The sequence below is a fragment of the Camarhynchus parvulus genome, chromosome 5 (genome assembly GCF_901933205.1).
Source record: "Camarhynchus parvulus chromosome 5, STF_HiC, whole genome shotgun sequence".
In the NCBI taxonomy this organism is placed as follows: domain Eukaryota; kingdom Metazoa; phylum Chordata; class Aves; order Passeriformes; family Thraupidae; genus Camarhynchus; species Camarhynchus parvulus.
Genome location: NC_044575.1, coordinates 46,646,636 through 46,790,814, shown reverse-complemented (window position 1 = coordinate 46,790,814; position 144,179 = coordinate 46,646,636). Strand labels below are relative to the sequence as shown.

At 39.0% G+C, this 144,179-nt stretch overlaps 5 protein-coding genes across 9 annotated transcripts; 4 read left to right on the top strand and 1 right to left on the bottom strand.

Annotated features, from left to right (window-relative positions):
• The first annotated feature begins 13,547 nt into the window (after positions 1–13,547).
• LOC115904559 (alpha-1-antitrypsin-like) lies at positions 13,548–17,846 on the top strand. Its single transcript, XM_030950052.1, has 4 exons — positions 13,548–14,166; positions 15,623–15,893; positions 16,527–16,671; positions 17,655–17,846. The coding sequence occupies exons 1-4, from the start codon at positions 13,548–13,550 to the stop codon at positions 17,844–17,846; spliced, it is 1,227 nt and encodes a 408-aa protein (XP_030805912.1).
• A 5,772-nt stretch (positions 17,847–23,618) lies between these two features.
• Positions 23,619–29,428, top strand: LOC115904404 (alpha-1-antitrypsin-like). The gene is made up of 5 exons (XM_030949759.1): positions 23,619–23,646; positions 25,287–25,928; positions 26,587–26,857; positions 27,391–27,538; positions 29,219–29,428. The coding sequence occupies exons 2-5, from the start codon at positions 25,301–25,303 to the stop codon at positions 29,426–29,428; spliced, it is 1,257 nt and encodes a 418-aa protein (XP_030805619.1). The 5' UTR covers positions 23,619–23,646; positions 25,287–25,300.
• Positions 29,429–53,789: 24,361 nt separating this feature from the next.
• On the top strand, positions 53,790–58,195 carry LOC115904282 (alpha-1-antitrypsin-like). The gene is made up of 4 exons (XM_030949556.1): positions 53,790–54,438; positions 55,374–55,644; positions 57,280–57,427; positions 58,007–58,195. The coding sequence occupies exons 1-4, from the start codon at positions 53,790–53,792 to the stop codon at positions 58,193–58,195; spliced, it is 1,257 nt and encodes a 418-aa protein (XP_030805416.1).
• Positions 58,196–76,297: 18,102 nt separating this feature from the next.
• On the top strand, positions 76,298–82,078 carry SERPINA10 (serpin family A member 10). The gene is made up of 4 exons (XM_030949986.1): positions 76,298–77,054; positions 78,003–78,276; positions 78,979–79,126; positions 81,887–82,078. The coding sequence occupies exons 1-4, from the start codon at positions 76,334–76,336 to the stop codon at positions 82,076–82,078; spliced, it is 1,335 nt and encodes a 444-aa protein (XP_030805846.1). The 5' UTR covers positions 76,298–76,333.
• Positions 82,079–84,491: 2,413 nt separating this feature from the next.
• PPP4R4 (protein phosphatase 4 regulatory subunit 4) lies at positions 84,492–143,277 on the bottom strand. 5 transcript variants are annotated; one of them, XM_030950118.1, is made up of 25 exons: positions 142,712–143,277; positions 142,125–142,198; positions 120,722–120,824; positions 113,828–113,975; positions 113,056–113,129; positions 111,972–112,078; positions 109,356–109,463; positions 107,198–107,319; positions 105,536–105,658; positions 103,248–103,417; positions 102,090–102,209; positions 100,565–100,642; positions 99,671–99,754; positions 98,384–98,566; positions 97,562–97,667; positions 96,653–96,800; positions 96,008–96,152; positions 95,098–95,139; positions 94,932–95,006; positions 92,971–93,046; positions 92,462–92,542; positions 92,032–92,125; positions 91,525–91,595; positions 90,613–90,748; positions 84,492–85,646 (listed from the first exon to the last, which is right to left on the bottom strand). In XM_030950118.1, exons 1-25 carry the CDS (start codon positions 142,823–142,825, stop codon positions 85,622–85,624), a joined length of 2,607 nt encoding a protein of 868 aa, XP_030805978.1. In that variant the 5' UTR covers positions 142,826–143,277; the 3' UTR covers positions 84,492–85,621. The 5 variants fall into 5 exon arrangements, 4 of the variants coding, with proteins under 4 accessions (XP_030805978.1, XP_030805975.1, XP_030805976.1 ...); XM_030950115.1 differs by lacking the exon at positions 94,932–95,006; XM_030950116.1 differs by lacking the exons at positions 94,932–95,006; positions 120,722–120,824; positions 142,125–142,198; positions 142,712–143,277 and adding an exon at positions 116,172–116,260.
• Between the last annotated feature and the right edge of the window lie 902 nt (positions 143,278–144,179).

Sequence of the window (144,179 nt, the reverse complement as noted above, 5' to 3'; positions counted from 1 at the left end):
AATATCTCAAACTGGTAGAAAAATTTATAAATGACAATGTTTTAGACCTTAGTTTCTTAAGACGTCTGTGAAAAATATAACATAAAAACTGTGGTGAATATTTCTAAAACATAATTATTTTTTCGGTTTCGGGGTCTTTATTTTCTTTCACATTAAACTAGTGTCATCAATATGAGTAAATTGTAGTGCAAGAATACCAATAAGGAATGGAAAAAACATTCCATCTCTATCAGCAGACAGGTAACACTTGATATTCAATTTTAAAGTCCTCCTCAAAATCACATAAATCAATGACAAAAGTTTCTTACTCATAACTGTATTCAGTATGTTCCATATTTAGTAACAAGTAGCTGGCTTCATGCCTCTAAACATATAAGGACTTGGTCTAGGTGAAATACTAAAAGATCATTTATTCTACAGAAGATGATTTAAAACTTCTTGCCAAATCTCAGGGCTAACTCAGGATGAATTGTCAAAGTCCAGCTTTGCAATCACAAATAACTCTGTAGGCAAATATCAAGAGACCATGTTTGCTGTTCATCATGGACCTCAGATCAATAGTCTCTGTTTGTTAGTAGGAAAAAATATCTGAGTGCTATTTTGCCAACCACATCTCACTTTGAGAAGTAACCTTGCCTCTTAACTCATTTGAAAGTGGATAGACAAAAATGAAGCTGATTTAAGAACTGGATGACCAGAAAACATCTTGGTAAGGAACCATCTTCAGACAGGTGCAGGAACCATACATGTCTTGCCTTGGTTTTCTTTCCATTTTGGCAAAAAACAAGGCATGCCTCTCACTGCAAATGTGCAGCAAATTTGTGTAGTAAATAACGAGCCCAGAAGGATTGCACAACCCCTCACAAAAATGTCCGCATTAAGGTTGTCACAAGCCCACTGCAGTCATGGTTTGCTCAGGACAGTGTTTCTTGTTTCAGTCTGCTTCTTTTTTGCTTCTTCTTCCATGCGTTTTTGTTTCTTGGTTGGCTCTCTGGCTGTGAGTGTTGTGACCAAGAAACCTCAGAGTAACCAGGGAAGGACTTTCATCCTGGCTAGTCAAGAGCTGTTGCTGCTGTTGTATGCAAGAACTGTGATGGGTCACTTCAGTGCAGGGGCACTGCTGGAGGCTGGAGCTGGTGTGATGAGCCGCATGAGGGACAAAGTGCAAAGGACACCTTCCAATGCAGCCTGCACTGGTGTCTATACACAGATGAGATGTGGGAGTGCATGCAACCTCCGCCTCAGCGCTGCCTGTGCAGACCCTGAGGGAAATCAGGTGTGGGATGGATCAAAGCAGTCTCAGTGAAGGCTGAAAGCAATCTTCTCTTGTAGGTTAATGGCCATAGAAAAAGAATTGCCAACATGGCAGAAACTTTGGAACAGCACACATTGAAATAAGAAGAAAAGGAAAACAAGCAGCGTGGACATAGCAGTAAACTCTATTTGTTGTCATATTTAGGAACCAGAAGGAAAACAAAGGCTAAAAAATGTAAGTGAGGAGCTCAGAAACCCAGGCTAACCCATGGTGGAGATAGATTTAACTGTTATCTACAAATTATGTGAAGTTCAACAGACATTGGAAGGAAACCAGAGGCAATTTTGAGTACTGTTAAAGATCATAAAAGAAGGAACAAGCAAAATCAGGAAACTGTATATTGTTGTGGGAGCAAAGAGAGAAATAGTATGCTTGAGGTATAAAAGAAAATTACATATTTCCAACAGCCAGTGTTTAGTGGCAGTGCACAGGTCTGTCATTGCTCCCAGTGTTGTACAGCACCCACTAGGGAGAATCTAAAGGCACATTACAAAAGCAACAGCCTTAAATGTCACAGGCTGAAAACAAATTACATAATCTGCTGGAATGACCAACTAATACTCTGTTAAATACACAAAATAAGGATGGAACACCTCTGCTCTGAAGAAATGCTGAGAGAATTGGAATTGTTCAGCCTGCAGAAAAGAAGGCTTTGGGGTTACCTAACTGCAGCCTTGCAGTACCTGAAGAGACCCTGCTGGAAAGATGGAGAGGGACTTTTTACAAGGGCCTGGAGTGACATGACAAGGGGGAATGACCTCAAACAGAAAGAAAGTAGATTAGATTAGATATTAAGATGGAATTTTTTACTGTGAGGGTGGGAAGGCACTGGGTTTGTTTACCCTGAGAAGTTGTGGGTGCCCCATCCCTGGTAGTGTCAATGGCCTGGCTGGATGGGGCCCTGAGAAAACCTGGTGTAGTGCAAAGTGTCCTTGCCCATGCCATGGGTTGGGAACTAGATGATCTTCAAGGTCCCTTCTAACCCAAACCCAAACTATTCTATGGTGTCATGTATTTAATTTTGTTTTCTGATAGTCTACTAATTGTCACACAATTAGTAATTAACAGATATTTCTGGGAAATACTATGTGAATTTCTCAGTTTTTAAAGAAAAGTTTTTTAAGGAAATCCATGTGATAGATACATGCCTCAAAGCAGTGCTCTCCCACAACCTTCAAAGAGCACTGGTAACCTCAAATGCCCCCTGATACTCCTGGCATATCCAAATGGGTTGCCAGCAGCAGAATCACCCATGCTTAGGGACACCTGAGCAGCAGCCCAGGGCCCCTCAGGATCCATAAGCTCCTGTGAGCCAATCTGGTGAGGAAGGGACATTGCCAGGGCCAAGTAAAGGGCAGGGCGTGCAGGAATGTCCACAGCTCAGGTAAGTGCTGAGTGCTCTTGGTCTCTGCTGTAAAGGTGGGCTCTTACCTCAGAGCCAAAACCAGCGTGCCTACTGAGACAGCCCTGGGAGTCCTGGAGCTTCCACCCAGACAGGACTGGTAAGGAAGGAGATGTCGGTGCAGGGGGCAGCTTGCAATGGATGCCCAGATGCTTCTCCTGGAGAAAAGGTACCTGCACAAAGTGTGCACGGGCTGATGATGACCTGTTGTGGCATGTAGATGAATTCCAAGAGACAGTTAATAGGCTTGAAGTATTAGAGGGGCTGAAAGAGAGCTAGACAAGCTGGCTTCTGGAATGGGGTGGATTTAATTGTAGCACTCCCTACTAGAAGACCGCAAAACGTGAAAGTCAAAGCAAAACAAACAAATGCATTTCACTCAAACATTTCTAAGCCTTCTTAATGGAAAGACATAACATTAACTCAATAGTTCTATATATTAGATTCCTGACTTGTGCTCTGTCATTTGGCCAGGAGACAAAAAATATCCGTGGTTATTTGACTCCTGCAAAGGCCTGGAAAAGAGTCACATTTCTCTCCTTCAAATACAACATGGTTTGGTCATTTTTCTTATTTCATCCAGGAAAAAGGGCTGGGAAAGAAATAGGTTTACAAATCAAACAGAAGTGGATGGCTTCATAAGTAAAGCATGCTCTGTGTGATTGGCTGTTGGCTTTCCAACCCATTCTTCAGATCTTTCATTACCTCTGAGTAGCTGATTTTGACTTCGCTTATGAAATTTCTGTAGTTTAAATGCACCTACAAGTGTCTGTTTTGTGTTAACTGAAAAACACATCTTGGACTTTTATCACAATAACTTTAAAGGACCTAAACCACTAGCTGCCTGCATTGAAAAAAAAAAAAAAAAAGAAAGTAATCTTCCTCAGAAGATTATTTACGGCCTCCAGGATTGTTTTCACATTCTCATTCAGTTGTCTTATATTGTGTGAAGGCAAGCAATAAAAGAAAGGGTAGCAAGGACACCTTGGCTAAGGGGGTATCTTGCAAGTGGTGTGAACATGAGATAAGACTCAGATGAGAGCTCATGTTACCTCTTACTCAAGGTACAGCTTCCCAAGCGTGGGTTTGATAGTGGTGCTAAAGGACATCACCTCTGCAAAGGAAGGACTGGGAAAATAGCTGCTCTTGGGAAATGGTGAGAAAACAGAAATATTCTTGGAGGTTCTGTGGAGAAACATGTTATGTCTTGAAGAGGCCTGTTCTTTCCCAAATAAACAGCAGACGTCCATGGGGAGTATGTGTGAGCAAGAGGGGAATTACCAAGACAGCCACATTTTGCTGTGAAAAGCAGGAACTTAAGCTGAGGGGCCTCCTGCAGCTGCCATGACACAGGAAAGGAGGAAAGCAAAAGCAGCCTGACAGTACACTTGGCCTAATTAACTCCTCTGCCTGGGCAGAGTACCATACAATGTAGACTTCAAGCTCTTCTAAGGCTTGACTGTAACTTAATTAGCAGATATTAAAGTTTTTGGTATAAATAAGCCAGAAAGTGGTACCAATGGAAAGAGAAAAAAGGAAATTATTGTAGGAGAGAAGAATTAACACTAAAGTTTTCACCTCTATCAGTTAGATGTTTAGTCACAGGGCACAGCCTCAGACCCATGCAAGTGGAACAGCACTGCTGCTTCTCCCTTACTGGGAGATCAGAGTTTGGCTGGATGTCATATGTTGGCCACATTTAAAACCTTTAAGGCTTTAAAACTTGGAAACACTCAGAATAAACATTCTGCCCTTGTGTTAACTTTCCTCTCCAGTGTCACTTGGTGCTCTCCCTGCAGCAAGGCATTTGCAGAGCACTGCAGCTGTTTCTTTCCTGAGACATTTATATCTGTTCTAACTGCCAGCAATTTCCACACCATTATCTGCTCAAAGACTGCTCCCTGCCAGGCTTAGTGAGGTGATGGCTCCCTTTCTCTTTTTTATTTTGTACATGTGGTACAGTAGGGTGAAAGCCAGTCTTTAGTTCAGGCTCCAACTCATTCAATACATGCTATGAATCATGTGATGCTATGAATGCTATGAATCATAAGTGAAACTCAGACCTATTCACATCTGAAATTACTCACTTTTTGGCCAGATTTTTGACAGTATAACGTGGGTGTTCCTTAAAGAAATACTTCAGTTTCTTTACTAGAAAGAAATTAAGAAAAAGAGGAGTCAAAAACCACAGCTGGGGTAAACACACTGTTTTAATTCTTATTTCTCTAAAAGGTGTATTTTTTATATATTTGTATTGCTGTCCGGATGAAGGCACCACAGATATATATCTTAATTTAATTCAACACAGCAAAATTAAAAGAGCAAGCTAGTTAAGAGGCAGTAAGAACAGTCAGATATATCTTCTATTTCTATATTTAAAAGCGAAATCTATGTTTATCTAGTTTTTTTTTACTGACATTGATTCTCAAAATGTTCCTCCCTTGATCCCCCAAGAAGCCCAGCTCCATTTTCTTTGCAAGGCACTCCAGTTGGATGTGACATGTATGCCTTGCATGGAGATGGAAGTTGGGTTGGGGAAGATGATGAAAGGTCAAGAGAAGTTTAAGGGGAAAATAGCCTCTCTAAATACTTCAGTATTCATGGAGCCTGGCAGCACTGAACGGACCACTGAGCTCTAAGTCTTGTAACTCATTTCTGTGGGAAAAATGAGAAATTATTTTGGCACTCTGTGGATTTTTTGGGTGTTCCAATCTCTCTTTAGAAACTACTTCAAAGACATTAATTAAAACCTCTTTTTTCCCTCTGGTCTTTGAGTTCATAGTCCAAACTAGGATAAAATTAACCTCTGTAAAAAATATTGAAGGCTTTCTGTGCAGAGGTGGGAAATTTTCCTTATGTTTTCTCACTCAGACGTTAATTCCCTTCCTCATTATCTTGTAAATGACAGCCAGCCAATAAAAAGTCCACTGTGTAATTGGGTTTCAGTCCCAATGATCACTTCACTGAATAGTACCCCTCAAGAGCTGTAAATTACCTACATCTCCTGGAAAGCAGCAGTGTAGTCAAAACCTGACTCTACTGAAGGCAAGCACCAGATCTTTACAAGCAGATCTAGGCAACAGAAGGTGACAAGAACGTTTAATTTTCTCCTTTGAGTCTTTTTTGTGAGGCCCACATGGGGGCGGGGGGGGGGGGGGAGGATAAAGCATCCATGTGGATTGTGCTTCACAAAGACATCCCCTCCCGAGATAAGTGGAAGAACAGAAGATCCATGGAAGCTTTCTCTCAATTAATGCTAAGCAAAGTTCAGCTGAGAAAATTCAATGGTTTCTCTGTAAATGACAGCTCAGAAGCCCCTGGATCATGACAAAGGTATAGGATGCTGGCGCTGGAAGACACTGAAGATCAGAGAACAGAACTGTTTGAATGTAAAAAATTCCAATAAGGAACACGTTTTTACCATGCAGTGGTTAAGCCTGGAAGATGTGGTCCAGAGAGGTTGCAAAATACCCGTGCTTGGAGACATGTACCTGAGAAACCTGATGTTTTGTGAAAAGGGCTGGACTAGATGGCCTCTGGAGGTCTCTTCCAGCCTGGATTTTGATTCTAGGATTCTGCTACACAGGCACAAAACCTGTGGGGAAAACACACTGGCAATGTTTTCCCGAAAAGGAAAATACTTTATATAGAGAGACAGTTTTAGAAATATGTTTTAATGTCTGATAATAATCCCTAAGTTTTAAAGTTTCTCTGCTATATTGCTTATAAGTTTGCTGCAAGAAACCATTGGACAACGCAGCTGGACAGAAGTTGAACGAGGTTTTATTACTAAGTGCATACATGTGTTTTGTAAGAGAAGCACAGAACACCTCCCTTACTTTTTCACTTCAGCCCCTTTCTGGCATTTCCAGTTCCCTGCTCTCCACAAGGTAGGTCTGTTTCCAGTCCCTGGGCTGGGATTCCTCAGATGAAATAATTCCAGGGAGCCACTGCATCAGCAAGCTCCCTTTACACTTTTACTGTCCAACCTCTGTTCCTATGAAATTTGCCCACTTTCTTTGCAGCATGTTCACAAAGACCTCCTGAATTTTGCTGCGAAGCACACTGAGGTTGCACTAGCCAGGGCTGCTGAATCTTGTCTTCTCACTACTCAGCAGTTGTTATTGATTACAGCTGTAGGTTAAACTGTCTGTAGCAAAAATCACTGATGAAACCTTGGCTCAGAGCTTTGAGTTTGTAAATCCATGTAAGACATGATGAACATCAACATCGTTGGGAAAAAAAAAGTATAGATCATGTTTTTAAAGTATAAAGGAAGATGCTGTAAACTCTGATCCGTTATTAACTCTGTGCAGACCTAGTGCTGCCTTAAGCAGCCTGTGTGCTGTACTCAGAGCTTTTGCACCCTGAAACAATTTTACATGTTGGTGATACTAAGGATTAGGGGCTTGGTTACACAGATTTTGCTTTCTTGTGTGATCCAAATTTTGCTGTGGTTAAACAACAAGAATATGAAAAGTATAGCTTGAAAATATCCTCTATCAAATTCAAACTGAAGAAAATGTCAATTTGCTTAACTGAGACCAGTTTTTGCATTGTACAGATAGAAGCAGAGAATGTAGGAGAAGACAACTTCAAATTCCATTACACAACACTAGAAGCAAAGAAGAATTTTAAGGAGTGATCTTTATTTTGTATGCATACATGCATCACTAGCCAGCTGCAGAAACAGATAGTGTGCCAGCAGCACACTGTCAGATTAAGTTAGGCTAATTAAACCTTATTACTTTGTTAGGCACGGCTCATTGAACAGCCACTATGTAACTGCTTACAGAAATTCAGCAGTGCTAGCAGCCCAAGCCAAGTGAAAACATGAGGGGAGAGTTTTCTTTAGTACCAATGACAAAATTCAACATGCTTGTCCCTCTTGAAAGGATAAACACAATACATCAGATCAGAATGACTTTGCATACGACCTGTGTTTGTATTAGAACTAAGAGCAAAATTATGTTCCTTTCACAAGTTTGCTAACAAGAAAAATGAAGCAGATCACTGAGAGACATTTCAGTCCATCCAGAGCCTGTGTTTGCATGTCTTACGCTGTTTGTAAAGTCTCTTGTAAGCTAATCGTTACTACTACTACTAAAAAAATACATAACTACTAAGGACCAGTAACACATTCATGGACAAACTTTCCTAGCAAAATAGAGTTTCCAAAGTTAGAGTTTTAAAATTACACTCTTTTAGTAACAATATGGCTCTTGGATAAAAACATGACTTGACCAGCAAATATCAAACACCTTAACATTTATTTCAAGCATCTGCCAAATGTATCCATGAAGTACAGACTGATTATTAGGACATTTTTTGTTTGGTCCATAAACATGGATTTAAGAAATCTGTTTCCATATTTAAGAAGTTCACTTTCCACACAACACAGAAAACTGTGTATTTGACACATAAATTCTGCTTCTTCTCAGATTCAATAAATGCAATACATAGAAGGGAAACTTTTGAGAGCTTAATGAATGAAGAGAAAATCTTGAATACATTTAAAAATTATTAAATACAAAGTTCGTTATCCTGAAATAATGATTTCAATGTCAGTCAGAAACTGAACTCCTGCTATATTATGTTTGACTGACATGTGAATCATAGATCTATGCTCCTCCTGGACAATTTGACAATACCATTCATCACCTGTAGCTTGTATTATCATCATTTGAAATGGATATGTTTACCTCTCAAATTATGCAAATTAACTCATTAAAGCAAAAAGTTCCCAACATTAATCTCCATCTACAGTATAAAGGAGCACATGGGTTCTGTCAAATGGGATAACAGAGCTAAGAAAAATATTTGTGGGAAAACAAATGTAGGAAAGGTTGTTCTGTGAACCATGACAAACCAGCGTGGCTTACCTTCCATGCATCTCTCTTCCTCCCCCGCTGATTGGAAGGCCAGGGCTGGGCAGACCTTTCAGTCTTGTTGCAAGAATAGCAATTAATGGGAAAATCTGACTGCAGCCATGTATGCCTTCAAGACATACTTTAGGTAAGCTCTTCAAACTAACACTGACTACTGCTCCAGAGCCACCACCCCTCAGGCACTGCATCCTCTCAGCTGGAGTCTGGTGCCAGGGTAAGCAATGGTGAATTTTGGTAATGCAAGTACGGTCTTTGTGGACAGGACACGAAGACAGCCTTCAGCCAGCCAATAGAGAGGGTTTCACATCTGCACCAGATGTGTATTCTGTCAGGTGGATGTTATAGATCTGGAGTGGGGTGGCTGTGACTGCTCTGCAGATACTTTGTCCAGGTCCTTCCTCAGCCAAGGCTGACATTTTGCTGCTTTGAAAAAGTGCCATTACTTTTCCTTCAGAGTGCCCAGAATTACAGAAGAGTTTTCTAACAGCCTGAGAAAATATTTCTATAGAGTGATGGTCTGCATTGCATTCAGCAGGGCATGGCTGGGGCTGCAGGCAAGGCATGCTGAGTATTTGCTGATGAAAGGAGCTAGGTAGCTTTTAAAAGAAATATTTTGAATAAAATAATAGGAATAGAGTCACATTTTTAAGGAACTAAGGTGTAAGACAAAGCAGCAGTGTAGGCATGCTTTATGCATTGCTGTCTCCAGAAGCAGGCCCTGGGGTGGAACAGCTGCTGGCTTGGAGGACCTCTTCTTCAAGCCACCTCCTCATGACAACAAGGATACCTGATGCAAAGAGAAACAGATTTTGAAAGAGTTTCAAAAATCAATCCATGCTGATTTTCAACAAGAAGGATGAATGTCAACATATACGACAATACAGATGAATGTCTGAACAGCAAAATATTTGTGCTTGTCTCTGACACAGTTTTCAGTACATACGACAATACAGATGAATGTCTGAACAGCAAAACATTTGCGTTTGTGTCTCTGACACAGTTTTCTCACTGTACTGAAGCATGTTTTGGTTCACCTCAGGATCATAGAGGGAATCCAGAATTAGCCCCAATGCTTGCAATAAAATTCTTTACAGCATTGTCTCTTCTCTCTCCTGCTACCTTCTGCTTCAGCTGACCCTGCAGCTGCACAGTGGAGTCCACTGCCCAGGGCTCCTCTTCTGTTGTGACCAAACCAAGGCTCAAAGAAAGCCTCTAAATGTAGGACAGTTTCTGAACTGCTGCCAAGTTCATTTGTGGGGGAAAAAAAACAAGTTGCATGTTAATTACCTCTTCTGATCTGCTTTTCTTAGTACGATGTTGAAGCAGGTGCCCAATCTGCATGATCAAAAATCTAAAGCCCCAGTGCAGGCCATAACCCACTTCAGGAGATGCCTTAGCACCTGTGTCACTAGCTGGCAATAAGCTAGGGACGTGTATCTGGTAGTTCAGCTGCTCCTGGCCATGGACCTCTCCTCTTCAGAGTTTGCAGATGGCTATTATGCATGTTTAGGGACAACAAACATTAAAGCCAGCTGGCCCAGCGAGCACTGACTTCTACCTCCTCTGCATGGCTACATCAGCATTTATCTGTGTCCTCAGACAGTTGGAGGTTTTTTAATCCATGCAATGTTTAACAGAACTGTAAATATTTAACACTGCTCACCTCTATGACTAAAGTGCCCAGAACCACTAACAGCCTTTCTTGGAGCACCATGAGCTCTTCTCTTGTTTTCCCTGAAAGGTTGCACTTGTGCCATCAGGCATTCTGGCTTATACATTCATTCAATTTAAATGCAGAGTGTTTGTGGCTGACAAAAAAAAGAAAACAGGCTATTCCATCAAGCGCCACCTGACCTTCACAAGTGCTCCAAGGAACAGCAGTAAGTGGTACTCTAGTAAGAAAAAATACAAATTCAAAAATCAAAATACTTAACAGCAAACTTTGGCTGTATCTAAGGCAAACATGCAGAATTGAGCTATATTCTGAAATTAAAAAAAAAAAAAAAAAAAAAAAAAAAAAAAAAAAAGGGTTGAGTCTGTAATACCATGCAGGGAACCTATCTGCATGACCAAGGCCATGGATCCTAGCAGGTGAAGAGCAACCTCTGAAAGCAGCACAGCTGGGAACTGCTGTGCTTACACAGTTTTACATACACAGTTCCTTGGTTCTACAGTATCAAGGGGATTGTGCTGTCCCTTGCTGAACAAGTCCTACAAAGTGTAGCAGAGGCATAGAGGGACTAAGCAGGAATTCTCCTGGCTGGCTGATCAAACCATGCATCTGAACAGCTCATCCATTGGTGAATGGTGGTGAACCTGCTTCACAGCACTTATCTTCATCTTCCTTTGGAAGATTCCTGAGAAATAGATCTTTATAAGAAGGGTGAGACTCACAGTTTGATACTGCCTTGATTTATTACTGGTTAATATTTCTGCATTACTCTCTTCCATCATTTGCTATTGTTTGATGTATTTGAGACTAGGTTGCTGCTCATATACAGTACAGCAGTTGCATTTGTTCAGTACTGTCTTTGGGCACTTGCAGTGATGGCACATATTTTGTACAGCTTTTTCAAGTGCTGAAGTCTACACTTTCAGATCTTGATAGGCTAGGAGGTCCTTAACAGAGCTCCAGAAAGAATCATATGATTTGAGGAGACCATTACAAGACTGAATGAGGTGTCCTCTTTTTTTACAAGGCCAAGAGGACTCATTGGTTCCTGAGTAGCAACCAGTGGGGTTTCTACTGTGTAGAAATAAAAGATGAGGTGTTGACACATAAGTGGAGTCCAGTAAGCTAGGTAGCATGACTGAGGACAAGTGGTGCTCCTTGTACCTCCCTCATCCTGGCCTTCAGACCTTAGTGCTGGGCAAAACTGTGTCTCCAGATGAATGGTTCTATTCATTACAGGTAGCACACAGGGCAGAGTGCTGTGCTCTTGACACCAAAATATCATTTCCAATAAATATTTGCTTAGGAGTTGCCTACCCTTTGGGATGTAACACTGTACTCTACTGACCAGCCTGGGCCCAGTGGTCTTTGCTCTGTTTGGAGTGAAGAGATGTGGACATGTGCACACAAGGTCCAGGAACACTGGCTTCATCAGCATTCAGCTTAGTGCTTCCAGGTAATATGTATCTGAAGCCATGTAATGTTTAACAGAGGAAAACAGCAGTACAAGTAAAGCAGCAAGAAACAGCAGAGCCCACTGAGAACACGAGCCCTCTGAAGGTAAAGTAAGTACCCAGCTATCTTTATCTTAATGACTATGACCCAGCTGTATGGTATTTAGCTAAGTGAGTCATAAAGCACATCTGCTTTCAAGGGTGAAATCTAGTTTCTAAGTACTCAGATCACAGCTGAACTTAATTTCAAGAAATACTGAATAGCAAATTCTGGGGATTCATTATAGCAGCTCCACAGAGTATAACTGCTCTGAATATTTATCCCAAATAGCTCAAAACATCTAGAAAAAAAAAGCTTCAATAACAGAAGTATTCTGACTTCTCAACTGTCAATTTTATTTATCATTACTAATTTCCCCTAAAGCTTACACTCAGATAACCAGAACTGAAGTGAATGAGTAAATGTCTTTCTTACACTAAGATGACCCAGACAGAATTCACAAACTGATTTTGCTACGCTGATGTCCTCTGTAAATTCCATTTTACCCAGATCACACAGAGCAAAGCTGCAGAAAGACAAGCTGGCTTCTTTTCACCCAAACCTTGGTGGTCAGAGTGCTGTCCCAGGGTGGAGAGAATCCCAGTAAACATCTCATCTGTTCTGCTGAACCCATGTCTTTGAGTGCCTTTACCATCGACTGGGGAGTAAGCAGGTAGCTTGTGATCTTCTGCCTGAAGCTGATCTGTTTCAAGCAAGACATTAGGTGAAGGCTATTTGGAGCTTTTCTAGTCACTGGTACCATATTTTTAGTGGGAATAGCTCTTCCTTGTTTTCTGACAAGTTAACCATCTTAGACACCACAAGTCAACACAGCCTGTTCTTGGTTGAACTGGTAAAATAGAAAGCACTAAACAAAGACAAAAAGTGATCACAGTCACTACAGATGTCCAAGATGCCCTGATCCAGTCTTGCTGCTGAGCACTACTCTGGCCTTAGGCATATTTACCTTACAAAAGTATCCTTACAAAAGGATACTTTCCTGCTGATATGAAGCTTGAAAAGACAGGAGAGGCCAAGTCCACACTTATGGTCTTACATTCCTATAACCAGACGTGGATACACACAAGAAGGAACCCATCTGGAAGACAGGCGACACGAGTGGTTTTTTAAAATAGACAAACATATTCTAATTTAATCAGGTATTGAAGCAGAAAAATTTTACCAGCTCTTATGATTAGCCACATTGTATGGTAAAATGAGTCAGGAATGAGAGAAAATAGCACTTCTGAATTCTGCAATCTCATATTGTTTTCCTTTGATATAGCAGTGTAGCACTGTTTTTTTTTAACATAAAACTCATTCAAACCCTAATAGCATAATAGTTCTTGGAGGTCTTAGGAAATAAGCACAAAATAATTAATCAGAAGATTTCTATTATGTTGCTTTGTCATAAAAAAAAAAAAAACAACAACAAAAACACCTTTTCACTTCTTTTCTCCCTTGGACTCTTATTTTTCTTTAATACTCACATGTTTCTTTCCCACTAACAAGGAACTTTTGTAGCTAAAGTAGAACTGAAATAGGCAGCAATGAATAGGAATTATTCAAAAGCACAAGGATTTAAAAAATGCTTCCATAGCAAAGGAGGAGGTCAGGACATAACAGTGATTTCCACTTGAAGGCAGTAGCAGACAGAAATAAAAGATGAGGTGTTGATACAGCCAACCTCCAGCAGCCAAGACCTTTTGTTCTTTGTCCACGCAGTATCTGTGAAGAATGATGAAGGCTATGCTCCCACTGTGCTTGCTGGGGGCCATGCTTCACCTCAGTGCCCACAGTCTGACCCAGACTGATCACCACACCGACCAGCCTGAGGCAACTGACCCCCAGGAGCTGTATTCTCTTGAGGCAGATCCGCTTGAGTCCTGCCAAAGGATAATCCCAAGCAATACAGACTTTGCCTTTCAGTTTTACAGGCAAGCAACCACTCAAGAGCCTGACAAGAACGTTTTCTTTTCCCCAGTCAGCATCTCTGCTGCCCTTGCCCTCATGGCCCTGGGCTCCCGAGGCAGCAGCCAGGCTCAGCTGCTGGAGGGACTGGCCTTTAACCTCACCACCATCCAGAAGCAGGAGATACACCATGGCTTTGGTCAGCTCCTCCGCCTGCTGAGCCGCCCTGGCAGCCAGGTGCAGCTGAGCATGGGCAGCACCCTGTTCATGGACAAACACCTGAAGCCAATGAAAAGCTTTCTGAGGGACATAAAAAAACTGTACAGAGGAAAAGCTGTCTCCAGTAGCTTCCAGAATTCCACTCAAGCTAAAAAAGAGATCAATGATTATGTAAAGAATAAAACCCATGGGAATATAAATCAAATACTTGAGGACCTTGATCCAAACACTCTGATGGTAATTGTTAACTACGTTTATTTCAAAGGTAAGTTACATAGATGCTATTTACTGCATCTGTTTTGTGCTGTTTCACCTGATGTAAAACAAGTACACCAAGTTATTTCTGGATAATTTTTAAATGAATGTGTTTAGATGAGACTATTATTTAAAAAAAAAATTGAAAGTTTTCCACTCTGAAACTTCTACATCTAAATTTTTCTAGCATATATTTAGACTTCTAAGCATAAAAGTTCATTTACTTGCAATATTCAGGTTCAGGGAATTGCCAGAGCACAACAGATTCGTGCACTGTTAAATTATCCTGTCAGACTTCATCTACTTATGATTAAAAAAAAAAATGTTTTCACATTGTATGTGTGAAATAGAAAACTAAAATCTGAAGATGATGCTTAACAAAAATTGCCAAAAACTTTAATTTACTTACAGTCCATGACCATTACATGGGTAGGTACCTCTGGAGTTGGAGTCCAAATGTTCTACACCTTGTTATCATATTACACACATCCCAAGAGGTATTTGAATGAATTGCTTTGGAAATTATTAACTTCTTCTAGGGTGTTCATTTGTAGCAGTATGCAGGACATACATGGATCTTCCCACCCAGAAAGGAATATTTTGAAATTATGAACTTTTAGCAAAATAACAAATATTTTATTTCATATACTTTATAAATTTGGGTGACCTAATCTCAGGTTTCCTAGTCTGAGCACCATACCACAGTAAATTTCTTTTTTGGAGGGCAAGGGAGAAGGCTTAAACTTATAAAGTAACCAGAATATTGTGGAGTTTACATTCCATTATTTATTTTTTAGATTAGGCTATTTCTATTCAACATTAAAAAAAAAAAAGCCAAAAAAACATACTTACAGAATGGCAAGCTATAATCCCAGTCTATTTGTTTAGTGAATGACCTTTTTTATTACACTATAAAATATCATAGCAAATTCAGTTGAATAAACATACAGAGAAAAGCTTTTTGAAGACTAGAGACCTTGAGGGCCTATTCCATTTACCGTACTGCAGTCATGTTCAGGTCCAAAAGTTTGTGCTTCTCTAGCATGTGAGCTTTTCCTTAGTGCTACAAGATGAAAAACGTATAAAAAATCATGTGAAGAGCATAACATGCTACCTTTTAAAAGTTAGACATCTGCTGTGAAACTTGCTTTACAAGCAATATTTGAAAACAGCAAATCCCTGGATTCTGGTCAGTTTTCATTTGCTTTAAATAAAACATAAGGGAATATGATGAAGTTACTTCATTTAATTTATCTGACTTAGAAAGATTGTGTGCAAGTCCATACAAAATTTAACCTGTGGTATTTAATTGTTACAGAGAATAAGATATTTAATGAACTTTGAATACTTTTTATGTCCAAGTGTAAATATTCAGATATGGTTTTATTGTACAATTATCTGGACAATAGTAATATATCCTGACTGAAATAAGTATTCAACTCCATTCTTTCTCTTTTGTTTTTAAGCTTACTGGGAAAATCCCTTCAATATTAAGGGGACTCACAAGGACTTTTTCCATGTGAATGCAAAGACCTCAGTTGAAGTGGAGATGATGACTCGAGATGGATTTTATAAAGCATACTCTGACAGGAAGCTGTCCTGCAAGGTGGTGCAGATTCCTTACAAGGGAGATGTTACAGCATTCTTTATCCTGCCCAATAAAGGAAAATTGAAACAGTTGGAACATGCCCTGACAAAAAGCACTCTTTCTAAATGGAAAAGATCTCTTCAAAGATGGTAAATATAGAATTTTGATTTGATGATTTGAGGTAGTCAGAACCTGAAGTCTGAATGCTATGGTCAGGTTTTACAGTTTCTGTCTTGTATTTTTGACGGGAGGTTTAAACAACAGAAGAAGTATGAAGGATCAGACCAAATTATTTGATATTTTCAGCAAAAATTAGCATTGCTTTGTGATGAGAGATCTCTGAGGTGGGAAATTTAATTCTTTTTCCCCCATACATTTTTTTAGTTGATGCTAAGTACCACCATTTCCCTTGTCTCAGGCAAAATATTTTGAGTGGCAATACTGTGAGATAGCTGTCAGATCCCCCAGAGGGAATGGGGTGTGAATTCCATAAGCAGAACCTTCAAGGTTAGAAAAAGAAACTTCGTCCCAAAAATGCTGGCAGCACTACCTTTTACTGTTTCATAAAGTGACTGTGTTGCAGAATCATAAAAGAAATATGAACTGATGTCTTTCTCCTTCCATACTGTTCTATCCTCCAGACCAGCACCTTCTTGCCATGTTTCTTAGATGAAAACACTATCATTCTAGCACAGAAGAACCACAATCAAGTTAGGAATCTTCAGTCCAAGGCATTATCTGATTGCAATAACTACCATAATTTACTTTTGGATTGACAGGAGGATGGAACTGCATATTCCAAAACTTTCCATTTCAGGCACCTATGACTTAAAGAGAATCTTAATGAATCTGGGTGTAACTGATGTGTTTTCTAATCGGGCTGATCTGTCTGGAATCACAGGAAACCCTGACGTGAAGGTTTCAAAAGTAAGTTTATCAGCAGAAACAACCATCTATGGTTTCCTTAACACCCAATTGCCTTACCCTAAGTTCACCTGTGAAATTTTACTTATTGCTAGGGCTGGCTGATACTCTGAAATAGAACATTTAGCTGATAAAGTCCCTTTAAACTCTCTCAGACTTCTTCAAGATCTAGAGATAAGGATATTTTCTTTTGTCTGACAAGCAAAGGTGGAGAGTAGATGGAGGGATGGGTTTAGCATTTAACCAGGAAACTAAACACAGCATATTTTCTGCATGTAGAAGAAGTGCCTATGGGTAACTAGGGGTAGTGCATGTCTTGCATCAGCACACTGACAGAAAAAGTGGCCTTTTTCTGACATGCATTCTACAATTTTAAAGGATTTAGAAATTGCTGTTACTATTGAAGGCTCTGTTGAGTGCTAAAAACATAAAATGGACCAGACTTGAGGAAAGCATCGCATTTACTGAAAATAATATGAAGATAAAAACTAGCATTTTTACAGCCATTCTGAAAACATGACATACAATTTTCTAGCATTTTGGGGCTAGTAAAAGAAAAAGATTAAAAATGCCCAAAAATAATTTAACAAAAAAATTGGTAGCAGTGTTGAATTCCTGGTTAAACTGTGTGCAAGTGCTGTTAGGAATACTTACAGAACAGTTCTGGAACCCTATTTCCTTTCCCTTTGAAACTGACATTCCCTATGAGTTTGCTTGGTTATTTTACTTTCAATTAATTCCACAAGGTGTGCAGTTGCTAAGGTCTGCATTGATGCACTTGTGATGAGGAACACTGAATGTGTAAATAGTTGCTTATTGAGAGAACATTGCTAAAAACCACACAATGGGCTGTAGTGCCCTTCTTCCTGGTTCCTGGCTTACCAGCAATTTTTGTGAAAGGCAGTAGTTGAATTAACTTTGTGTTAATTTGAACAATTTCACATCACATCTTCCACATACATTAATTCCGCTGTATTTTATTGTAGGCTACTCACAAGGCCCTGCTGAAGATCCATGAGAATGGCACAGAGGCTGCAGCAGCCAGCAGCATAGATTTTCTTCCTCATTCTGCTCCTCCCATTGTTAAATTCAATCATCCATTCTTGTTGTTGATTGTTGATCACTATACTCAGAGCATCCTCTTCGTGGGAAAAATTGTAAACCCAACTGAAAAATGACTGGTCAGCGGCTGGTCTTATTGTTTTGAATTGCATTTTATGGAATTATTGCCCATTGTGATTAAAATTATATCCCAACTGTTATTAACAATTTTCTTTTTCCAAAGAAATCAGGAAAGAGTGCAGTCATTCTTAGAAACTTTTTTTTGCTTCGTCCATCCATAGAAAATAACCAGTGGGATATACCTATTAGTGAATTGTGAAGAATTTGATAAATCAGCCTTTTAGTGATCAGTGCCATCTTTGAAAAGCAAGGTAATATCCAGCTGAGAGTCTCAGCTGAAACACTATAAGTAAATAAAATTTGAGTGGATAATGAATTCTCTGCAAACTACAGGCTGGGTTCTGACATTGGTAGGGTTTCCAGTGGAAAGAAGGCATAGCTGCAAATTACACACTGGGAGAGTCAGTCACTTTAGACCAGGCCTAGGCACTTCCTTTGAAGGTCAAGTCTTATTCCATACTCTTCTTTAGGACATTCACAGCTGATGGCATCCACCCACATTGTGTTGGCTTCCTTGAGCTGGCCATTAATGTAACAAACTCTACACAAACATCCTACATGGAAGCAGTGCTGGGAAATGTTTTAGTTGGCTAGATATCCAAGAGTTTCTACTGGCATTGCATTATAGATTTAATCTTGTGTTTCTTGTAAATAGAAGTCCCTTTTGGATGTTCAAAATGGACAGTATGTGAACACCTGGAAGGGGAAAAACAAACAGTGAGATTAATCCTATCTCCAGAGTTTACATCTATGGTGGTAAATAAAGAGCTCTAAGATCTGTTCTCTAACCATGAGGTCAGAGGTTCATCACAGGTTGTATCCACATTGCTTAATTCTGACCCTGCAAGTCGTCCCATCTACTTATTGGAAATGGCCCTTGGCCTGTGCTAGCTCCAAACACATGCTTAGCACTTGTTTGGAAGAATCACATGGTGGCATGTGTCTGAAACTGTTCTAAAAGTATAAGAATGTGTCTGCAGGCTGAAGGCCAGGTCTGTTCCCCAGAGCTGCTCTGTGTACTGCGACAAATGGAGCCAGAGTGAACAACAGAGGAGAAGGAAAGTGTCCCTTCATCACTCAGCCCTCCAAGCCCCCCTCTGCTGGCAATTTGCATTTTTTTAATAACACTAAGTCCCAGGTGATGCTGATAGGCCTTCACAACTACTTCTCAGAAATGAGGGAACTGGAGACCCTGATGTGGAATAAGATTTGGCAGTTCAATAAATGCCCTTCAAAACTACATCAAGTCACAGACTGTGAGGCTCCCACATACTTAGCACAGATGTGTTTGGGTGGTCTCTCTTGATTAGTCCTGTGCATTGGCTGTAATTGTCTATGCTTATTTTCACAGTAAATGTGAGTGCTTATTTTCAAAATGCTGCTCCTCATTAAGGATTTGTGCTGTTCCTCAGATGATACTGCAACGCTTTGATGATGCAGTTACCAGAAATACTTCAAAGCTGAGCACACAGAAACTACCATGAAGCATAAAATATGAAAGCTTAATTCTCTTATGTTGTAGCATAAATGAACTCAAATGCAATTTAAAATGTGATACAACTTACTATGGAAGCATAGGCATTGTCCATCATCTATATCCCCTTTCCTCCTTAAAAATATTGAAACCAAGATTTTTGTCATGATCCAGAAAGTCTGTCACTAGTTCAAGGACCCAGCTGCTTGCAAAGTGTGGCCTGATGCTGCAAACTGGAACAAGCTGGCAGAAAAAGGCCATTGGAGAGTCCCCCTTGGCAGGTGGACCCCTTGTTGAGAAAGGCTCAGCACCCAAGGCCAACATCATGCAGCTATCCTTCCAACAACTGTGCAGGGGCAGGCAGAGAGAGCAGGCAGAGATGGAGGTGACAAAGAGCATGGCTCCCCACTCCTCAGAGCTGGCAGTGATGTTAAAGCAGAGCACGACTGCAGCAATACTACTGCCAAATTAGTGCTGAGCCCGAGAGATATAATCAAATCCTAGGTGATCAATTCATTCTCAAAGACAGTGCCAGACCAAAGGGAAACTCATATTTTTTGATTGCTAAAAATGTTTAGAAGTTATTTTACTGACAAATCAGAATGACGAATGTGGCTATAACCCGATAAAGTAATAACTACAGAAGTTCTCAAAGGGGCAGATGGATGAATTTAGGAGTTGTTTTTGGCATGGTACCCAGATATGAAATCTATTTACAATTTTACTTTATCCATGACTGCATGAATTGCTCCTTTGCTGCATGTGAGCCTGTTGTCCTTAACTGTGAACAGCTCAGTGGCCACAAGCAGAGTAAGAAAACTAAGCTCCACAGGAAGAGAAGGCCCACAGTGGAGATCCTTTTGGGTGCTGCCAATGGATACTCCTCAGAAACACACACTCTTCCTTACAGTTTTACAGGCAACTGACTGCCCAAGAACCTGGAAAGAGTGTTTCTTCTCCCTGGTCAGCTTCTCTGCTGCTTTTGCTCTGCTCTCCCTGGTCCCTGGAGCCACCAGTCAGGCTCAGGGGCTGGAAGGGATGGCCTTTGACCTGACTGGCACTCAGGAGGGCACAACAATTTTCATTTTCTGTCATTTATTTTAATTCTGGGAGTTATACATGCCATTCCCTAAGTTCTTGTACCACTGCCATTAATTCAGGGTTTTGGTCTGTAGTCCTAACTACTTGAGTTTGATGTATCTTTTGAAAAGAGAAATTCAAGCTAAGATACATTTTGAGAGCAAAATTTTGGTCTTGAATTCTACTTATTTTTACCCCTGTTTTATTTGAGTGGTTTTTATAAAACTTCTAACAACTAGTTTTGAAATCTTTGGTGGTGTCAGGTATGTCTACAACTCTACTATCTGGGAACTTAATGGAAAACATATCAGGAAAATCTGAGATGAGCTGTCAGTGACAGATTACCCATATTGAGCATTACAGTGCTGGCTGATTGACTTCAATGGAAATCACATCAGGCCCTAAATGCTTGTATGCTCTTGGAAACATTTTTTCATTCAATGCCAGGAGATTAAGTACAGACAAAGTAGAAAATATAAAATATTATTTTCTGAACACTGATGAAATAATCATCTGAGATAAAATGTCTGTTATGAGTAAAGGAATCACACCTGATAAACAAAGGGATTTTATTTTCTTGTGAGATATAGCACAGAAGGAAAAAATAGAGCATTTGGTTCTGCTTATACAGCTTTCTTCTAGCAGACTATGAGTTTATATGAAAATTTAATTCAAAGATTCCTACTGCATTGGTGAAAAAAGCTGAAAACAAAGTAGGAAAGGTCCAGTTTCCTTTCCCAGTTCTGTCACAGACTTTTGCTTCGCCTTCAGCTTTTTTTTTCTTTCTGTCAGTCATGCTGGTTTTTTAAATGGGAGCCTAAAGCACTTTAATTATTTGAGGAGAAAAGGATTAAACATTTGTAAGACATGGAGAGTACATTTGGGATGCCCTCTACAGAAAAAGATAAAATTACTGAAAGGAGTTATTTTTATTCTACTTATACCAGTTTTGCAATGACACCAATCTCCAGATTTTAATGGAGTTACATATATCAAGAAGTCAATTTAGATGAACTTTTGTAGACATACCTTGAATAATACATCTTTATAGGGAAACAAGAAATGGCTGCATGAGGACTTATCATGCAATGTACATATTTATCTCGCTGAACGTTTGTTTTTACAGTCAGAAATCCTTTGCCTGGGAAAGCCCTCAAATATAACATGCAAAGCCAGAATATAATAATCAGATGACCAAGCAGCAAGTGAAATATGATAATCTGATGACCAGGGAGCAACAGAAATAAGTTAATGATATGGGATGAAACTGCTCCTATAAGGAAGAACCAAGACACATTGCATAACTGAGCAGAGTCAGAGAGAGCAGAGAGAGAGATAATGAAATTATTCCTTAATTCCTTCCATATAGACCATTATCAGGCCAATGGGAGAAGCATGTTTCTCAGTCCTTTATATGACTGCCCTGGTTCCTAGAGAAAGAGTCCCCCTGTCCCAGCCACCACTTAGCTCAAAGCATTCAGGAACTCCACACTCTCTTCAGGGCAATTCCCTTGGATGGCTTTCCTTTCACAAAACTACTCAAAATTTCTAGTTTGGCCTTGCATATTCTCATGTTCTGGGGATACAGCCATTTTCAACAACAGGAATGTGCAGCGAAGTAACAAAATGCTTTCCTCTCCCTGTGTTTTTCCTGGCTGACATGCAGATGATACCTATGTGTGATAATTCACCCTCATTTTCCATTGCCTTCAACAGAAGCAACATATATTATCTGAGAGTCTCTATTTCTGGCACCTAGGATCCAAGGCAGATTTCCAAAGAACTGGGCGTGACTGATGGACTCGTTAACCATGCTGATCTGTCTGGACTTGCTGGGAAGCTGATTCTTTGAAAATGGTCATCTGTGGGTCTGCTGTAACTGCTGGTCTTAACCTTGTCTAGGAAGACACTTGGGCCAGGGTCAGAGGATCTGGTGTTGGGAGTTGTGAGCAGGGACAGAAGCAACTTTTCACTCTTGCCCTGACATGCTGAGTGCTGCTGCATCTCCTGGGAGAAAGGAGAGGAATCACTGCAGCAGCTTTGCTGTTCCCAGAAATCCTTCTCAAGAAACACTGCCATCCTTCATATGGTTAGCCAAGCACTAGGACTGGGCTGAAAGATTAATGCTATCTATGTAGGCAGGCCTAGGCTTGAGAGAAATATCTTGTCTTTGCTACAGTTAAGCAACAGCATACTTGCTGCTCCTGAGACTTGGTCATTTTACATAATACTGCAATAAACTTTCTGGGTACTTGCACATATCATGAAAAAAACCCTCTATGTGGGAATATATTCCGACCAACCTGCCTCTGTCTTGTAAGAGAGAGCAGTTACGTAGCAATAACAATAATGGTTGATTCCTATGTGTAGATAAATTGTAAGTTTACCTGGGGCAAAATCATGTACATTTAATGGAAATAATTAGTCATTGCTAATTAGGATAAGTGCCATGCACCTCATCCTTAAATAACCTTCTAAATAGCTAAATTGTGCCTGTTTCAGCTTCCTCTGAGAGGGATCCCAGTGTAAGATATGTATGATATGTATGTAATTCATGCTTATCCTATGCACAAGGGGTTAAGGTCTTCTCTCTTCTCCCCATTAACATTTTGCTGTGGAAAACTTTGCCCATTTCATTCTTTCATTTGTTTTCTTATTTCAGTTATTTTTCAAGCTATGCTATGCTTTGCTTTTCACTTTAGTAGTTTCTAAAATATTCATCAATTGTCCCTCAAAAAGCTAACCAATGTTGTGAGGCCATCAAATAATGCCATTTAGGGCAGGGCAGGGCAGAGCTGTACCTGAACAAACTTGCTGCTGCCTTGGGTACTTAATTAGATGGCATTGTTGCATCAGGATATCCTGTACAGAAAGTTCAGTGGGACAGAGCATCCATGCTCTTGGCATTTTCTTAGCTTTCCAGTTCTTCTCATGTTCCGTTTTCAGGAACTGATTTACCACGGTTACTGGTAAAGCTTTTTTACGTACAGTTTAGCTTGAGCCAAGAGTAGCAAAGTCTGGTCTTTCTCTCCCTTTAGAGCACTAAGTGCTGGCATCATTCTGGCTGTGTGATGGGAAAAAGACTTTAAATATTTGATATCCAAAAAAAAAGTTGTTTACTTAATCTTTGCTTTGCAAATAACTCTTATTTGCCCTGTTTAATCTTTACCAGTGGACATTAACTTAATACTAGAAAGCAAATGAATGAGGGAAGAAGCACTGTGAAAGAAAAGTCCAGCACAGTAAGTACCATACCATACTTTCTTAGAAGTCTTTGAATTTATGTTCTGTGTTATCCCTGCTATTTATTGCTGAGATTAATTTGTTTTGTACAGTAACTGGGAATTACTTTAGCTTCTGGAAGCATTTTCTGAATGTTTGAAACAAAATTCATTCCGTGATCCAGCTCCTAGCTATAGTGACAGGATGACAGGGATTTGAAGTCCAAAATGAATATCCAACAATCAGTACCAAGACAAAGAACAAAACCTTGTCTCTGCTTCTAGAGGAATAAATTTAGTTGAAATCTCAATGTCCCAACTATTCCAGACAGATGCTAATGTGAGTAGCTTCATTTCTGTCTAATGTGCCTAAAGACCAGGCTACTTGCAGTCAGGTGGCCTGGAAGAGAAATCAGTCTCTCTTAAAGGCAGATTTGGGGAATTATGAAATGAATTGTTACCAGAACAAAATGAATTATCAAGAGTTAGAATGCCTTTTTTTTTTCCCGAGTCAGTGTTTATACACAGCATTTTAGACATGCTGAGCATAGCTCCCACACTCGGCACTTCAACAGCTTATATCTCCACTTTTCCATAGTGGACATCCAGAAAAGGGGGAACCTAGAAATAACAACTCCCCATAATAACTCTGGTGCATCACCTGAACCTGGCATTAGACACACAGCCTGGGGAAGATTCTGGGCAGAATCTCATTCTCCAGGATAAGTATACAGCTGCTATGAACAGTATTCAGACCATCTGTTTCCCTGAGGGCCACTGCTTGCTTCATGGGTTTGAGTTTCTGTTATTTGAGATAATTTAGATGAGCCACTATAAGGAGAGCATTCTTCTCCAATATGTCACAGGATTCTTCCCCCAGAAGGACAGAAGAGAGATTGTGGGATTTATGTAGAATTTGCTTATGTCAGTTGAAGGAAAGGGAAAGGTTGTCAAATTACATATACAATGTAATACAAGGCAGATTCCACTGTAGCTTTTCTTAAGCTCTTGAGTCTTGAGCTTTGCAACTTTATGGATAGCTTATGTGCAAAATAGAGTGTCAAAAAACTTTCTCAATTTAGCCTCAATTTGCTGAAACACTTAAGGTAAAATCTTGAAATAATACAGGTCTTGAGTCAGAGCTGTTATATAAGAGGCAGAAATATATAAACAGTTTAAGAGCTGAGCATTTAGGTGGATTTTATACACTGCTATAACTATCTCTGCAATGCTTGAAAACCAGAGTCATAACAAGACCATGGGTACTACAGAAACATATCAGCAAAAGTTGGTCCCTCTGCCAAAGTACTCACCAGACAGATGGGCGCAAATACATGAACTCATCCATGTATCCTAAGGCACTTAGGAATCCACTGAGGTCCTGCTGGTCAGAAACAAGAACTATTTCATACATAATAACTCAGGAAAGCTGATTCTTCCCTGGTAATACCACATTATTTTCTTATTTCCTTTGCTCCTTGGTCACAAACTAAGAGAACTGACTAGAAATAAACTGTAGGCCAAGTACAAGAGTATTTCCAAAAAGAATAGTAGTTCTAATGACTGACATCTGAAAATCAGTATCTAGAATACAAAATCTTTTTCATCCAGTAAAGAAAAGCTTCTTTAGATCTAAAAGTTGCTCTGTTCTTTCTTAACAGAACTGTTCAGGACAATGAAGTCTGCACTGTATTTGTGTTTGCTGCTTCTTGGACTTCAAGTCCAGGGTCAACAGCAGGTACAACAAGTACTAGGTCCAGAAGACCAGTCCCAGGCTGATTATGAAAACTTGCCTCATGTCAAGCTTGCCCCTAGCAATGCTGACTTTGCATTTAAGCTTTACAAGCAGATTAGAGATGAGTTGGGCAACGGGAACATTTTCTTCTCTCCTTTGAGTATCTCCACTGCCTTTGCAATGCTCACCCTGGGGGCCAGATCAAACACGCTCAGAGAGCTGCAGAAAGGCCTCAGCTTCAACCTGACACAGATGGAGGAGCAGGAGATTCATGAGGGATTTCAGCGCATCCTCCAGCTGCTGAATGACCCTCACCGAGAAGACCAGCTGAACATGGGCAATGCCCTGTTCATAGATAACCAAGTGGAATTGCTTCAAAACTTTTTGGATCCTGTCACAAATTTTTATTACACTGAACCTGTTTCTAGTAACTTCCAGAATCTTCCACAGGCTATAAAGGAAATCAATATGTATGTGGAAACAAAAACACATGGCAAAATTGTTGATTTAGTCAAGAGTCTTGATTCAGAAACTCTGATGGTTCTCATTAACTATGTTTTCTTTAGAGGTGAGTGACAGACATGGGTACCAGCTATACAAATAAGTTCTGGAAGTTCTAAGAAACAAAACTTTTTCACACTGTGAACACATCTTATAATCTAATTTAAAATGCATCTTTCTGTTTTTAAATTACACAGGAAAATAGGTATGACAGGTAAGACAGGTATGAAGAATCATTTTCTATATGAGAAATTTTTAAAAAATGAAAAAATAACAGAACCAGCAGAAGTACTGATCAATGTCATATAAATTTTAACCCAGGTTCAGAGCTGAAGATATTCAGAACTTATGATCATTTGTTGAAAGGCACAGGTATTTGCTGTGCAGGACATGGTCAAACACAGATGACACTTGCATGAAAGGAATAAGCCTGAAGCTTGTATAGTTGCAGTCTTTGAAAGATTTACCGTTATCTGATCAGGCAAAGATGCATCTCTTTTCCACTGCAAGCTTCAACCTATACTTTTCTTGTGGGATTTTTATTAAACCCGTTGAAAAGAGGTGAAGCTTCTTTCCATGGCCAGGCAACAAGCATCCTTAAATTGAGATAGGCTTGTTGCTGTCTCTACAGCTCAACCATACTGTTTTAAGCATCAATTAATGTGACATACCTTTATTAGTCCCTTTGTTTTTTTTCAATTCTATACTCATTCTTTTTTTCAAAGGCTCCTGGGAAAGACCTTTCAACAGTTTAAGCACAAGAGATGATGACTTCTTTTTGGATGACAAGAATTCTGTTAAGGTCAAAATGATGCATCAAAACAAGGTCTTTAATGTCCACAGGGATGAGAAGTTGTCTTGCTGGGTAGTAGAAATCCCATACAAAGGAAATGTTACTGCATTGTTTGTTCTGCCCAATCAAGAGACAATGAAACAGGTGGAAGATGCTCTTCTAAAAGAAACGGTGTCTAATTGGTTGACAGCACTTGAAAAAAGGTAATATTTTAATTGTGGCTTTGTTTGAATATTGAATAGGCTAAAACTACTCATCCAGGAAAGGCAAAGCTTAGGATACCATGACGAGTTGCTAAATACAGCTCTGAGGAACAAGGACTACTCAGCTTCTTTAACTCACACAAGCTATCATGTGATTTCACACCAAAGGGGAACACTCTCAGCTCCCCCAGTCACAGCTCCCAGTAGTGAGGATCCTGCACACGGGTATATTGCCCTCAGGAACCTGCCTTCGGTTGCAGGAATCCAATTAAAAAGAAAATACTACTTTTTCTCCAGTCTAGATGATACTTTCCAATCAGTCACTTTCATAAACCATCACTATCCCTGCACCACGGATCAGCCTGGTGGGACAGGTACCTCAGTTTCTGCTTCTCTAACATGAGATTTATCACTGTCTTAGAAAGCCAAGCCTTAGCTCCATGGGGATTTGGGATGGATATATACCTGAAATAGATACTGCTTCAAGGGATCATGCAATAACAAACTCATATTTTTATTTATTTTTTGAAAAGAGAAATCTACTTGGATCTTCCAACTTTCTCTATCTCCGGCTCCTATGATGTTAAGAGCCTGTTTAAGAAAATGGGTGTGACAGAGGTGTTCAGTGATGACGCTGATCTCTCTGGAGTGGCAAAATATCATCTTCTGAAGGTTTCCAAAGTAAGTATGCAAGCAGGGAAGGTAATCAAGAGATTTTTCTGCTTTGTTTGTATGCAGGTTTAATCCTACAAAAAGGCTGATCCTACCCCTGGAGTGTAGTCATTGTTTAATGATAGTAATAAAGGAAGGAAAAGGTTATGGCTGCTGTTCCTACAGTTTAATATTAAATTGTTTAGTGCACAGTGATCCTACAAACTTAGCTGAAAGTCTCTGAAGAAGAAAACAACTAGAAAGCATAGCAGGAATAATTTCACAAAAAGCTGGTGCTAAAGAAGTAATGCATGGCAAGAATCATAGTTATAACATGAGTCTGTGAATAATCGTTCTTATACTATGTATAAACCTTTCATTATTATATTGTCTGAGCACTTCAGAATTTATATGGACAAGAGACTTGTGGGACAGGGATAACCCCATTTCACTAGCAAGAAATGAGAAAACAGACAAACAGAATGATTTCTCTAATGTCCCAAGGAGTATATGCCTTGTGTCATGAGGGAGGTGAGCCTTCCCTCCATCCTTCACTCGTGAGACTACCTCTGGAGTTCAACACATCCAGTTTGGGACACATGGACACCCTGGAGCAGAGTGAGTCCAGAGGAGGGTGAGCAGGATGGCTGTGTGGCTGGAGCACTGGATGGATGAGAAGAGGCTGGGAGAGTCAGAGCTGCCAGCCACGAGAAGGGAGGGTGAACAGGGGGTTCTTAGCACTGCCTACAGATATTTATTAGAAAGGTAGAGACAAGATGGACACAGACTCTTTCTGTGGATGAACTGTGATACATCAAGGGATAACACACAAAAGATAGAAAATGGGATATTCTGATTGGGTTTTATGTAAAAAAATTCACCATGAGGGTGATCAAAAACTAGTATGGGTAACTTATGAAATTTCTGTCCTTTGAAATATTCAAATCCTGGCTGGATTAAATCCTGAGTAACCTCATCTGGTGTCAGAAGTGACACAGTGCAGGAGGGTTGGTGGCATTCAACAGCCTCTAGAGGTCCTTCCATCATATATTATTTGTGATTCCTCACATTCCTCCCTATGACACGTGGAAATACCTGGATTGTAGATATGGGATTGATGCCTGGAAAGCCAAGTAAATTCGTGAAGGGTAAGCAGAGACTCATGAGAGAAAATTATAGATGCATTGCAGACAATGAAGGAAGAAAACAGAGGGCTGTTCAAAACCAGTGAAATAGCGCATGTGAATTCCTAAACATGAATTTGCTACACCTACCACAGAAAGTCCTGAAAAATCTTATCTGTGAGCTGTGTTGCAGAAAGACACTCTATAAATCTTGTCACTATTGTTTTTGTGGAGAGAACCATTTTGCTTACACAGAAATTGATGGAAAATGAAAAATTTCTTCTTTTGTGTTCAATATTAAGGACAAAAATCTTACTCTGAGAAACAACAGAATAATAAATATCCTCTATGTTGCTCAGTCTCTGCAAGCAGGCATGTATGACTCTGACTGTTGAAGAAAACTTTTCCTGAACTCAGAGCAAACTTTTCTTCCCAGACTGGACACTAGTATTTTTTCACACAAGTTCTACATTAATTCTGTGTTTTCTTTTAAGAATTACCTTCTCCCATTGTTAAAGCAAGCAAATTTTCCCCCAGCTGCTTCTCTCTCTTCTGTGTATAAATTATAATCTCTGTTTCCTTGCAGGCAATTCACAAGGCCACAGTGGATGTCAGAGAGAATGGCACAGAGGCTGCTGCGGTGACTATGATAGAAATAGTACCACTGAGTCTACCATTTCCTCCTCCTCCTCACATCACCTTCAACAGGCCCTTCCTGATTATGATTATTGACAAAATCACTGATGGCCTGCTCTTCTTGGGGAAAATTGTCAACCCAACAGCTAAGGAAGACTAGGCCAGAGTACTTAAACTCTCCAGTGCAGAGAGGAGAGCTTGTGCACATCCCAGGAATTTCTTTGCAAAGTAGGACTAGACCCGATCTGATGCATAATTGACAAATAAAAAAATAAATCTTCTGTCAAGTTCTTGTTTACTTTAAAACAGACATTTGGGTGCAAACATTATTTTTACAAAATTACTCAGCCCAAGTAGGCAGCCATGGGATCTTGAACAGATATACATTTTCTGTGTAGTTATCATGGTGTCAGGGTTTTTTGTATGCAGATACAACTTCCTGTGCCTCCCTTTTCCGGTCCTCGCCTCACAACCTCAATCCCTTTCAGTTCGGGAACACTTCTCTCTCTCCCTCTCATTCCACCATGAATCCCAGGAGAAGTCTCCTTCCTCTATGAAGTCCTTCCATGGGAAAGGAAACAAAGACATAGAGCTTTTATACCTTTCCTCTCCTACGTGGTGGATGCTCCTTGATGAAGAATAATCCTTTTCCTTCTAGCTTGACAGCTGCCTTCTACCAGGTTCAAACCTTGCTCCCTTCTGCACTTCTCACTGCTTGCTCCAGAATAAGGGGCCCAACATTTCTGGCAAGGCAAGAATTTACCTTTTGTGTCAGTGAAAGCTGCACATCATTGCACAAATTATCATCTTTAATGGTCTTGTGCATGCACAGTAACGCATGGGATCCCTAGGAGAACCAGATGTGGCAAAACCCATCCTCTGGTTCCAGAAACTGGTGACTGCATCTGGAGGTCACGTCTCTGTTGCCCACATGCCAGTTGATCATATTGAGCTTTACTTGCTTCAGCAAGCTCAGGCTGCTGAGTGCCTCCAAGAGGATTCTCTCCATTTAGCCGATGTTCAGGCTGCAGAAAGGTGACTTGGGCACCTTCCTGAGTACTGAGTAGGCAGAAGCCAACATTACCAACAGCGCCACATGGAGGGCAAGTCGTGCTGTAGCAGGTTAATTTCATTAACTGGCAATTAAAAATAGAGTAGGATAGTAGTAAAGGCATAGTAGAAAACACCTTCCCCCCAACCCCTTCCTTCTCCCAGGCTCAATTTCACTCCTAACTCTTCTACTCCTCTCTCTGAGTGGTGCAGGAGAGCAGACACAGGGCCAGAGGAGTTGAGGTCAGTTTATAATGCTTCATCTCTGCCACTCCTTCCTATTCCTGATCTTCCTTTGCTCCAGCATGATGATAGTTGACAGTGCTTCAGGAACTGCTCTGGCATGGGTCTTTCCTGCAGGATCCAATCCATCAGGAACAGACTGCTCCACTGTGGTCTTTTCTCCACGGGGTTGCAGGTCCTGCCAGGACCCTGCTCCAGGGCAGGCTCTCCATGAGCTGCAACTTCTTCTCAGCCACATCCACTTGCTCTGGCATTGAATCCTCAAGCAGTGTGGGCTTCTGCTCCACCACAGTCCTCCATGGGCTGCCCTAGGGGCACAGTTGCCTCACCAGGGGCTTCTCCAGGGGCTGCAGGGAAATCTCTGCTCCAGAGTCTGAAGCACCTCCTGCCCCTTCTCCTGCATTGATCTGAATATCTGTGGGGCTGCTTCTCTATTTGTTATTTTAATGTGTTTTCCTTTTTCTCAAATGCATTCCCCAGAGGTGCCACTGTCTTGGCTGCAGGGCTCAGCTGTGTTGTGTGGTGGGTCTGTTGTAATGGGCTGGAACTGGTCATGTCCAGCACAGGATGATTTATTAAAAAAAAAAATATGGATATTGATCTAGTACTGATATCCAGCTGTGATTGACAAAAACTCTCTAACAGTTTAAAGTTAGAAAGTGAATGTTTATTGTGACACCGGGCAGCATGCAGGATAGCTCCCAAATACACAGCACAATTTACAAGTGATTACAGAGCCCTTTTATCTATACAAGTATAGAATACCCAAAATACAAATACATATTCATAACTTTGGTATATCCCATTCCCCGCTTCGTATGGTAATTAGTTCAAAAGCTATTAAGCATGCATAGTTTGTTCCTTGAAATAGGTCCGTGGTCCCTTTTATGGGGAGGGGTCCCAAAATGAGGAAGTAAATGAAGTCTTCCTCGTTCTGACCTTTGTACCTTTTCAATGCAAATATGACAAATGAACCCTTGGTAGAACTCCCATTCCTTGTCTTCAATTGGTTTCAGAACAGAGGAGGCCTGCAATTGTCTTATGTTCCTAAAAGCTATTTATCAGTTTCTATATTCTTCATTATAAACCCAGCTAACAAACATTGTGCTGACAAGCAATCAATTATTAGTTAACTACTAACTCGTAACTACATCAAGGCCTGTCACAGACAACTTTTATGAAAAATCCTTTCCTTAGGATTTTTCCTCCTGAGAAGCTGAGAGGCCTCAAGAACAAAATGTAAACAATGGTTATCTGCTGCTGTAGAATGCAACAGGCAAATCTGTGATTAGACTCATAGAGTTATTTCTAGTTAATGGCCAATCACAGTCAGCTAGCTTAAACTCTCTGTCTGAGACAGAAGCTTTTATCATTCCTTTCTATTCTTAGCTAGCCTTCTGATGAGAACCTTTTCTTCTATTCTTTTAGTATAGTTTTAATGTAATATATATAATAAAATAATAAATCAAGCCTTCTGAAACATGGAGTCAGATCTTTGTCTCTTCCCCAATCCAGGAACCCCTGTGAACACCATCAAAAAGGCCTACCCATTTATTTTAATTAACCCCAATAAAGCTTATCTCTAATTAAAATCTTAGCTCCTCTAAAATCTCTAAATGCCTTAAACTTTATGTCTCACAGTGTGGTCTTCTCTCCACGGGGTTGCAGGTCCTGCCAGGACCCTGCTCCAGGGCAAGCTCTCCACAAGGTGCAACTTCTTCTTGGCCACATCCACTTGCTCTGGAATGGAGCCCTCAGGCAGTGTGGGCTTCTGCTCCACCTCCAGTCATGCATGGGCTGCCCTAGGGGCACAGCTGCCTCACCAGGGGCTTCTCCAGGGGCTTCTCCGGGGGCTACAGGGAAATCTCTGCTCTAGAGTCTGAAGCACCTCCTGCCCCTTCTCCTGCATTGATCCGGATGTCTGTGGGGCTGCTTCTCTCATTTGTTATTTTAGTCCTCCCTCTCACAGCTGCTGTGTTTTCCTTTTTCTCAAATGCATTCCCCAGAGGTGCCACCATCTTGGCTGCAGGGCTCAGCTGTGTTGTGTGGTGGGTCTGTTGGAGCTCTCTGGAATGGGCTGGAACTGATCATGTCCAGCACAGGACAGCCCTGACCTCTCCTTACAGAGGCTGCCCTGCAGCCCTCTCTGCCAGCACCTCTGCACAACCACCAGATACACAGAACCCAGTCCTCAGCTGGGGTTCAGACTGGGTAATGACATTTAATGGATGGGTAGAACACTTTGATGGTGCTATTGAACTGCCACGAGCTCCTTCACAGTGTCCCCTCAGCATCAACAGCTGGAGGGCACTTCTCCAATACAGCCTGAGCTGAGCCTCAGGACAGCTCAGGACACTGCACTGGGTTTCCAGCCTCAGCTCTGCCCTCCTCCTTAGGAGGAGCTGGAATCAAAGAGTCCACTGAAGGGGCCTGGGGCTCCCTGACACTGCTGGAGGGCTTCAGCTTCTGTCTAGGCTGGGTCAGAGCTGCTAAATGCTTCTGCATTGTGGTTGAGTTTGGGAGAGCCCTGGCAGGTCATGTGGTGGAGACAAAACCATAGTGTGCATTTTTGCAGTGAGAGATAATAAAGCCTTTCATGTGAGCAAGCACAGACCTTTCCACAGTCCTGTGGGAAAAAAAAAACAAGGAACCTCTAGCCAACCTATTCACACAGACCTAGACTTGCTTAATGCAAAATATTTTCTCTATAATCATCCCCTTATATCCCCCATCTCCAGATTTTAAAGAAAGAAAACTAGCAATGCTCCATGGAAAATCTGAGTCAGCCATACCTGTCTAACGCATTTTCTCTCTCGGGAAAATAAAATCATTTCAGCATTGCTTGAAGGGGCAAACGTCTGCCGTTGGAGACAAGCCAAGGATTTCAGCTTTGCACAGGGCTGCCAAGCTACAAGTCTCTTCATCCACAGCTACTAATACAACTTGCTCAGTCATTGCTCCCCTGCTTTGGGAGTGCTGAGGTTTTAGGCAGCAGTTAACTGTGCACTACTTAAGACACATTAAAGAAAAGGCACGAAAGAAAATAAACAGGAAACTGTTCATATTGGCTCATTTCTTCCCTTCCCCTCTGCCCAATTCTGCAAAATGAAACCCAGGAACAACCCTAGTTTTATTGTTTACTAGTAAATACTAGATAAAAGAAATAAAAACATTTGTAAAAATTCTTAATTATCCACTTATTAGAACTGTGAGATTTTCTTATGGAAAATAGTGCAAGATCACTTGGTGTCTAATAGGTTAAATGCATTTTTTTGAGGGTGGAAAAATTATTTCAGCTGAGAGGCAGTTCCAAGCTATGCTTTTGTAACTTCCCTGCAACTGCAAATAAGAACAATTAAAAAAAATTTTAAAAGGCAGACCAGTGATTTCTCAAATAAGCACTTAAGTTCAAAGACTTTGCTGGAAACGTAGATGGATTTCGGAAAGGAGCTTAAAGATTTGGAAGAGAACAGGAGTGTTGAGCTGATTTGCTCAGTTATTTTAGCTCCATGGTGGAGCTAGGAGGAATATAGCAAGAACATGATGATTTATCAGGAAAAGTGAAAGCTTTACAGATGTTCAGAAATTCTGCCTTAAAACCAAAGGCAGCACATTTGCCCAGCTGTAGATTTCCTGAATCAGCTCTAGCTGAAACTGAAATGCTACCAAGAGGAAAACATATCACCCTGAGCCAAGATAACTCCAGCAGACTGAAAAACTTCATGTTTTCAGGAGCAACATGGAAAGAAGAGAAGCAGGAGAGTAAAATCTTTCTGAAGAGTACAAGGAACCTTTGGCCACATTTCAACATACCAATGCCATATTTCAGACGCACTGACCCACAGGAGAGGAAATGTGGTGCCAGCACATGGAGTGGGCTGCCCATGTGTTGTGGCCTGGTGTTAACAGGGATAACTAGCTTCACCTCAACCTCCACCAGCATAGCACCTAAAGGTAACTGGTTAAAATCTCAAGGATATGCATTTTGATCCTTGATACTTCCCTTGTTAACTAAAAAAGTAGCATCTACCCCTACCATACAGGAATATTGGGCATACAGGAATATTGGGCATACAGGATACACAATGAGGGGTAAAACTAGAATGCATTGACTTTGCAATGTTTGACCTTCATTTTGCACAGCAGGTCTCTCTGTGCTTTCATTAGTCATCTGTCTCTGATGTTTTTTGGTATCAACGCCCTACTTGAGAAAAAATGCATTTCTGAAGTGTTTAGAGACAGCAGTACTGTAACTGAAGTCATAGGAGTCCTGACCTAAAACCCCCCACAATCATCCCTAAGTGGAGACGGAGATTATCTGAGCAGTGCTTTTGTTTTGTATTTCTGAATAGCCTGACCTGACATTCAGCAAAATTAAGGCTTTTGAGAAGCAATAGGGAATGTTGTAGGCAGCAAGCTGTCATATTTGAAAAGTAACATATTGCGCTTCAAAGTTATAAAGTTATTGTGAACTGTCTTGATTTGTCTGAAATGCACGTATTGATATAAGAACCATAAATAGCCACCAAATCAGAAAAAGTCTGAAGTAAAATCACTACAATTTGTCCTTGGCTAACATAAAATCACATATTAAAAAATTAAAAATGTACAAATGTACTACAACAGCTTGTTATGTTGGATTCTTTTTCTGCTCTAAGTCTCTTCAAGCCCCCCACTTTTTTTTTTCTTTTTTTTTTCTTTTTTTTTTGGTAGGGTGGAAGTGCCTTCCAGTTTACTGAAGTATCACTTTTGCAACTGCCTTGCAAGGAAGGAAATGCATCTGGGGATCTCAGGTCTGTGCATTAAAGGAATTCCACTGTGGAGAGACTGTGGAGAAGGCCAATGCCCTTGACTTCCTTGGTTAGAGAACCAGGTACTACCACCCCATTTGGCATGCATTATTTTAGTAAATCTGGAGCTCCTTGATGACTGAGAATTCAAGCAAAGAATTTCTCATGAGCCTTTGGGAGAGCTGCTAGCTTAGCCAATATCTATTACATGCACAATCACGTGGATATTCTTGCCAGCTGTATTTCTTTGAAGATGTACCAGTACAGGCAGTACTAAAGGGGCACACCAGGTTTTTAGTCTTTTAAGGCTGTTAAGTCTTGCTAGCTCTGTTAATGTTTTCCATGAAAATTGTTAGTCCTCGTTTGTAAATCTGTGATTAGGCAAGTACATCACATTTACATCAAAATTTTGCATGCCCACATGCTGTGTGGATGTCAACGGGGGCTGCAGCCAGCTGTATTGATTGTGTGTACTGCAGGTAGGATTGACTTTAGCATTTAAGTATGGCACTGAAAAAGGAAACAGAAAACCACAACTTCTGTCTAATTTAGGAATACAGCTGTTTTTCCAAATCTCTGCAGGGTCTGTGGCACTCATTCACGTACAGTGCATTTACACCACCCTTTGTTCAACTCTTATTCAAGAATGAAATGCACAAAACCGAGCACTATCTCTTCTGTGAGGGACCCTCTGCAGCCCTGCACATTCACCTTCAGACCTGAAAAATCAATATCTGAAGTGCTGTGGAAGTGTTGTGGAAGTCCAGAAAGTGGTCAAGCTGACCGTAATAGAGCAGTTCATATGGAAGAACCAGGTCCCTGAAGAGCAGATGGCTTTGGTTCAAGATTGAGATCCAGATTTCCTTGCTGAGGCCCACATGTGCATATGGATGTGAAAGTGAGAAAGCAGTATCAGGATTCCTTCTCTCTGACAGCATCAATTTTGAACAATTTAATTTCCCATCTTGCAGACTGTTTGGTGTGAGAATTTTTGGTAGCCTGTAAGGGTTGTAGGTGGGGAGTGGGTTGTGTAAATGTCCTCTCATAACTTTTAAATTAGTTGGATGATATCAACAATTCCAAACTAAAAAAACCCAACCACTTATCTTAAATAAAATTCTGAGCACTGTCACTTTCCCATCTACGTCCCTATCTCTTGCACTCCCTGTGGTATTACAGAAGGAAAATAAATTAGATAAAATCTAAACATGAGCCAACTCTCTGACTCAGCCACTGAACCACATGTTGTAAGGATTCAGGGGAAGAATTCTCCATTGTACCAAGAAAAGGAAGGTCTTTATTAGTTTCTACAGGTTTCCAAAAATGAGACAGCTTGATCTGGAACTGATCTGAAACTCATGCAAGGGCCTCAGCAAAATTACAGAAACAACCAGAAAAACAATTTAGAAAACTTGCTTTCCTAAAACTGCAGACTTATAGAAAATCATTTTCCATGCCTTTCACCAGAAATATTATTAGCTAGTAAAACTTTCAGAGCACCAGTAATTATGAGTACTGCTTGGTGAATCCAACCATCTGGTTACAGGATAAATAAGCCATTGCAGAAATAAGATTTCTGTGGTCAAGAAAACCCTAAAACAAACCTAGCTAAACAGAGGTTCGTTGAATATTTCCTAATGATTCCTCTCTTTCTTCGTTTAGCTTCATTTTCCTCTGTTTCTCAAAGGTCTCATGAACAAAGAATTTCATTATAAAATTACCCAGGATCATGGCAAAATATCAGTTAAAGCTCAAATGAAGACCAAACTAAGTAAATATTATAGTTAGCCTCATAAGCACTGAGTGGCTGCCTGCCTGGGTGGTGAAATCCCATAGACATAGTAAATCTCTTGTTTATCTTACAGAAATGAAATGTAGGAGGAATAGAAGGCCCTTTGGAATTACATGCTATAAAACCCAGAAAAAATTCATTGGAATACAAATTTTTATTGGTTGCTATGTTTACATACACTAGAGGCCAGAAGAGGACAAATGCCTTGGCAATATAAATGTAGTCTGGTCTCTTGTTTTTCATACAATACTACAAAGGCAACACATCACTCACTCTTCTTGAAAAAAGCCCTTTTGCCTCTAAAGGTCTACTCTGAAAGGAAGAAGCTCTTCTTCCCTAGTTTTACTTCAAGTAAATGGCATACAACTACTGAATGCCCTATACAGAATGTAAGCTTTTTCTTCTGGGGTATTTCTCCCCTTGTGCTGTGACATCTAGGTTTACAATTCCCTCAAAGGCAGTAACTTCAGCATGTCGCAGAATTGGTGGGAAGGAGCAGGGTGAATCATCCTTTCAGCATTTTCCCCAGAGTGGTCATGTTTAAGGAGCCATTATACCCCAACTGAAATAAGACAATTTCCCTTTCCTCTTACCAGAACAGAGCCTCATAATTCCTACTCCACTATGGAAAACTATAAATCTCCCTACTTAACTCTTTCAACACTCTAAGGAGTAGTTTAATTGTGAAATAGTAGTGTGTGGGGGATTGAGTTCAAGAGAGATTTTGAAAGAATAATTAGAGAGATTATCTTAAAATAAGTTTGTGAATTAGTGAATAAGGGGTGAAAAATAAAGTAGTTGTCTGGCAGTATAAACTGAAATTATCATAATAGGTGAATAAAAGTGGGAGTTGATTTCTTCATACCAAATAGGAGACAATAGAAAAGTCAGAGTTTGGAAACAAAAAGAAGCAGTCACCAGTGCAGTAATCACAAAGAAAAGCCAGTGAAATCTTCAAAGGGTGAAAAAAACCCTTGGGTCTGAAGGGGTAAAAATGTATTTCTGAAGCCCAGGCAAAAAACATGTGCCCCTCACATTCTGTTGATTTAGTCATTTTCACAACAGCCTGGCTGCTCCTCCCAGAGGCAGTGGCAGCCTGGGCTCCAGGGGGGCTGGCACTGACACAGAGGTCACCAAAGCAGCGAGCATCCTCCCATGGGGGTCAGGACTGGGAACACACAGCTGTGTGTGCCAGACCACGCTGTTCAGACAGCTGAACTCACAATTATTCCTGCACATGGACACCCAGGTTTTCCAGTCACATACTGGGTCACTCTAATTAACCACTCTGTGATCTCCTAACAGAGTATCTGATATGAAGCTCTTTACATTGCACTGTGCTCTTACCATCCTGGCCAGCAGTTACCCTGCCTGCTCCTCTGGGCTGGTCTTCCCCAGCTAGTCTCCAAGAGCTTTTACCATACCCTGCACATAGTTTTCCTCTCTGGGAACTCTGGGCTGTTTCCTTGTAGTCTTCATCATGCTGAGCCCTTTGGGATACAGGAAGCAAAATTCTTAGGGGCGTTTTAGAGTGGGCATAGTCAGACTAAGTAACTCTAGCAATATTCACTGTACTGAACATCTTCATTTATCAACATACCACTTAGAGGCTTCCTATTTAGCCTTAACTGAAGAGCCTCTCATCATGACACCTTTGGCCTAATGGCCTAATTAATCTTAAAACCACAAACTAGTAAGTTGTTCAACACTGAAATAGAAAATAAAATAGGCTTGATTTGTTATTTGTGATCAGGTTCGTGTCTGTCATTAAGTTAATTCAAAATACCACATAAAGTATGGCTTCAACTTTGTAATTATTATTTTAATTAATCCTAATTAATTTATTTATTTATATTTGGAAATGTAACTGACTGAAATATTCTCATACTAGTAATCAGACATGGGGAAGAGAATAAAAGTGACAGAGCTTCAAAGGAGATGTTGATTTTTCAAGCATGAAATGCAATTTAGAAAAGATGTCTCAAGAAGAAATATTGCATCTGTAACATGCAACTAGCACTATAGCTTGTCAGGATTTATGAAGAAAACAACTTTATTTGATATGTCTGAATTTGGAGCCATGCTGCTGTTGGCTTTTCTCTGAAGGACTTTGAATCAGAAAAGCAGGGGAAGGAGAGAATTTGCTACATCCTACCAGCCTTTTGCTGGAGAAGCTCTGTGAAAATCCCTCCACCCCTTCATTTCTGGCATGAACCTTAGGAGACAGCAACAAACAGCAGAGCCATGGGGACCCAGGAGCACTCAGTGTTATTTTTGCTCTCTTGTGCTGGCATGCAGCTGTGCCCACAAGAGCAATGTCACTGCTTGCTCTACAGCTACTGTACAAACTTTATTTGCTGTTTAATGTATAACAGTGTGTTCACTGTGTAAGCCTGTTCAAACAATACAAAGACAGCACAGAAAGCAATAAAGGTCAGATGAATGTGATGGGGTCCTTCTGAAATTGCCACAGATACCATTAGGTTTTAGTAGCTAAGGACATTAAACTCACATTAGCGACCTGTGTCATAGATCAACTCACTCATTTAATTAATTCATGACCAGCTGAAGCTCATTAGGGCAATGACAATCTACTCTGTACAAAGCTCTTCTTTATCCAGCTAAGAAGGCAGATGACATTTTCACTACCATGAAGATGATTTTTAAGTTAAACTTTTAAAGAAAGCAATAAGGCAAATATGGATCACTGAGCACAAATTGTAGAAAGATATAGTATTTTTGGGATGGTCTAATTCCCATCATTAGTAGATAACTAGGGTATCTACTTCTTTGGTACCCAAATGGCTTCCACAGACTTCAGCTGGTCAGAACAGAGGCATTCATGTAGCATGAAAAAGATCCAGGAAGTCTCATATCAGAAAACTTGAAGGGAGAATCAGGAAACTCAAAAGCAAATCTGCAGTTTCCAATGAATGGGCATCCTACCTCTGGCTGGTTTGGGGTCAGGGTGCAGGGGTCTGAGGGGCATGAAAGAATATGTGCCAATGTGGAAAATTATGATCAGGGCCTTTTCTGCGAAGATGATTGAGAAGTGGGGAGGAAAAGGAGGGGTGGGGGGAAGATGGAAATGTTTAAGGGATAAAGATGCTTTGCCACTTCTGGGCCCATTTAACCCTTCCCAGAAAGACCATCTGACACTGCAGGTTTAGCTCAGGTAAGGGAGAAGAGAGTTTCTTCTCCTGGGATATCTTCCTAAGGTTTCTGCTGCAGCTAAAGACTCCTGCCACAGTGCAGCTTTCAACCTCTGCCTATCTGCCTGAAGTCACACACACAGATGCTCCCACTGCTCTTCTTAATACTTCTTCTTTGGGTTCAGACCCACCAGCTAAATCAATCTTCTTTCTGACCACATCTCCCAGCCCCCTTCTTAGGCCCAGCTCAGAAGTGCCCATCCTAAAGCCCCATCCTCTTCAGGATGGAAAAGAAAAGCTGCTTAGCAATAACTGCATTTTTCTGGAAGAATGATGTACACAAATATCCACTTTCCACTCTCAATTTCTTTCATCATATATCATCTGAATTTCAGATCACAAGCTGAGAAGAATTGAGAGCATATGGCATTCCTGGCTGTATATAAACTCATGATGCACACAGGGCACTACCAAGACAAAAGTCTTGACAGATTCCATGATTCTTGCGTGGGAACACTACTGGTAGCTGCTTCCTCTACTGTTGCTATCTGAACACCTGTAGGTAGCTTCCCATTTTGTGCAACTCCTCAAAACCCTTCTCCTGCAGGAATAGCTATCTGCATTTGACCCAGAGTCCTTTACAATCACCTTTGCCTAAAGAAGCTCCTATTCCCAACACCTGTGGAGTAGTGCGCTGACTGGTCAAAACATGGAATATCTAGACAGCTGATCTGCAAATATTAAAGAATAGAGAGAAAATAGAAAAGAACAGAGGGAACCCTCACTGGCGTCACAACAAGCCAGAACAAACACATGGAAATTCCTGATGGAGTTCAAGGTGAAAAGGTTGACTTTGTGATATCCTCAATACCTGTAAATAATGCTAGAATGTTGCACTTTGCAATTATTCCTTACATCTTGTGATTCTGGTGGGGAATAGAGTCCTGGTGAGCAAACAACAGCTACAGGAGAAAGAGGGGTTTGTAGCTGACAGGTCAGAAGGTTGCCAGGTAAGAAGGCTCAAGGGGTCCAACATGCTTTTACTACACTGGCAAGGCAGCACTGCATGAATTACAGTTCCACTGGTCCTTCCCTTTCTCTTTGCTCACAACCAACTGTAGGAGCACTACCAGCTGGTTATTGCCAGGGATCAGAGGGGACTATAAAAAAGTGTTATGTTTCATGTCTAAGGGCAACAAAGGATAAAAATTATTTGCTTTAGATACCTACAGGTTCTACGCTGCAGTCCACCATCTTACAGGCTATCTCTGGTTTCTTGTTGGCTTTCTTCCATTTCAGTTTTACTGGAAATTTCCCTTCTTGATCCTAACCAGAAACACAGCTTTCTTCCTGCACTGTTTTTTTCCAAATGTGAATTTAATTTATTGAGCAAACAACTGCACATTTCACATTAGTAGATCACCTGCCTCTGCTTCTATTGCCTGAGTCCAAAAGACATGGGGCCTCCTCTGTCTGATTGAGGTGATTGATTTCCATCTCATAGCTGGGACCAGCTGCTCTCTCACACCCATCAATATTGTTCTGCTTAAACACACCTGAATATAATGGAAAAAAACCCAAAATGCAAATGGGTTTCACAAGACACTACTAAAAATATTTCATAGCAATTGATTACTACAATATTACATGCATCAATTGTGTCAACTATTCCTCGTACTTCCATGGCATTCATGAGTTTCAGTGCCCAGAAGCAGGACTCAGCTCTGCTGAAGTGAGTGTGTGTGGGATGGGAGCCTTTCCCCTTGGAGGCAGGCTGGTGCCTGTACACAGTCCTCCACACCCTTCCCTAATTCCCACTGGTCTCATCCCCAGATCTGCTCCTGAGAGAATGAAACATCATGCCAAAGCAGTTCTAACAACTAGTTTCAGATTTGCCCTTTGGATGAAAAACATTGTCAGAAAACCACTTTTCATTTTCTGAGTAAATGAGCTGAAAGTTTCTCCAAGAGATCAGCAGGTTTTGTCTGACCCCAGCTGAAAAGCAGCAAATTACTGAGCTGAAGGAGGTATTGTAAGAGTCAGACAACATTTTAAAGAAGCTTCTAAAATACTGTTCCAGTTCAGAAACTATCAAAATTAAATGCTTTAGGTTTTCATCTAAAAAGTATTTGGGAAGAAACTATTCAGCAGAATCAGCAAAAGTCTCAGAAGTTGCTCTGGGCAACCTGACACAACATGTCTGGATGAAGATGAGTTTTGACAGGAGTATTTCACCCTGTCAGAGGCTCTTCCCTCTTCACCAGGCAGCTGACCTTCCTCTAACTAGAAATTCTCTTGGCTTTTGTGAAAAAAGAAACACAGGCAATATCTACATTATTTGCTGTTCCTCAGGAATGATTATCTGTCCCTGATCTGGTTAATGTTTATGATAGAGTCTGGGTTTATAACACTGTTCAACAGCTGAAAGAATATGAAGACAGGACAGACTCTGTGCTTTGGAGATAATTGTCTAGAGCAGGAATAAATATCTCCAAAAAACAGCCATATTTAGAAACAGCTACTGAGCATCAGATCTTTCACAAACTAAAAATTCAGAGCCCCAAACCCTGGCTTTTCCTCTTAGCTTGCCATCTCCAGTCACCTCCATGGCTACCATCTCCCAAAAGCCATGTGAGTTTCTGAGGAGTAATAAAGAAGGTAGAAGTAAAAATAAAACCATACAAGTCTTCTCATTATAAGCAAAGAAAGACTAGCAATGAAATTTGGCACGAAAATGCATTTTTACTGTGTAAGAGATATTTCAAGTCATTTTTCTTCATCAAAAGACACAGGGTAACTCCTGTCTGCTATTATCAGTGCACTATTTGCCCAGATTGTGTCAGATGTATCCGTATATGCCCAGGTTACTTGTGGTGTTGGTCAAGACTAGCTGGGTGTGTTTGCCACATGTCCATGATCACCATCCTGTAAATAGTTGCAAAGTATACTCAATATCAGCTAAAAACTGTGCTAAATCAGTGCTGAATTTGCACAACTGTCTGTTTAAGTATTAGGAAATACAGAAATTCATGTGGCACTGCAAATACATCTGAAGACCCTCTGCACAGATATCTTTATATTTTCCTTCAGGAAAAGCACCTTGTTGAAAAAAATGCTGGATATTGCTTCTTTCAAGTATATGAATATCTGTCCTTGGAAGTAACACTGAGGCCTCAGAGTTTCACCTCTGGAGAAATATCATGTCAAATCACTGTCAGTGGAGCAGGACTCCACCAGTCCCATCCTTCACCAAAAAGCAGAGCACAGCCACCTTCATCCTGGCCTTTCCTAACTGCAGGAGTTTGCAGTTAACGTGTCCCCCTGAGGGACCTGCCATGTGACAGCCCTGCCAAGAGTTCCAGGTTTTATCACCTGCAGTATCCCATTTCTGAGGTGTCTAAGCACCTAATAATCACTACATATGGAAGATGAGACCAAAAAATAAGATTCTGGGGATAAGAGAAAGTGCAAATGCTGGAGCAACCAGTCTAACACACAAGAGATGATAGACTTATGGGGTTTAAAATCAAGCTAAATAACAATGAGCTAGTTTTCCATCTGCTGGGTATTTGTGTGTCTCCAATTTCTGTAAATCTCCAATTTCCTAGCCATTTCAGAGAAATCTACAGGTATCTGAGCAGAGGTGATATGCTTTTGAAGGAGAGATTTGAAAGCAGTAAGCATTTCCACAGGACATGTATAGAAGTTGATAACCCCTGAGCAGCTTCCAGAGTTTAAATCTCTTATGGACCATATCTCACAGCTCAGGGCAAGAGGTATGCAGACATTTTAAACCTGCAGAAACCTAGGACCTTTCTTTGGTGAAAGAAGGAACCATTACTAAAATAAAGATCTTACACTGAGTATTTTCAGACCACATCGCTTTAGAACATAGAAACAACAGGATCACTGAATCTTCCTCTTTGCTATTGTTCTCCATAGGGAGCCATTGCAAACAGACACAGAGAGGAAGGAGATTTGTCCACATGAAAGGTAAAGAACTGTCAACATTTGTTCTTGGACCAACTTACACATATTTTCTATTCATGGCTCAAGAAAGAAGAACATAAATCTACTCAATAATAAATTTATATGTGCAAGACAAATTAATGTGTACTTGAACATTTTCCAAACCCTGTTCTCCTGTACTAAAGGATTTTATCAGAGATAGCTCTACCCACTGCAATCACACAACTTCATCTTGGGAGATGCTTTAGCTTGTCCTAAGAGAAGACACCAAACAATTAGACTTGTTGAGACACTTGCAGTTAAGCTTTCTGCACCCTTAGAAAGTAAATGGAATTAAATCCCAACTTCTTGAGCCCCACACTAAGGACACATCTGAAAACTTACCATCTTAACAGACATATGTGAAAGAAAATGGCCATATCAAATATTTCTTTCATATCAACTTTTTAAAGTAGTCCATTCAAGCTCACCTGTTCCAAGGTTCACCAGCTTTCATCTCTCCACCTTGTAGGCTACAGAAAGTGTATCATTAGCAGGCCTGAATTACAGGCAGGACCAGAGAAATCAAGGCAGCTACATAGATTCCTACTGAGATTCAGTCAGGACTGGGAGCTGTCAAAGTCTCTGAGGAGAAGAGCACAGTCCTGTGCAGTGCTGCACGTTTGAGCACATGGCAGCACCATGGAGGGGTGTGAGCCACCTGCCATAGCTGTGGCTTGCTGGGAGCACGGCAGATGGCCCAGCAGATTTGTTTGTTCTCAGTGTGCATTTTGTGTGCCTTGCTCTGGCAGAGCCTGTGTCTGGGCAGCCAGGAAGGAGCCTGCCTGCTTCCCTTGTGCTGGCTCTGCTGGGGCATGCCTGAGGACCAGGGAGATGACACCTTCCCAAGGGCTGAGTGTTTCAGGGAAAAGCCTCTGGACTCATGTGGTGAGAAGCAGAGAGGAGTTTCCCTGCAGGATGAAATTAAAACCTGCAGTGTAAGTGGAGACAGGGACTCCTCAGACCATGGTTTCAGAGTCATTTTTGTTAGAAAGGTAGAACGATTTATGTTGGAAGGCACCTCCAATGTTGGAAGGTCATCCAATCCCACCACCTGCTCACAGCAGCACCGGCCTGGAATCTAGTTCAGGTTGCTCAGGGCCATGTCCAGCCAGGTTTTGGATATCTTCAAGGACAGCAGTTTCATGGCCTCACACAGAGATGTGCCCTTGTATTTCACCTCCCTGTGAACACTCCTTTCCATAGGTCTCATTGGTGCTTCCCTTGCTACAGCTTGCATCCCATGCCTTGTTCGCTACCACTGAGCACCTCTGGCTCCATCTGCTCTCTAGCATAGCCAATTTTGTGGGAGAGGACAGCAAGTGCACTCTCTCCCTTGGCCTCCCCTTCTCCAGGCTGAAAAAGATATGTTCCTCCAGCCTCTCCCCACTTGTCCTGGGCTCCAGCTCCCAGAGACCATCAGCCATCCTGGAGAGATGGCACGGATGCAGGGGGATGAGACATCTCTGGCAGCAGCATCCTGTACTTTGGTCACGTTAAAGCAACTGTGCACCCCAGCCTAAGAGAATCCAAGCTGGATTTTGGAAGTGACAGAACATAACTCCTCAGGATCCAGAAGGTCTTGACTGCATTGCAGAAAGGAACTGATGCTGGACTGGCAATAAGGGAAGGGACTCACTGCAGGGGCTCAGGGGACAGTATCACATGTGCCTTCCCTCACTGGAGCTGGAATTCTTGTCTGAACTAGACATTCCCCCTTGGAGTGAGCCCAGACCTACTCTGTGGGGGCAAGACCAATGCACAGCATGAAAGCAAAGAAGGAGGAATTTGAAGGTGAAGGTCTGCTGTATTCTCACTTGGAAGCAGTGGAGAAGGCACTTGACACAACTGCACCTGATCTGTATTGGTACCAGTTCCAGTAGGTTACTACTGTCCTGTTTCATGTAACGACTACAAGTGCCTTTCCTCCTGAAACAGAGCTCCACAAATTAAATCTAGCCCAGCAGGGCAGAGTGGGATGCAGCTTTCACCAGCTCCACGCTGACATTTACTCTCAGAACTCTCGTAGGAGGGACTCTGTGCTCTCTGTACTCCAGAGGGCATCAGCAGAACAGCAACAACCCATTGCGTTTTTAAATGGCTTTTAGGGAAATTAGTCAAATATTTTAAAATTATGAAAGTGTTTCTCTACTAGAGAAGCAAGCATACAGTTCTTCTAATTTACATAATTAATTCTTTTTGGACTACAGTCAACCTGATTTCAAGGAAATTCATACTGGATGACTCCTGTTAATGCTGTCAATTCACTAAAAAAAACAGTATTATAAAGATATAATAATAATTATAATTATAATTATAATTATAATTATAATTATAATACTTTTTAAACTCCAGAGAAATTTGGGGTTCAAAGTAATAAGACACCTAATATTGCAGACCAAGAGGACCAATGGATGGCTTACATGATTGGATGAAACTGTTATATCAATGAGGAAAAAGAAAATAGGTATAACATTGGCTATAACATTGGAGATTGATATAGATTAGGTTTTATTTACTTCATTTTCCCTCTTGCACTCCCATACAAATTTCAGGAGGTGAGTGGCACTTCCAGTTGCAAGAATAAATTCTCTTAAATAAAGCCATGTTAAGTTGATTGGTTTTTCCTTCACTTTTTTTTTTTTGGTAACTTTACTCATAGCTGAACTTTTGTGCTCTCATTTTTCTCTCAGTGTGTTACTCATCTTCAGTCTGAATATGTTTTAGGTAGCTTCTGTAAACTGAGAGACTATTGTTCAATTGTTTACAGAAAAACAGGCTGCATGTGCCTAGCTGCTTTTTTCAGTCTGTAAACAATTCAAACACATTTGCTAGCAGTCTGGATCAAAATTTCTACTGAACTATTGTGCTTACCTTTGCACAGGTAAGAGATAGGAAAGGAAGCCAGGAAGGAAAGGATTGGCAGAAGCTCCAAGAGCCCTAAATGCGCAGAACCTTCCATGCTGTACCTACTGGTAGTTTCACATGTGCAGGCATACAGGCTGGAAAAGAGAGGAGAAGAAATGCTTCCATCCATTGCTAACCCCTGAGGAATGGCCCAGAGGAAAATCTTTCCAAAATATTTATCCTGTAATTGTAAAGCTTTTCTTTCTGAAAGATTCCTTCTTTAACATGCACTACAAGAAAAGGCATTTTCTTTACAAGGACATTGAGGTGCTTCAGCTCAACAGAGCTGGTAAAGGGTCTGGAGCACAAGTTTTAGGAGAAGCAGCTGGAGGAGCCAGGGTTGTTTATGCTGGGGAAAAGGAGGCTCAGGGAAGAATCTAATCACACTCCAGAACTACCTGAAAGGAAGTTGCATCAAGGTGGGTGCTGGCCTCTTTTCTCAAGTAACAAGTGACAGAAAAACAGACAATGGCCTCAAGTTGTGCCAAGACACGTTCATATTGAATATTCAAAAAAATTTCTTCACCAAAAGGATTATGAACACTGGAACAGGCTGCCCAGTGAAGTGGTGGCATTACCATTCTTGGAGGTATTTAACAGACGTGTACATCTGGTCCTTAACTACAAGGTTTAGTATGGAGTTCTCCATGCTGGGTTAATGGTTGGACTTGATGGTCTTGGATTTATTTATCAACCTAAATGATTCCATGATGTATAGCACCTTTCCTCCTTGAATCCCCTACCTCCCAAGGGGATGATCCTCCTGGCTGGAGGGTGTTCACTGGGACATTGACCTGTGAGTTTTCCAAGCCCTCAGTCATACCCACATTAGCACAGCCCCTGTGGGTGCTGCAGGAGCACACCCTCACAGGGGGTCATGTAAAACACGGGTGGCCTGACCATAGGGTCCAGCTCTGTGTGAGAGCAGGCTCTGGTGTCCTGCCTGCCCTTCCCTGTCGGCCTTTTGGCAGTGCTTGCACTTTGTGCCAGCCCACACTGTGAGTACAAGGCAACAGTTTGTCCTTCAATCCATTGCTGCATGAAGCATCAGGTGACACCACTGCGGCTGAGGTGTGCTGAGTGCCACGGGGTCCTGGATGCACATCTCTGCCACCATCCTGCCATCCCTACAGCAACCCCCAGCCACTACAAACATCAGTGCTGCAGCTTTAACTTTAAAAGGGATGTCCCCAGAAATCGGCCCCTATTAATGGCAATGTAGGTAATTAAGAAATAGTGTATAATTTAAAACAAATATGCCAAATAAAAACTATTAAAAGTCTGGTACAGAGGAAGCAAAATACCTCATTGAAAAATACTAAATTGAGATCTGGCTGCAGCATGCATCCACAGCTGTCTTTTCCTTAGGCTCATGTCTAGTATTAGGTATATGTTTCATTTCACTCACTTCAGTTACTTCTACTGAATGAACTCATGCAGTTTACAGAAGTTAATGATGCATGTGAAGCATTTCCCAGAGTGAGTAGTTAGATTCCCATTAGGAGGATGTGTAGAAATGCAGGCAACTCTTAGGACTGTTCTAAGAAAAGGCCAGGTCTGGCCATGCATATACAGCAAAAATCAGGTGCCTGCCCAGAAAAATTGTCTTCACTGTTTACTCTGCACCATTCCTAAAGTAATAACACTTGTCTGTCCTGGTTAATGTTTTCTAGAGGACGCTTTGCTTTCATAATGCTATGCAACTGTATAAATAAGAGAGGGAGCTGCAGAGTAGTCCTGGTGGAGACAGCAGGATCCTAGGGAGCTGCTGTAAGTAGCGATTTTTTTTTGCTTCCTGTAGAGACTTTAAAAGTGTCTCCTCTTGTTGAAGGCAATCAGTTTTAAATCTTTTCTAGGGATATTGAAATCTGTCCTATATAATGAGATTTTTTCTGTGGCACTTGGATATAAAGAACATAGGCATCACAACTGAGGGAATGAGTTGCCCACACATTGTCAGGTCATTGGAGGAAGGATTGAGAATCTAAAAGCAGAGCAGAGTGTCTTGTCAGAAAGCAAGATGGTCTCTGGAGCCAAGAAATCCTAAAAGGGGGACTTTCCATGATGTACCTCCTGCTAGAAATAAGCCCTGATTCATTAAAAGTCTGAAGATGGGTGCTTAGAACTTTTTTTAATATATTGGTCCTTATTTTTAAGTAATTCTGGTGATTTTTATACTGAGGTCTACAAGAAATACCAGTGCTTAGGGAATGGTGTATCTAATGTCTACTTCTGTTTTAGATGAGACATCATTGAGGTAATCATCAGGCCCATTGAGAGGGAAGTGGATAAATTGGTGATTTTCACATGTTCAGAAGATCACAGGGAGGTCAACATTTAATGAGCCAGAAACCAGCCTGTGGTTAGGTGTACACTGGAATGTAGAGACTGAGAACCTGGTCTGATCTGTTCTTGCAGAGAGAAGAAAATCCCCTCTATCCTTACCACTGCACTCATTCTTTTTTGTCTGCTTTTTTTATTCTCTTAATGTCAGTGATGCTTCATCCCTGAGTGTGTGCAGTAACTCTGGTTCAACAGCAAACACTCATGGTGGCCTGGTAGAAGAGTGAGAGCTCATGTTCACCTGTTTCCAGGTAAAAGGAGTCTTGGAGGTGAGTGATGCCACTTCCTGGGTGAGTTCTCCAATGCTAAGCTGGCTCATAGAAGACAGAAAAAACATAAAACAGCCGTGTGAATGAACAGTCACATGCATTTCTAAAGGATAATGTAAACTAGGCAACTAGGTTTCCACATTTCTGCTGCAAAAGGAATTACTTTTAATGAAATATTCACAGTGGTTGGATTCTCTGAACAGCCCAATGGCCTTGGCTTGTGTTTGCAATCTCCTCAGGGGCTCAGGCATAGAAGTATCAAAACTCTGAATGTGAAGAGAAGTGAATGTCTAGATGATCATCTGGAACAGGCCCTGAACCTGTTCAGGTGCATATGATTAAACAAGCAGAGCTTTCTGGCCAGACAGGAAGGCACAGGTGAGTTTGTGGTGCTCCTTTGAATAGGTGGTCCTGGACCTATAAAGCTTCATCACCTCAGAAGCCTGGCCAGGCTTCTGAGGTCATGTTCTCACACCCAGGTATGGCTAGTAAAGTGATTTTTTTTGTGCTGTTTTTTTGGTTTTTTTGTTTTTTTGGTTTTTTTTGTGCTTGGGTGATTCTTTTTACAAGTCTCTACATAGCTGATATTTAGTTCAGCAGACACCTCTGGTGGTTGTGGTGCTGCAACTTTATGTGCCTGGTGCCCCCACAGTGCTTTCAGGAAACAAATTTCTCAGATTTCTTTCTTCAGAAACAATCAGGAGGGAAGCAGCACCATCTGGTGAGCAAACAGCTTTTCTATTTATGCCTTCATATGTTTTTGAGTAGTGCAAATTTTCATGTTGCCTGAAATGAGATTATCAGTGAGGACCCCTTATGGGAGTAGTATGGGATGAATACTCATTTCCTGGAATATTACATGGGACTCTAAAGGCAGAAAGTTGTCTCCAGAATCTCTTCAATCACAGAGAAAGAAATCAGCCCTAAAATGGACAAAATACCTATATCCATAAAGAAGCCAGTTCTGTCAGTCAGAAAATTCAGTCCAGTCCATTCTCAGGTTTTCTGGTGGAATTATTCTAAGGTAACTTTAGCTATTCCCAGTGTTCTCCATTTTGTTTCTCAGTTGCATGGTAGGGCATATTGTGCTAGGGAAGAAGTAATATATTCAGCAAATGTTATCACCAAGTCTATTACAGATAAATTGCTGCAAACACTGTCTTCCAAGTGCTGGCATGCTCTTGTATCGTCTGGTTTGATTGAAAGCTCTTCTTCAAAGACACCTATTCTTGAACACCACAAATAAACTGTCCTTGTGTAACACACACAAAGAGGCAGAGGTTAATATGTTTCCTTCCAGGCTATTCAACAAGTCAGACTAGATATGGAACTAGAATTGAAGTGCTTTTCACTCCTACTGCCATGTTGATGGATAAACTGGGTTTTTTTCTGGAAATTATAGAAGTAAAGGTCTTAAAGAGCTTTCTGCAAACTTAACTCATCCAGTCTGAAAATTTCCTAAAAGCTTTCCAGCACAGGTTCTCAGCCCTTTGCTTTTTAATAAATCATTAGCAACTATGCTCCATAGGAAAATCCATCAGTCTTTAAGACCATATGAGAATCTGCATCTTCTTTTTCCTGCTGAAATGGTGTCTGTTGTCAATTTGTCAGTGGTTAATCACTTGCTAACCCAGAAGCCACAATAACATGAAATGAAATAGTAAGTATCAAATATGAAATAAAAATCCACAATCATATTCTGAAGGTTGAGAGGGTGCAAATCTTATTATAAAAGTACCTTTAGGTTTCAAAGCAGGGACTAATGAAGAGGACCACTTGTATCTTGAAAGCTTAAACAACAAAAAAAAAACCTCTACAAATCACAGCTGCTAAGTCTTTTATAATCTTATGCCTTTAAAACTAACCATTATCAAGATTTTTGTGAGGTCTGACTCATGAGTCTTGACTGTTTGTGATTGGCCAGTACTGAGTAACAGATGGATGATTCAGATTGTATTTAATTATCTGTGAATTCAGAACTGTAATAAAATGAAATTAATTCCATGAAAGTACATAAATTAACCACAAAATGTGATCATGTTGTAACTACATAGAGAAAAAAATATCAGGATAAAGAAAATTGCCTTCAGAAAATTGTAATTAATATTTTACAGAATCCTTACAGCAAAACCATTCTATATCCTTTCACCATAATTTTGAGGTCAAGCCAGTTAAAATCCCTTTCTGCTTTGCATTCCAAATAAATAGAACTGGCATTTTGAGGCATATAGAAAAGCCAAACTATCAGGTGTCATAGTTTGTAATAAATATTAAATGTGATGAGATAGAGAACAGGTGGCAACTTATGTTTAAAATGAAATGTTTCTATTTTTTTCTATTCATGTTCTTCTTAATAAATTATGACTGCAGCTGAGTAAATAGTGCATAGTAAATAATTTATCCACAGGCAGCTTCTGAATCAGCCCGCTGGATATGTGGAAATAGATTAGGCTTAGCTCTGATGCTTTTGTTTGGGAGTTGATTTGTCTTCAAAGTCTGACTAATACACTGGCTCACTGATAATAGTTCTTAAAATTCAGAACTGGAGCTCTTGTGTTGAGTTACAAGTATCTAGATACATCAAGAATTATTTCAATGTCAAAATCAGAAGAGACCAAACTATAACTTAAAACTACTGTGTACAGTAATTGAAAATGTAGCTACCAAGAACCCAACCATTACAGTTCTTATACTTATCAGTAATGCTGTTATTGCAAATAGGCCTGCTTTTTAAAATTACTTATAACAAACATGTAAATGTTTGAATATTTGATTGTATCTTGAAAATGTTTTGTTGTTCTCATGAGTCTATCTGTAAGTGGACATTCAAGTATTAATACAAATTGCTCCCTCTGATGATGTAGGGAAAGCAGGACCATAAGCATAGCACTTTTTGATGAGGCTCTCAAGTTGAGTCATGCCAGAGATGAAAGGTGCAATTGGTGTAATATGTCTCTCTGTGCACAATTTTAGCAAATCTGGTTCATTATCTCCTCAAACCCTGTGCAACTCTTGCATCATTTCTTTGGCCTAGATTCCTCCTCAGAAATGAGGCCTATTGGGACACTCATAGCCCATTTCCAAGGTCTCTTTTTAAGAGCTTATAGAGTACAGAGTGTCAGCTCTGCAATGAAACGTGGCTACCACAGCCAAGTGTAACACATTGATGAACCCTTCACCCTTTGACCAGTGGAGCAGCTGATAAAATAAGGCCTTGTTCCTTGTTAATGGCATTGACTGCTTCTGCTGTGCTGAAAATGAACCCACTCCAAAAGAGACAGCACATTATTTCAGGTTCTTATTTAAAACATTACATTATTTCTATTCTGAAAAAAACCCCACCTATTCTTGAGAGGTAGGTGCTTACATCTGGTTTGCTACTGAAGAACAGCCCCCATTATTTGTCCTTTCTTTAAATAGGACACCTTATCAACCTGACCAAAAGTTTATTTAACGATCTCCTGCCTGCCTGTTTGCTCAGATTCTGTTTCCATGTAGCTACTGATTGCTGCTCACTTGCATGAATTTCCTCTTTCTCCCCTAACTCACAAGACACCAGACTTCTTCTATGATGAAATTTTAAGGAATTATTCAGATCATTAATGTCAAAAGCAGAGTTGCACCACAGCCTTTCAGCAATTAGCCAAGAGGTGTTTAGTGATGGGATATGCTCCATTCTCCAGCCTGCTGAGGGTGCTGTGTATTCAACTAATCCATGCTGAATTTTGTCTTTGCAGGTATTTAGGGTGGGGGTGGCAGAAAGAGTTGGCGGAGACTTGCCAGGAGGCCTGGGAAAATTAAAAAAATATTCTGGCAAGAATTGGAGATCATGGAAACTGAGGACAAAAGAAAGAGATAAGACTTTTTGATTCAGTGGTAAAGAGAGAATAACTCTTTCTACTTAATTAATTACTTACCTCAGTAACATCATGTCCTTTTTTTTTCTGTAGGATTTTAATACAAGAACATGAAGACCACATTCTACCTAAGTTTGCTGCTGGCTGGGTTTCACACTGTTGCCCACAGTCAGCTCCCACCCAGTGATCACAATGGACATGACCCAAATGACCCTAAACACCACATACATCATGGAGGTGAAGCGATGGCTTGCCTCAGACTTGTGCCAAACAATGCTGACTTTGCATTCCAGTTTTTTAGGGAGGTTGCACAGGAGGCACCAAATAAGAACATTTTCTTCTCTCCTGTGAGCATCTCCACTGCCTTTGCAATGCTGGCCCTTGGGGCTGGATCAGCCACAAAGTCTCAGATCCTAGAAGGACTTGCCTTCAACCTTACAGAGATTCAGGAGAAAGAGATACATGAAGGCTTCCACAACCTAATCCACATGCTGAACTATCCTGAGGGTGGAGTCCAGCTCAACATGGGGAATGCCATCTTTGTAACAGAGAAGCTGAAACTCCTTAAAAAGTTTTCAGACGATGCCAAGGCTCTGTATCAGCTGGATGCTTTTACAACTGACTTTAACAAACCCACAGAAGCTGAAAAGCAGATCAATGACTATATAGAGAAGAAAACACATGGGAAAATTGCTAATTTGGTCAAGGACATGGACCCACAAACTGTAATGCTTCTGGCTAGCTTTGTTTTCTTTAAAGGTAAGTCTCCTCTAGGGTTCACATTCTCACTATTCATTCTTATCAACAACCCTAATGTCACCTACCTCAACTGAAAACTGGTCTGGGGAAAATTTCCAATGCTCCTTGCTGAAGGCCAGAAGATCCCCTAATGGCACAGTGGAGGTGGTGGAGGGGTAACAGGAGGCAGGTAATGGGCAGGCAGCTGGAGGCCACGCAGTCTTGTTTCTCTTTGTGACAGCTCCAGGAGCTCTGTTCCAAGCCACAGCCTTCCAAGCTGGGTTTAACTGTAACTCCAATTGTCCCATATTCTTCTCATTCTCAGTGAAGGCACTGAGACTTATATATGACCTCATGCCTCTTTTTAAATTATGCATGATTCAGTAGCCTAATTTGCTACATACTCTTTTTTTCCCCCCATCAGAGTCCTTTATACATGCACACTAACATTTATATACGGGAGAAGCTAGTGATAAATAGGGGGGAACATTTTAAGGAACAAAGCAGAAACAATGTGCATTTCTGATGTGGGTTAGATGTGCCCTTAAGCCTGACATAACACCAGTCAGATATGAGATCCTACAATATTTTATCTACAAATATGATTAAAGTCAATAGAAATTAATTGCATGCAATATATGAGTACACAGGTGATGTTTACAGAAAGCCCACATAGATCTCCTGAACAGAAAAGCCGTGGGAGGTACAAAAAAACCCCACTTAATTATTTCATTACCGGCATCTGAAACATAAATTGAAAGTGGAATACAATGTACTCTTTTAAACAGGTAAAAAATCCTTGTATTACTGTGATACACATTCTAAAGTGTCACATTTGAAAATTCAGTATTTAATGCATGGAGAAACAGGTGAGTATTATTACTAGCTACAAAAAGTTTAGACTATGATGAGATAAAACACTGGATATTCAGTTAAATTCTCCTTCTCTGTATCAGGCAGCTGGGAAAAGCCTTTTAAAGCAGAGCATACTGAAGAAAGGGAGTTCTTTGTGGATGCTGAAACAACTGTGAAAGTCCCTATGATGTACCAGATGGGCAGATTTGACTTCTACTTTGATGAGGAGCTGTCATGCACTGTGGTACGGCTGCATTATAATGGCAGTGCTACTGCATTTCTGGTTCTGCCAGCAAAAGGGGAAATGAAGCAGTTAGAGCAAACTCTGGACAAGGAAACCATCCAGAAATGGTCAGACCATCTCTTCCAGAGGTAATCTTCCGCCAGGCAGCTGCAGTGGCACCTAATTTATAGTATTTTTTCTTTTGGGGGAATGCAAACACTGTGATTGTGGCGATTCTGGGAACTGAGTGGGTTATTTTTGGCTCGTGTGCCCTAGTTGTAAAAATCTTGCAGCTGGTTGGTATTTAACTATTCTTTTGTTGGTGGATGCGTGACTTGCTGCTCTCCCAGTCAGAGCAGAGACCATCCTATTCCTCTCTAAGGAACAGCAAGCCTAGACTGGTGTTTCTAAAATACTCCATCGACTGAAAGGAATGGTTGCAATTTTAAGCCGAATCTTCTATACTGAGATTTCAGCTAGTGTGTTTTTCCTCTCTTATGTCACTGATACACTGTGGCTCAGGCACAAGTCTGAACCCTAAATAAACCATAACTTACACAGTTTGTAGCAATGCTTACAGGCATGATATGTCCTACACAATTATCCTGCAGCATTCAGTTGTTGTTAGAACAGGCAAGTGGTTAATTGTGGATGTCCTGATTTTCTGGCATTTTGTTTTGAAACTATAAATATCTAATGAGTTTCTGTTAGCTTCAACCATTGACACCAACATCAGCTAATGCATTTTACAACCTTGTTTGTCTGGGAGAGATCTTAGCAACAGTAGATGAGTAATATCAAGTTAATACATGCTTAATTTACCAAGCTCTGCCCTAATTCACAATTAATAAGGCTGTGCAGTTCACACCCATATATCTCAGTGCATCATCACAGAAATACCAGCACAGTTAGTAAAAACATAATGGGTAGCAAACTGAATATGAGCTAATAATGTGATACCTCAAATATCAAAATTAAAATGTATCATTCTCAGCTGCAGTATCAGGAAAATACTTATCTAAATGAATTAGTGGTGCAAGGTCATTGAGGATCAATATAGGAAAAAGTTCTTCATGGGTGAAACTGTGAGAAGCAAATGCCAATTTCTGTTCTACTGTTTTGTTGCAAGGCAGCAGAAGACTTGTGCTACCTAAAGGGTAATCACTGCTGTGGGTGACTGAGGACCCCTGGACAGGGCATGAAAAGAAACCCAACAGAAATCACACTGAGCAGGAGCTGCCTGCAGACAGCTCACAGTCAAAGGCAAACTTGATCATGGCCAGCCCAGAGGAGGAAGACAATTAGAGGACATGGAATCCAAATGTGCAGGCAGCAGGGAGCAGACCTTTCCTGGGGCCATGCCAAATGCCCCAGTTATGCCAAAAATACTTGTTTGATTTGAAATGCTGGGATTTGCCACACTTCTCCCCAGGCAGACTTTGTCAGGACTTCTCTTCAGCTCTCCATCTTCCTGAGCAGCATGGGCTATCCTTTGTCTCTGCTTGTAAAGAGGGGCTCTTGGTACTGTTCTACTTAGCAGAGTACTTTCAGATTTCCTGAAACAAAACACCAGACATAAATACTATTATGATTGCTATTTTTATTATTAAGAATGACAGTGCTTGTATCACCATGAGAAGCACCAGCAATTGAATTGGTGTTCACATTCAGGGTTCAAACCCCTGGGATTCGATGCTCATGGGAATTAAACAGATTTCTCACCATTGTTTATATTGCTGAAAAATCCTTCTCACTACCCTTTGTGTTTCTCTTCTACCTAACAGCTCTATGAACCTCTACTTCCCCAAATTTTCTATTTCTGGGAGCTATGAAATAAGTAACACCCTTAGGAAGATGGGAATTGTGGATGTGTTCACCAACCAAGCAGATCTCTCTGGCATCACTGGCACCCCAGATCTGAAGGTTTCCAAAGTAAGTGTTTTCCATTCATGCAGGAAAAGCCATCAATGGTAAAATCCAGAAACACCAGGCATATACAGCTCCCAGCTTCCCAACTTGCCTGCAGCTGGGTCACCCAGGCCTCAGCCTGCAAGCTTATAAAAGGGGATTGGCCCTTGGTGACACTGGAGATCAGATTAGATTGCTACATGTCTGTTTTTTACCAAGAATGGTATTGGCCAAATTTTTTTGGGCAGTATCTGAAACATGAGAGGAGCATCAATCCCTGACTCCTCAAGGAAAACCACTAATGCTCCCAGGCACAGCACAACCTGTCCTTCTCACCCTGGAGACTCAGTTTTTGGAGGCACAGACACACAATTACAGGTGGAGCCTCTATCCTTCCTCAAAAAGTATTTTTTTTTTTTTTTAGGAGATGTCCATAGCCCCATCCTAACCCTTATTTAAGCAGCCATGACCACAACAATAGAGCTCTTCTGCCTCTAGTCACTTCAGTGGACCCCTCAAAGCAGGGCTGCTTTAAAAGGACTCTGATTAATTTCTCAAGAGGCTGTTGACTGCCGAGAGTGACTCTATTTTCTTTTTTCCTAGGTTGTCCACAAGGCATCTCTGGATGTTGATGAGAAAGGTACTGAGGCAGCAGCAGCAACTGCCGTTGAAATAATGCCAATGTCTCTTCCTCCAACCATTGAATTCAGCCATCCCTTCCTCATGCTGATTTTTGACAGAGATACAAACAGTACACTCTTCATAGGAAAAATAGTTAACCCAGCTAGTTGAAGTGACATATGAATTTTGTTTGCTACTGCTAATTAAAGATATGAAAATGCATGACATGATTTCCATTTGTACCAGCTCATATATGGTTCTTTGTTAGTAACAGTTTTTATTTTATGTCATCATCAAAAACTTGGTATTGATGATGACACTTGCTGAAGAGGAAGGAAGAAATAGTTTTAAATTCAGCTAGAAAATAATGCCTTTTTTACCTGAGAGACAAGGAAAGACCTAAGCTTTGCCAGCATTTGGAAATAAATGTTTATATTATAATGGAAGACTCCTGCTAAATACAAGGTAGTCAGAGGTAAAATTATGAACTTTCTTGCAAATAACGCAGAAGTGGTTGCAATTTACCATAAGTAAATCTGAGATGGGAACAGTCGGATCAACATTGCAGGGTACAGAAACCTGAAGCTCCTAATAGAGACAGCACTGGGAATGTGAAAAGCTGCCTTCAACAGCTTGCTGTACCAGAAACCTTTATCATTCTTAGTATCAATCTAGCAGCAAATCTTCCAGAGTTTCTGCAGCTTAAAAGAGAGCCGGAGGATCAAATCTGCCTTGAATCTGATTTTCACCACGTGTTATCAATTTGACAGATTTACATGCAGTTACTGACTCCTCACATATGTATCCATCAGTGGTGAGGAGGAGTGTGTAGCTGAATGGGAAGGTGAGGTATTTGGATGGCAATTACTCAAGCATACTGTCAGCAGAGATTTGTGGAAAACCTAAAAGGAGACTCTGGAAAATTAGAGATCTTTCAAATGCTTTTGTCCTTTTACAGCCAAAGATGTAAGCCAGGAGCATGCAATAGGCTAATCATCTGACCCAGGTGGGGGTGCCTAGGTAGAACATAGGGCAGCTTGAAGGCTGGCTGGGAACCGCCTTCAATGGACTTGCCTTGGCAACTGCTATCAGAAGGAGTACAATTGGCTCTGTTTTCCCTAAAGTTATGGGGCGTCATACCATTGCCAATGATGCTGGGAGGAGCCAAAGGCTAGGGAAGCCAACACAACCTCAGCAAGTTCTTGGGTGCTACTAGTGTGGTGCAAAGCATTGTCTCCCCTGTCGCAGTCTCCCTCTCTGCTCTCTGTTCCTAGTAAATACCCTCTGTTAACAGGATGCCTGAAGGTATTTTTTGACTAAATATACTCTCAGTATAGATGAATATATCAACAACTCATAGCATCAAAGGCAAGACTCACAGTGACAGAAATCCATGTACTTTTCTGTCACATTCCTGCATACTCCTCTATCTGTTTGGGTGCCTTTGTAGCCCACTGCCCACACAGCAGTAATTTACAAGGCCCCCCACCTGACTGCAGGCTTCTCATCTCCCTTAAATTCAGTTGCAGAGCACAGGCTCAGTGGGATCAGTTTCAGCTGTTATCACTCCTACTGTTAACTGCTGCCAAACAACGGGCATCCAGTAACGCCACAGTAAAACCTTTAGGGGGTAGAGAGCTCAAAGAGGCAAGATTCTTACTTATGAATTTAATTCCCTAGAGCTGCAGTTAAAAAATAGAAACAATTGATTTTAGTAGGGTGATTCTCAGTTGACATCAAGAAGTGTGGAAGAAACAGAGGCCACAGATGAATTAAGTATTCCTTGCTCCTTTTAAACCACTTAAGGGGTTGAAGACATAAACATAGAAATACAGCATAGTAGGAGGAAAGTTGTCCCCATGTAGTTCTGGGAGAAAATTGAAGAGAATTTCTCACCTAAGCTCAATCAGCCTTTGCAGGCTGTTAATCCTTATTTTTGGAAGGAGATTCCTTCCCTTCCTACCGTTAGTGCCTCGGCGCCCTCACAGACGTGCCCCCTTCGCGAGCAGAATGCTGGACTTGTGTTTCCCTCACATACTCCAGGGAGCAGCGCCCACGGGGCAGCAGGAGAGAGGCACAGGAGCAGCTGCGCTGCTGCAAAGAGCCGGCACTTCTCAGTTTGTCCTTCTCCTCTCACTGCATCTCTTTCTTACCCGATCTCTGCGTGTCTGTAAATGTGTGGGGAGGTTAGGGGGACACAGAGCGGTGCCAGCCGTGGGAGGACAAGGTGGCGGTGCGGAGGGGCGCCTGCCGCTCCCACAGGGCATTTCCTGTCCATCACTCGGTGTCCAGGAGCCGTCTGCTAGACTCGCTTCATCAGGCAATAGCTCCTGCTGTACTGACATCATGCTGTGATTTTCCACTGCGGATTTGCCAGAGACGGTGCTGAGAAGAGGCAGGCACCACACTTAGCACAAAAGAGCAGCAGACAGCTTACTCCCTGCCTACATCCATACTGCGCTGCTGGTTATGTGGCCCCTTCTCATCTCTCCCTCCATCCACCAAGTCCTACTCTCTTAATCCTGCTCTCGTCGCTGCAAGCAACAAAACAGGTTTTCCTCATTACACTCACTCGTCTCATTTCCTGTCCGGACTAGCTCCTTTTCGCAGCCTCCCACTCTCCCTCCTGCAGGCTAACATTTCGTCCCTCCCACTCGCCGGCGCCGTTTGTTCACGCGGGAGGGAATGCTGCCGCCTCAGCTGTGGCGCCGGCTCCGCCAGCAGGCCCTCCTCCCTCCTGCCCAAAAAATGGAGGGCAGGAAGAAGCAGGGTCCCCTGCCTTCCACAAAACATCTCCAGGGTACTTACAGCACAGTGAGGAAGACAGGGCTTCAGGTCACTCGGCTATTGCTGTTTGCTGTGATGGGCAGTGTGGGAATATAAATGAGCCAGAGACACATCTCAGGGACAATTAGTGACCAGGTTCATTAGCCATTGAAACAGCTGACACAGCTATAGCGTGTAAGGATGGAACTGACGGCTGTGCTTGTGGTCATCCCACGTTTGGGTGACCTGCCTGTCTCTTGGCCAGGTGTCAGCCCTGTTTCAGTGGCTGCACCCCGGCGATGCCATCGGCAGCAGCCTCCAGGTGCTGCGAACGGCCCATCCCGAGGCTGCCACAGCCTCCTGGGCTCACACACTGCTTGTTGAAGCAGGCACTCAGGGGTTTGCTTTTCCCTCACCATCACTGAGGCTGTACCTCCAGGAAGGGAGCCAAAAATGCCCTCGCTTCCCACCCCACACCGTTCAGCCTCCCTCCAAAGAGGAGTCAAGGGAAAGACACCCTATTTACGCTTCAGGCAGGTGTGAGCTGATAGCTCTTGCTCAGCAGGAGGAAAGATACACGTCAGTAAAACCTCTAACTACAAATACAGCCGTGTTGTTGTTTCTTGTAACCCAGTGGCCTGCTTTTCTTAAACTAACAGCACAGGCCTTGATTCTTTGCACTTGCCAGGCTGTGCTTGGCCCTGCCCGGCTGCGCTTGGACCTGCCCAGGCCTGCTTGGGATTGTGTTTTAGCTTTTTGTGTAACAGAAACTATCCAGCAATTAGGTGCTACAACCCACTTTGTTTAAATTTTCCCTTAGCTTTGGATGATTGTATACAGATACTTGTGTAACCAGGAGATACTAAGAGCAAGGAGTTCTGCACAGAATGAAGTGCCTGTGGCCCTAGAATGAAAAATGAAGGTATACAGACATGGTAGAATGATAGCAGGGGACTGGAGAGTACAAGCAGAGGATGATGCTGGATACCACAGAGCTGAAAGCATCTCACCAGTGGTCAATCAGTGGTCATCAAAGCTTTACAGACCTGGGAGCTGGGTGAAAACAGTTCGAGGCTGTTTAACTAGGAATAACTAGGAACTATGAGAACAGAAATTGAGTACACAGTGTATGTGAAACACAGCCCAGGTACTGTGTCCAAGTGTACTGTGAACCTGTGAAACATTGAAGAAAAGCAAGGGGAAGAACGGGTGAGCAAATGTGTAACAGTGATCCCAAGCAGACCCCAGAGGACAGAGGTTACATCTGCCCCTTGTACTCCTCCTGGCGAGGATGTGGCCATCCCTTTCCTGAGGTTGATGGTAGGTGAAAAACTGATGTTTTAGAAAGAAAGCATCCCCCCCAAAACACCCCTTTGTAGTCAGTCGGTGAGCTCTGCCAAGTGCTTCAAACTTTGTGGATCAATGTTGGACAAAAGGCAAAAATTGGTGCAACTGGGGGAGGAGGAATCAGAGGCAAGGAGCCAGCCCTGGGTGGCAATCCCGATCCTCTCCCAAAGACCCTCCCCTGACCTGCCCTCCCACCAAGCCTGCTGCTGAGTGTGAGGCCATAGGACACTCAGAGCTGGGCAGCAAGACTGTGAGGAGGGCTGGCAGAGGGGCAAGGGGACACCCCCAGGCAGGAGGCTGTGATCTGCAGCCCAAGGACCTTCTGGGTGACCACTCTGGGGCTAACAGGCACAGAGCTCTGTTGAGATCTGTCCCACAGACAGAATTTCACACTGCTTTCTTTGTTAGTCCAGAAACCGAAGAGAGCATCAATAGGCATCAGTAGGACTCCTTTTGCTGTGCCTCCTTATCTATTATGCTGATACTCTGTTATTCAGTCACTAGATGTTTAGCAACTTGACCAAAGCACCTTTTTTTTTCCCCTGGATAGCTACAAGAAATAAGATGTCATCATTATTTATTCTGTCTTATCTTCAGGAGCTGAGCCAGTCAGCTACAGATTACTGGAAGGCACAAGCATGGCTCTACTCAATGACAAAGGAGAAGAACTCACTGAGAAGAGGTGAAATCAAAGGCTTTCTTCATGGTTACAGAGAAAAACTATTTTAAAACAAAGCTTCACAGCTGTAAATGACTGTCAGTCCTGTGACAGCAACAGAGAAGCTTCTGTGGCAAAACCCCTGTGTGCTCATTCACATGTGTCAGAGTTCCCAGCCTCTGACCAGAACTGAAACATCCAGTGTTGTTGGTGTTGGGGCACTGAAAACAGCCAGCATTTTTAAGGGCACCTTGTTGTAGGCCACAGGTGAATGTGGTTGTGCAGGTTATTAGTTGTAGGAGACAAGCATGAGAGTCTGGTTTTGTTTGTCATCGCTCCCTAGGATATCTGGGTATAATTTGAAGCACTTAGATTACAGCTTGATCTAGTTCTATCCATTATTTTATATCCCTGGTTTTGCTATGTTAATTTACACAGAGAAAATATTTGCCTGGTTAATGGTGCAGCTGAGAGATTATCAGACTACCTGCTGTGTTGAAATAGCTGGCTTCAAAGCACAGGAAATAACTGTTTAATCAATTTAACATGTTTGGCCACAGGTAAAAGTCTAGCATTACTTAATAATTGTATAACATTTAAAACTTTAACAAAAGCTTGGGGGATTTATTTTGTTTTATTTTATCTTATTTCTTGGTCGATTTAACTTTCAATATTCTCAAAATATGTCCTCAATCCCTTATACAGTCATGGGGAAAAGATCTGCTACTGGAGTGGCTCTGCAGTGGAAATGAGCTCAGCCTGTCATGCTGGCCAGTGAGGGTGATGCCATCCCACAGAGCCCAGCAGCATCAGCCAAGAAAACCTGTCTGAATCAGCAGTGTTCCCAAATAGGCAGATTTTGTATGCATGTTTCTTTGTCAAGCTTGCATTCTTTGAAGAAAGCAGAAGAAAAACTTCCTAATGATTCCAGACTTTAGTAAAATACAAATGCAAAGTTCAAGGATGTGTTTAAGCTGGTGGCTGCAGAAAAGCTCAGCCTCTTTGGATAGCACAGGAGGTCATCTCACTCTGCTTCTGCCCATGGCCTCCAGAATTGGCAGTGCTGGGGCTCTGCCCGGCCATGTGTGAGGCCACTTGGGCAGAGAAAATGGGGCAATCCCTCCAGGGGGGCTGATGATAAGCAGGAGTTGAGGTGAAAGGAGCCTAGGGTTTGTAGCTCTCAGTCTCACTGCCAGGCAGAGAGCCACTGATCATGATACAGAATCCCAGTGCCATCCGTGGGGTGTCCCTGAGTGTGCTGTCCTTCCTTGGATAACACACACAAGCACATGAGGGGAAAGGAAAGATTTCCATGAAGCTGGAAGTCTGAAGTCAGGAATGTGTTTCTGCTGCCATATTTGTAGGCATGATCTCCCCTGTAGAAAAAACACCAATTTCCAAATGTGCCCTTTAACATGACACAAGCAAACCCCACAATTTTTAGGGTATGACAGCTGAGATCACCTTATCACTGCAGAGTCAAGAACAGACACTTGAAGACAGCCAGTGCATTTTGTTTCAGCTCAGCTCTCCCTACCATGTATATCATATTGTAACCCTTGCAGGTCACATTTACCAACACAGGCATATCTCCACGCCTCCCAAAGTGCATCAAGAACAGATGAGTCTCAGACGTCATGCAGCTGGGGAAGTGATGGCACATCAAGATGGCACAAAATCTGGACATTTTTGAAATTACTGGGAGATTGTGATGACAGCACTTTATAATACAGATTTCTCCCCAGCTCAAATGCATCACTGTTGAGATGATAAAAGCAACAGTGGGGTTTAGGACTCTGCTCCCTCCTGGCTGTTTCCCTAACCACTGAACAGTGCTGGGGCTGCTTGACATGCCAGCAGGTCTCCCCATGTGGGCTGTGCTCCAGCAAGGCATGCTGTCTTCTCAGATTCCTTCCCAAGATCTGCTCTCAGGGTGAATTTGCCATCATTCCTAAGCAAACCCTGGCTAATGGACAGAGAGACACAGCCCAGGTCCTCCCAGCTCTGCATCTGTTTGCTAAAGTCCTGGCACCCAGGCTCAGTGTCCTATTTCTTTCCTACAGATGCACCCACACACAGTTACACTGGCACACACTGATCTTTACTTATGGTTTGCGGACATCAAAGTGTTAACCACCACTAAATATCAAATTACTCTAAAGGAGATGGTGGCTAAGGCACTCAGTGCACAGAGGAAGTTCCATGAGAAAATGCTTTGCTAGCTTATACCTTTGTTTTCTGCTCTCTCAGGGCAAATTTAAGATAAGGCTCATGTTTGCTTTGCAGTGAGCATGCTGACATTGCATTGTTCTTCCACCCCAACTCCCTATTGCTTGATTTTAAGCTAGGAGATAAAACTCTGGGCGAAGACTCCATTGCACAGCTCATTTTTCTTTTCAGCAGAGCTGAAAAGAGATGAGGCATTTGCATTTCATATGTACTTAGGACAAAATTTCTAGCCTGGCTTCAACTCTTGCTTTTGCAGCCTCATCTGTTAGAGCTTGTTTGCTTGCAGGCTTTCAGTGTCACGCTGTGGACTGGCCTCAGCAGCTGAATGTATCACAACTTCTTGAACTAGACATGCTGTTACCAACATAAACTGCAGCATGTGCATAATAAATTACTGAAATGGTCCTTGCCTGAGCAAGGGCAGTTAAACCCACAGCCTGCTCAGTGGAGTGATGGAGTTATGTCATTATATCACTGTTTCATAGGGAGACTGTTTATGTCACCTCCCTGAGCTGCTGAGCTGCACTGCTACAGGCACAGCTGTAGTGGTGTAATTGCTCCTACAGGGAGTCTCCCCCTGGCTCAGCTCTCAGGGAGAACTCAAAACACCATGGCAGGTCTGGGCATGCCAAGAGTAAGAGCTGCTGTGCAAGTCAGCTGAGTATGGAAGTCACACAGCCACAGAGGGACAACAGACCTAATCCTGTGGTGCTAGCTAGCAGTGGAAACTGTGAGTTTGACAAGGCTTCACATGCTGAATTTTGGTCAAAAAGGCAGAAAGAGTTAAATCAATTTCCCAAAATTATTTTCAGTGATGTGCTGAATCATTCTATCTTCCATTACACTAGATGCACACAAAACCAAGGTTCTGCTATGATCTAAAGGATTGGTTTAAAATAATATAGTTCTAAATTTAAAAAGTTCTGTACAGAAACTTTTGTTCTGACATAAGAAATCTTTTTTTATTTGTCATCTGCTGAAGAGTTTGCGAGTTTAAGCTCACCCAAGAAGTTACTCATGCTAGAACAGAAGTTCACACAAGGATTTAGGATAGTAACACTTTCCCATTACAGTTCCACTGCATTATTTCCTCAGGCAAACAGCCCTATGTCAGTTAAAATTTACTGATGTAACAATGAAACATCCACAGAGAAGGCACTGGTAGTTTTTGTCCCCTTACTGTTGGAACCATCTGTATCTTGTATGTTTCTTTTTCATATGAAGAGCTTCAGTTCTCCAGTTTTGATCTTCTGTTTCGTGCTCCTGATCTGCTGCAGCCCATGGTGTTACTCTTACCTGGGAGGAGCAATTTGATCTGGTACACAGCAGCAGGAGGCTGAGCATCTGAGCACAATGTCACACAAGATCCACATTGCTGGCACACAAGATTAAGAAGGAATTGAGACAGGATGTCTGCAGCAGGTTAAAAGCAAAGATGTTTGCCAGACCAATCTATATGGAGTGGCAGGGTGGATTATCATTGGGTCTGACCTCCCACAAGCACCACAGTACAATGCAATGACTATATTCTGCCTTTAGAATGGGAGCATCTTTGTGTCCAGGCTTAGATCTTGCAACGCCTACCATGGCTACCTTGTGCCTAAGCTGTAAGATAACTACAGTCAAGCAGAAGATACAGGTTTGGGTGGCAAGTATATGAACTATGATTTTTAAAAGTCTGTTCTCTTACAGTCTCTTGATAGAGTCCTCAATTCTTTGCTATTACTGCACTGTGTGTTCACAAGAGCACTTGTTTGCTTTTTGGTCAGAGAGAGCAAAGTCTTGTTAAATATAGATTAAATTGCTCAATAAAATGTAGCTGAAATATCATATTCACCCCACGCTTATCTTCTACTGAACAGAAATGTTGGCTGACAAGAAGTCTGACCACAGGACTGGCTGTCCTTTAGAAGGACAGTGACTGGAACTTGAAGACACCACTGCTCACTGAAGAAGAATGGGTGGTGGCTTGTAATTTAAGCCTCCTGTCAATGCAAATGCTTCCATGCTCATTACAATGCCAAAAAGAAAAATGAATACCTCCATCAAAAGCAAATTATATGATGCAGAAATCTTGCATTCATTCTATAATCACATGCTGACCAAGGTTACTATCATTTACTATAGAGCGACTTCAGTGGGATCCAAAAATTGTTTCATTATATAGGGAGCAAAATAGGTGCTTTCAATCAAAAATGCCTAAGAAGGAACAAGTAAAGATGCTAGATGAGACCTTCTGGGAGGTAAGAAGGATGGCTTGGATGTGTTCAGGCACTTATTTTGATCTGGCCACAGCCCCAGGAAGTGTCTGAAGTAAGACTGCTCCCACACTAGAGATACCGCTCTCTTTAAAGGAATATATAATACAGTGTATTATAGGCTTTTAAATGCTTCAGTTTGGCACAAAATCCTGACTGTAGGAGGCTAGGAATCTTTCCAAAGAAAAGGCTTAAAGAACAGTGCTGATACTGTAGTTATGACTATAGCACAGAAAAGCAAGACTAACCTACAGCTGAATTGCCACCAGGGTCCTGACAGTGAAGGTGCTTTGAGCTGACCCATGGTCCCCATCCTGTGGGAACACAACTTTCTACTCCAAGTGACCCAGAGAGTTCTCTGAAAGACTGCATTGTCCATGCCAACCTCTTGGGAATGTGCTGGTACTAGCCAAGGAACAGACCTTGAACAGCCAGTTATGTTTCATGGATTGATGGAATCTTGGGCTGCGCTTTGAGCGCCTACAAGGTTACTTTTTCTGAGCTCTGTTTGATAAAGTCTCAGCTTTCTGCAGCCTTGATTGTCATCATTTTCTTCTCTCCTCCTTCCAACTGTCCTATCACCCTATAGGAATGGATACTTATACAAAAACTGTTAATCATGAACATATCTCACTCTTTGTTATCCCAGAAGTGAATATTAAGATTTTATCTGCCTCTGACACATTGATGGGATTAATTTACCAGCATAAAAATAAGTATCTGAAAGCAAATGTATTTGCACTTTTTTGGTACATACAAAGGGTTATCTGGCCTGCAGATTCAGTGAAACCTGGTTTCCATAATTTCTCTGGTGTGGATTATCTGATGTCTGACAAGAATGAGCTCACCACTTCCTCCCACAATACAGGCTGTAAAAATGTCTGCCCTGGTTCAGGTCATTCAGCTTCATGAGCTTGGTATATTTCACACCTTTATCATTTTGTCATGGTGGATGCAAAAAGAATACTTTCAAAATACATAAAATGCAATTGAGAGAAGGCAAGAGAGAGAGAATGAGATAAAGAAAATATAACCTAAATCTCAAAAAACCCAAGCAGAAAATTTATTGACTCAAAGTTCAGAGTTGGATGGCATTTTATAACTAGAAAATATCAGGAACTGGGAAGAGAAGTTCTGGGAGGAGTAGCAGCCTAAAAGAAACCTCTCAAAAGAGCTTTAAACTTAGCACCTGGTTTCCATCAGGACTGAAAGCGGTTCATGCATTTGCTCCATTTGCCAAATTTTTTTCCAATACAAATTATCTTCTCACTAGCAATGTATGTGCATCCTTAAGAAGTTCCATTTCAAAGATGAGTAAGGTTGCTAAGTGACATGAGTGCCTAAATCAAGGAAGTAAAAAATTAACACCTCACATCTGGCACTGCCCACATATTAAATGCAATATTCTCATGAAACATAAAGAAAGCCACATTTGAGTACCTATACAGCTCATAGAGGTTGCTGTCCACTTAATTATTTCGCTGTTTTAATAATTTTCCTAATGAGAAAAAAAATGGAAATGTAGATACTGTAGATACTGTCTTCAGAATATAGATACATATATCACAACAGAGATACTGTCTTTAAAAACCTGAGGAAGGGCCTGGTCACAGACCAGCATGTAGAAATGAGCAGAATCAGAGAGGCATGGACATGTCTCATGGAAGAACAGGTAATGGAAAGTGCTGGAGCAGCTTAAACAAAGACACCAGGTCCTGTATGAAAAATAATTCCTGCTTAAATACTCCATGAGAGCACAGCCAGGGAGATACAAACTTCCTTGAGGAAGGAGTGTTGCTTTTGAATATCCAATCCATGCATCTTCCAACAGGAAGAGCACACTAAGTGCAAGGCCTGCACTGGTTACTACATTAATAATTCTGTTCAAATGGAAAAACCCCTAAGAAGCACAAGTACCAAACCCCACAATGCAGAGCTCTGCCAGTCGCTCTGGACAATGCAGGCAGCACTAACTTGCACTCACTTGGTACTTAGTAACCCTCAGCACATTTCACAGGTGCCAGAGGGCACCTTTTGCATGCCTGCTACAGAGGCCACAGTGCAGAGATTTCTTCATTACATCAGGTAATCGCTTCAGGCCAGACAGTCAAACACTGCAAGTCCCAGGGACTTTGATTATCACAGCAGTAAGGAGATGCATGTGCAGTGCATGTAAATATAGAATTTGGATAAGAAATAGGGAGCAAATATATAATTTTTCAAGTTCAGGTCATCAGAGGTTATTGATTGTAAAATTTTCTGCCATTCTGAAGTGCAAAAAAAGGTTTGTTCCCCTTAGACATGCCAATCTCTTACACACTTTGTCATTCCTGCCTTTTGAGTTGGATTTTTTCCAGGAATTTAAAATAGAAATGCACTTGCATTTCGCATCTCCTGGAGAAACTTTGAAATGCCCTCCCTGGAGAACAGAAATATCTACCAGTGCCATTTTCTTGAGTTTGTGTCTCCTGCCTGCTCAAGTCCTGTCTCATGACAAACTGAGTAAGGCACAGAGAAGGGCAGCTGTCCAAACACACAAAATTATCCTTCTTCCCATCTGAGAACTAAAGGTTGTGATGACACCTGCTGGCTCCATGGGGACTCGGCAAACACCAGCCAGCCCCTTCTAGAGCTCTTCAATACTGGCAGGTAAAAATGGAGGATAAATAAATAATGGTGAATTAAAATTTTTCATTGCTGCAAGCCAGAAAATCACAGGAAAGAAGGCTAGGCTAACTTTAAAAGGTCATTTACTCAGTTTCCTGGAAAAAAAACAGGATTTGTGCTACTTCCATCACATATCATGAATGATTGTTTTACCTCTTACTGAAAATTGATAGTACCTCTCTGGACACAGTGTTATAGTGTTTCATCATTTTTGCATTTCCTATAAAAGATTCCACAGTAAGATGTGTTATTAACAGGCAATTATACTTTCATTTGTGTGTTCAAGGACAGTTAGACAGCCCTTGACTGTGAAGCTGAAAGCATAATGGAGATACTTCTGCCCTATTTATGAGCTACTGCAGCTTTGCTGCTTTGTCCAGCTTGTACAGTAGTACACCCATCCCACCCCAGGTGACATGCAGGAATAGGTGCCTTCCAAAGAGGCTTTCACTACAGCAGTCCTGTCACATGAACAGTGGCACAGTTGTACAAAAGGGGTCAAGCTTATGAACAGTGTAGGAGCCACAGTTGCATTCTGATGATTTCAATTATTATTGTGCGTTCTTGGAGTGGGAGAAGCAGCAGTCACCTTGATGAATTAGCTCGTTGACAAACTAAGTATGTTCAGAAGACTGTATAAGGAGCTGTTTTATAACTGTTGGAGCATGTTAGTTTATGTGTTATGAGTAATTTCACAGTGAGACTTCAGAAGAAGTACAGATCCCTGCACACCATCCATTCCCTGCACTATTCCTGGGATTTTGTTGAGTCTAAGAAACGTGGAAGAGGTTAGATCACATTCAGCCTAAATATTTTCCTGAATTGACACTTTTTACTTTCTCATCACTCTCCAGTATGGTCAGTATTTCTGACTGATTTCACCTAGATCCCTCAAGACAGTTGTAAATGCCCTGTGTCTGCCCTTGAGAACAAAATGTGTAGCCATTAGCTGGGGACGGAAATTTGCAGCGTCTTGACAGAAATGTATCTGTTTAGTTACTACCTTGATTGAGCAAGGCAAGAAATTCAGTTCCAAAAATCTCTCACTGGGAAACTGGTACAGATACAAGTAATTAAACCACCCATCTCCTTCCTGGAACCTGCTCTCAGTAGTGCAATCATGCCCACCATATCTCATAGCCCACTTTGAATCTCAGCTGTGGTCAAGTTACAAACTGCAGAAATGGGTCATGGAATGTGGAACAGAGGCATTACTTAGTCAAGAACTATTGCTGCTCCAAGGAGATCATAACTGGGAGGAATCAGACTCAGCACAGGGAACCTAAGCCCCCAAACCCCCAATATTAGGATGACTGGTTTCTTCATGGTCACAGAAGGTTTCCTAAAACTGACTGAGGAAATTAAGTAAGAGGAAAAGCAGCCATTGAAATAGAGGTGTTGCCAGTCCCATAAAAACTGCAAAAGGAAGAATTCTGTCTTATAACAGAGACTCTCTGACTATTTGGAACAAGCAGCTGAATCTGCCTCTGCAGTATCTACCCCCAGGTACTCAGGAGTCACAGGGCTATGTCAAACAGATTGGTGAGAACCTGGACTACATAATCACTGCCAAGTTTTTCAGAGTTGCATATGCATCCAAAAACAGTTGTCTATTAGAGAACAGACCGTCTTTAGCTCAACTGCTGCCGAGCCTCAGCACTGGCACAAGCTCCCAGCAGAGACACAACTGGGCAGCAGTGCACCTCTATTGGTCTTGCTTGTTCTGGTTTTAGAGGTGGTTCTGTCCTGATGAACTGTGGAAAAGGGCAATTCTGCCAGAGTCACACACTGGCAATCCTCTCCCAGTAAATCACTCTGAACATGTATAGTTTGGCAGAGTGTTACCCATATGTTATGTGGAGTTTAACTGCTCAGAAAGCTCTGTTGAATCCAAAGGGCAACTGACAATATAAATAGGAGTTGGTGGGAGGAATACGTTACTCCTGATAGTGCATGGTGGATACATTAGCAAGGTGTTACCTGGGATAAAAAACTAGCTAGGGCTTTGTGAGTAACTAGAGAGGAAGACAATTTTCTCAGATCTCTGTACACAGCCAATACATCTCATAACAGCCTCCTTTTTCCTCTGGGTAAAACTGGATTGATATGGGCTTTGTGGTCCAGCAAAGATTTAGCCTAGAGATTCAAAGAATTTAAGATTTCTTCAAGCCCCTCTTTTGAGTACCACCTATAAACAATCTTAATCTTTTGAATATTAAACATCAGTATTGAGTCTCTTAGCTTCCAGCAGTGACCACGTGTGTCAGCATCCTGGTGCAAGGAGGAAGAGCTACTCTCATTGCAAATAACTGCTGATTTTGCTGAGCACAAAAGCCAGGATCTGTGTGCATCAGGTTTTCCTTGTATTTCTTTTTGGGCCACAACCACAGGACCACAGTCTCCAGAAGACACACAAATTCAGAGGCACACCACAGTAATGCAGCTTTGTTCAACCATATCAGATGCAAATTTCTTCCATGCGATGAGAGGACATTTGAATTTCAAATCCAACAGAATTAACCACAAATACATATAGACTAGGAAGTAGGGAAAAAAAGTCCAGTCACATGGACAGAGAACAGAAGTTATGAAGTCACTGGGGCATCCACAGTAGAGCTTTTTCATGTTTAAGGACTAGACTGCCTGACATTACAGGGCCTTCAGCTTGTAACCCCATCTTATTTTCCCATATTCTGTAATACAATAGGCCTACGCTGGGGGCCTATTATGATTGGGATTGCTTCTAAAAGGAAGAATATTTTAAATTAATTTAAACAAAATGGAATTTAAGAAGCTAGAGCCTGTGGCCTCTCTGTTGAACTCCTCAAGAGCATAAACCCCACAACTGCCCTCCAGTATGGTATCCTTGCAACAAGGATACAAATCTGCTTAAACAACAGAGGGGCTACATTCAGTTCTTAAGCCCTTCCTAATGAAATCTTGTATCTTGTAAGCAAACACTCTTATAGAAGCAATACTCATTAGCAACAAAAAAAGCCTTTTTAAAATTGAGTCCTGGATGCCCTGATTCTTAATGGGCTTTCTAAAATGTCTAATACATCCATTTAGACTGCATATAATATTTATTTTTTTCAGTTCAGTGGAAAATTAGAGACTAGTACCCTTATCTCACATTCTAAAGCCAAATTATTTTTCTTTTACAATCCAAATCAAAATTAAGTGTTCTATTTCATTTGGGAGTATTTTTGAAAACAATTTAGGACCATGAGGGGATGATAGGGAATTCCATGTGTATGTTTTATCTGGAATTAGGCCAATGATCAAAATAGTGAAGAGTTTAGACCATCCCACTCTAGAGAAATTGTTGAATGGACTATCTGTCTTAAAGAATGTGCCTTGCTCAACTAATAAGGATCAAGACCCGAATCTGTTCAAGCAAGACCAACTGAAAATTAAAAATTTATTAATGCCTAGCTCTGCATAACTTTTGCAGGGATATCAGCTTGGCCCACTTTGTATTTTATGGGTGAACATCCCTCAGTGGTTATCAGGCATTGATGTTGGTAGAGTGATACATCACCGAATACCTGGCACACTCTTCAAAGAGGGAGTGGAGCCCTGGCCTCTCCTCTCAAAGCACAGCCAAATTGCAGGGCAAGGATACTGGTAACACCCCTACCAATGTTCTGGACCTTCTCCCTCATGCTCCCCCCGCCTTAGTGAATATTGACATATTCTTTTATGTAAGGGGATAATTTAAACAGGATTGGATACTCTACTGAGTAGCTCAGAGCCTGCCTGAAAAATAATTCTCATGGGCTATTGGATGTGGGGGGCCACATCCTGATAGGGTGCTGAAGGGCTAAATGCAAAGAATTTATGGTTCTCTTGTTTCTCATGAAAGACAGAATATATTTACTGGAATATAACCCTCCCTTATTATGCCATTTATAGGAAACACACGTTCAGTGTTTATAAATCAGTTAATTTATAACAGACAAAACCAGATTATCTGTCTTTGAAGAGCAAATATTTGTTCAAAAACTTCTAAATGCAACAGACATCTTCATCTCATTTTTAAACATAACTGATTGAGAAACGTAACAGAAGAGCTACCTAGTAGGTAAGATAAGATTTATATGAAGCATTTAGATTTCAAAGGAAAGATTATTATATCTTTTAGATATATATATAAAATGCAATTTTATATATTTATCAGTGATTCTCTAAATGTTTTAAATGGTTGTAGATGTTAATTAGCTCCTAATGGATTTTTCTCTTGCTCTAATGCCTTCGGAAGAAAAAGGCATTTGCACAAGAAGATTCTGTCTTTGATATTGATATTACTAGAAATAAATATTTCTTTAAATTGAAATAATGTTCACTTTGCTCTAACACACTTTTATTAATGAACTATCTGGTCTACAAATAAAGTGAGTTGTCTAAAATTAGCAGTAAGCTTCACTCAGGTATTTTAGACTCAGGTCTAAAAATACGAGTCTATAATGTACATAAATTCTACTTTATTGTTCCCATAACTGTTTTTCCTAGTTCTAGAGGACATGCTCTATTTCTAACCAGTAAAGGTGAATGATGCAGCTGCTTTAATGTTAACTTTAAATGTTTGCAATCTCAGATTTGCAGTGATTACTTAGTGCAACTGCAAGGTTTTTATTCCCGTGTTCATTGCACCCAAATCAGCAGCAGATGTGTATGTGTTTGCCTGAGGATTCAGGAATCTTGAGTGTTGAATAGTTTGGGATAAACCTGTAAACAACAGCTTTTTTATTTGTCCTGCCCTTTCTGTGCAAAACCTCTCTGTGTTGGGAAGGCAGAGCCCTCTGGGAGGCAGCAGCACTTTGCCCAGCCAGTCCCTTCACATCTCCTGGTGGAAGCTGGTGGCCACTTGAGCCAAGTCCTGTCCCAGACCTCCCAGAGAGAAGCAACAGTGATGTCTGCCAGATGCAACACTGTGTGCAGGAATTGCACCCTGCCTGATGCTAGGCCTGATGCTAACTGCATTTAGTGGGAGGAACTGCTGCTGCAGTGATTGAATATGATCAAAAGCAAAATTTTCCAGTCCCTGCCTCTTTGCTAGAGCTGACTCTGCAGTGTCCAAGGATGCTTCTTCAAAGTAGGGATGACTCCCAGAGGAAAGAACCTCCTTCTTTGCTGCCAGGGCAGGTGCAGCACTGCAGCAGGAACAGGACCCCTGTGCCTGTGCTACTTCCCACAGAAGTGGGTCACTACACAAGCAGAGGGAATGCTCAGCAGTTACTGCACTAGCTCTGAACTGCACTGCTTCAGCCTGCCAGGGGACAGTGAGTGTCCCAGAACTCCAGATGTCGCAGCCACCACTTGACCAGCAAGGCAGGAGCTGAAGTCAAGTTATCCCCTTCCCTATTCCAGTCCTGAAAAATCCAGACACTGGGAATCTCATTAAAAATAAATCAAGGGTTAATGGGAAAGAAAAATAAATTTTAAAAAATCACAACATATTTGCTGCATATTTTGCTCTGTTCTCTGTCTGCCATGCATTTGAGAGCAGGCATAACATTCATCGAATTCGTTGCCTCCCGATTAAGTCATGACAGCCCATCTGTGCTGCAGCAAGTACAGAACGTGACCTATTATCTCCAAAGAAAATAGCACACCACCTGACTGCCAAAAGCACCTCGTGACTTGGCACCCAAATGTCTCAGTACTCACATCAACATACCTTTTCAGGACTAACTCCCACAGCCTGAATCAGCCAACTGTGAAATTCAGCTGAACTCTGAATAAACCGGATAAAACCAGCTTTCCCATATGCCAAATCACAAATTATACAATGACCGTAATTTGCTGTTACAGATCCTTAGCTTAAAAGGAGTAGTTAACAATTGCCACGTGATTCTAGACTGTTGAATCATTTACTACTTTAATGATGGGCCATATAATCCATCTTTTAATCTCATTTATCACTTTGCCCACTGCTATACAAAAGGAATCTGTGCAGGTTTGGTGGTCTTGAACATTCCGTTTAACTTATAATGCGAAAATGCATCTCCAAAGATTGTAGCCATTCAAAATTTTTCCATGAGGTGCAATTCAACACTGCTGTATGGGAGAGAATTCATATATTGCTTTATGGAAAGATGGATGATAATCATATTTGCACTATATGCATAGTGCATTTCATTTGCAAATTTACACAATGTTTGATGCTAAGGTTTGCCTTAGGTGTCCTGTAAGATCTGCCTGGTCTTCTCTGAACATTTTGTTGGCCAGGTTTGGAGTATATACCCTGAAGGTGCAGAAAGACCACTACATCTTTTACCTTTTGCATTGTGAATGGAAGAACAAACTAAAAAGTCATTTTGTTGCCTTTCTTTTTTCTAGGAAAAAAAAACAACTCTAAATAGTTCATTATTGGATGTCAACATGAAAGCAGGAATCTACATACTTCTCTTAAGTGAAATATGTTTTGAATTCATCCAGGCTGATATTAAACCTAAATTTCCAACAGAGGAAAATGAGAGTAATTTCTTGGAAAGAAATAACATCAGTATTTCCAAAGAGTGGTATCATCCCAAAAATATCTCTAAGCCTTTTGAACACCAAGGTTTTGAAGACCAAGGTCTTGAAGACTTCACTCTTCACAACTTCACTGAAAAGACCACAAATTTTGGATTTAACCTCTACAGAAAAATTGCAATGACACATGATAACAATGTAATCATCTCTCCATTTTCTGTGTCAGCTCTCATGAGTGTCTATATGATGGCAACCAAAGGAGAAACGCACAGACAAATTGTAAAAGGTCTAAACCTCCATGCTGTGAAGGACAGAGTAGATCGCCAGCATTTACCAGCTTTGTTTAAACAACTGACAGGTAACATCACAATGAATGAAGAATTTCTCCTCATGCAAGGTGTTCTTTCTTTTATTCAAAAGGACTTCAAACTCAAGGAGTCTTTCCTGAATTTATCTAAGCAGTACTTTGATATGGAATTCCTGAAAGTGGACTTTGAAAACTTAACACAAGCAAAACTTTTCATCAATCAAAACATTAACAAAATGACCAAAGGAAAAATCCCAAGACTTTTTGAAGAGCTGGACCGCCATAACAAACTGGTGCTTGTGGACTACATTTTCTTTAAAGGTAATTGCTGGTTTTATTTTGCAGAATAATTATTTATTAGGAGAATCAAGACTCTTAACTTCAGCTACATTAGGGGGAGTTTAAATGAATTTAGATGTCCTGATTTCTCTATGTCTTTATCTAAGATTTCTTTTTTCTATTCAGCTCATATAATGGGAAATTATTTTTCATTATAGGAAACCACAATTCTTCTATGCTGTCTTCCATAAAATAGAGTCTCAAAGAGAACAAAAAGCCCTGTGTCAAACTATCTCAGTCCATCTCCAAATTATCCCTCTTTATGACAGGAAACAATGTTTTAATTCACCCATTAAAAAGAAAAAGTCTTAATCATAATAGTCTTAGAAGCTGAATACTGGGCATAAAATGCACTGATTTAACATAGTACACAAAATCATTGAAACAAAAATAATTTATCTATTTCCATCAAGAATCATCTGCCCCAGAGGAACCCAAGTACCCCATTATATTACCTCACAGGGGGAGGGAGAGAAATAACAGTGATGGTCAGAAACCAGTCCATGGAAAAGTCAGTGAATCCCCATCCCAAATACTAATTAAATTAAATACAGGACACTGAAGAGTTGGCAGAGAATTTTAGAGAAGGTTACATGTTACAAAAGGTCAGATGCTCACCAGGCATTGATAAAACAAAGATAACATAAATTCTGAACTTGAGTGGCAACTAACCAACCTTAAAAAAATATTTCCCTTCTTTCTGTGCAAATGAAGCAGTTTATTTTGTGGATTACTTTGCGTTTTTTTCTGTAAAAAAATTTATATACAGTGAACATAAAATATAATGAAATTGTCATCCACTTATCCCAGACACAATTGACAGCCACTTCAACAAGATACAGAAAATATCCAATGGTTTTTTAAACTTTTTAGAACATTTTCTGAACAAATCTAAACACACATAATTATTTAATTTCTTTCTTTCCTCAGGCAAGTGGGTCTATCCATTTAATTCCAAATTCACGGAAATTGAGACTTTCCACATAAACAAATACAGGAGCGTACAGGTACCCATGATGTTCAAGTCAGATAAAATTAATTCCACTTTTGATGAGAACTTAAGATGCACTGTGATAAAGATACCTTACAAAGGGAATGCCCACATGCTGATTGTTATCCCAGAAAAAGAGGGAGACTACATTTCAATTGAAGACCATTTGACTACAGAGCTTGTGGAATCCTGGCTTGGAAACATGGAAACCAGGTATTGCTTTGACACCCATGGGGCCCTAATGTCTTTGATGTCCACTGTAGAAAAGCAACAAAGCCCAGCAAAGATTAGCTGGTCTTCTTAAGCCTTTTCCCATGGTAGCATCTCTGTCTGTGGCAAGAGCTATCTACAGAGTAGAGGTTCTTTAATGGCCTATCCACAGCCCAAGTGGCATGTGAAAGTTTTGACTCAGAGGCAACAAAACTTCAGCTCATCTCAGTTAAAAATGTCTCTGTCTGTGAGAGAAGGCATGAGTCTTTCCATATGCTTCCTTAGGTCTCCTCTCTCCTTAAATTTAGTACTGCCAAGCAAAACCCACTATAAATCTAGACATTTATTAAACTTTTCCTACCTGGGGAAACCCAGAGGATTTGATAAATTTGAATATAAAAGGGTAAACCCAAATGATTCCTGTGAAATGTAGTTCCTGAAGTGAAAATTCTTTTCACCAGTCAATAAATTAGTGTGTTGCCCTGGTATCATGGCACTGTGACTGCTGGTGGAAGTATTTATACAGAGAAGGAAATTATTTGTAGCATCACTGGCAGCCAACAGGTTAGAAATTATTTTCCGCCAACCTAAATGCCAGCAGAGACTCTCCAGTTTTTGTCCCTTCTTTTTCTGTGTAAAGCTTAATTCCTGAGTAGTGTGCATTTCAGCAGTCAAGTGATTGTTTGCATTATTTTTTTTTAACAGAAAAGTGGATATTTCATTTCCAAAGTTTAAACTAGAGCAAAAATACAAAATGAAGAAACTGCTTCAAGGTCTTGGAATTAAAAAGCTCTTTACACATTCAGCAGATCTTAGTCATCTGACAGATCACGAATATGTAGCAGTTTCACAGGTAAGCCCACTAAAATTATTTGTTGCTTGGCTTATAATAATATATAAATGGCCCCAGCCAAGATGGTCATATAAATTTATAGGGACACTAATAGCAAAGTACCTCATCTGCCAGGTATGTGCAATCTACACATCTTAATCAGGATGGATCCCACTTCAAGTATGAGGTGTGTAGGGGAAAGGGGCAGTGACATCTCATAGGTGCTCAACACCTCCCAGAGCTAACCCATCACAGGAGAAAAGCTCTGCCTCAAGAGGAATATGGTTGGCAGAGAATGAGCACAATTTCCCAAAAACGGTGAAAAAGAAAAACAATGTAAATGACAGTCAAATGGTAAAATCCAGGGCAAGGAAGGAAATTCAAGGAAAGAACTCCTCATACACATTCCAGCTATAGTTCTCAAAAAATAAAGAACCTTAGAAAGTTTAAATAATAAAATCTCAAAAAGGTAACAGTGAGGAAGAGAAGTCAAAAGCACTCCTGTTTTCCCCCTCTATATACCATGGAAGAAAATACCAGAATCTCACAGGAAAGGATTGGCACAAGGAATGGCACTCCAACCCATACAGATGTTCCACTTTGTACGCCGAAACTTTCAAAGAACCTTTAAACAGGTAAGGGCAAGGGCAGTGAATGACCAAGAAGACAGAACACAGCCCCATGGAAAAAGAGGAGCAGGAAGAGATACTTTGTGCCACTGTTTAAGGGAGAGCACAGATGAAATTCAAAAGACTGATGGAAAACAGAGGCAGAACGAGAAGCAGAAGAGAATGCAAGACAAAGGACTTGTCAATCACATCAATATCAAGAAGGAATAGGTCTATGTGACCAGAGATATCTTTTGAATAGTCTATAAAAAGGACAACTTGCTGATAATAGAAAATTAAAATGCATGGTCAAAGAAAGGAGATGAAAGACAAAACACAGAGATACTTGTGCCCACAAGAATGGAGTGTGTGGAATGAGATGAAAAACAATGAATTCTAAATACAAATTCATACATTACAGTAAAAGTTAAAAAAAAATTACTGAAACAAGATGAATTATAAACAAGATGCAAATAAAATTACTCTGGCACAGGATTTAAAAATGTAGCTTTATAAACTTATGTAAGAAAATTGTAGCATGCAACTGCTCGTGGTTGTGGAGGGTTGCATGGCAGAGACAATCCAGGACCACAATTCCAGGAGAGGCTTCCCAGAATCACAGAATATTTAAGGTTGGAAGGAGCCTCTGGAGGTCACCTGGTCCAACTCCTCTGCTCAGGCAAGGTCACCTCAAGCAAGTTGCTGAGGTCCATGTCCAGACAGCTTTTGAATATCTCCAAAGACGAAGAATCCACAGTGTGCCAGTACTCAGTCAGCCTCACATGAAAAAGCATTTCCCAGTGTTCAGAGGGAATCTCCTCTGTTCAAACCTCCTGTGTTTCACTTGGTGCCCACTGCCTCTGGTCCTGTCACTGGGCACCACTGACAAGCCTGGCTCCACTTCCTTTGCACCCTCCCCTTGGGTATTTGTACCCTATGAGAAAGAATCCTTCAGGTGCTGCTCTTACAAGTCTCCCTACACCAAATCCTTATAGAAGCCTTTGTGCTTAGCCAATTAACAGGATGGGATAATAAACACTTCTATACAAGTTTCAAAAACTCTCATGCTTGATCTAAAGGTTTTCAAAATTGCAGTGGCTTGAAAAAAAACCTTTCTGAGAATATCTAACATCCTAAGAATAAATATTTAATGGATAAAATTGCAGAGATTTTCAGTTTGGTATGAACTGTTGGGAAATATAATGGCAATCTGCAGCAGTTTTCTCCCTTCCTCTTGATCATGTAACTTTCATGCTGATTCTCAGCAGTTAACTATTGTGTTATCAAAAAATCACACTTTAACAGGAACTGCTAACTGATATTAGAAGCAATATGTGCATCAGCTACGAACTGCCAGAGGAGCATCCTGTCCCTGGGAATTGTGAAAGACAAAAAATATTATTTAAAAATATGTAGCAGAAACCTCAACACTGGTGAAGTCCTTCAACTGTTTTCACATAAGTAATTCCTAGAATTAGGAGTTTAGGAGCTATAAATCCACTAGATGACCAGGCAGTTCCCCAGTACAGACACTAACCCAGCAGAAGCACTCACAGGTATAAGCAGGCTGAAAGAACAAAATGGAAAAGATGAAAAAATGAAAAATCAGATTCTGCCAGGCTGCAATTTCAGTGGGAGTGGAAAATATTCAAACCAATCCAGGACTGTACCTCACTGCTCTACATATTTAGTCGGTGCTACCAAATGTACAAATTAGAAATATGCAGGGGAAAAAACAAAGATTGGTGCATTTCCCTAAGCTCTCACAAAATCAGCTGTGAATGACATATCCAGCCAGTCAGTGTTTGTGACTGATGAAAACACATTTCCTACAACTGAGAAACTCCTTTGCACAGTTAGGTGTCGAAGAGGAGCACTCTACACCAAAAAAATGCAAAGTCTGTTTCATGCAAAACCTCCAATCTCTTAGTGAGGTCTGTGCTCAGAAATGTGGAAAAGTGCAATGACTCCTGAACTGGCATCCACACTGTGAGCATTGTGGGCATAGTGGCTGTGCTGACTCCTCCACCAGTCTGACAGAGGTAGATTGCACTGAACTGCTCATTTTAGTGCTTAACAGAAGCCTACTTCAACTGAATGCCTTCAGCTGGAAAAATACTCTTCATGTTAGTATTTACTTCTGTCACATACTTATTTCTGCCTTGCACTTCAGGTTGTCCAAAATGCAGTTATTGAAGTAGATGAAGAAGGAACTGAGGCTGCAGCAGCAAGTGGCTCAGAAATAATTGCATTCACATTGCCTCGGGTGATCAAAGTGGACCGGCCATTCCTTTTCATGATTTTTGAAGAAACTTTTAAAACATTACTGTTCATTGGCAGGGTGGTTGATCCAACAGAAATGTAAATAAAGGTAATACTTTCTATTCTTTGGTATGTAAGAGGCTTTATTTTTAATAATTTATTTTATAATAAAAAGACAATGAAATGTGAAATGTGAAAATCTGTTCTGTCTCTCCTAGCTAGCACCAGGTCATCCTAGCAATATTTTATTAATGCCACACAACAAGCTAACTTCATTAAGGCTCAAAGCAACAAAAATGTGACTTGTAAAATCTACCTTTGGTAAAAGAAAACCCAACAACCACAGAAGTGAAATTTCTAAAACCAGTATTTTAGTGATAAATCTGAATAAAAAGCCCCATTCAAATGCCAGAATATTCAGGAAGCTCATTGCCAAACACTGCAGATTCCTCAATGTTATCTTCTGTTACAAAGAGACTGAAGGGCCCAGTGACCTCAATGCTAGCAGAATTTTGCCAGTTATAAAATCAGAAGCAGTATCAAGCCCTAAAAGAGAATTTACCACCTTTGTCTAGAGATCTTTATTTTATTACTGTAGAAAATAAGTCTACCATGAAGTCTGCCTTGTGAGTGTGACCTCTTTCAAAACATTTATGCAGACTAGCAAATCACCTCATTTTCTCAGAGTACATGATGTGCATTAAAAATATTCTTTGAATTTAAAAAAAATTAGTTCTGCAGAATAACTTAGGTATTCTGATTTTTAAAAATCTGGCCTATATTGTTTCACAGCACAAAGCTAGCCTTCTCCTAACCCCAGAATTTCTGCCTGTAATATCATCTAGACACCAGGGTGAACTTTGTAACAGGACTCTATAACTGAAATAAGGTAGACTTTGGTAGGAAAAAACACACCTCCATTAAAGTGTAATAAATCTATTCACAGAGTTGATCCTAAAATCCAAAGGTGTTGCCATGATGTTTCAGAAAAATATTTCAGAAATATTTTCAGAAAAATATTTCCATGATCTAACAACAATTTCCTTTATTTGAGTAGAGCAGTGCATCCAACAGAATGACAAGATCTTAACATTTAATAGATTTTAATTAGCAGAGTCCTATCTATAAAGTACAAAACCATGCAAAAAGCCACTTCCAGGTTTATGTAACTAACAGATGTCAGCATAATTCTGCTTCCTCATACAACCTTCACAAAATAATTGCCCAAAAAGGAGCAGAAGACTTTTCAAAATCATTTGGCAAAGAACTTCACAGGTGTCTATCAGTAAACACAAGATACCTCTGCTAGAGAAGATACAAAAGATACAGTATAGGATAAAGCTGGCAAATCTCTAAAACTCACCTCAGTCACCATTTGGTGTCTGCCCACAAGAGCCCAGACACTGATGTACGCCACTCACCAAAGGACTTTGAGGCAGGCTCTGCTATCTGACTGGACTATGAAGGTGCATCTAACCTAGCTCCAGACTGCATTACAAATGTCTCCAGAAAGAGACTCACTCATTCTACCACTGGTCTATATGAAAACCAACAAATGCCACTGCACAGTTGACCTTCAGCTGTTATTCCAGAGTTACAGCTGACCACCAGGTATAGACAGTGCTCTGAAGGGTTCAAATGCATTGGTGCTGTTTAACAGAACTAACCCAGAAGTAAGTGGCCCCTAAAAAGACCGCTTGGATGGAGGTCTGTAGTGCAAAGGAGTGATGAAAGTATGCACAAGACACCAGAGGTATTGCACAAGGAAAATGACCAGTCCAAAAATGTCTAAACAGAGCATTTCAAGATTACATTGAAGGAATTTCAGGTTATTGAGTAGAGCACGTGTTATCAGCATTAAATAAATTAATCAGTTTAAAATGACAGACAGTGACAGCCAAGAAGGAACAAAAGACAGACTGTTTACAGAACTCATTACCTGCTTATTAAAGGGAGAAAGAGCTTCAATTTTCTGAACTTACTGGTTGTTCTGCATTGCTCTGCAAGGCATCAAAAGGGCAAGCACAGTTCTGAGACCTGCTCTGCAGCCGGCTCATGATGATCTGAGTTTGGTCCTGCCAAAGGTCAGACTAAGAACAGCCTGGGTCTCCTGTGGCCCACGGGTGAGCAGCTGAGCACCTGGGTCAGCTGTGCCTGGGGAACTGGGGGTATCTGCTTGCATCAATGCAGAACCCAGGAGGAGCCAGCCCACGTCATCTGTACACCTCTATCAATACTGAATGTTAAACATCATACAACTCAAAGAACCTTTTAAAGAAATCTGTGATTTACAAGATCCTATGCTAGGCTGCAGAATAAACTGAAAAATTAAGTATTTCCACAGAACCCAAACAATGCCTGTGACTTAAGACAGAGAATACTGCTAAATCTAACTGAGGTGTAGGAAGCTTAAGCATTCAGACAGTGCTTAATCCAAAGAAACATTCTGTACTTCACACAAGAGAGCATACATTCAGCATTATTAGTATTTTAAATAAATACCCTCCATAGGCAAGTGCTTTTATTTATTTTAATTATAAAAGATGCCCTGAGAATTTTTCTTTCAAGAACATGCATGTACAGCATTGTCCTAGGTTTTATTTTGAGTAGATCATCATTCATGTTTTTACATTATAAAAAGTAACCACACTCACATATGCATACACAGACCAGATCATCTTTATCATACACCAAAAAATTTTAAAAACCATACATTTCTGATATCAATATATTTATGCTGCCTCCATTTTGAAAGAGAAGCTGACAATAGCTTCATAATCTCTCTCAAGTATTGGCATAAATAGAACTTTTCAAAATATGACTGCATGTTTTTCCACATAAATTTTGATAGAAACATTAGCATTAATACAAACAAATGCAGACGACATCACTGAACCATGACAGCTTGCAACAGCAGCTGATTAAAAACTAGATTGATTGTTATAAATTATTAAAGTGAAAATACAATTTGAAATACTAAAATTAAAACAAGTATTTATACAACAAAACTTATGAAATACAACTTTTTTTTACATCATCTAGAGACATTTGCTTTTCGATTGCTGTGAAACATACACAGGATTTTTATGAACTTAGTACTTGTAAAAACATTAATTCCAAATTCACAGCACAATGCTTCAAAAGTCTATGTTTTTTTTTATAATGGTTCTGGACTTTGGTTTTAAATTAGGTTTGCAGATTCTTTAAAATGTGGGATTCCTTTTTCATATTCATAACAATTCCTTCTATTTCTTCCTTAAAATATGGGAGCTAGGGGTTGCTAAGATTGTAAATAAGCCAATTAAATAATAAGTATGTGCATTCTAAATCCAAGGCTTCAAACTATAAAGGCATAACTGAAGAAAACAAAATCTTCTCCTTAGCTGCAGCAGGTAGAGCACATAGCTGAAGTTATAGTTCCTATCATTTCACTACGATGTTAGAATTCTGCAGCCATTACATTGTTTATCAGAACATATTTTACAGCTTGGAATTTTATGTAAAATATTTATTTTAAATTTTTAACATTGCAGGATGCATTCTATTCAGTTCAGGCATTAGAGAGTCCCATCTGCAGCTCCCACCTTATCCCACCAGAACGTTGCTTCCTCCAATCTCTGGTTCCCTCATTTTTCTGTCAGGTGATCTAGGAGTTTGATTTTCTGTTTTTTCTTCATATAAAAGAAGAAACACACATAATATGTTGTTACTATATTACTAAATTGCATAACATATTAAACTGCTATTGTGCAGAACATTTTAACATAACTCTTAGCTGCTGTACTTTAAAAATTATGAGCTGTTCTATTGCACCCAGTGAAAAAGCCAAATGGATATATTCTGAGAGCATTCTTCTCAAGAAGGGTGAAGTTCTCCATTCAGGTGTCTAGAGAAGTTCTTGTAGAGATGCATCTGAGTGAGATGATTAAGCTGGCACAAGCAGTCTATTCATGGCTGCTTTTGGCTATGCCAAAAGTCTAGCACATTGCACTGTGATTTCTAGCTGTTCTGTTGACCACAAGGTCATCTGGATAATTTCTGGACTTTTCATGCCTAAATTTTTTAATCTTTAGATATACTGGTTTTCAGTTTCAAAGACTTGTAGATGTCAATTAAAAACAATTTGTATCAGACAGAAATATTTCCAAGATGGGTGTAACTTTTAGAACTCTTGGAAAAACTTAATTTGCATCAATATTTTACACTATCATTTACAAATAACACAATATATTGTTCTGTTTCACTGTTTTAAAATTGCTGAATATTTTAAAACTGCATATATGATATGATATCAGCATCAGTCAGGATACCTATTAGCTTCATCATAGAAATGGGACAAAAACCATAAGCCAGTCCCACTGGAACTGGGAACTTGCAGCATCTTAAATGTCATGATGAAAACATGATTAAAAGCTGTAAGCAACCTACTCCAAATGTAGCAGATCAGTGGCAGAACTATTTAATCTTGTGCTTAACTTTCTAAGCAATTATATGACCAGATGAAAGACATTAGTTTAAGATACTTAACTTAAACATATAACTGGTACATGCACCAAACTGGATGTCTTATAGGTCAGTTGTGGGCATCTTATAAAATACTGATATTTATTTAGATTTATTGTTGCATAAAAATTAACTAATAATAAAATGGAATTTTATAATAATAAATTAGAAAAATATTTTTTATGCAACAATGAATCTACTCCCTCTTTTTAAAAGACGGAAAACCTGTACCACACATCCTTAAAGAAAGTTCTGATTAAAAGTCAAATAATATCAGCCAATATTTGTATGTCTATAGGCAAGATGCAAAATACTTAAATGCTATCTATGAAGTGGATCTATTCATTGACAGATCTATACAGTTTCTAAATAGTTTTAAACAATTGCATGTTGAACATTTGCAGTCATATTACAGCAATACAAACTCAAGCAAAACATTATAGCTAACAATCTCATGAAGCTGAAAACATTCAAAAGAATATAATATAGCTACATAGCCTAATGATAGAAGATCAGACTGCTTGATAGAACACAGTGTTCATGATTTATGTCAATGTCTGCACTAGGATGATTCATGATCTAACTGGCAACTCTTCAACAGGAAGTCGGAAAAACTTCTCTCCTCTGCATATTAAGCAGGATCTCTTGTGGGACAAAGTACTCAACCAGTGCTTTTTCTGATTCTTTCCTATTCCATCAGGTACTTGAAGCAGGTATTTTTCTCTTTTGTGATTCCCTCTTTAAGTTATATGGGCGCTGCTTTAGCATAATTCTGGCATTTTCTATGGCCTAAGTATTACCAAAGACTTATCAACTGACCCCTACACTAAAACAATACTTGTCACCTGCTTGTGAGCACTGGATCATGATTTACTATTTTTTTCCTTGCAGCTGTATTATTTTCAAAAAGAGATAAAACTTTAATTGGCACATACTTATGAATTACTTCGAACTCAATGTTTGAATGCATGAGTGTGGTGAGAAAATACTTCAGGTCTCCAACAAAGTAACTCTGAGTTTTGAAAGATTCCTGGAGCACTATCATATATGAAATCAGAAATTCTTCATCCCTGCAAACTGCACTATATTGTCAAAAGTGAACACTTGCCAATATTCTGTAGAGCAATTTTATGGGAAATATTAGGCTTAAGCAATAAACAGTACTTTATCCAAACATATACCACTTCAAACTAAGAATCATTAATTTTACCTGCTTATACTTTAATTATTGTGTTACTGCCCATATATTTACTTTGAAAAAGAAACATATTAGAAGTTACCCTACTCAAGCTGCAGAGCCAGGAAACTAAAAGTTAGGTCTTGCCAGAATTGAGATGGTCAGTGCAAATTTTATCCAGCACATACATGAATCTGCATGATGATACAGTCTAAAAAACACCCAAATAATATTTTCTCACCTTAGTGAGTTTTCGGCCTTAGTCAGTCCACCAAAGGTGGTGCTCACTGATGAGCATCTATTCAATACCTATTCAACTGCATCTCTCACTGTACAGTTGTCAAATTCTTCTCACAGGGTGATTTTTGTCAGCTGCTTATATATTTGGATATCAAATTTTTCCATAAATTAAACTTAGAAAATAATGCTTCCTTGAAACTGACATTTTTGCTAGTTTGTTGTTGTTTTTTTTTAATTTAAGTGTGCATATATTTAGCACCAGGCCTGACTTCCTGAGTAAAAGAAAGAAAAAAGTACAACTAAACATGGCTGTGATTGAATGCATTTACCACCAGATATTCCTGTATCTGTATCTCTTAATATCTCCTTATAGAGCTGCTTCATTTTGTTATGAAAACAGTTAAGTATTGGGTCAGTTTACAAAAGAGATGTTGAATCTACAGCACAGCAGACATTAGAGCAACTTGAGAGATGTCTTTTCCCATAAGAACACAGAATACTAAAACTCTTTTTCAGAACTAAATGTAGGACATCCCAAGCTTCCTGTTCTTTTCCCAAAAATTTTTTTTTCCCCTGATACGTCCTCTTTAGCTTCTGACCCCATGCAGTTCAGGGACTTTCTGAACCAGACAAAGCACCCAGATCACTGTGTTTGATCAGATACCTACTTTCAAATACTCCGCTCTTCGGGTATTCGTTTGGGAATGGTACATAGAGACTTGAAACTGTGTTTCTTACATTCCACTCTCCTGCCTGAAGACAAAAGTGCAAACTGCTCTGTGTGAGCCTTTTCCTGTCCCTCTGTATTTAAACAAAAGATATCAGTTTTATTTTAAATGAAAGATAGAAAAACTTTTGAAATTTGGAAATGTTTTATGTGATAAAAAAAATTTTGTCTAACTAACCTTTGCGCCTCACTGCTTCGTGAATACTAATACATTCATTTTCCCCAAATCCTTTTGGGACAGCAAGTAATTGGAATTTCTACAGATTGCTAAAAATATTTACAACATTTGAACTAATTTTCTGGTTTTAAAGTGAGGAAAGGAGGCTTACGGTGATTAGGGTGCAAGAAAATGAGGTTTTGAGCACACCTAATTTTTTAAACTATGTAGCACTCCATTACATTTTATGTTCTCAAGATAAATGCCCCATTTACTTTAGCGATAGCTGAAAATGTCAGCATGTCTACTAATCTAACTGCTGACTTTGAAATGGTGCACTTTGAAATAAGTGACCCCCTAATGATCACCTTTAAAAAGTCCGAAGTGCTGTGGGCAGTATTAAGAGAAGCCATTAGACACTGGCAAAGACAGGGACAGAGGGCAAAGTGATTTGGCACCTTTAAGTACTATTCCTGTGAAGCCACTTACTTAACAGAGGCCATATGCAATCACAACTTAGCTTCCAACCTTCTCTACAAAATAAAAGCAGTTTTAAAAACTACAGGTCACTATGCAAGCTTGAGTTCATTCCAGAAAACAATTTATCTTTGAGTTCATTCCAGAAAACAATTTAAAAGTGAAGACGGTAAAATTCCAGCAGAAAAAGAAATCCATTACACAAGGAGCTAAATAAATATTGTCCTGAGAATTTCTCTTTTTGTTTGTTAAAGTTTTTAGTGCTTTATTTTGCAATTTAGTAATTTTATTAACTTAAAAGCCTGAGTAAAGCTGGGAAGATATTTGGTTTATTTTTTAAAGGAAACTGAAAATACAGAAGTGGAAAAACATGTTCATCCAGATATTTAATTCACCAAAACAGACCATCACTATTGTTTCCTGTCTCTACCTAGCAAAAGTGTATAAGATGTTTTCTCTTTCCTATCTTAGCTTCCAGTTGTAGTTTGTGTTACACTGAAGTCTACTTTCCCAGACTCCCTTTCTTGCTGCAGCTGGCTCCTTCCCTTTCTCCATTCTGCCTTGGCTAAGAATGCAAATCTCTGCTAGCAAAGAAAAGTCTCAGTTTGAGCCCACAAAATTACAGCTAGTCCAATGACAGTAATTTAGTTATAGTGTAAAAGGAATCTGCAGGGAATTTGCTGATAGAGTCTACACAGATCTGGGTAAGTGTGTGTCACAGTGATTTTCTATGATTTACAGTTTTAGCACAGAAGCAAAAAATACATCTTTGATTTTGTTCTTGCAAAATGCTGAACAGCAATGGCTGATGTTTAAAGGAAAGCAGCCTGAGGGAGATGCCTAGCATTGATTTTTTGGTTTTTTGTAAATGGTAAGGCAAAGAAGGCAGCATTAATAACAAATACCAGTAGTAGTTCATCATAAGGCTCAAGATTCATGATGGAATTGTTACATAATGATAAAACATATAAGTCCAAAAAAAGAAGGAAAATTAGAAACTAAGTAGTCTAAAAATACTTCTATTTCTCTAACTACAGGCAGCTAAATCACTATGACTGTAGTTATTACATATCAAAGGCACTAACCTTCACTTTTTCCCATTCCACCCTCTCAATTATATACCAGCTGAATGCAAATGTGCAGGAGAAACAATGTGAAAGACTAATTAGAAGGTAATGCCATCTTAGAAACAGTTACAATTGCATACACCACATTTCTACCCTGCTATTTTAGTATTTCAAAATCTGTGTGCAGAAGTATAATAAATACAGGCCTAATTTTTCTTACACGGCTCTTTCGAGTTCCCTTTGAAAACATTACCCCTAGGCTCAGATTAATATCTTGTCAACAACTTACATGCTCATCTTTCGGGACTGACTCTCCTTATTGCCATTGCTCTTCTGGTCAGCTGAGCTGAATAAGTTGCGAGAAGAGCTGGAAGGGAAGGCAGCATTCCCACTATTGCCAGCAGCATGAGTCCTGAAGGAGTCATCTGAAACACAGAGGTGCAGCTTAGACAAAGAACTTTGGTTGAAAACACTGCACAGAAAGTAAACAGAATGAGCTGCTTTTCCTGTGACAATAGTGGCTTATTTCCTATGGCACTAATCTGAAATTTTAATGGAATGGTTTCTACTTAGTATTTCTTCAAGTATTTTTATTAAACAGTCCCACTAAATAACTGGAATACACATATTCAAAGAAAATCTTCATACATTTAATGTATGTAAAGAGTGGGATTTCTTGGGCCAATCTTTAGCAGCTTAAAATTTAGCTCTTTAATGTAATTTAATTGCCTAGTGGCTAATGGTAGTGAATTGAAAGGTTTCTCTAGGAAGCCATTCATCTCAATCTTATCTTTAATCATCCAAACTCTTTAAAATTTAGTGTACAGAACTCCAAACAGTATTTTCTCTCTCTTAATTCAGTCTAAGTTTTACATAACATTCATTCTCCTCATGTAAAATAGGTGGGGGAAAACTCCAAACTCAATCTTTTTATACCTGAAATTCCAACCAGGACATGACAAACTCAGTTTATTTTTACTATTTTCAAATGTAAATTAAAACAAATGTGTAGGGAAAAAAAGAATCTGAAAAATACACTTACTAGAATAGCACTTAAATGCCCAAATAAATTGGATACCTATTATTCTGTTTTCTTTAGGAGAATGATATCTTAGAGTATGCCTGCCTAATTGGGCCCATACATTCAATAACCAAGCAAAAAAAAAAACTGAAGTAAAACACATTACAGTAACCTACTTACCACTAAAGGATAACATACAACTCTTTCCCATCCCTGGTACTGAAGATGTATATCCTGTAGCAGAACTTTTACTTTAAAAAACCAAACAAAACAAAAACCAAGTTGGTTATTTCCAAAAGTGTTCCTATCAATTGCATCATCCTGCAGTTTAATTGTATTGGAGGTTATTTCTGAGTTTATATGAAGAAATTAAATGAGAAAGTTGAGCTGAAATGTATTTAAGAAATGTATAAAATTAGATTTAGCAATTCATACAGAAAATGACTTTTAATATATGATAAAAGGCGACATTTATTAACTTAAAAGGAATTAATAACCATTTCTAGGCTTCAGCATGCCTTAGACATTCTTTCCCTCAGTTAATCAATTAAACAGAAAGCTGAAAACATAAGTCACAATTCAGTGAGCACATCACTGCTTTCAGAGATCCATGAGCATTAATTTCATAAGAGCTGTCCATTAGCAAACATTTGCCTATGAGGTAAGCAATGAAGATTATAAAGATACTTAGGGCACTTGTCTATGTTGCTGTATTTTGGATGCAGTACTTGAGTACTGAAAGATTGGCTTCGAACCAGCTTGGATTTTTTTTCTTCTTTGCCTAAAATTATAAAGAACATTTTTTAATATGAATATAGCATTTCCTCAATAATTAAGAACACTTTTAAATATATTTTTCTGTCAATCTATGGTAAATGAAGGAACGAAATGATTTAAACACTTCAATTAAAAAAAATAAACCTTAAGTAACTATTTATATATTACAGAGTGAACCAAAACTAAAAACCATAGAAATACATTCCGTTCTAAGAGAAGTATCTTTTCCTCTGTGCAGTAGGTGTAACTTGGGTCCACAGATGTCAGCAGCAGCTTTGCTGGGGTTTAATCTGATGATGTGAAATCAAAGTGTTTCAGTGAGTTTTTGAACTCTTCCTACCTGCTGATGTACCAGAAGAGCTTCCAGAAATAGAGAGATTGATACTTTTTGCCAACACTGATGATGTTTTACTGTCTCTACCTACAAAAAAAAAAAAACAACCAGTCCGGTAAAATCCCTTCCCTCTTAAAACTTAAATTTTTATAAAAGACAGGACATAACATATCAGTCCTGGAGCAAAGAGTAATACTATCTAATCCAGTGCTACTAGCACTTCAGATATACCACAGACAAGTACTTACACTATATCCCAAAATTAAAAATAACGGAGAACTAAAACTGTAATGTATTTTATTAATAAAGCCAAAATAAAATGTGTGTGTTATTATATATTATACATAATATGAGGCCATTTTTCATAAACAACTTCATTAATGCATAGAAACAATTTTAATGTCCAATTTCTAAATCTCTGTTCATTGTATAGTGTCTCTTTCCTGCTCCTTTCTCTACTACCTTTGTAGAAGAGTAAAGCATGCATAAACATGTACACAAATAAACAAACTTACGTTTCTTTTCAAACATTTTATCATTAATATTTGTAGATCTTCCTTCATTTTTCTGCTTCTCTTTTTCTAATTGTTCCTAAAAGAATGAATAATTTTCTTAGATATTACTGAGGTAAAAGTAAATAAACATGTTTCCAAGTAACAGTTCATTTCTACTTTCCTGCTCTACAATCCCTGATGAATATCCAGAGAACCAATTAAGTAATACAGAAAGAAATCAGGGTACAAATCTCATTTTAAAACCACAATCTGAAGAAAGCTCAGAGTTGAAGTTCACATCTAGAACTTAAAATTATGCCTGGCTTTTGGCATTTTTTATATTCAAAAAGATACAGACATTGGCAGCTGGCAATGTAAAAATTTTCTGTAACACAGACACCCTGAAAACAGAACAGGCAACACTTTTATTTCATACAAGTCAATGAAAATGCTTTTCTTAAATTTTAAGCTGTGTCACATATATTCAAACTTTATAAAGATCTAAAATTAACATCTACAGTTGATAAATCTTTATGACAAAATCAACTATGTAAAATTGTTCAGGTTCATGGAGTTTATTTGCCCTTCTGTAATACTACCCAGCCTAAAAATATATTCTATTTGATGAGTAGATATCACACCGGCTTCAAAAAACTATACAATATTAGCTTATTTTCTATACCATTTTCACAATAAAAGTTAAGTGAACCATAATTGCTCTAATCTATATTTTTCATGTCACTCTAATTACTACCCAGTCAAGAAAAGAAAGAGGTAATTAATTCAGGTCAGGGTTGCTGGAAAATAGTTCCTACAAAATCAGCTACTAAAATGAAGAAAACTTACTAACATATTCAGTATTAAAATCTTTAGCAGTCAGATACATTTAAGTGGGTTTAATGGCTCTTCATCTGTTTGGGACTGCAACATGTGACAATTCACTGTGTGCCTCTCAGGTTCCCCAAAAGCATCACAGACAGTGCTAATGAGGCTTTTGTGATACAGAAGGGTGGCACAGATCAGTGGCCTATACCATAAAACTTCAAGTGCTTTTCTAAAGTGCAGCTGTAGAAACAGGGTAAAAACTGATGTCATCATACAACACACAGTAGCACTGGAAGCTCTTTTGCACCAGGCAAATCCTTTCAGTACAGAAGCATTAACTGTATTTACCTGCAGACTGCCTGAGCCAAAATCAAGACTTTGAGTGTGTGTGTGCAGGTCTGAGAACCCAGCTGGCCCAGGACACTGGAAGTGGCAGGAAATCTGTGGCTCAGGTATATTTGCTCATACTGACCTGCAATACCCGTTGACATCAAAGTGGATCACAAAGGCAGAAAACAAGGACATTTTTGGGACACTCCTGAATCTCTTCTGGTTCACTACAGTTCATTTACTACAAGTCAGAGGAACCATATTAACAATTTTAGCATCTTCTGAATCCTGTCAGCTGCTCAGCTTCTCCCACCTCAGGCTGGAGGGGAGGCAGCAGATGGGAGGACTGCAGAGGTCGAATTTAGGCTTTGTGGAGATGTGGTGAAGATATAAGCTGTGTGCTGAAGTGCCTACTGCACCTTTTGCTTTTTTGTCTTTCCTGGCTAATTGGAAAGCCTGTAACACAGAGCATTCTTCAGCTTCCTTGGGACAAAAGAAGTTATGAGATTAATTTCTTTGCCTAGGGAAGCTGTATGTGAACTCTGAGATGTTTCATTGGTCAGTTTATCATATTATACATGGTATTCCTCAAGAAACTCAAGTTTGCCTTTCTAATTGATACAGCAACATTTAGGTAAAGAAAAAAAATGTTACATGTTACTTTGAAGGACTTAACCCTATTATAAAGTGTAAAATGAAACCACACACAGATAATGAACCTATCAGGTCTCTCCAAATACGAATTTCCCCTACCTTAAAATTACTGCCTCATTAATATGGAGCTAGAAACTATATTAAAATAATGACAGTGTACTGATAAAATATACCATTTCCAAAAGAAGATGTTCTTGCCTCTCTTTTTCTTGATCCAATAAATCATTTTCGTAAAATCTTTTCTGAAACTTCAAAATAAAATCAATAAAAATAAAAAATCACTACATGAAAATGGAAACTAAGAGTAGTTGATAAGTATTAAAGTTAGTAAGTACTTACAGCATCCACAGAGATCTCCATTCTGTCCAATTCTAACACTGTCTACAAAGAAAATTAAACCATTATTTATTATTACTCTACAGCATGCCATACCATGAAGTAATTGCCTTTTCTTCCTACATATTTGAAGCCTATGCTTTTATTTTTGTGGCACAAATGCGGTTTAAAAGCATCAGAGAGTATTCTCAGAGCCCTGCTGAGACTCACAATGAATAGATTCACAGAATATCTGTATGGAAGTCAAAATACACTCAAGGAAGCACCACAGCAAGAATAGCTGTAGCACAGGCATAGGAACCAGGTCTGAAAAAAAGCAACTCAGGAACCTGTGTCTAACTCAGAAGGTTCCACACAGGTGCTCACCCAGTCTCTCTCCTGCAGACTGGCCCTGTAAAGAAGCCACCTACTTGAGCCATTTCACTTCATGGCTTCTAAATTTGAGACTAAGCATGGACATCCCTTAAAGATGCATTTTTTTGAATATTCACATTTAAAAAAACATTTGTAACGCTTTAAAAGCCTGCAAATACTTTGTCTGTATATTTTAAAATATCTAGTCTAACAAGATATCTCTGTCTCACAAACCTGATGAGTTTTACTAGAATCAACATTCAATCTTTCTCTAGTCTTTTTTTTTTCATAAATGATCATTGAGCCAAAATCCTGAATTTGAATCACTACAAAATAACTGCAATATAAGTAACCAAGGAAACATTAACGCTCCTAAAATTCACAGAACATACTATACTACATCATCTTTTAATTGTTCAAAATTACATAATAGAGAATGGAATTTTTTAATCTCCTGGTCTTACATTGAGAAAATCCACAGAAAGCATAACTTTATTGTCATCTTAACTTTCAGTGATTAACCCAAGATTAAATGCTGCTTAAAAAGAAAAATGCTTACCCTTTTCACAATAGTCAAGACATCTTTGTCTTTCTCTTGACACAGAAGTTTCCTTATACATAATTCCAACTGCTGAAGTAAATGTTTATCAGTGGGAATCTTCAGAGTAGATTTGACTTTTGGCAACAAACAGCAAAGCTTCATTCTACAAAAAAAGTCCCAAACAAACAACCCAAATATTCACCTTTTGATGCAGATGCTTAATATATATCATTTATTCTCAATGTATTGCATGCTAGCACTTGACACAAAATAATTAAGTGGTCTTATTTTTCAGAAGTGATTGTTGCTTATGTGTTGTTTCCAGACATACTGTTTTCAAAAAGTCTCCACAGATCATAAATACAGTCCATAAACATCTTTGGTTTGTCTGGGTTTCTTTCTAAAATCTAGAAAAATAAGGAGACCTCTGGATTTTCCAAGTGATATGCACACCTAACTTCATCAGTTACCTACTGACCTACTTCTGGGATTTTCTAGCATCATTCCCACACTCCCCTGCATCTTTAATAATGGTCATTCTGAAGGCTCTTTATGTTTTCACTCAAGTTCCATTACTTAAACAAAACATAAAACTTTTAACAGTATTTCTTAATATATTATTTATAGCTTTTTTTCCTGTACACTGCTACATATTCTGCATACCTGACATTTGCCACTGGGTCATGGGTAAGTTCAAGCACAGGTAAAAAGAAGTATTTACAAAAGAATGATTTTGAAAACAGTTCCATAATGAATTCACAAGTATCTAAAAACCGAAGTCTGTTCCAGTAACTTTTTCCTTGGCCCAGTTCTGAAAAATAAAAATTTGCAGATATTATCTGTCAAGTTTTCAATGTCAGATAGAAAACATTTCACAAGCTGACCTTTCACTTAAAAGATGATAATCACAGGCATCAACAGATATATTCTCAGCCTATTTCAATCCTTTCTTTTAGTAAAAAACTAACATTCTAAATTCAATTAATTCTGTCAGTGAGTACATGAAAAAGCAACAGAGCAAGTGAACTAGCTACAGTGTTAAACAAAGTCCTGTATGCCTTTCAAACCATGTCACAGGAGTATCAAAATTACTGTGTAAACATCAAGGAATGTTAATGAGGACTGTTAAAACTCCTAAGCTATCTTTCAAACACACAGCATACACCAAAACATCAAATTTAGGTGACTGATTAATAAATTAATTTCTGAAATTTATTATGCTGAAATCTCTAGAGAATTTTACTTCTACAGCAGAACTCTGTTTTTTATATTGCTGCACCCACAACTTAGTAATTTTGACTAAAAGAAGTAGGGTTGGAAGGGTCTTGGCATATTATCAGTTTTTGCATTGCCTCTTCCCCAAGCCCTTTATATAAACTTATATAAGCTCCAGCTCTATTCCTCACATAGCACAGTACATTTTGCTGGTGATAATATGAGCAACTGAATGTCTTCCAAGTGTAGTCCCTCCAATGATGGATGGAAATTACACTGAATAAATGTAACTGTAAATAGATCTTCAGCCAAAACTAACTTTCATTTCTCAGTAATGGAGGAAAGATCATCTCTTACGTTCGATCAGTTTCTGAATAACCTCGTGCCTCTGTTCCTGTTTGCGATTGTAGCGCAAATAAACGCACAGAGTCCGAGCAGCTGCCTTCTGCACTGGCAGGACATTCTTGAAAGAAATAAAGGGAACACAGTTAAATGTATCTGCAGGAGTATGACTAAAAACTTTTACAGAATTAGAAGAAAGATAGCTAAAAAGTAGCCTAACTTTTTGAATTTTTAAATAAATGCCATAACGTAAGGGAGAATTAGGAAGTTTGGTCAATTCATGAAACACCTGCTTCTTTATTCCTTCTGCCCAACTTGCAGATTTAACTATTTCATAAACACCTTAAAATATTCCATGTTTGGCAAGGCACCTTCTGTACTGCAGGTGTTAGAAATAAAATTTACATCATCTTCTTTTACAACAGTTTTTATTCTTGAATTAACTCAGTAAAATTTCAGACTAGTAGCTCTAAATGAAAATTTATTTTAGAAATGCAGAGTTATATCATAAAGAACAAACACTAATGTATGGAATCAGGAAAAAGAAGGCATATTTCAGAGGAAAAGGTTTTGATTCAACTAGAAACAAACTGATGATGAGCACAAGGAAAGGAAGAAGTCCTGCGTAAGAGGAAAACTGTCAATCCAAATTTTGCTCTTCAAATGGGGGCAAGTTTTCAGCAAAAAATCTCATAGAAATAATGACAGGGCTTGATATACCATATGAAAAGGATAGGAATTTAATATAACACAGGAAGTACTACACAGAGCAAATATCCAATGGTCTAACTTGAATTAACAAACCAAAACAAATGAGAAAGCGACAGGTGGGCTCACGTTTGTCAAAATGATTGTCAACATCCTGTGCAGAAAACGGTAATAGATCTGATCACTTGATATGATATGAGGGAGACAAGCATATTTTTGCAGTAACTTCTCATGTGTTCTCCATTTTAAAGAAGTCGCTGCTCTCTGTTCTGCTGTCGTTAATGCAGGAATCAAGTCAGGAATAGAGAGTAACTAGAAACAGAAAGATAAACAATAATTTTACATTTTCAACCTGTGTGTCTTGTCACTCTACTTAAAAAGAAAATCACAACAATAGAAAAAGGGAAATCTAATACAAAAGGTATTTTAGTACCTAGCTAAATACACTTTCATCTCTAATCCCTTCTGACAAAAGGAAAACTAAACACCGTTCTCTTTGGAACACCCTTTTACAGATATTAAAACCATTACGCCAACTCTCCTCAGCATTCTCTTTCTCAAAGCAAATGAATCCCAATTCTCTTTTATCCTCTTAATCTTTGCAGTTATTGTTCTCAATCCCCTAATTAGTTCTAGTAGGAATTAATTTTAGTAGGAATTGTACACCTTTTCTCAGAAGAAGGAAAAAATTTTTAGTAGCCAAGCTAAATTCCCTTTAATATTAAGAAAAATTATAAACAAACTGCCACACCTGGCATTGCATTTTCTATATGTTATATATATTTACAGCTGTAAACAACTGACAAATTCAAATTTTTAAATTACACTGTCAACTTCTTCACGTACAAGAAAATAAATTTCTTCAGTTCTTATACTACTGCAACATCTCAATTTATCATACATTTAGGAATTATGCTCAAAAACAGCATCCTTTCTGTTCCATCTTAGAGGTGAGGAGTCAGGGAATAAACCATCATCCAGAGCCACAATTAAATTAGAAAAGATGGGAGCTGAGTACAGATCTCTTAATTCAGTGTCTTCACTTCAGGAAATAGACTTTCTTCTAGCAGAAGCCTGAAAATGGCACCCATGAGCAATTGATACATCAATATGAAAAAATTTAAAATAGGTATTAGCTATTAATCCCTTAACACAAAACCAAGTTTTGTTTTGACTTAACTGTGGTTAATTAGAAAAAGAACATGTATAAACTGTTCATTTTCCTATTAACTCTAATCTTTTCAAATTTTTTAATGTTAAAGCTTATAATGTCAACAATAAAAAAAAGAAATGGAAACTTTGTATCTCTTCAAAGCAGAAACTAATCATGAAAGCCTCTTCCTACAAAATTTGTCTGAAATTTATTACTACCTTCATTTAGAAAGAAAACTTGAAAAACCCCATGAGAATACCCACCTTGCTTTCTGATCCATTGTTTTCTCCTCTATTAGTCATTAGTTCAAGGATTTCAGGAAGGTGACCTACCAGGGCATCTAACACCTATTTAAAGAAAGGCTGCATGAAAGAGGTCTGTAAATTAACTCTATTTTTAACTCTTACCAACATATCCCTGCTGACACCTTTCAAGTTACTGCTCTCTCATATTGAAAGGAAAATGGAGATTAATTGCATTGATTAGTTGCATTGATGACTGATATTTCAATGCAGTAAGTAATATAAGTATTACAGGTCTCAGTTTTTATTTATGTGATCAGACAAGTTTTCTAACTGGAGCAGTCTCACTTGCAACCAGAGAAACCAGTATCAAAGGAAATGGTGATTTTTTTTTTCTTGAACATGTCTATTTTTACATGCTAAAAAGCCTCACTGTGCTAACTGCAATATAACTGATTCATGTTCTATGCAAGTTACCATGGACCAAAACTCTTTCTGTAAATCTTGATCTTCAAACCATACACAACTTCTTTATCTCCTCCTCAACTGGACAATAAAAATGAAACAAAGCAAAAGACCTTGAATCCTATCAACTATTATTTTAATATAGTACCAAACCCAAAGCTTTTTAGAGTCTGCAAGGTAATAAATAATACAGCAATTAAAACTCTTTAGAATTAGTATTTTTAAAAGCTAATAAATTTAGTGTGGGTTTACTAAATTCAAACACCTTCCTATTTTCCTCCTTTTTATTCACAGAAGGCTGGCATCTTTATGCAGAGTCTGTGCAATAGAAGTAAAAAGCTGTTAATAATTTCAAATTGTTACTCTACTATGGTAGTGAAGAGTTATTAAACATGAAGATTATCTGCCTCGATGTAACAAGCAAAAAAAGTTCCAATAAAAGTGTATTACCTCCAGTGACTCATCCTGTAATAGCGCAACCAGTTCTTTATGTATTGTATACACATCAGAATTTAAAAGCTTAGCAACCTAGAAAATGACAGTAAGATAGCAAGGTGAAACATTCTTTAGTTCTATGGCACAACACTGCTTTCTTACTTTACAGCAAGCATGAAGAGACACAGAAAAAAGTGTTTAATATCAGCTGCCTAAAGTTGTGTACTTTCCCACTGATCACATTAAAAACAAGCTTATATAAAGAACATGAGACAAGAAACAGGTCTATTATCTAACTATGAAACATTCTTTTGGAATTAACTCTATTCACATTTAACAAGAATTTTTTAGGCTGCACTGCAAGGCTAGAAATTTCCTTGAGGAATATTCAAATGCTGTAAATTAGGAGAGTTAAGAGTCATCCTGCTGTATAATTTACAGAAGATGAAATGCAAAATTTTCTTATCCTATGCTGGATTTTAAGTTTCCCCAACCTTCCACCTGAAGTTTCCACTCCTTACTCCTTTTGCTTTTTGACTGTGACTCATGTGATTCATAAGTCTTATGTACATTTTTAAAAAACACCAGCAGTCCATCTCCATGCTATTAAAAAGCTTTTATAGCAAGCATAACACAAACTTGAGGAATTAGATTTTTTTTTGCCACAAGAAATATTTAGATGATTTTTTTTAACGTTCCTTTAAGCTAAGTGAAAATAAGAGCTTACTTCCAATCAAGATGAAGCTTTAAGGAAATGGCTACAAGGACTTATATTTTTTGGAAAGTAATCCAGCTAGCAGGGAATGCCATAAATTACTCATTTTTGCCTGTCAGGTGGTTGCCTAGTTAAACTGTTAAAATTAAATCAACACATTTAGACCAAGGTATAATTTACAGATTTTTTTCAATAAGCTAAAATACTTTCCTTATATTTAGGCAGTACCTTAATAGTGCTATGCAGCTAAAACAAAATATTATGTAGAATTGATGCTAATTTTACAATTTCAACAATTATGCTGGACTGTCATTCATTAAAAAGACATCAATAGATAATGAGAACTGGAAACCCATAAATCTTTCTTACAATGGTGGAAGTAAAGCCATTTTTCCCTCCACTGTTCATTTAAAAGTTAATTTAAATGAACTGCTTAATTTACCAATTTCCCCAGCAAAAAAAATGGGATCAAAGCTAAGCTCAAACACTGAAACACAAGAGTGTTATGAAACACATTTTAATTTCTGGAATTCACTCCATAGAGTTAATAATACCTATGCATTTGTACATTTTTTTCATTGCTCCTTACAATCTGACCTAGCAGTAATCTCTTGTAGACAAATGTCACATAACTTAAATAAAATAATGTGGGTAAATTTGCTATATACAGAGGTTAGAAGGAACCAAACTCCCTTGAAAAACTAAATAATTTCAATACATTTTCTCATCTCTTTTTATTTTGGTTGAATGTAAGCTTAAAGACAAAAACAAAATAAAATAAAACAAAACCATGTGAGCAGTAACAAAGAACCATTGTAGACTTACTTCAAAGAAACTTATGGCCATGGTATATCTGACAGGAACTTCAGGGTCATGACAAAGGCAGAAGAATATAGAATAAAGTTCTAAATGGAAGTTCTTTGGATCCACAAAAACAATCATGGCCTGTGGAAGGATAAAGTCCTTTTTAAACTATGCAGCTAAAGCATGACACTAGCAGAGATTATCATATGAACTTGAGAGGAAATAGGCTGTTATTTTACAGAGGAAGTGTGGAGGTTTTGCTGGCCTTGTTAAAACACAGGCACCAGACAAAATCCAGAGCTGAGAACTAAACTGAATTTATTTATCCTCCAGATATGCTGCAGGCTCCTTTTTTTGAAGATAAAGACTAAAACCATGAGATATAAAACTTCAGATTTATAAATATTGCTAATGTTTCTGTACTCTAGCAAAAACTGCAAATGGATACTTCAAAAACAAAGAACGTTTCAGCAAGCAGCAAAGCAGGAATCTGAATTTCAATATGATTGTGTTTGTACATACCTTGGTTTTGCTCAAATAAACCAACAGATGTCTACCTACATTTTTGCTTTTGCGTTTGCCTTTAAAAGGCAGAAGAAAAAATAGTTGTCTACTGGCTCTCGGTGCAAACATGTTTTCATTGAATACAAATGCAGAATGTCAAAATACAAAGTCGATTTACAGAAATATGACTGGTATATTTAAAGACCTCACATAAAATTGAAAAGACTTTCTGTATTCAGGCAGGAACATGACTAAAACATCAACCTGAGCATTCAGTTTCAATCTCCAACTCCCTAGAATGATGTGACACACAATGAATGTGAAAGTGTAGATTCAAGTGGTTTGAAACTGGGGACTCTGTTTCACAGACGTTTTCCCAAATACTTTGTCCTAAGCGTTTGGAAAAAATGTGCAGGAAAGAATAAGACCAGTAAACTCTTAGAACACCATTTCCTCAGTCCAAATTTGCCAATAATTTTCTGTGGCTCTGCAAAAAGTAGTATTTCCTGCTAACTCTTTTGCACAAGCTCACTAACTGAAAGTTTGCAGAAAGAGCTAAAATCTAGCTAATAATGAACAACTTGGGAATAACTCCTCTATCACTTGTATAGTCCTATTTAGTGAACTATATGTACAACACAAATTAATATTAAACCTTAAATTAATATTACTTACTGGAAAATTGTAAGCACAGTTCTTCCTCACTGTAATATACTTCTTTTCATGTTCCAGAGTTTGCAGATGTAGTTGATTATCATTATGCCCATTTTCCTGCTGTAAACCCAGTGTGGAAAGCTTCTTATAAAATTCCAAAAACCGCAAGTGCTGTTCAGGAGTAAAAATGCCTCAAAAAAAAAAAAAAAAAAACAACCAAACAAAACAACAAACTTTCCTCATTATAAATGCTATTAATAATGTACTCAAATCTCACTTTAAAATCTATCAAATACCTTGATTTTATCCCTCCTCTTCCTCCTATCCCCCTTGAATCTACTACACACAAGTACTCAGAACAAACTGGAATGTAATTAGCAAGAAGAATTAAAAATCTACAAGTACATTAGTAATAAGAGAATAACCAAGAAAAGGCTCAATTTTCTATTCCACAGGGCAAGGAAAAGATATCATTGATTGGTATCAAGAAGGCTGAAATTCTTAAGAATTTTTCTTTTCAAATTCCACCAACACCATCAGGTTGAGTACAATTAATAACTCTGACAAAAATTCAAGCTTTGAGTAGAGAAACAACAGGTCAGTGGATCTTAAACAAAAGGTTTTCAAAATGTGCAGTCAGATGTGCTTCATTCCAAAGTACTTCCACTCAAAGTACTAGTTGTTGAAATCTTAAATAACAGAATAGAAAAGAGCTGAAGTGGTACTTATATTTAATAGCTAGAGAGGGAAAGGACAAGCCGTATAATTATGTAAATCAGGTTACTTTAACATCTTTGAAAAAATTGAAACAAAAAAAAATCTACTACTAAATACCAACATACACACACACCCACATATATCCTCTCCCAAAAAATAACAGTAGCCAACATGGCAAAAGGAAAACTTGTCAAACTGATTCAATTTCCTTCTAGTATGGGATAACAGGACCAATGAAACAAAAGAGGCAATAAAGGCAATAAGGGTCATGACTTTCACAACAAGGGAACAGGAATGATAGATTAAAAACTATAAAAGTGCTCCAAAACTGCTTGGAAAAACAACTAAGAGAAAACTACCCATATACTAGTGACAGGATAGGCAATGGTATAAAGTTCTATCCTAGTTGTGGTACGATTTGGTATTTTCATTGACATTCTAGATGCTAGACAAGAGACTTTGCCGCATTCTGAAAGCATCAGCCAAGGACAGAGACTGCTTATTCTTCTGAAAGAGTTTAAAATGATCTTCAGTAACTGGACATATGGTCTTAAAACTTGAGACTATTATTCCATTAGAACAGCAGTAAGGTACCATGCTTAGCCTGATCTGCATCACCTGCACAAGGCCAGGAAAGAGAAAGACTAGCTAGCTGCTAGATTTTTTTAAAAAGGGAACTTTTCATACTGAAAAATGTGAACAGTAATATATTTGGCAAGACATATGAAGCAATCCTTTCACTTCATTCAACTGTCCTAAGGCATAACATTTGGAGAAAAATATGAACTTGTCAGATGGAGTTCAGAGGTGAAGAAAGATCAGGAGTTAGTCATTCAACCTAGAGAAAAGAAGACTGGAAAAACATGATAAACACAGGATGGACTGCCCTAGCTCTCTGTCTCTAAAAATAACATTTTGACACTGTGAAACAGCCATTTCAAGTAATCTGCAGTGAAGCAACGGTCACTTTGATCATCTCTAACATAATCATGAAGGCTCATTTTAAAGAGCTGTAGGAAAGATCAAAGGTTTTAAGAGTCTAGGGGGAAATTATAATGTAAAGCCATGATTCTGTGCTCTTCCTCCACAGGTAATACATGATGGGCAGAATTATCAAGGAAAGTTGTGCTGTGCTCAAGTGAAAATTTAAGCACAGATTTTGGGTATAAAAATAATAGGCACAGATTTGGCCTCAGCTGCAGCTGGGAAATCCACATGGCATCTCCCTTCTCCCCTGAAATTCTTTATGGGGCACACTCTGCACTGTGCCTTAAAAAGGAGATCAAGCACACAAAAGAACAAAGTTAATATCATAATGTTTCAAAGGTTTCAAAAATTCAATCATCCAAATCACAAGCTCCAGAATACCCAAAAAAATCAGTCAAACCAATAAAGATGAAACACCACGTTACCACCTTTGACCCTGTCTAAACAAAACAAAAACAACAATAAACAATATGCAGATGGCCACCCTAAGAGGAAATTTCCATAATCTAACTAACTACCATTTCATTTTTCTCCCCATTCCAAGGGGTTCAAATTCTCCAATCTTCCCTCATGTTCAAGATTTTTAAAAAGAAATTAAATCATACCATATAATCCATTACAGAGTTTCCCTAAATGGAAAGATAAAGAAACTAGGATAGATTCATCTGTTTTGAAGGATTTTTCACAGAATGATTTCACTAATGGGAGAACAGTTTGACTTCGATCATCTGAAAAACAAAAGAAATTTTTAGAGTTAGCCATTTGTCAATATTTTAAAAAGAGCACAGAGACTGAACTTCTGTAATAAATTGAGAAAAATTTCATTTGACATTCTCAGGATTACTTCTGGCAGGCACTCACTGAAGGTACAAAACAAGACGTAGAGAGAATGATCCTAAATTTAGTACATTTCCTGTTTTGTTAATTTTTTGTTTGTTAGTGAAAAGGCAACCCCAGTAAAGGATGAGGCAGAGAATAAATAAACAGCGACTACCTTCTCCACTCACCGAGAATATATAGAGAGAAAGAATACTGCAGTACTCCTACAACAAGATTTCCTACAATAGTAGGAATACAGGGAGATCAAGACGGAACATGACTGTGACAGTAAACAGAAAAATCAGGATATTCTGTACGTTGATTTTTTAAACCTACTCAGAAGTGTTTTAAAATCTTTTAGTATACAATAAATTCACAGAGAAACAAAATAATTAAGGACACGGGAAAGAAATTCAATAATTTAGAAATTAAAGCCAAATCCAAACACTCTCTTTCCTTATAAAATAAATGAGCAAATGTTTGAAGAAATTTATATCTTTGGACTTATTTTAAATAAAATCATTGTATTAAAATGTTTGAGTTTTAAAGGCATAATGATTTTTTTAATGGTAGAATATTTGCAAAATTCAGCAAATAATTGTGTCTGAACAAAGTGAGATTGGCCTGAAGAAACATTTTGATACTGTGGGAGAGACACTCTAGGATGTAATATTGGGTCATCTGCCTTCAAAAGTGTTCATTTTCTATTTCAGCCATGAAAGTAAAACCCACACAAACCCAACTTCTAGAAACACTCCTTTAAAACCTGTCAATAACCCCTGATTGCTTTTTTAAGCTTCTTACAGTAACTCAAAGCAGTAGTTACAGCAGGGGGTGGGGGAGGAGGAGTGAAGAGTAAGAGGTGCAAAGAGAAGCACAAACTTGATAGCACCAATACAGAGGCTCAAGAATTAGAAAATTAACCTACTATCATACTTACTGATATAAACACTCACTGCTAAAAAGTCCATTTACAGTATTCTCCCCAAAGCTACACTATATTTTTCTTTTCCTTATCCACTCCTCTATATGGCTTAAACACATATATTCTAGTAATTCATCACCAAGTTGCTGTACAGTACATTTTTGTTGAGGCAACACTTTGTATTCTGTGTACTGATACCACTACATTAATTAATTAAATACTAGCAACAGAATATTCCCATAATTTATGCAGTAATTTTACTCATTCTATTTAGGTGTATTATATTAGAAACTTGTAACATGATAGTTGATTTCATGGACAACTAGCTCACCTCCCTTAAAACTTTCTGCATATAAAGCACTGCAAGACATGAAATATAAAGAAATATAAAAGACAAAGCAATGAACAAAATAAAATCAGAAATGTCTGAATAATGCAGTCAGAACAAAAAGCATTTAAATACAATTATAAGATGCTCTAGAGCACTAAGAATTGGGCTAGGAAGCCCAAATTAGATTCTTACCTGCATCAAACATATCAAGCAGGTTCACCAAGGTCTCAAAAGCTGCCAGGCGTACACTGCTGCCCTCATCTCTTGCCAGCTCCACTAACTCAGGAAGCACCACAGTTTTTGTTAGTTCTGTCCTGCAACATGAAGCAAGCAGTGAAAAGAAAACTTACAATGAAACAATACTGCTACTGCAAAACAGAATTCTGCCTTGAAATACTAATTTAGATATTTTTTGGGTAGTCAAGAAGAAAAAACGGACAAAGTTCTAAGGAAATTAATGTTAAATAAAAAACCTCCAGCCAATCTCAGGACTTTTCTTCTTTGTCAACCAAGGAAACATGCAAACTTTAAATGCAGAACTTCATCATTAAAAAAGCATTCAAATTAGCTCAAAATAAATTAGAGAAAATGTAGTCTGAAAAAAAATCAAAGGACTCCAGCCATTTCACTGTATCACTAAGAAAATTCCTATGATCAAATATGCTCAATATGATGGTCCAAAGTCAAAATTTAATAAATATGAGCCATGTTGGATTGAAGTGTCTGGAAATTTTATACATCAAAGATGAGCCTCCCTTACAGAGAACATCTACTCCTCAGAGAAAATGCCATTTCCTAACTAGTCTAAACACTGACTTTTGGCCTTGGTTTAAAGTAGTGAAAAAGGTGCTCTGCTTGTCCTTTTTTGCCTTGGTACGTACTGACCTACTAACATACTGCTGATACTTAACTCCAGGATGCTGAAATAAAAATGCTCAAAATATCCCTTCCAATCAGACTAAAGCAGTAACAGCTGCCCCTTTTGTAAGTCAATATAAACAACAATCCTTTCAAATGTTTATAATCAGCATCAAAGGGATTTGCATCTTATAGAGTTTATTATATCTACGAGCAAATCAAGAGGTGTTAACAGTATTCTTCCAAGAAAATGATTAAATATTCAAATAAAATTATGAGAAAATAACAGATCACTTAAGTGACAATAACACTAACTAGTAAAAATAAGTATTTGGACTGCTGTCACATTATACCTTCAACATTTACCTGAAAATTTGCTCACGTCTGTTTAGTTATTTTTTTATTTACCTACTACCTATTCATCCTCAACATGACACACTGGAATACCTTCCATAATGAAAGCACTCAATGTCCACCATTTCTCATGAGATTAAATCACCTAAAGCACTGAGAAGGAATTAAGCAAAAACTTCAGAGTTAGAACAGTCTGTATGAATACATTAATGTTAAAAATAAAAGTTGGTGAGGAAAGAATCAAAGAAAAAATACACAGGAAAGATCAGTAATTGATAACAAAGTGTTTAGCCCTATGAAACCTACTGTTCTAAGGAGGGGTAAATTACCAGTAGTGCTGTCATTTGCCACTGCATAATACGTATGATTTTTTTAAACTTTCAACTCCCAGAGTAAGTGAAATTTAGAATAAGTGAAATTTAGTTAATTTCAAAGACACTAAACAGAATTTAGAAAATTTCCTTTGCAGTACGGTTACTTACTACTATAAGATCTAATCTATATCTCTGCTGTCTAGCACTGGGTAAGGAATGTTACTTGATAAATTTTCAATCTGTAAAAGAAGTTACTGCTTTTTTTCCTCCCTGACAAAATAACAGGTAGAGAGACCTTGAATTTCAAAACATTTGTACATTCAGAGACCAATCCTGCATGTAATTAACATTTTCTTTTATTAAAATTCCACATTTTATTTTTTCAATCCTATGTGCGAATATTGAAGGTACTTCAAGCTTTGAGTAAAAGTTGATACTGAGCTGAAATTTGCTTACAAAAGCTATTTAGCATTTTTTCTCAAAACACTGCACAATAATTATTAAAACTGCTAATACTTGTCAGAATTTTTAAATAAGACAAATACCACCAATGGATAACTGAGATCATTTCAAGAAGCTATAGATGAAGTCATTATTTTAAAAATCTGCTGGGTTTATGGTACAGCAATTCCACTATAAAAGAGAAAGAAAAATCTAAAAGTGGAAAAGAGACAACTGCCAACAGCCACTTACTAAGAACACACCTGTACCTTCCAAATTCATTATTGAGTATGCATGAATTCAGCAATTTTAAAAGGAGCTTTTAGGCTGACATTTTAGAGAAATATTTTGCATTTCAGATCAGTCAGGCAAATTGCACTCACCCTATTCCTCGAGCTACATGTTCCAGCTGCCGACACATGCAAGCTCTAACTTCATATTCCACATCCTGGCACAGTGATTTTACCAATGGAAGCACCTCTCTTTTAACACTAAAAATTTGAACATTTTCTGTTAGTATATAGAACAAGAATATATAAAATCTGTTGAGTAATATTGAACTTTACTCACATATTATTTGTTTATCCCATGTATTACTAATTTATCACACACAGTAAAGGATTTTTCTGATAATCAGCAATTAGAAAAGAATATTGTACATTGGATGCAAATATGTGTTAAAAAGAAAGAGGAAAATGAGTATTTACTGTAATTATAATTTGCTCATATTCATCTATTATTTCTCATAAAAGAAATAATTTCTCTACAAAAATAGTAGGTAGGCTACTTTAATAGGATGCTGTCCTCATTTAATAACTTCTAATCTTCAGTACAATTTCTGAACAGCCACTGAAACAATAAAAAGATTATATAAATGGAAATGCAAATCCCAATTAAATGTCTGTAATACCTCATCTTTGATTTGCAGGTATCACCCAAAACATAATTAGGAAGAAAGGAGAAAAAGAATTTAAGATTAAAAGCTTGAATATTGCAATGCCTTCAGGCAAGTAGACCAAGTATTCATCTAAATCAATGGCAGATACAAAATAAAAATTTTGATTCTTATTTCAGTAAAAACATATTACAACTAGGCAGAATCAGCCATTGTGTTTCCTTTCACTGCTCAAGGTTCTGTCATAAGTATTCATAAAATATCCCTATAAAAATCCTTATGTTATTGCAAAACTCAAGACAAGTAATATGTAGACACTGACAAGCAAATCTTCAAGCCAGCTTGCACAGCCTCTATTCATTTCAGTGGAAATTAATTTACTTCTTACAGAAAAAATTTATCCTCAAGTTTCAAAAATTGTACAGTCTTGGAAGTTTGGCATTTTAAAATACCCTAAATTAGGGGCTACATAAAAAGAAAAAAATACTTTTTAACTTGGAACGCTGGAGGGTAGAAAAACTAATGTTCCATGACAAGGACAGGATATAAAAATACTAGGAATAACATCAAATACAAAGTTTTTAATTATAGCATAAATTTTATGAGGAAAAACTATGCCAATCTGTAGCAGAAAGTGAAGATATGCTTATATATTGCCTACTCCAGAGGACAGATATGTCTTCTGGGCCTTTACCAAGAGCTCTTCTGAAAGGGGAATGAGAGTGTGTCCTGAATTTTACTCAGTCTGCCACATTCTAAACCTGAGGGCCCAGCTCTGAACTGCACTCAAGAGCTCTCTACCAGAGGAACAAGATATCCCAGAAAATTCTGAGTTATCTTCTTAAAATGTAGTGGCTGTGCAGAAAAGGTGCAAAGACCGGTTTACTGAAATGTGGGGATTCCTGCTTCTGAGGAGCAAGGAGTCATGTAGAAGAAACACCACAAAAGATGTGATTGTTATGGCTACTAATTAACACTACTATATTTCACAGAAGATTACAAATAATCCATAAAGTCACTTATTTTCATGAGATTGCAACATCAAATAAATAAATGCAGCTGCTATTCTAGAGATTTGGAACACAAAGATTTGGTAACATTCTCAAAAAATACTACTCTACCATTTTCATTAAATTTTGCATGTTCAACAAGTATATATATGTGTATATATATATATACACACACAGCAAATTAGAAGATTTAGATAGTTTCCTTTTGGGTGTTTCTAGCTCTTTTTTATTAAAGAAAAAACCCCATAATCTAAAGAAATTTATTCCTAAATGCCTTGTCATATTGTCCTGTTCTTCTTTTCTGTTATGCTGAATTCTTACATTTTGGGGCAGATCAAAATCATCATTAAAGTGGGCTTCCTCAACTAGACAGTTTCTGGGCATTTGGTGGCCTGTAGTGGATTTCTGTTGTAATTCAAAGTCATGTTGCGCTGGATTATCCAAAGTCATGTTGTGCTGGATTGCCTGGATACCAAACACATTTGGGGAAGTGGTCCTGTTATCACAGGCCTGGGTAAACTGACCAAGGAATGTACCACACCAACTGCTTTGGGCAGATGAGTGATTCAGATTTGCTTTCATCATTGCACTCTCTCCTGTCCAGGCTCACAGACACCGAATCTAAGGGCTGGAAAATATCAGGGAACAGCAGTAATTCCTCATATATCTATGTTGTCATTAAGGATAGAAAAAAAACCAGATCTATGTGCTAGATTTGATTATATAATAAAAAGTTAGGAATAGAATTCCTCTTTCCATGACAAGAAACTCAAAGGAGATGAAGTTGTGTTTTGTGCCTGTAAGTTTGCAGAGAAATCCACTGTGTGACCTATTTTCTAGTAAGAAAAACAATATGGAAGAATGGCCTGGAAATGGTATCCATTCAAATCTGTGAAAGAACATACAAACTCAAGTTATAAAATGATGAACATCAGCAAGTCTAAACATGCTAGTTAAATAATGAAAAGGATCTGTGAAATAAAAAGGATTTCATTTTTGCAATAAAGCCTACTTTTCTTGCAGTAATTTTTGTCCACTAACAGAGAAATACTAGTTTACACTGTAGAATGAAAATATATTGACAGTCTACTTACGTATGAGCTTCAAATTTGTTAGCCACTTTTCCCATGATTTTACAACTAACTAAGCGGGACTGAAGTGTTTGAGAAAGCTGTGCTTTGGAAACAAGTGGATTCAGAATCTACATGGAAAAAAAAAGAAGAAATATGAGTGGAAAAAATTGTGAGCATCAAATAAAGTATTCCTCTTCTTAAAAAAAAATCTACAAAAACATATCACAAATGTCATTAACCTTTTCACTGAATTAATCAGTACTAACAATAATGGCATCTATGCACATCCATAGTCAATTTTGTTTAAATTACATCTTTTAAATTACATCGCAATTAGATTTTTGAGGTGACTAGAATAACTTCTCTGTGTTGCTTCCAACCTTCTTTTTTACCCTTTAGAAGTTGAATTTTTAGCAGTTCTGAATTTCACTCTTATTTTAATGAGGATTTTTATACTACACAAACAATCGTTTATTTAAATCTTCATATTGTTTTAAATTATAAACACAGTCAATATGTCTGTTGCAAAGCTTTTGAACTTAACAAAACATGAACACTTAAAAGTGAATAAATTAGCTGACTAAAGGGGACTGGCATTATAACTTAGTTTAAGACTTTATTTTCTTTCTTTCTTGAGTGAAAAATTAAGAGTGTCTGCAGTGCATTAGTTTTGGTATACCAAGAACTACTGAAATACACTAAGGAATGGATCTCCAGCATTCAGTTCCATTTAGCAGATATTGGAATTTTAGTCCAATAGTAAAGAAAATGTAGTTTCTTCATGAAGACATAGAGTGAGATACTACTCTGTAAACCAAAACTGGATGCAGAAAAACACGCTACTAAGAATACAAAGTGCAGTGGAAATGTTACAGTGGAGTGTAAATAAGTGTTGACTTTATTTGCTGAAGAACACTACTTTTTTTAAGATGACCTTCCTGTCTTGCCTTTTCTCCCATTCATCTCTTACAGTGTGTTCCACAACCATTACCATTTTCACAAGTATGGAACTGCCACAAATCTGACTGAGGTGAATCAAACTTGCAGGGAAATACAATCTTACAATCTTAATATTTTTTTTGTGATCACGAGAAATTAGTATTACCTCATGTCTGACAGTTTCTTTTGGTAAAGCTTCTATTACAGCAAGAAGAGTTTCTAACCATGCATTGCTGACACCTGTTTAAAAGATATGAATTATATGTGATGTCTTATATTGTACATACAACAACTAAACCAAAACATATACCAGTTTTACAAAATTTGCTCTAACTTTTTGCACACATCTTCAAGGAGCTATGAATCTGAAAGCCACTATATTAACATTCAAGGCTTCAGAGTACGAAGTAGGATAGGTAAGAAGCAAGGTCTGCCCCCACTTCTTTTCCCTTTCCAATTCCTACATAAAATTATTAAGTACTCTAATTGCTTTATAAAGCTAATTTCCCTCATTTCATTCTTTTCTTACGCCCACTGAAACTTTCTAGTTGCACAACAGTCCTTTTCTTTCCTTTGTATTCTAAAATTAGTGTCAAAGAAATTAAGAAAAAATAATCAACACAGAAGAAATGTCAACCATCCTCCCTCCATTTTCTCAGCCGCAAAATGTTGGTACTTCAGGAGAACTCAGACTCAGAAACAAGTCTGGGATTTAATCCTTCAGACAAAGTGAGAGGGGTTTTTCTGCTTCAATCAGAATTACATTTAAATATCAGTGTGAAGGTGGTCATGCAAAAATCTTTCCGTTCATGCAAATCTAGATACGAAGTCACAGCGATCGCACTCACTGTTGACACAGCATTGTAGTATTGTAGGTTCACTAAGAAAACAAAACATGTAGAGGTCATGAGCCATCAGAGTGGCTGTGCAGCCCTGACCTGTATCTCTGTGTTCCAGGTTCTGGAGAATGATGTGTAGGAAGGAGTGGGAGTACGTATGAATGGACACCGACTCCTCTTGCAGAACAGTCAAAAAAGAAACAGCAGCTGTTAACTGCATTTCCACTCCTGCAACATGCAGAACCTCCTGTATAATTACAAATTATAACAATTTAGAGAGTGAGGCAGAAATGTACTGAAAGTACATCCAAATTTTTACATTCACTTTTAGAATTAATATGCAACAACCAGGATAAACTACAAAATTTGATGTAAAATTATTTTCTCTTAATAGCAATTTATTGCAGAGATTAAATCTTCTTACGATATATCATGAATCTTCTAAGAAAAAAAAGGTTACTTATAATACTCTTTGTGACTTTAAGTTTGATCAATGCAATGCATGGATTTTTCTACTTTACAAAACAAGAGGTAGAAACAGACCAGCCAACAATTGCACTCCTCTTGTTTATGCACATGAATTAAAAATAAGTATTTCATTCATTCATTCATTCAGTAGGAGATACTAAAATAGCAGAAGGCAATTTAAATTTCATCCCTTGACTAACATGCAATGCAAATAAAAAGTACATATATATAGTCTTAAGAATAAAGCAAGATATACTAGAATATTTATCTAGCTAACTAAACATTTGTATTTCTGAGCTCTGACACACAAGAATGTCATGAATTAGGCTACCTTTAAAATCATCCATTCAGAAGTTAAACAAAGTTAGTATGTTGAAGTGAAATGAAATATCACTATTTTTTTAATTTAAAACCAGGCAATTTAAAGTTTAAATTTCAGATTTATGCACAGACCTTGCAAGATGCAATCTTTGACACAGCATTCATTTTAAGTATTAGTAACTGTAAATATCTGTCAATTAAGTGAACATTCTATTTGTTTACTTTTCTAAGTGTGTCTTTTTATTTCCTGAGAAAATAAAAAGTTCATTATTCTACTACTAAAGCATTACACTCATATTACAAATTACTCCAAATTTAGTAGGAGTCTAAAGCCCATACTTCCTACTTAGCATTTTATATATGTGGTTTTGTTTGTTTTTTAAACTGCTTGATATGAACAGTATTTTCTCAGATCACTCACCAAAAATCAAAAATGAGCCAAAATTAATTGAGAACAAAAATAAGCCTGGATCAGAATAAAAAATAGATATTCATTTTGCAGCTAAGTGCATAGCTGCTTATGGATTGGTCTTTTCACTGGGTTACAAGCTGTCTGCATGGCCAGGTCCTGAGTGTTGGTGAATGGAATTACATCCAGTTGGCAGCCAATCACAAGTGGGGATCCCCAGGGCTCAGTGCTGGGGCCAGTCCTGTTTATTCTCTTAATTAATATCAAGGCCAAGACCAATGGTCTGAGGTTCAACAAAGGCAAGCACTGGGTCCCACACCTGGGTCACACAAACCCCTGCAATGCTACAGGCTGGGGACAGAGAGGCTGGAGAGTGGCTTTCCTCACTCAAAGGGTGGTCAGGCACTGGAACTGGCTGCCAGGGATGCGGTGGAACCACTTCCACTGTTCCTGGAAATGTTCAAAAGGCACCTGGATATGGAACTCATGGACATGGTGAAAATGGTGCTGCTGGGTAAACAAATGGACTCAATAATCTTAGGGTTTTTCCAGATTCAATGATTCTATGACTCTAAGCATTGTATATCAGAGGAATTTTGCTGAGAAAATAGTTTGTAGAGAACATCTGAGAAATTATTATTTGACTTGGTAAAAACAAGTTCCCATTCTGCAAATGTCAAGCCATTTGTACATACAACTGTACAACTGTTAGCTATTTCAAGGAGAATGATAACATATCTCTCAAGACCTTTACAACCTGTCCCACTTTACAACCACGTTTCTTTCTAAAAAGATTCTCTGTGTCCTTGCTCCCACAAACGAAAAAAAGAAACAGCACTCTGCTGCTTTCCAACAAAGTATTTGCATTCAACACCCATGGAAACTGCCACCTTCTTATTTCCACAGACTCTGTCCTTGTTCCACAGCCACAGCCAAGAAAGAATAAGGACACCTACCAATTTTGTATTTTGAATATTTTGGGGATCAGAATACACATCCATACTTTTCTAGGATTCTGGCTTAACCCTTGTTCAAAAAAACATCATCAAGACAACGAAGGGAACTATCCACACACTGCAGATGCTAACACAGCAGTGCAGACCAGAAAATTATGGAGCAGTGCCAGGCTAACATTTGGACTTGATGAACTTAAAGGTCTTTTCCAACCTAAATAATTCTGTGATTCTATGAATTCAGTTTTCCGTACATATTTAGTTTGTACGCAATACAAACAAGGTTACTTACCAACAAACAAAGTTTCCAAATAGTCTCCTCCACTGATCCACATAACTCTGGATAGTCATGTGTGAGAACACATTCTCTGGATGTGCCTCCTCATGGACCTCGGGAGACATTGAAATATAAATTTCTAGACTGCTTAAACACCTACCTGCACTGATGTTTACATTCAGAACTGTACAGCTCTGCATGTGGAAAAGCATGGGTCTCCTCTTTCCATTTTCATACAACCCAAGCTGAGTAACTTAAATTTACTTAATAAAAATTTATTTACTTAGAAAGTAATGTATTTTTCTATACATGGATAGTCCACAAATTTTCACTCCAGACTAAAAAAGCTCTCCCTGTCTATCTTATTCAGAAAAGCATTAAGTATTTACTGGAATTTAAGGGTATTAACATGTTCTTAACTATTCTAATGTCTACAAGTTAAACTCAGGCCTCAAAACTTAAAATTTAGAAAGCCTAGTTTATTCCATTAATTGGAAAAATGAAACTTCATCTCTAGTTTAAATAGAGATTTTGGCCGGCAACAACAGAATTCTCTTGAAAGAATGCTGCAAGCAGAAACATAGTCAAATCATTTTAGTATTTGCATTGGTATGATAGAAATTTTAGACTAAAAGACTAAGAGACACAGAAATAATGGAGATTACAGAAGCTGAAGGATATAATGAGAATGGACCTTAAAAATTAATGTACAGTAACAGGAAGGATAAAAATCACCCCACCTTTTCTTAAACGATAAAATCAGCTACAGAAAAGAAAAGCTTTCAAGAGAAGGCTGATATATTAGGAAAATAAGTAACTCTGAGAATGAATTTGGAACTAATGAGACAACACTGAATAAAGCTTGATATATACACAACAGCAAGAATAATCATAGTTTGCTGCAATCACAGCATTTGGAAAAATCTTATTAGTCATTCGTTTAGACACCTGCAATCTCCCTCCATCACTTTTGGTTGCAGAGCTCAAAGATGGAAAGCAGGAAAAATACTCCTAACATCATTTGAAAAGAGCCATTTTGTGCACAAAGAGAAATGCTTTTAAGAATGTCTAAGCTTTCCCTAAATCTGCATTTCAATGACTTCCAAGGTTCATGAGGAGGTGCATGCAGAAATCCAGAGTGGGCTTCTCTATGCAGAAGAACACATACAAGGATGCAACTTCATTTTAACAGTAGAATTTTAAAAGAAAACTTCCTAATCTCATTCCTACATTAACATCTAAATTATATACTGTATGTTTGTTTAAATAGCATAATCAAAATACTGACACTTAATTCAACAATTACTTATGTATGTCACATTTATTGATATATTGATTTTACTCAGATCTAAAACACATGTTAAATATAAAGCGTATTTTAATTTTAATTTAACTAGATTTCACAAAATGATAAGCAATTTGCATACACCCATTTCTATATTTCTAGAAGTAACCATGTTTATCAATTTTTCACAAATGAAATACAAATTTGCAATGTATTCAGACTGAACATTCCTTGTATTTGTTTCTTTCTTCATCTGCTTTACCCTCAGCTCTAATAAAAACATTAATTTTGCTTTGGGTGTCTGCAAGTATGCTAAATAAGTACACTGGTTTCCTTATGCAATTATGCGGTAACAATACACTCAAAGAAACAGCCCTCTGAAATACTACAGAATTCATTGTTCATGTGCCAATTTGATTTCACAAATGATTACTCCCAAGCTAAAGAAGTCGAACCAAGTGCAGTAATTTAAATCAGTTTATTTCCCTGCAATGGCAGATTACATTTGCAAGACTCTGAGTGCAGTGGAGTTCAATTATGCTTTTACAGACTATAAAAGTTTCCATTTAATGGTCAGGATGAGTCCTCCAATAAAAAACAAGGTTAAAAAAAATAATAGGTCAAATTAATGATGTCAAACACTGTTTTGCAGTTAAAAGCGCAATGCACATGGTTACAACATCACTTTACTTCTACTACAGATAAATAATATTAGATAACAGAACACCATTGAAGGACTGGCTTTATAACAGCATTGCCACAGAAAGGAACTTAATTCATATATATTCCACAACATTTCAGTTTATAAAGCTTAAACTTTAAAGGAACTATTGGATTTAGACTGACCTCATTATATTTTACTTTTTTTACCTCTGTCTGGAGCCCATTAGCTTAGGTTTCATTTAATTTATCATCTAGGAAGACATCCAGTTTGGGTTTAAATTATACTGTAAGATGAAATCCACACTACATTTCTCAGTAATTTGCTCAAAGATTGATTGCATTCATTATTAAAGTTGTCTGCTTCATTTCAAATATTTCTATCTTCAGTTCCTACTGCTTCTTTCTTCCTATACTGTTTTCAGTTGAATGTCTTCAATATTATACAGGAAGATACTTTTACAAAGTTACTAAGTACAGCCTGATCAAATATCACACTGAGATCCAACTTCCACTGTACAAATACTTTCCTATTCAGGCAAACGATTATACTTCCAAATATTTTCTTCATCCCTAAATAAAAAACTTAAAACTAGAATCAGGAACTGGATTCCCATACTAGACTTTTTATTGAAGACAGGCCAAGACCAGCATTTCTCTACAGCCTGGAAAAATAAAGGTTAAAAATCCCTAGTGTTTCTTATTCCTCCTTAATTTTAGGAAGAATTCTACTCTCAAAGTAGAAAACCAGAAGAAAAAAATGGATTCGGTATGTATGATAAGCATAAAAAAAACAAACCAACTTTCCTTGAAGCCAGTAGGTTGGTTTAGAAAGACTGCATTACATATGTCAGATTAATTGGTGGTTGAAACTGCAGATATTTGGTGCAAGTTGAAGGGTTACCAATTACTTTGCAACTTCAAGTCATTCTTCTCAAAGCACTTTTACACTCATACATATTTCAGCAAATGCCTATTGACCTGCATCTTATAGTGCAGAGTGCAACCAGAAACACTTTAATGTTTTCTAAACGATCTGTCAGCCTATTCCAGTCCTTAGTCCTGAGAAGAGCTATTTCTTGACCATTTGCTGAATCTAAATAATCAGATAAAAGTCGAAACAGCTCTTTTAAGAAACAGAATTCTCCTGAGATCAGGACAGGCCATTTCAGGACATAACATGAAGTTGAGAGGTGATGTCTGATATTCACAGAATGCTTGAAGGCTGGAAGGGTCTTCTGGAAGGCATTTTGTCCAATCCTCCTGCTCAAGCAGGGCCAGTTACAGCTGAGACACGCCCAGATTGTCTTTGAATACCTCCAAGGAGGAAGACAATAACACCTCTAAGCAACTTGTGCCACTGCTCAGTCACCTTCACAGTGAAGAAGTGATTCCTAATGTTCAGAAGAAAGCTCCTGTGTTTCTGCTTGTGCGCATTGCAACAACAGTTGCAGTTCTGTCACTGGGTACCATTGCAAAGAGCCTCTCTCCATCTTTGCTTTGTCAGGTATTTGTATACACTGATAAGGCCCCCTCCAACCCTCATCTTCTGCAGGGATCCTAGGGGTCATTAGCATTATTAAGTTTGCATTTGCATTTGTGATTTAGTTAGTTCTTATTTGGCCAAGGCTGCTCCTAAAACCACACCTTAAATGAACTTGTACATTTCTTCTGGTTACTTATCTGGGATAGAGTGGAAATATAGAGACAGGTATCTTCTTCACAATCACATAATCATAGAATAGGTTGGGTTGGAAGGGACCTTTAAAATTCAGCTAGTCCATCCCCATAGCAATGAGCAGGGACACCTTCCACTAGACCAGGCTGCTCAGAGTCTCACCCAGTCTGACCTTGAACATTTCCAGGGATGGGGCATCTGTAACTTCTCTGGGCAATCTGTTCCAGTGCTTTACCATCCTCATGTCAAAGAATGTATTTCTTATATCTAGTCTGAATGTATCTTCTTTAATTTAACCCCATTGCCCCTTGTCATATCTCAAAAGGCACTGCCAAAAAGTTTGTCCTCATCCTTTTATAAGCCCCTTTTGAAGAACTGAAAAGTCAAAATAAGATGTACCCAGAACCTTCCCTTCTCCAGGTTAAACAACCCAAATATCCCCTATAAAAACATATCTCTATATACAATTACTGTACAACATTACATGGTCAGCATGCATTTATCACAACTAGCAGTGACTTACTAAAAATGTGGAGGGCAGAACGCGAAATTGCACAGACAGCTAAAAGCAAACTATACTCTTCTGGACAGAACCATGAAGATCTTAATGTTTGGATGAAAGGGAATTCAGAACATTGGAATCAACCATTATGACTGGATAGTCCTCAAAAAGAATTCTCAAAAAAGCTGTCAAAACACTGGTAAATCTTTTAGAACATTTAAGTAGTACGAATTCTGCTTTTTTTTTCCCCTGTCATAACAACTTTTAAAAAACTATAATGCCTGAAACTTCGTAAGTTCAGTGAATTAATGAAGAAGACCTACTGGACATACACTTCCTAGAGACTGAGTTTGCAATAAAAGTGGGATTTTTTTTTCCTTTGTTAAAATAATTAAACTGGTAGAAAAAGATACAATCAAACCTCAACATGCAAAACTTACTCTGATTTTTGGTAAAACGCGACGAAGTGTTTCTGCAGGATTCTGTCGCATAAGGACTGGAAGATTTGCCACCACACTTGTTCCTTGGATGTCCTGACCAGAACTTACAAAAACATAAACATACAATACATTACTCACTATGATGACTGCAAGCTCATGGCTTTCATTAGAAAACCAAACAAAGCCCAGAAGAACAAACCTACACTACTCAGGTTTTTCATGCAAGCAATGAGGCTTTTTTTTTTTTAATAATATGTGGTAGAAGACCACATTTAAAAAATCAACCTATCAAGCTATTATAAATAATTATCTACATGGAATGTTTTAAATTTTAGTGTAGCTTTGCATAAAAATTTGAAACTTTTGAAGGTTCTTTTCAAACCAGATGATCAAGGCAGTGGTTTCATGGAATCTTTTGCCTTATGGCAATACAAGAGAAAACCATAGGAAGGGGACAAATAGAAGATATACATGAAAATAACACACAGGGTACAGCATTTTAACAGAAACCTACCATTATTTCCTTTTTGTAGGGAAAGCAGTCAGACGTATAGTCTGATATACATGCACACAAACGTGATTTAAAAAGGATGTAAAAAACATGGTTAAATTACAGATCTTGTACCTTTCTCCTCATTCAATCCCACAATTGAAAAAGGAAACAAACAAAAAAAAAGTAGGATGGGAAGGAAATGGTAGGCAGCAATGAAAAAAAGTATGAGGTGAAAAGAAAAATTACTCAAGTAGATCAACTCCTAGAATAGATTCAGAAAGCAAGAGGGTCTGGATGCCAAAATTAAAACTAAACATCAACACATCCTTTTCCTTTGGCAAGGCATGCATATCTTTGTGTTATCCAATACTGATGCAAGAAGTCAAGGTAACTTGGAGAAGCTTTTTAATTTAAATTTTATTCATTTTGTATCAACATGGAAGAAACCCTAACTGCTAAAAAAAGCAAACAAAATGCTACCCTTATCCTTCAAAACGTAAAGAAAAGGGAAGCATTTCCCTTTAAGCCAGAAATTCTTAGTATCTGGCCTACTGCCAATTAAGAAAGTGAAGCAGGAGGCATTTCAACACCTACACAGTCTGTAATTTTCCAACTGCAGAAGATTTCTCTTCTATTTCTACCAAATAAGCTGCACCATAGATTTTCTTTAAATATTAAAAACTCCAGAATTATAGCGAATTATTGCTAAATGCTCAGCTGTACACATTTTTGTACTAATAAACAAATTAAAATAAATCCTGTATCTTTTCTTCAGAGTCACAATAAGCTCAGTGTTTTGAAGGCACTATTCCTTTATTAACAGTGCTAACTATAGAAGAACACAACAGAACCCTATACTTAGAAGCAATTTAGCTCAGCCTCTTTTGTGCTAGCAAAATCCACACACCATTTAAATATAAAACTTCAGGACTCATCTTCTGAGTTCATCCTATAGGAGATCCCAGTGACTTAGCAATGATGGGAATCCTCATGCAGGGAGGGAAGCTCTCGGGCCCGAATGCTCCTGTCCTCATACTTCCTTCTTCTGCAACAGCAGAGGAACTGCTTGCTGCTGGCCAGTGGTACCAGACCTGGCCTAACTGTAAGACCCCTTGTAAAGCACTTTTCAAACACTTCTCAAGCACAAGCAAAGCACTAACCTCCCCTTCTAGCCCCTGCATTTGCTTTTACTTGTTTCTTTTACCGTCATAAAATGAAGTCCACCTAATAATTGTGATGTCTTGAGACTGAAGCAAATCCTCCTAGAAACCATTTACAAACATTTGAAGGACAGAAACGTGCCTGTGAGTAGTCCCCCTGGATTTGTGAAGGGGAAATCAATCCTGCCCAGCCAACTTGACAACATGTGACTGGCTGAGATGGTGGAAGTTGTTTAACTTATTTTAGCAACGCTGCTGACATTGTTTCCCATCATATCCCCATAGATAAACTGATGAAGTACAAGCTGGACAAATGGAAAGTGATGGGGACTGAAAACTGAGTGAACTATTGAGCCTAAAGACCTGTGATTAGTGGCAAGGAAGCCAGCCACAGGTGGTTTATCTCATGGTTTACCTTACTGGGGGCAATAAAGTTTTCATTAATGACCTGGATGATGGGACAGTGTGCACCCTCAGTATGCAGATGACACAAAAGCAGGAGGAGGTGTTGACAGACCAGAAGACTCTGCTGATTCAGCAAGCTGGAGAAACAAACCAACAGGGATCTGATGGTCCAGCAGCAGGAAATGCAAGTTCTGTAGCTGTGGTAGAACAGCCCCATGCACCAGTAGAGGCTGGGGCCAGCCAACTGGGAAATACCTTGGCAGGAAAGGACCTGGAGGTCCCAGTGGACACAAAACTGACCTGGAGGGAAAGGTAGCTGACAGCATCCTGGGCTGCACTCCAGAGCATCACCAGCAGCTCAAGGAACATGATTATTCTTCTCTATTCAACACAAGAATCTCAGACAGGCAGCAGTGAGTTCATCACAATATTTGTGCAGAAGCTTAGACAAAAGGGATTTTTAATCTTGAGAAGAGAAAGCTTGAGGGCCTTATTTGACATGTATAAACTCTGATGTGAGACAGTAAAGAAGACAGAGGCAGATTCTTCCCAGCAGTGCCCAGTGATAGGATGCAAAACAATGGGAACAAATTCAATACACAGGAAATTCCACTTAAACCTTAAAAAACCCACGAATTCTTCTATGTCAGAATATTCAAATATTGGAAAGAGTTGCCCACACAGGTGGTGCAGTCTTCATCCATAGGACTCAAAATCCTGAGTTCAGGACAAGACTCTGAATATATTGCCACTAACTGACACTACTTTGAGCAGGAAGATGATCTCCAGAGATCCCTTCCCACAACTGTACCATGATTTTATCCAGGGTATGTGTTGCCAATTTTGTAAACTTTCATGAAGCTCAAGGAAGACAATAAGATTTCTTATGTTAATTTTTAAAGCATTTTTAAAAACAGATTCTACAAGGTAAGAACAAAGAAAAATTTTTAAAAGTCCCTGGGTGCTGAATTAGAAACACTTCTATCAGGAAATGGATGGAAGGACTACAACTCCTTCTGCAGCATGAAGAATGCAGATTAGTCACTGAAAGTACTGCAAGACAATATTATCACAAAGGATTTTGAAAAAGAAAAGACAGATTTACATTTCTCTCTCCTTCATTCACACTAGCCTACAAAACACAATGGTAGGAGCAGAAAACAGTCCTGTAAAGAAGACTGAGGTACAATGTTTATCCAAGCTCTAACTGAAGCTCTGTTTGTGTAGAGGTTTTCTTTCACACTCTGGCTAACTGCAGCAGTTTGGCAAAAATGATTTGTTAAATAGCCATTGTTGAATCAACCACTCAAGCCTGTGCTCTGTGTAAATGGAAGTTCTGATGAGTGGCTGCAAGGAATTACAGTGTTAACTCAACACCCCTTAAGTGACACTATTTTCAGTGCAAGATTCTATAACATTCTATGTTGGTCCAAATCTGAATTTGTTGAAGACAGAAGTAAAAATTTAGCAACTTCAATGAGTGAGGGATTAGAACACCACAATTAAAAAAAAAGATTAAAGTATTCAGTAACTAACTGGGTATTAGGAAAATGAAATTCACAAACACTCAAACTTGAAAAAGAGTGTCCATGGTTGTGGGAATCTTTGGACACATTCATAACTCATCTGGACAATGTCTTGAGCAACATGAGCTAACATCTAACATCATCAGACTTGGAAGTTGGCTCTGCTTTAACCAGGGCATTGGACCAAATGACTTCCAGGAGTCCCCAACCACCTAAACTATTCTGTGACTGGGATTCATAAATCCTAGACTTAATTTCCTATTTGTACAAAAGCTCAGTATCTGACAGGATTTAGGCTTTTCAGAATTATTCCATTTCAATTCTCCCCCCAGGATTTCTGTTTTCCTGTGCAATCTACAGTTGCCAAGGCAAACTCGAAAATCCAGATAAATATTTCTGTCAATAACATTAAAGTGTGTGGCTCATAAGACATCCTTTGAGAATCATCTTTAGTTTATTGCAAAAAATCTACATGGTCTATATATTAAATAAGAAGAAACTAATAGATTTTAGTACATATCTGAAATTACACCACTACATGTGAAACTTCTGGTGTAATTGAAGTAAGAACCGAAACCCAAGATTTAGCTGTACAGTAGTTCTGTATTCCTAGCAACCTTGTTTATCAGGATAGGTTTGGTCAACTGAAATCTCTTATTTTTGTTTCCTTGCTGAATATCTGTCAAAGAGAGAAATGAAAATTTCTTACTCATAGAGATACCCCTTTTCTATTTCTGAACCAAATCAAATACATTATAATGACACAATAATTTATTTCTTCCTAATATAATCAGATCCATGAGTTTATACATTAATTTTTATAAGTAAACACTGAGCTTTTCTCCCTTGAATTTTAAGAAAAGTTTCAAGAATGTAAGTGCCTCAAAGGAACAAATTTTTCCTCTCAAATATTACCTCAATATCAACATTACAATCTCCTAGAAGATAAATGTTTCTTCTTCCTTAGAGGACTTATAACACCTATTGCATTTTGTATGGTTTCTAGGTAGAATTCGTTTTGGCATTTTTTATTTTGAGTGAATGTAAAAAGTAAAGCCAGTCTTTTTACTTCAAGATAATGCCATTTCCCATTCCTAGGTGATATAGCAAAAATGAGCTATGAGCTGGTATTATCTTTCATTCTGCCAATCTTCATTCACTGACCCAGAACTTATAATTTTCACATTCAACCAGATTTGTCATGTTCACAGCATGCACTATGTGCTATAAGAAGTCTTCTGAAAAAGTACAAGGCCTGTAATTTTTCTAAACTGAAAGTGAAAAAAAAAATCACAGATGCTAACAGAATTCTAGAAGGGTAAATTACTTCTGTTGACCTAAATTTGTCTTATAATCTAATTTAGACACAGGATATCTTTTCATTCTCTAGTCTTATTTTTTCTATCTGTATACTTCATTCACACGGAAAGAAAACTTTAAATGACCTAATAAGTACTAAAATCTACTTAGAGTCTTCAGTTTGTGGGTCTTACCTGTGTAAAGCATTATAAACTACAGATCCCAAAGCTTGCACTTTGTTACTGTGTGTATTTCTACCATACCTTCTCAGCCTTTCTGTCTATAGCATATTCCATCTTGAATCAATTCCATATCTCTTTTTTCATAGCAACTCTAATCTAACAGTCCTAGAAGCTGATGAGAATTTTTAAAAAAAAGAAAGCTGTAGCTGTACATTTCAACCTCTCCTTTTTAAACTGACTCACAGGTCTAAAAAAATTGTTTATTTCTTCAAGATTTATTGACAGCTCTAACAGAAGCTGCCACTTCACCTCAACCCTTGCTATGAGTCTCTTCAATCATTTAAAAACAAATTATGCTATGCTAAATCCACTTGCAATTCCTCTGCATGCTATTAAGAAAAGCACATTAAAGGTTAGGAAAGCAACTGTTAACTGGTTTCTGCCTATATCTGCTTGGCTTCATAAAAAAGTGCGTTCTGTATATGCAAGAGTTGAAGACAGTGGTAAAAGCCTGAATAAGCCTAGCCTTTTAGAATCAAAGTACAAGTAGAACTTCTTACTAATCTTTAAAAAAATTCAAACTTTCTAGAATAGGCTTATAATCCCCATAACAAAAACCTACTAACAGTAGAACACAGACAAATGGTAAACAAAACATACTTTGTACATTAGTTGATCAGCCTTTTTCAAAATCACAGGGACTGGATCAAAAGAAAATGCAAATATGAAAGAATCATAGAGACCCTAAAAAAAACCTGAGTACAGAATGAAAGTACAGGGTATTAGTACAGTGACTGAATGAAAAGCCACAAGAAAATAAAAATAAAAAAGGGTAAAGAGAGGGTTTGAAGCTTTTGATCACAGCATTTTCCTCATATATAAGAAAACCATAACTAGGTATCTTACATATAGTTTATATAGATATCTATATATTGTAAGTAGATGGGCATTATATCTAATAATACAAGCTAAGCGTATGTTCTAAATTGTTAAATATAGGTGTCAAAATGTGAGCACTGAAAGATATATCTAAAATTTTAGAAACAATTTGAAGTTTTAGCTGCAGAAGTAGCTAAGGAAAAGTAGCTAGATTTCCCAGCTAGAAGTAGCTAGATTTCCCAGCCAAGGAAATCTAACTGTGAGCTCAGAATTACTTTCAACAGTTCATATTACATTTCTATCAAATTACTGCTGTTATACTCAAAGGGCCTGATGACTCAAAAGCAAAAAATAATTAGGAAATGAACATGAGCAGTGAACTTACTCCATATAAGAGCTAGATTTTAGATAAGTTAGAAGTGGAAAGCTTTGCTGGTTCACATTCTATTCACTATTCAAGGAGTATACATAGCTTCAATACTCATACTTTCAAGTAATTTGGACTCCTATTTTCAAGTATACTCATATTTTCAAGTATATTGGACAGCTCCTTCAGACTGATGCAGTTCCATGCATCAGCAATACAGCCTCAAACAGCTGACTCTGGTGCTGCTTTCTCATGTATCAAAAGCAACCATAGATCGAAGGCAGCTTTCTGAGGCAAATACACAAATAACTAAAAACTGCTTCAATTTCAAGCTGTTCCTGATTCATGTTCTGTCCAAAAAAAAAAAGTGCTTTACTTGCTTTATGTTCAGTTTAGAAAGTAGGATACAATTTGGCTACTTAATTAAATAGAAGAGTTAGAGTCATGTCTCTCAAACAAACATAACATTTGTTCCATGTTGGAGTGGACAGTCAAACCAGGTAATACATTTAACATAATAAATTGAAGTAGTGACACAAATCTTTCAAATTTCCAGCTCTCTGACAGAATAATTTCAGACAGTAGATAAAAATGAGCATTTCATATACAGATAATTAATCCATATCTGCATTCTTTATAAAACCATTATCAGCACACCATCAGAATCCTCCTGCCTGCCTGTGCTGATTTGGCCTGGGGTAGAGTTAATTTCCTCTCCAGTGGCTGGTACAGGGCTGTGGTTTGGATTTGTGCTGAAGACAGGGTAGATTATAAAGAGATGTTTTTGTTATTGCTGAGCAGGGCTTACACAGAGCCAAGGCCTTTTCTGCTCCATGTTAGGGAGGAGACTGGGGGTGCATGGGAGATTGGAGGGACAGACAGCCAGAACAGGTGATCCAAACTGCCTGAAGGGACATTCCAGACCATATGGCATCATGCTCAGTATATAAAGTGGGGGGGAAAGGAGGAAGGGGAGGATATTTAGAATGATGATGTTTCACTTTCCAAGTCACCGTTACACGCGATGGGGCCATGCTCTCCTGGAGCTGGCTGAACACCTGCCTGCCTGTGGGAAGCAGTGAGTTTGCTTTGCTTTGCTTGTGTGCATGGCTTTTGCTTTCCCTAATAAATTGATTTTATCTCAGCCCACAAGCTTTCCAGATTTTATCCTTCTGATTCTCCCCCAGTGAGTGAGTGGCTGCGTGGGGCTTGGCAGCTGTCTGGGGTTAATCCAAGACACTACTCAATTATGTTTAGGTAACTGTAGTAGTCCTAGTAACATTCCCTATCTTCAAAATCACTAAAATAATCTTAAATAGCCTTTTGCTACACTATTTTTTCCTCACATAGTCATATTAGCTTATTTCTAGTGATACAGTTATCCCAGAAAGAGTTTGACGTTCTGCAATGGAAAGAATAAACAAAAACATTTACCAGTAATTCCACCCACATTTACTAAAATTAATCCAGAACCATCTCTGAAGAAAAGAATATCTCTTTCCTTTGAATGCATATCAAATATGCTCAGCTGCATAGATCCTTCACAGCATATATGCAGTGTTAAGCACCAGAATTTCTGGCTTATGTATTTACTATGTTGATATCAATATCATTCTATGAGAGAAGAAGTAACACAGAAGAAGAAAGATTATGTTTAAAAGCATCCATTGATACAATACTATTTGTATGCCATTCCCCTGGCCTCCTCCCCGTGGTTTGTTTGTTACTGAAAAAGAACTTTAACTGATCACTCTAAGGTTTGGGACAATAAATTTTTAGTCTAAGCTCATGGTGTAGTATTAACACAATATATTATTTCCATGAACAATACTTTTGTTAGCTACGTGAAGAGGCATCCATGCAAATGGATATTGACTGGCAGAATTTGCCATACACACAGCCCACAGTGCTGAAGCTATCAGTGTTATTCTAGTGCATAAAGATCTCCAAAGTTCTATACAACTTCCATTGGGCCAACATCATCTTTACAGATGTCACAAAAACCATCTCAGTTGGTATTCACTGTGCAGTCTCCTGAAAATAACGAGCTTAAGGCAAACTCCCAGTCACAGCACAAGGGCAAAGAAAATGAAAGTGAGAAAGGGGAAGGAATAACACTTGGGAAAAATACTTCCAACATCCTTTACCAAAAAGCAGGTAAAGTGAATCATGAACATCTCAAATGACCTATCAAGTACTAAACTCTAGTTAGAATCTTTCTCAGCTCATGGGTTTTACAGGTGTGGGACATTATACCAAATAGATCCAAAAGCTGCCATGTTCCAATTGTTCATTAAAAAAGACCAAAACCAACTTCTTCATTTAATAAGGAAGATAAGACACTGAAGAAATTTTTACTTAATGCCCCCAGAATTTGCAATAAATATGTAAGATAGAAAGATCTGTATATCAATTTTATTGATCTATCTACTCTCTAACACATCATTCTCAAATAGGTGGGATAGTTTAAGTGATCAAAGCCCAAGTGTATTTATCCACAATAAGAGTTGATTTTTACATACCAGTATGCATCTAATGATTTATTGCAAACTTATGGTGCAAGCATTTTCTTGCAATACAACAAGCACGCACGGTTCAAAAGAATTTACAAATAACCCTTAAAATACACCTAAGTTTGCTTTACATAGTGATAAAAACAAGAAGAAATAGACATACTCTTGGGTTAAAACCTGTAGTAAATAAGCAGGTTAATTTTCGGTATCATTCTTTTCTCCATTGATTTAGTGACTATCAATTGCTGCAGTTGGAAAAAAACAAAAATAAAATTGAATCTTGCCCTGAATCTAACTACAGTCTAACCAACTTCTAGTTCCCAAAATGGCAGAGAAATAGGTGTCCTAGTCCTGAGCTTTGAAATGAAATTACATAAAAGAGATCAACTGTTTATAACAGAAAAATTTTGGTGCGAGCAGCAATCAGGCAATGACTCATGTTTTGCTATTTAATATGGACATAAATCCTCCCCCTCAAAAAGCTCAGTTACAATTTCAGCAGTGAAAATGGCATATTTTCTGTTTCTCCATTTCAAGATAGGATTTTTATCTCCAAACCTGCCCAACAATATAAGCAATATTATCATACAAAAAAGTGTATTAAAGCAGACACCTTTCACATTTCTCTTTTACATACGTTTATTCTGCTAGAAACAATACAATCAACCCCTGTTTACAACAAAAATACAATTAGCATGTTTAAAGCATTTTCTTTCTGTCCCTAGTTGAGCCCTCTCAATATATGCTTGGTAACAGAAGTTACCAAGCAATTTCGCTAAGGAGGAGGGAAAAAAAAGCCAGTATATACACTTCAGAAAATCTGACCACAAGCTGGTCAGCTGCACTTCTCATGCAGCACAGACAAACAGTAAATCATCCCATTTTGCAGGGATAAACTACTGCAAGCAAAATACAATGGTATTATTGAGTGCAACATCACTTCTGCTGTGCAGCTCTGTTAATATCAACTGTGTTATCAAATGCTTTAATCCACCTGGAATCCAACTTTCCTGGTCTACTCCAACTGGTAAAGAGAAATACTTTGGAATTAAACAAGCAGCTTTGAACAGCCTTTATTTAATTGTAGCATAAACTGTTGGCTCCAGTGCTTAATGTTGTTCTTTGTTGTTCAACAATAGCCATGGAGAGGCAGCAGGGGTGGGGAGAGAGAGAAGCAAATCAATACCTACCCAAATTAATTTACTGGTTTTACTTCAAAAAATGTTGAATTTTTTCTAGAGGCATAATTGACAATTTGGACACAAAGCTACTCCAATAAACAAAAGTCTTTCAAGACTTTCTGTTTATACCTTTTCTCTTGGACTATCACATAAAACCCTGTAGAAACATATGCAATTTTATTTAAAGTTGCATTGCTTTGCCATTTAAAAAAATAAAAAAACTACATCATTCTGATTTAAGATAGACTGGAGAAAGAAAAAAAAATCTTTTTTTCCCCCCAACAATCAAATAGGAGATTTAACTCTAAAAACTTATGAGAAAAATGTCCTAGGAAAAAATGCCATAACTTTGGTCTTTTTCCAAAGTTAGAAGTATTCTCTTAAACTGTATGATTCTTGAAAAATGGATAAGGACAAGAAGAATGCATAAATTGCTTTTTCTCCCTATTAGAAAGAATGTAGGACTATGTTATTTGAGACTGCAGCCTTTCTTCACCACTACACATCATATTGACTTAGCAATGTGGGTCACCTTCATTTATAGAATCTTGCAAACATTGTCAGTTTAAAAAAAATATCTGAAGTCTTACAACAAACCTCTGTTACTATACTCAGCTTGGACTCACACACACTTACAATGATGCAATTCCATTCATGCCAGTTCATCTATCCCTGCTTGCCCACTGCCTACACCTGACTTTCTTATAGTAAATTCAAAAACTAGTAGAAGAACGTGAAAGTAGGCATTACATAGAAACACTGAGGCTAAATTTACACCGTAGCATGTTTCTGTAAACAAAGCAACTGCAATTTTGGAATTATGCAATGACTAAGAAGGACTGTCTATGTACAGCCTGTTAGGAAAGGTAATATAAAAGGGATAGATGGGCAAGACATTTCCAACAACAGTTAATGAGATCAGCAAAGCAGAGCAATTACCCTTGGTCCTGCTCTGAATTGATACAACTGACAAGGAATGACTCAGCTACGCTGTACCTGAGAGTTGTACATATTCTCACAGCCCACAGTCACGTAACATGGAATAAACAAAACTGCTGCTAGAACAACTGCTACCAAGATACAGGGACACATCCCAAGCCTGATATTTTTATTTCTTAACATTAACCCCTCACAGGGTAATGTTTTGCAAAGAGAAACATGCAGAAACATTTATCTGAATGTAAAAGAAGGTAAATAGAATAATTTAAATAAGAATACCTGCATCACCAAGAGTCCATTCAAATAATAACACCGATGTGAAACATCTGGTACTTTCTGCTTGTGTAAAAGTATCAGGCAGCAGCAAAAAAGCCTCAGACAGATGTATCCAGGAGATCTAGCAAAAGTTTTCAAGCGGTTCCTTGTGTCCCTTTCTTCATTCTGTTTAATTATCACTCTTACACCAGAAAGACATTTTTCTTCCATATACAAGGGTGGATAGACCATAGGGAATTAGCATTCAAAGGCAAACATTCCATCTTGTCAAAGTTTAGTTTTCAAAGCCTGCAAAGGATACTGTTACTGTTCAGACTACAAAGACACATCCACAACCTGATCTAGGAAGGTAAAGATTCGCTGAGGTGAAGGAGAGAATCAAGATGTAAGAATGCCAGTGACACATTAATTCTCAAAGGGTAAATTTCAAGAAAAACTCAGTTATGAACAATTCCCATCAATGTGCTTTTGTATTACTGGTGGTTTTTTTTAAAAAACCTTGCCTGAGGACATAACTGTCTTTGAGTAGAGATGCCAGTTCTGGCCTCAGTTTGTGAATCTGAAGTGACCTTCTTATTCAGGTACAGAGTCCTATAATTGTGTATAATGAAAACAGTTGGTTCTTTAGCTGTAATATGAGTTTTATCAGACTATGTCAATAGAAGCCCTTGCTATAGAAATCACTTCAATTTCCTGTTCTATTTGTCCTCAAGAACTAAAGAGAACTTCTCTTATACAAAAAACTGCCCCTAAAAGATTAAATAAAATGTTCCTACCAGTGTTGGAGAACTTCTCAATGAATAATGTAGACCTCTTTGAGTTTCTTAGTCTCAAGGACTGTCTACATTCCCATTCTGTCTTCGCTGTGAAAAAATTTCTGTCTAAGTGATTAAATGATCCTAGTTTTGTTTCCTATGACATAAAGATTTGGGCTCCAAGGCTTGACAGAATCCAGGGTAACTCAGTGTTGGCATTTAGAGTACCAGCTGGTGGAACAAGGAAAAAAACATTAATATTACTAAAGTTAACTCTAAAAATAGCTCAATGAACCATTATACAAGTTTACCCCAGAGAGCAGGATTAATTTTAAATCTCAACAAAGCTATTTCTTGTCTTGTTCCAAATTCTTGTGTCACAGCATATCTGCAAAGGCACAGATACAGGCCCAAGACTGCAGTCCTAGTTCCTGAAATCCTAAAATTATAATCAGAATTTCACCTCAGTAAAACAACTTCACATAAAGTGTAGAGTGTAGCAATATGAACCAATATATAATGGAGTTCTATCTACCTTGCTTTGCAGAGATTCAGAAAAGCTTTTAAACAGCCCTGAAGCAAAAATACAGGGTATATCAGCACTAAGAGCCACTCTTCTGAAGAGCCTCAAGAGTACTCAGATTTTTTGGGAGATGTAGTGATGCATGCTACTAACCTGCTTTTAGGGAAAGAGTGGCTGAATCAGTACTAACTCCTGTCTCTTCTTTGTGCTAGCAACATATGGACTCAAGAGTGCAGGGCCACGGAACCATCACGACATGTGAAGGGCTTCCAATGCCTACAATAAAGTAGTCCTCAAAACACCAAAGGAATTTCCAAGAAAGACATATTCAGTAAATAAGGAATCAGTGGGATGTTCACATTTAGAGGATAGTCGTCATTGTCTCAGAATCTCAATGGACATCAGTGATGAGTGATGTCCCCGAGAGGTCCATACTGGGACCAGCGTCATTCAGTATCTGCATTAATGGTACAGACAAAAGGATTGAGTGCTGCCCCAGCAAGTGTGCCACCAACACCGAGCTGAGCTTTGCTACAACATCATCAGGTTTAACAAGACCAAGTGCAAGGTGCTGCACCTGGGTCAGCGCAAACCCTGGTATCAACACAGGCCAGGGGATGAACAGATCAGAGCAGCCCTGCTGGGAAGGATTTGGGGGTGTTTGTGGGAGAGAGGCTGGATGTGAGCTGGCTCCATGCACTATGCAGTAGCTCAGAAAGCCAATTGTCTCCTGGGCTGCCTCCAAAGCAATGTGACCAGCAAGGCAAGGTGACTCTGTACCCTGCTCTCATGAGAGCCAACCTGGAGTGCTGGGTCTGGTTTCCTCAGCAGAGAAAGGACATCAACGAGTTTGAAGAAGCAGAGTAACAAAGACCTTGTCCAGAGGAGGGTCACAAAGACAACTAAAGGGATGGAACACCTCTCCTGTGAGGAAAGGCTCAGAGAATGGGGGTTGTTCAGCCTGGAGAAGAGAGCAGCCTCTTAGAGAAGCCTTACAGTACCTAAAGGAGTCCTACAGGAAAGCTGAAAAAAGACTTCTTACAAGGGCAAACAGAGATAGCTTCAAACAGAGAGTAGGTTTAAATTGAGTATTAGGAAGAAATTTTTTACTGTGAGGGTGGAGAGGTACTGGAAGAGACTGCCCGGAGTTCCCAACCCTGGAAGCACCTACAGCCATGTTGGATGGGGCCTTGAGCAAAGTGGCCTAGCTGAAGGTGTCTCTGCCCATGGCAGAGGGGTGGAATTAGATGACCTTTGATCCCTTCTGACCCCAGCCATTCAATGATTCTATAAAAATTGACTAGAGATTTGTGTTTTGGTCACTAGCATACAACAGTCATTATTTTACAGGGTACTATCACGTGAAAGCATATTCAAACTAGCCAAAAATGAACAGCTTGATCTACTCTTTGAACAGTCTGTACCTTTGATATATTCTAACACAAAAAATTATATTTTCCCATCTACATCTTCATAGATGCATTTCCAGGACCTGACAAAAACTAGTCCAATATTATCATCTCTTGCCAAATCAGGCAAATGATAAAATTTAAATTAGTACTATTGAGCAGGCAGGAGGATAAAAGTTCCTTATGCGCACAAAATGTTTTTCTATAAACACTTGGAACTTTCTAAGGAAGGTGATATAAAGAAGAATTATGATATTTATACATTAATTATGTGACATCTAAAATTATCTGTGCAACTGTTAAACCTATTTATTAAATGCCAGTGCTCATCCAAACAAAAACAAAAGAAACTCATTCTCCTGCTGGGCAACAGGCTATTTATGTATGGGATACATCATGTAGAAAGAAAGAAATATGGGAAATATTTTGCTGGATATTCCTATGTCAAACGCTTCTAGGAGAGGATGATAAGGTTTTCCCAGGACAACAGAACAATTTTTAGAAGTTAAGAAAACTCACTGATTTTTCAACTGTGTTTGATATTCAAAAATATATCTAGTTTCTCCTTATTATGTCATGAGCAAAGATGCTCTGAAACACAAATATAATTGACATCTCCAGAGAAGAATCTGACAACACATAAGGAAAAGCTACCTGGTCTCACACATCACAGCTCAGGCAGACTTCCACATCTCATGCAGAGCTGATCTCCCTTTCATGACCAGGCGAACCATGTAGGAATGGTGTAGGGTGTGGGCCTTTGACACGGTTTCCCGCATCTTTCTCCTGGAGAAGCTGACAGCTTACCACTTGGATGGGTGTGCTGTTGGCTGGGTTAAAAACTGGCTGGAAGGCTGGATGCAGAGAAGGGTGTTGAATGGTGCTGCACTCAGTTGGCAGATGGTCACTAGTGGTGCTCCCCAGGGCTCAGTGCTGGTGACAGCCCTGTTTGATGACTTCTTCAATGATCTGGACAAGGGGATCATGGGCACCTTTGGCCAGTTTGCTGATGACACCAAGTTTGGTGGGAACGTCACTATGCTGGAGGGTAGGAAGGTTCTGCAGGGAGATCTGGATGACCTGCATCCATGGGCTGAGGCCAGTGGTATGAAGTTCAACAAGTCCAAGGGTCAGGTTCTGCACTGGGGTCACAGCAACCTCACACAGTACTACAGGCTGGGGGCAGAGTGGCTGGAAAGCTGCCCGGTGCAAAAGGACCTGGGACTGCAGGCTGACAGCAGCTGAACCTGACCCAGCTGTGCCCAGGTGGCCAAGAAGGCCAAAGGCATCCTGGCCTGTGCCAGCAATGGTGTGGCCAGCAGGACCAGGGCAGGGGTTGTCCCCATGATTGTCAGCACTGGTGAGGCCACACCTCAAATGCTGTGCTCAGTTCTGGGCCCCTCATGACAAGATACTGAGGGGCTGGAGCATTGAGGGCAACAGAGTTGAGGAAAGGTCCAGAATACAAGACTTGTGAGGAGCAGCTGAGGGAGCTGGGGGTGTTCAGCCAGGAGAAGAGGATTACTCTTCTGTATTACTCTCCACAGCCACCTGAAAGGGCTTTGGATCTAGGTGGGGATCAGACTCTTCTCTCAGGCAACAAGTGGCAGGATGAAAGGAAATGGCCTCAAGCTGTGTTAGGGGATGTTCAAGTTGAAGATCAGGAAGAATTTTCATTAGTTAAGGCTGTTCAGAGCAGTGGTAGATTCTCCATTCCTGGAAGCGTTAAAAAAATGACTGGGCATGGCACTCAGTGCTATATTTTATTTGACATGGTGGACTTTATTCAAAGGTTGGACTCAATGACCTTAGAGGTCTTTTCCAACTTTCATGATTCTTTAAGTCCATTTTATGTCAAAGGCCTTGTTATACAAACAACAGCTGATACTTTCTATCCTCTGCTCATTTCAACCAGTACTTAACTTCACAGATTCAAAATTAGAGTAACAAAAACTAAATCTGGTTTGCTATTGACAGGAAAGTCATCTACCAGCTGTGACTTCTTGTTTACACACCCATTTACAGCAGCATGAGCAGTTGCATTTTGTTCCACACTTTGCTGGAACCAAGCATCTGAAAATTTTATTAGAATTAGAATGTATTCCCTAATCTGACTGTGAGATTGCGTGGCTGCAACAGTATCAGTGCTGGAACACAAAACTTATCAGTACCATGCAGTCACATAATGAAAGGAGAGTTGAGTTTCTCTCTGATATCAGGAAAGCTTCTTTCAGCTTAACTTGGCTGTGAAACCAGACACCAGGAAACCATAACTTCATAAATACCATAAGCCAGTCAAAGTTTCAGGCATTTCACCCCCTCCCAAGCATTGTTCCCATGCTGCTGTTCAATTCCTTTGTGCTGGCACAGGTCTTCTTTAAAGTATACAAAGTCCTGGACCACACAGTTGATCAGTTTTAAAACTAACCATCATTTCCAGGGTTTGCCTCAGGTAAAGTCCCCAGTGTGCTGTGCAGACAAAAGGGCAAACATAGTTCAATTTCAGAAACCTGAAATTTTTCTCTCTTCTTTTTTTTTTTAATGCTTCTCAATGCACTACAGTAACTCTGCTCTGTATATTCACAGCTGGTTCCTGAGCTGCAGTTTCAACTGAGCAAATATGATTAACAGAAGTATTTGCACCAATCTAAATTTAAATAAAAGTATGTGACTTAGCAACACTTTAGGAGTCTACAGGCACACCTTTTACTTTAAGGTGAAAGAATCAATATTATACTCATTAGTTTATTTGCATAACACATTTAAGGTCAAACAAATTGTTCATCTGTCCAACTAAGTGAATCACAATGAAACTTTTATAAAACTTAAGTTGCAATTTGAAAAATAAAGGATGGGGAAAATAAGAAATACTTTTTACATTGATATTTACAGCTTGACAGGACAGATGGAAGAACTATTTTCCAATATGCTGAGCATTACAGCTGGATCATTTAGCGTACCATTAGAACCATAAACTGTATAACTGGAATAGAATAGCCAGTTTTCATGATTATATAACACACCAAAAAATGCAGAAAATCATCTCCTAAAGTTTCATGTAAATGAAAGCTTTCATTTAAAATCAAATTATTTTAAAGTGATTTGCCTGAACCTACAGAAAAATTAAATTTTCCAAAATTAACACCATCAATAAAAACCAGATGAAAAATCCCCTGAAGCTTTTAAATAGTAGTGGTTTTGACATTCACAATCAACAACATATAATGCATTAAAAGATGTTTAGAATTTGAGAATGCTTTAGCTAATCAAGGATAGTTTGTACAATAAAGTACAACTTTTCTTCTTGTTGCTGTGGCCTTTTTAAGTCGCCATAACTTTAGAGGCATTGAATTCTTTCCAGTCTATACAGAGTATCCATTGTGTCTTCAAGAACTATGTTAAATGTTTTAAAAAGGGATTGTGTTGTTTTCTACACTGATAGATAGGATCTCTCAAAAAACAATGGGTTTGTTCCTAAAAGGGTGAAGAATTCAATCTTCCACCTTGATAACTCATTATTACTGTGTTATTTTGAGTAAGACAGAAATGGCAAGGTCTGGAAGCTTTAACACTAAGCAGGCACAAATGAAAAAAAAAAAAAAGTAGCTGAATACAAAATCATACAGTACACACAACAATGCAAAAGCCCGAGGGAAATCTATCAGAAAAGTCCTCAGAAAACAAACCACCCTGCAGTGCCTATGCCAGTAAGCATCCAGAACCAGATTCTCATCAGGCAAAGAATACTTTGGGCTGTATACCCAACAGTGAGCTATGACAAGACAAATTAAGATAAGTAGTAACACCAATCAAGCATCAGAAAACATGGAAAAACTAATTACAGGCAAAAATTCACAGCAGGAATAAAAATTATTGTCCCCGAGCTGCCTATTGTCACTGTCCTGGTAGAGGTCATGATGCCCTGAGGTGGAACGCAAACTATTCAGTTGCTTCAGTGTGTTCCAGCAGCTCCTCTTAATCTGCTGATGGTTTTATGATCAGCCATCAATCTTGACACTGACTGAGACACACAGCTGTTTTGCTGCCTTTGTTCTTCTGTTGGGCCAGCATCATACAAAGGACAGACAGAATACAACTCTTCATTGGCTCCTGTTAGAGGCTCCAGAAACCATCAAACACACTAGCTGAGGCTCTAAAACATAGATCTGAGACACTCAAATGTCCCTCCCTCCCTAAGCCCCTAAACCCATTTGGTTTCAATGAGAAGTTCATAAACATCCCTGACAGTCTGGTCTAAGGAAGCCCAGTTCCTCTACCAGAATCAAGGCTAAATGAGATTAAAATAAATTACAGTCCACTTTGTTATCACATTCTTATTAAATTAGAACTTGCTCAGTCTAATTGCAGAATGTTACCTAATTAAAACCGAGTATTCTGGGCATCAGTGGTTTAAAGCAGAAGTTCACTTACACTCAAGTCATATTAAAGTAACTCTAGCCACCAGGAGAGCTACTACAGCCTCTCATTTGGCTTGCAGAACTGTTTCTATATCCACATGATGTAGCAAATCGAAGAGTTGATTTATTTGTAAATTAATACAACTAGAAATTATCAACTTTATCTAGATCTTCTTATCAATCCACTTCATTACACAGTTATCTGAAAAAACGTACTAGCAGAAAAGGGGAGACTGAAAGCAAAGACATTCACTAGCAATAATAATGGGAGAGAGAGTAACTTTTCAGGATTATCAAAATTACAATTATCACTTTAGAATGTGAAACCAAAGTATGATAGGCAATAAAACAATTACAATGAAATCATGTCTCTATGGAACTGAGATCTCACACAAGATCAATCTATCAATGTACTCACCACATGCTAAAAACACTTGTAGGTATATAGTTACATCATACTTAACACAATGAACAGAAATTTACAAAATCTGTGACCATTCATCATGGCTAGACACAGATAAGATACTGTGGAAATACAAAACAATCACTAGATCGTTACAAATATATACCAGATGAGCAAAGCAATTAACTTTACAGTATCAAGTAAAAGTCCACACCAGAAACTGTATGGTACTACTGGCAAGTGAGAAGCAAAGAACACAAGAAGTGAAAAGAGAAGAATAACTGATGAAACTCTGAAAGTTGGAAAATTAATATCTTCTCATATATACAGTAAGCAAGAATCAGTCACTGGGGAAAAAAAAAGAAAATCTATCCTCTCCAACTTGGATCTCAAGGTACCCATTTTCAGACTACTTTAGTAAAAGACTTCAGGAGCAGAAATCTTCTAAAAACAAGTATCTAACAAACATACAACAACTCTGCATATAAGCAAATCCAAGCTCAAGAGTGGGGAGGAAAAGCTGCAGGCAGATTTTAGAAGGAAAGGATGTAAAAAGAGAAGAAAGTGGTTGAGTTTTTTGTTCAGAATGAAAGCCTTTAAAACATGAAGACTCTTTCTGAACTTCTCCAGAAAATCTCTAGTAAACATTAGCTTTGCTGTAGCATACAAAGCTTTTACCCATTATTAATCAGCTCCATCGCACTGTACAAGCAACCCTGAAGATACTCACCGCAGTAAATTTAAAATCTTCAACTTGCAGATTAGGGTGCAATAAGTAAACGACAATACAAAAACCATTATGACAAAAGTAGTATTCTGATGTTACCTGTAGATATTTAAGATGAGAGATCTGCTTTCTATTATTGTTCCTGTATATTTTAATGTATATGGAGATAACACCATCCTTTCCAAATGGGATACAACAGAGGTGTCATTAACAATTTGTTTCAACCTCAGCAAAGCTATTTCTATAGACAGATTTTCAGAAAAAGGCAGCGGCTTTTTGGATAAGATCAAGGTTAGTCACACATAAGGAACAACCTGAAGGACAGTGAATAATGCATCTGTGTGAGAAAATGAGGCAAAGAAAGACTGGACTGACATTACTATCAAACAGCAATAGGCAGCTTTACTGTATTAAAACAGAGGAAAAATTCCTGATAAGCCAAAAGTACACACTCTTGTACATTATATAAAAGGTACTACTAGGTTACAGGCAGCTTTTTAAACTCTGCTTTTACTCCACTCAGTGCAAGGACAGTAACAGCTGTTCAACAGCAACAGCTTCCACTGGATGACTGTATTAACATACATGCACAGTAAGACTAGCTTACAAAAACCCTATCAAGCAGAGTTGAAGGTTCCTTTCAGCAATGAGAACAATGCAGAGGAAAAAATGAACACTTCATTAAAAGAAAAAGAATGTTAAGTCTTGAACAGCTGCTGGAGTAGAGAAAATCAGATAAAGACACCGGGAGAAGGTCAAGGCCAGGTTGAAAAGCAATTGATAAGATTAAAGATATGAATGCCATTTAAAAAGGCAATTATCTAGTTAAGACATATATGCTGGAAACATGGATTTTTAAGTGGAAAAGAAGCAAAGAAATTTGCTACACACTGGAAAAGAAAAAAAAATCATCTATGCTGGTTGTTGTGAGGTAAAACCCAGAATGGATACACATCCTTTCAGTGATATGCACCACATGCAAACTGTTTCCTCTGACTTTCCCTGCAGTCAACAGACTGCTTTGATTACAGCAACTAAGAGCAAAGCATGTTTTAAAAGCCTCTGTTTAATAAATTTCAGTAGTCAGTATCAAAAGCAGTATCAGCGGTAAAAATGATAACTTACAAATACTGCCACGCACCCCAAAAAGAGAAAACTGTATCACCAAGAATATCTATTCTAAATACTGAGCACAGGCTTAGACTAGAAAAGCACTTAAAATAGCAGAATAAGCAAACTGAGAGGGAGCTGCAGCTGGTTCTCCAATTACTAGGTATTGTTTAAAAATGCATATTCAACTCAAAATCCCCCAGAACATTTGTACTCTCAAAGACTTACACAGTAGTTGAAAGATCCATATTTTAAACTACCAAATTTAAGTTATTCAAATAGCTGCAAATAAATATTTTCAACAAGAAGGAGGAGATAAGATGATGAAAACCAGAACAGAGGGAAGTATTAAGACAGTATTTTCTACAGTAATTTCTAAGGACTATAGAACTAATGTCTCAAGTTTTCTCTTCTGAAATTCCAAACACACACAGGATGCTAGAACAGCTCTGTTACCAGCCTGTGTTAACTGCCCATGAGTGAATATTTGCTTGGAGTGAGTATGAGCTCCCTGAATTATTGGTATTAATAACATTGACACTCAGGGAATCTTGCAAAATCAACTACAGGGGAAAAGATGATAAAGTACAACTCTGTGCTGGTGAGGAACATATTAAAAGATCAGAAATTCTTAGACAGGTACACAGACACCCCATTATAGGGTGATTTTTTTGTAAATTACAATACCTATTTTCATCTTGCCTATATGCTTAACATAGTTGAAGGCAAAAGAACTACTAATAGACAGAAAATTAAAGGAGTGAAGAGTAAAACACTAAAAAAGCTGTATGTAAACACAATGGTCAGCAATGTTTCAGAGCAACATTTTAGGAAATACCTGAGTAGATAAACAGCCCTTTCAATATCACTGAGTTCTTCATCAACTGTCAATCTTTCTATTTCTTCTGGTGTCTGTCAAGTGTGAAATAGAGAGTATGAGTTTACAATGCCTGACTACTTCACTGTTTTAATCTTAAAACAACCCGTTTCTCCCCACACATACAGGGATAGCTTCATGAGTAATCTGAATTTATTCATGAAACCTCCAGCCAACATTTCAAATTCAATCACATAAATCTTTCACCAGGAAAATATGGAACATCAGAGAAGTACAGTTTCAAGTCAGACACTATCACTATTAAACAAGTGGCATATAATTTAATCTAAAGACCCAAGCTAGTCTATTTGTTCCCATCTTAATATTCTTATACTGAAAACATCAAATCCCTGCTATATAGAATTCGAGATTGCTTATTATAAAATGACTGAGAACAGGGTTTCATATCCTGGTGCTGTTCAAACAAACAAACAAACAAACCCAAACAAACGCTAGAAAAACGGTCTATTCACTTATTTGTGCATAATTAAAACAGACCCAATTTAAAATGGATTTCAAAGCACCGTTCTTTTTCGAGGTATATATACCTTCAGGCTCCTGCGTACTGGCCTCTCTATAATAGTTAGTTCCTGCAGATCTTCTATGTATCCAAAAAGACTGCTATGACTAAAATCCATTTTGGAGAAGATTATTGGGCGCATGTAACAACTAAAGCCTTCGGCAGCCGTCGCTGTCCCCGAGCCTCACATCGCAGCGCGGGCGGCAGGAGCGAAGCCCCGGGGCGCTCCGGCGGCCGGCAGCGGCCCCGGCTCGGCGCACACACTGCGGCAGCGCCGCCGGCCGCCACCCCCGCCCGGCCTCCTGCCGGCAAACTTTCCGCTCCGCCCGGGCGGCCAGGCGGCGGGGCCGGCGCCCGCAGCCCCGAGAGCCGCTGCGGCCGCTGCTGCCTCGGCGGGCGGGAGTTTAGAGCCAAGTTTGCCCTCGTCGCTGGCCACCCCTGTACGCAGCGAGGGCGCGGGGACCGCGGTGGCCCCGTGCGCCAGAGGGGCCGAGCGGAGCCCTCAGCCGAGGGCTCGCTCCTCAGCGGCGGGGCAGGAGGGCAGGGCGCGGAGCGGAGCGAAACAGCCCCGCCGCGGTGCCCGGGTGCCGCCTTCCCGCCCGCCCCGGGAGGAGGGACGGTCGCTGTGGTGCAGTGACGCTCCCCGCCCCCGTCCCGCGGCGCAGCCCCTCGCCTCCCTCCCCGGTGAGCGCCGCAGCCCCCGGCCGGGGCAGCCCCAGCCCCGCCGACCCGGTCTCCGCGGCAACGCGGCGCTACCGCGGCCTCCGCGGGCAGGGCAGGGCAAGGTAGCGCCGGGCGCGGCAGCGGCGGAACGCGCGGAGGCGCGGCCCCTCACCGCCCGGCCCCGCGGGGCTGCCCGGCCGTGGTGCGCTCCCGGGGGCTTCCCCTCGCACGGCGGCAGCGCCGCGGCCGCTGCTCCTCCACCCCTCCCCTTGGGGGGCGCCAGCGGCACTGGGACCCCCACCAGTGTCGCCCGTCTCACCGCTGTGTCAAAGCAGAATTACACCGGGGAAAGTGAAAACAAGTGCTGTTTTTAATGAAAAGTCCAAACCAGGTTCCTCCCCCAATGAACACTTTTATATTAATGCTTAAAAAAACCACTTCTTTGGCAGTAAACTAAAACTCTGACGAAGACATCACTTGCAGTCTTCATAAATTCTTACTCTTCACCTTTTGCATTGTAGACCCAGGTTTCACACCAGTCACACTCACAGCAGCAGCACAGATTCCAAGAGGAATAGTTTTCCTGATATATGCAGTTAGGCCTTGGATGCCTTTACCATTTTGGCTCACAAATGTGGAATGCCTTGGAGGCTAAAGGGAGAGTGCTTTTTTCAAAATAAAAGTATGCTAATTACGTCTGATTCATATACAAATAAGCATGGATAATCTTTAGAAACTTAGTAAGAAAGCTGCTTTTGGGGTGGGTAAGTGATGCAAAATGCATGCAGGACAAGAATCATCATACAGAGTTAGACTCAGCATTTACTGACATA

Excerpts from the sequence above, each read along its gene's own strand:
- SERPINA10 (XM_030949986.1), top strand. The coding sequence starts at position 76,334 with ATGAAAGCAGGAATCTACATACTTCTCTTAAGTGAAATATGTTTTGAA. Across the intron at positions 78,277-78,978 it reads CTTGGAAACATGGAAACCAG|AAAAGTGGATATTTCATTTC; the intron begins GTATTGCTTTGA and ends TTTTTTTAACAG. Across the intron at positions 79,127-81,886 it reads AATATGTAGCAGTTTCACAG|GTTGTCCAAAATGCAGTTAT; the intron begins GTAAGCCCACTA and ends CTTGCACTTCAG.
- LOC115904282 (XM_030949556.1), top strand. The coding sequence starts at position 53,790 with ATGAAGACCACATTCTACCTAAGTTTGCTGCTGGCTGGGTTTCACACT. Across the intron at positions 54,439-55,373 it reads TAGCTTTGTTTTCTTTAAAG|GCAGCTGGGAAAAGCCTTTT; the intron begins GTAAGTCTCCTC and ends TCTCTGTATCAG. Across the intron at positions 55,645-57,279 it reads TCAGACCATCTCTTCCAGAG|CTCTATGAACCTCTACTTCC; the intron begins GTAATCTTCCGC and ends TCTACCTAACAG.
- PPP4R4 (XM_030950118.1), bottom strand. The coding sequence starts at position 142,825 with ATGCGCCCAATAATCTTCTCCAAAATGGATTTTAGTCATAGCAGTCTT. Across the intron at positions 142,199-142,711 it reads CAGTACGCAGGAGCCTGAAG|ACACCAGAAGAAATAGAAAG; the intron begins GTATATATACCT and ends CACACTTGACAG. Across the intron at positions 91,596-92,031 it reads AACATAGACAAGTGCCCTAA|TAAAAGTTCTGCTACAGGAT; the intron begins GTATCTTTATAA and ends GGTTTTTTAAAG.
- LOC115904404 (XM_030949759.1), top strand. The coding sequence starts at position 25,301 with ATGAAGTCTGCACTGTATTTGTGTTTGCTGCTTCTTGGACTTCAAGTC. Across the intron at positions 25,929-26,586 it reads TAACTATGTTTTCTTTAGAG|GCTCCTGGGAAAGACCTTTC; the intron begins GTGAGTGACAGA and ends TTTTTTTCAAAG. Across the intron at positions 27,539-29,218 it reads ATCTTCTGAAGGTTTCCAAA|GCAATTCACAAGGCCACAGT; the intron begins GTAAGTATGCAA and ends GTTTCCTTGCAG.
- LOC115904559 (XM_030950052.1), top strand. The coding sequence starts at position 13,548 with ATGCTTCACCTCAGTGCCCACAGTCTGACCCAGACTGATCACCACACC. Across the intron at positions 15,894-16,526 it reads AAAAGATCTCTTCAAAGATG|GATGGAACTGCATATTCCAA; the intron begins GTAAATATAGAA and ends GATTGACAGGAG. Across the intron at positions 16,672-17,654 it reads CTGACGTGAAGGTTTCAAAA|GCTACTCACAAGGCCCTGCT; the intron begins GTAAGTTTATCA and ends ATTTTATTGTAG.